Source organism: Scyliorhinus torazame, chromosome 12, assembly GCF_047496885.1.
Source record: "Scyliorhinus torazame isolate Kashiwa2021f chromosome 12, sScyTor2.1, whole genome shotgun sequence".
NCBI classification, from domain to species: domain Eukaryota; kingdom Metazoa; phylum Chordata; class Chondrichthyes; order Carcharhiniformes; family Scyliorhinidae; genus Scyliorhinus; species Scyliorhinus torazame.
Genome location: NC_092718.1, coordinates 1574936 through 1719114, shown reverse-complemented (window position 1 = coordinate 1719114; position 144179 = coordinate 1574936). Strand labels below are relative to the sequence as shown.

General features: G+C 49.2%; 1 protein-coding gene across 1 annotated transcript; it reads right to left on the bottom strand.

The window, feature by feature from the left end:
* Positions 1-41059: 41059 nt before the first annotated feature.
* Positions 41060-129407, bottom strand: LOC140387310 (signal peptide peptidase-like 2A; the record flags this gene model as incomplete). The annotated part of the gene is given in 17 exon segments (XM_072470239.1): positions 41060-41877; positions 41879-41922; positions 48668-48828; positions 59957-60034; positions 60948-61047; positions 68855-68911; positions 69028-69084; positions 81167-81241; positions 82410-82491; positions 107580-107681; positions 108490-108586; positions 109485-109639; positions 119546-119685; positions 125926-126015; positions 127134-127316; positions 128696-128815; positions 129351-129407. Coding segments are annotated over 17 exon segments (1620 nt in total), but the record flags the coding sequence as incomplete, so codon positions are not given.
* Between the last annotated feature and the right edge of the window lie 14772 nt (positions 129408-144179).

Sequence of the window (144179 nt, the reverse complement as noted above, 5' to 3'; positions counted from 1 at the left end):
TAGAGTGATCCCCAGGATTGTGTCAATATTTAGAGTGATCCCCAGGATTGTGTCAATATTTAGAGGGATCCCCAGGATTGTGTCACTATTTAGTGTGATCCCCAGGATTGTGTCAATATTTAGTGTGATCCCCAGGATTGTGTCAATATTTAGAGTGATCCCCAGGATTGTGTCAATATTTAGAGGGATCCCCAGGATTGTGTCAATATTTAGAGTGATCCCCAGGATTGTGTCAATATTTAGAGGGATCCCCAGGATTGTGTCAATATTTAGTGTGATCCCCAGGATTGTGTCAATATTTAGAGGGATCCCCAGGATTGTGTCAATATTTAGAGTGATCCCCAGGATTGTGTCAATATTTAGAGTGATCCCCAGGATTGTGTCAATATTTAGAGTGATCCCCAGGATTGTGTCAATATTTAGAGTGATCCTCAGGATTGTGTCAATATTTAGAGTGATCCCCAGGATTGTGTCAATATTTAGAGTGATCCTCAGGATTGTGTCAATATTTAGAGTGGTCCCCAGGATTGTGTCAATATTTAGTGTGATCCCCAGGATTGTGTCAATATTTAGAGTGATCCCCAGGATTGTGTCAATATTTAGAGGGATCCCCAGGATTGTGTCAATATTTAGAGTGATCCCCAGGATTGTGTCAATATTTAGAGGGATCCCCAGGATTGTGTCAATATTTAGTGTGATCCCCAGGATTGTGTCAATATTTAGAGGGATCCCCAGGATTGTGTCAATATTTAGAGTGATCCCCAGGATTGTGTCAATATTTAGAGTGATCCCCAGGATTGTGTCAATATTTAGAGTGATCCCCAGGATTGTGTCAATATTTAGAGTGATCCTCAGGATTGTGTCAATATTTAGAGTGATCCCCAGGATTGTGTCAATATTTAGAGTGATCCTCAGGATTGTATCACTATTTAGTGTGATCCCCAGGATTGTGTCAATATTTAGAGTGATCCTCAGGATTGTGTCAATATTTAGAGTGAGCCCCAGGATTGTGTCAATATTTAGAGTGATCCTCAGGATTGTGTCAATATTTAGAGTGATCCTCAGGATTGTGTCAATATTTAGAGTGATCCCCAGGATTGTATCACTATTTAGTGTGATCCCCAGGATTGTGTCAATATTTAGAGTGATCCTCAGGATTGTGTCAATATTTAGAGTGATCCCCAGGATTGTGTCAATATTTAGAGTGATCCTCAGGATTGTGTCAATATTTAGAGTGATCCCCAGGATTGTGTCAATATTTAGAGTGATCCTCAGGATTGTATCACTATTTAGTGTGATCCCCAGGATTGTGTCAATATTTAGTGTGATCCCCAGGATTGTGTCAATATTTAGAGTGATCCCCAGGATTGTGTCAATATTTAGAGTGATCCCCAGGATTGTGTCAATATTTAGAGGGATCCCCAGGATTGTGTCAATATTTAGAGGGATCCCCAGGATTGTGTCAATATTTAGAGTGATCCCCAGGATTGTGTCACTATTTAGAGTGATCCCCAGGATTGTGTCAATATTTAGTGTGATCCCCAGGATTGTGTCAATATTTAGAGGGATCCCCAGGATTGTGTCAATATTTAGAGTGATCCCCAGGATTGTGTCAATATTTAGAGGGATCCCCAGGCTTGTGTCAATATTTAGAGTGATCCCCAGGATTGTGTCAATATTTAGAGTGATCCCCAGGATTGTGTCAATATTTAGAGGGATCCCCAGGATTGTGTCACTATTTAGTGTGATCCCCAGGATTGTGTCAATATTTAGTGTGATCCCCCTGATTGTGTCAATATTTAGAGTGATCCCCAGGATTGTGTCAATATTTAGAGGGATCCCCAGGATTGTGTCAATATTTAGAGTGATCCCCAGGATTGTGTCAATATTTAGAGGGATCCCCAGGATTGTGTCAATATTTAGTGTGATCCCCAGGATTGTGTCAATATTTAGAGTGATCCCCAGGATTGTGTCAATATTTAGAGTGATCCCCAGGATTGTGTCAATATTTAGAGGGATCCCCAGGATTGTGTCAATATTTAGAGTGATCCTCAGGATTGTGTCAATATTTAGAGTGAACCCCAGGATTGTGTCAATATTTAGAGTGATCCTCAGGATTGTGTCAATATTTAGAGTGATACCCAGGATTGTGTCAATATTTAGAGTGATCCTCAGGATTGTATCACTATTTAGTGTGATCCCCAGGATTGTGTCAATATTTAGAGTGATCCTCAGGATTGTGTCAATATTTAGAGTGATCCCCAGGATTGTGTCAATATTTAGAGTGATCCTCAGGATTGTGTCAATATTTAGAGTGATCCCCAGGATTGTGTCAATATTTAGAGTGATCCTCAGGATTGTATCACTATTTAGTGTGATCCCCAGGATTGTGTCAATATTTAGAGTGATCCTCAGGATTGTGTCAATATTTAGAGTGATCCCCAGGATTGTGTCAATATTTAGAGTGATCCTCAGGATTGTATCACTATTTAGTGTGATCCCCAGGATTGTGTCAATATTTAGTGTGATCCCCAGGATTGTGTCAATATTTAGAGTGATCCCCAGGATTGTGTCAATATTTAGAGTGATCCCCAGGATTGTGTCAATATTTAGAGGGATCCCCAGGATTGTGTCAATATTTAGAGGGATCCCCAGGATTGTGTCAATATTTAGAGTGATCCCCAGGATTGTGTCACTATTTAGAGTGATCCCCAGGATTGTGTCAATATTTAGTGTGATCCCCAGGATTGTGTCAATATTTAGAGGGATCCCCAGGATTGTGTCAATATTTAGAGTGATCCCCAGGATTGTGTCAATATTTAGAGGGATCCCCAGGATTGTGTCAATATTTAGAGGGATCCCCAGGATTGTGTCAATATTTAGAGTGATCCCCAGGATTGTATCAATATTTAGAGGGATCCCCAGGCTTGTGTCAATATTTAGAGTGATCCTCAGGATTGGGTCAATATTTAGAGTGATCCTCAGGATTGTGTCAATATTTAGAGTGATCCCCAGGATTGTATCATTATTTAGAGTGATCCTCAGGTTTGTATCAATATTTAGAGTGATCCCCAGGATTGTATCACTATTTAGAGTGATCCCCAGGATTGTATCACTATTTAGAGTGATCCCCAGGATTGTATCAATATTTAGAGGGATCCCCAGGCTTGTGTCAATATTTAGAGTGATCCCCAGGATTGTGTCAATATTTAGAGTGATCCTCAGGATTGTATCACTATTTAGAGTGATCCCCAGGATTGTATCACTATTTAGAGTGATCCCCAGGATTGTATCACTATTTAGAGGGATCCCCAGGATTGTGTCAATATTTAGAGTGATCCCCAGGATTGTGTCAATATTTAGAGGGATCCCCAGGATTGTGTCAATATTTAGAGGGATCCCCAGGATTGTGTCAATATTTAGAGTGATCCCCAGGATTGTGTCAATATTTAGAGTGATCCCCAGGATTGTGTCAATATTTAGAGGGATCCCCAGGATTGTGTCAATATTTAGAGTGATCCCCAGGATTGTGTCAATATTTAGAGTGATCCTCAGGATTGTATCAATATTTAGAGTGATCCCCAGGATTGTGTCAATATTTAGAGGGATCCCCAGGATTGTGTCAATATTTAGAGTGATCCCCAGGATTGTGTCAATATTTAGAGGGATCCCCAGGATTGTGTCAATATTTAGTGTGATCTCCAGGATTGTGTCAATATTTAGAGTGATCCTCAGGATTGTGTCAATATTTAGAGTGATCCCCAGGATTGTGTCAATATTTAGAGGGATCCCCAGGATTGTGTCAATATTTAGAGTGATCCCCAGGATTGTGTCAATATTTAGAGTGATCCCCAGGATTGTGTCAATATTTAGTGTGATCCCCAGGATTGTGTCAATATTTAGAGGGATCCCCAGGATTGTATCAATATTTAGAGTGATCCCCAGGATTGTATCAATATTTAGAGTGATCCCCAGGATTGTGTCAATATTTAGAGGGATCCCCAGGATTGTATCAATATTTAGAGGGATCCCCAGGCTTGTGTCAATATTTAGAGGGATCCCCAGGATTGTGTCAATATTTAGAGTGATCCCCAGGCTTGTGTCAATATTTAGAGTGATCCCCAGGATTGTGTCAATATTTAGAGTGATCCCCAGGATTGTGTCAATATTTAGAGTGATCCCCAGGCTTGTGTCAATATTTAGAGTGATCCCCAGGATTGTGTCAATATTTAGAGTGATCCCCAGGATTGTGTCAATATTTAGAGTGATCCTCAGGATTGTGTCAATATTTAGAATGATCCCCAGGATTGTGTCAATATTTAGAGTGATCCTCAGGATTGTGTCAATATTTAGAGTGATCCCCAGGATTGTGTCAATATTTAGAGTGATCCCCAGGCTTGTGTCAATATTTAGAGTGATCCCCAGGATTGTGTCAATATTTAGAGTGATCCTCAGGATTGTGTCAATATTTAGAGTGATCCTCAGGATTGTGTCAATATTTAGAGTGATCCCCAGGATTGTGTCAATATTTAGAGTGATCCCCAGGATTGTGTCAATATTTAGAGTGATCCCCAGGCTTGTGTCAATATTTAGAGTGATCCCCAGGATTGTGTCAATATTTAGAGTGATCCTCAGGATTGTGTCAATATTTAGAGTGATCCCCAGGATTGTGTCAATATTTAGAGTGATCCCCAGGATTGTGTCAATATTTAGAGTGATCCCCAGGATTGTGTCAATATTTAGAGTGATCCCCAGGATTGTGTCAATATTTAGAGTGATCCCCAGGATTGTGTCAATATTTAGAGTGATCTCCAGGATTGTATCAATATTTAGAGTGATCCCCAGGATTGGGTCAATATTTAGAGTAATCCCCAGGGTTGTGTATTTCCCCAATATACAAACCCCCCATTAAGCAATAATAAACACAGTAGAAAACACAAGGTACCCCCCCCCCCCTCCTCTGGGTTGCTGCTGCTGCTGACCACCTCCTAACGCCCCGCTAGAAAGTCTAGGAACGGTTGCCACCGCCTGAAGAACCCTTGCACAGACCAATTTTACCCTCTCCAATTTAATGAACCCTGCCATGTCGCTGATCCAGGCTTCCACGCTTGGGGGCCTCGCATCCTTCCACTGCAGCAGAATCCTCCGCCAGGCTACCAGGGACGCAAAGGCCAGAATACCGGCCTCTTTCGCCTCCTGCACTCCCGGCTCGTCCGATACCCCAAATAGTGCTAATCCCCAGCTTGGCTTAACCTGGGTGTTCACCACCTTAGACATCGTCCTCGCAATACCCCTCCAGAACCCATCCAGAGCCGGGCACGCCCAGAACATATGGGTGTGATTTACTGGGCTCCCCGAGCACCTCCCACACCTGTCTTCCACCCCAAAGAACCTGCTCAGCCTCGCCCCTGTCATATGCACTCTGTGAAGAACCTTAAATTGTATCAGGCTAAGCCTGGCGCAAGAAGAGGAAGAATTAACCCTACCCAGGGCATCCGCCCACGTACCCTTGTCTATCTCCTCCCCAAGCTCCTCCTCCCATTTACCCTTTAGCTCCTCCACCGAGGTCTCCTCCTCCTCCTGCATCTCCTGGTAGATCGCCGAGACCCTGCCCTCTCCAACCCACACCCCCGAGAGCACCCTATCCTGGATCCTGAGCGCTGGAAGCAGCGGGAACTCCCTCACCTGCCGTCTTACAAACGCCCTTACCTGCATGTACCTGAAGGCATTTCCAGGGGAAGCCCAAATTTTTCCTCCAGTTCCCCAAGGCTCCCCCATCCTTTTAATTCCTGCCCTGTGCCAGCTCAGGAATCCTCCATCCATTCTCCCCGGGACGACCCGATGGTTCTCCCGGATCGGGGACCAAACCAAAGCCTCTACCTCACCCCTGTGGTGCCTCCACTGCCCCCAAATTTTCAAAGTCGCCACCACCACCGGACTCGTGGTGTATCTAGTCGACGGGAGCGGCAGCGGTGCTGTCACCAGTGCTCCCAGACTCGTGCCCACACAGGACGCCATCTCCAGCCTCTTCCACGCCGCCCCCTCCCCCTCCATTACCCACTTGTGTATCATCGCCACATTGGCAGCCCAGTAATACCCACACAGATTAGGCAACGCTAACCCTCGTCTGTCCCTACTCCGCTCCAGAAACACCCTTCTCACCCTCGGGGTCTTTTTCACCCACGCGAATCCCATGATGCTCCTACTGACCCACTTAAAAAAGGCCTTAAGGATCAGGATGGGGAGGCACTGGAATATAAAAAGGAACCTCGGGAGCACCGTCATCTTCACCGACTGTACCCTACCCGCCAGGGAGAGTGGGAGCATATCCCACCTTTTAAACTCCTCCTCCATCTGCTCCACCAGCCTCGTCAAGTTGAGCTTGTGTAGGGCCCCCCAGCTCCTGACCACCTGGATCCCCAGGTACCGAAAACTCCTTTCCGCCCTCTTCAGTGGAAGCTCATCTATCCCCCTTCCCTGGTCCCCTGGGTGTACCATGAAGAGCTCACTCTTCCCCACGTTGAGCTTATACCCGGAAAAGTCCCCAAACTCCCTGAGGATCCGCATCACCTCCGGCATCCCCCATACTGGGTCCGCCACATACAGTAACAGGTCATCGGCATACAACGAAACCCGGTGTTCCAACGCCCCCCCCACCACCCTGGACCAGCCCCCTCCAGTTCCTGGACTCCCTCAAAGCCATCGCCAAAGGCTCAATTGCCAATGTAAATAGCAAGGGGGATAGGGGGCACCCCTGCCTCGTCCCCCGGTACAGCCAAAAGTATTCCAACCTCCCCCGATTTGTGGCCACACTCGCCACCGGGGCTTCGTACAGTAACCTAACCCAGCTAACGAACCCCTCCCCGAACCCAAACCTCCTCAACACTTCCCAGAGATACCCCCACTCCACCCTATCGAAGTCCTTCTCCGCGTCCATCGCCGCCACTATCTCTCCCTCCCCCTCCACTGCAGGCATCATGATTACATTAAGGAGCGTCCGCACATTGGTATTCAGCTGCCTTCCCTTAACAAAACCCATCTGGTCCTCGTGAATCACCCCCGGGACACAGTCCTCAATTCTGGTCGCCAACACCTTCGCTAACAGCTTTGCGTCCACGTTGAGGAGAGAGATTGGCCTACATGAACCACACTGTAATGGGTCCTTGTCCCGCTTCAAGATCAGCGAGATCAGCGCCCTGGACATCGTCGGGGGTAGGACCCCCCCTCCCTTGCCTCATTGAAAGTCCTCAGTAATAGAGGGCCCAGCAGGTCCATGTACTTCCGGTAAAATTCCACCGGGAACCCATCTGGCCCCGGTGCCTTCCCCGCCTGCATACTCCCCAGCCCCTTAGTCAGCTCCTCCAGCCCTACCGGTGCCCCAAGCCCAGCCACCTGCTCCTCCTCCACCCTCGGGAACCTCAGTCGATCCAAAATTCGACGCACCCCCCCCCCCTCCGTCGGGGGCTCAGACCTATACAGCCCTTCATAAAAGTCTCTACATACCCCATTTATTCCCACCGCACTCTGCACCATGTTCCCCCCTTTATCCCTAACTCCCCCAATCTCCCTCGCTGCCTCCCGCTTCCGAAGCTGGTGTGCCAACATCCGGCTAGCCTTCTCCCTGTACTCATACACCGCCCCTTGCGCCTTCCTCCACTGCACCTCCGCCTTCTTGGTGGTCAACAGGTCGAACTCGGCCTGGAGGCTTCGTCGCTCCTTGAGTAGTCCCTCCTCGGGGACCTCTGCATACCTCCTATCCACCCTTAAAATCACCCCTACCAACCTCTCCTCTCCTTCCCCTCCTTGTGGGTCCTAATGGACATTAGCTCTCCCCTAATCACCGCCTTCAGCGCCTCCCAGACCACCCCTACCTGCACCTCCCCATTATCGTTAGCCTCTAGATAGCTTTCAATATACCCCGGATCCGCCCGCTCACCTCCTCATCCGCCAGCAAGCCCACATCCAGGCGCCACAGCAGGCGCTGGTCCCTCTCCCCCCCCACCCCCCCCCCCCTCCCCTAGCTCCAGCTCCACCCAATGCGGGGCATGGTCTGAGATGGATATGGCCGAATACTCCATGCCCTCCACCCTCGTAATTAGTGCCCTGCTCATAACGACAAAGTCTATCCGGGAGTAGGCTTTATGGATGCGGGGAAAAAAAGAAAATTCCCTGGCCCCCGGTCTGACAAACCTCCATGGGTCCACTCCTCCCATCTGGTCCATAAACCCCCTCAGCACCTTGGCCGCCGCCGGCCTCTTACCCGTCCTGGGCCTGGAGTGGTCCAATGCTGGATCCAGTACCGTGTTAAAGTCCCCCCCCCCCCATTATCAAGCTCCCTGCCTCCAGGTCCGGAATCCGGCCCAACATGCGCCGCATAAATCCGGCATCGTCCCAATTCGGGGCGTACACATTCACCAAGACCACCCGCACCCCCTGCAGCTTACCACTCACCACCACATACCTACCTCCCTTGTCTGCCACGATGTTCAGCGCCTCAAATGACACCCGCTTCCCCACCAAAATCGCCACCCCTCGATTCTTTGCGTCCAACCCCGAATGGAAAACCTGCCCTACCCACCCCTTTCTCAGCCTAACCTGATCTGCCACCTTCAAATGCATCTCCTGGAGCATGACCACATCTGCCTTCAGTCCCTTCAGGTGCGCGAACACACGGGCCCTCTTGACCACCCCGTTCAGGCCTCTCACATTCCAAGTTATCAGCCGGATCAGGGGGCTTCCCGCCACCCCTCCCCTCCCCCCCCCTGCCAATTAGCCATCCCCTTTTCTAGGCCAGCCACGTGCCCGCACCTCCCACACTCTCCATTCCCCCCAGCGGCAGACCCCCGCCCCGACTCTCTCTCCGAGCTCCAGCTCACCTTTGGCCAATGCAGCAGCAACCCAGTTACTCCCTCCCCGCCCTCCCCCAGCTAGGTCCACCCCTAGCTGCGTTGCTCCCCCCATAGCACTCCCGTAAGTCAGCTGACTCCTGCTGACCCCGGCCACTCCATCGACCCCCCTGTGTGGTAGTCTCCCCCCCCCACCCCCTCCTCTCCAACACTGCCCTTCCCCCCGGCCCCGCCCCCTTCCTTCCCTATCGCGGGAAAAAGCCCGTGCTTTCCATCAGCCCGGCCCCGCCCTCTCTGGCGCAGCTCCCTTTTGCGGCCTAATCCCAGCTCCCCAACCTCAGGCCTCCCATCTCCCCTCCCCCCAACGGGGCCCGTCCTTCCAACCACCGACGCCCACACTCTCACAAAACCCCCACTTCGAACCATTTCACCCTACCCCACCCAGCACCCAAGGAAACAATACAGAACAGAACATCCCCCAACATCCCCCAAAGCACAGTAACCACAGTAGCCCCCCGCGACCTCCCCTCACAACCGACCCTCAGTCCGTGTCCAACTTTTCGGCCTGAATAAAGGTCCACGCCTCCTCCAGCGTCTCAAAGTAATGGTGTCGGTCCTTAAACGTGTCCCACAGTCGCGCCGGCTGCAGCATCCCGAATTTCACCCCCTTCCGATGCAGAACCACTGAGATACCCTCAATTATGACTCAGGAGAGGAGTTCGATAATACAAAGGCTTTAATAACCAGAAAACCAGACAGCTGCCGAGAAGTGTGCTCACTGCACGCTGCCCACTGAACGTAACCTTATATACAGCTTCCTGGGGGCGGAGCCGGAGGCGGAGTCCCCCAGGGTTCCAAGCCCGATCTTAAAGGGGCCGACGCATTAAAGGTACATGTGTATACAGATATCATTCATCACAACCGCCTTAGCCCGATTGTACCCGGCCCTCTTCTTGGCCACCTGCGCGCTCCAGTCCTGGTATATACGGACCTCTGCATTCTCCCACCTGCTGCTTCGCTCCTTTTTTGTCCACCTTAGGACACACTCCCTGTCCACGAAGCGGTGGAACCGCACCAATACCGCCCGCGGCGGCTCGTTAGACTTGGGCCTCCTCGCCAGGACTCGGTGGGCTCCATCCAGCTCCAGGGGCCTCGGGAAGGCCCCCGCGCCCATCAACGTGTTCAGCATCGTGACCACATATGCTCCAGCCTCCGACCCCTCCACTCCCTCTGGGAGACCCAGAATCCGCAGATTCTTCCTCCTCGACCGATTCTCCATGTCCTCAAACTTCTCCTGCCATTTCTTGTGCAGCGCCTCGTGCGCCTCCACCTTCACCGCCAGGCCCAATATCTCGTCCTCATTCTCTGAGGCCTTCTGCCGCACCTCCCGGATCGCTGCCCCTTGGGCCTTGTGTGTCTCGACCAGCTTGTCGATCGAAGCCTTCATCGGCTCCAGCAGCTCTGCTTTCAATTCCGTGAAGCAGCGCTTGAGAAACTCCTGCTGCTCTTGCGCCCACGCTGCCTGGTCTCCACCCGCCGCCATCTTGCCTTTCCTCCCTCGCACCTTTCACTGCACCAGAATTACTTTTTTCACTGCTCCACTCCTGGTCCAATCCATACAGTGCCGTGGGAACCGTACTGTTACCTTCCCACACTGGGAACCGTCGAACAAATGCCGCTGGGGCCCCTCAAAAGAGCCCAAAAGTCCGTTTCTGGCGGGAGCTGCCGAACGTGCGACTTAGCTCAGCATAGCCGCAAGCGGAAGTCGCCTTGTATATTTTCTAAAACACTTCCTTACCTTTAAACTCAATTCCTTTAGCTATAAAGCCCAACATTCCATTCGCTGTCTTTAGTACCTGCTGTACCTGCCTGCTCGTTTTCTGTGACTGATGCACGCGGACACCCAGATCCCTCTGCACGGAGCTCCCCGAAATCTCTCCCCATTTAGATAGTAAGTTGCCTTTCCATTTTTCCGACCAAAATGCATGACCTCACACTTATCCACGTTAAACTCCATCTGCCACATTTTGGCCCACTCTCATAACCTATCTATATCCATTTGTAAGGTTCTTATTCCCTCATGCAACCTACTGTTCCACCTATTTTTGTGTCATCTGCGAATTTGGCTATAGATCCTTCTATCCCTGTATCCGAGTCGTTAAGATAGATTGTAAATAGCTGGGGCCCAAGGACTGAACCCTGTGGCACCCCACTAGTTACATCTTGTCTTCCAGAAATAGACCCATTTATCCCCACTCCTGTCCATCAGCCAGTTTTCTATCCAAGCTAATAAGTTACCCCTAATCCCATGTGATCTCATCTTGTGAATTAACCTTCTGTGCGGCACCTTATCAAATGCCTTCCGGAAGCCCAGGTATACTACATCTACAGCATCCCCATTATCCACTTTGCTTGTTACATCTTCGAAGAACTCAAGCAAATTATTCAACATGATTTGCCATTCATAAAACCATGCTGACTGTGATGGATAGAGCTTTGACTTTCCAATTATTACATCTATGATAATGGATTCTAACAATTTCCCAACAACAGATGTTAAACTAACTGGTCTCTAATTTCCCACATTCTGCCTCCCTCCCTTTTTGAATAAAGGGCGTTACGTTAGCATTTTTCCAATCCACTGGAACCTTTCCCGTGTCCAGGGACTTTTGGAATATTATAACCAATGGATCCACTCTCTCTGCTGCCACTTGAACACCCTAGGATCTAGGCCATCAGACCCTGGGGACTTGTCTGCCCTCAATCCCAATTGTTTTTTTAAAAATTTAGAGTACCTAATTCATTTTCCCCAATTAACAGAGCGTCTGCCTTGCCGGCCAGAGACTCCCTGAGCTCAGTGGTGATGTCGGCCTTCAGGGTGTGGGGGCAGTGGAGGCAGCATTTGGGACTGGAGGATGCCTCAGTGAGGGCACTGATTTGTGACAACCATAGGTTTACACCAGGGGAGCTGGATGCAAAATTTTGGGAGTGGCGGCAGGCAGGGATTGAGTGATTCGGTGATCTTTTATAGAGGACAGATTTGCAACGTTGGAGAACCTGGGGGAAAGATCTGAGTTGCCCAGGGGGAACGGTTTTAAGTACCCGCAGGTCCGGGATTTTGTGAAGGGAGAGGTGCCGTCTTTTCCTGGGCTGCCTCCTCTGGGGTTGCAGGATAAGGTGCTGTCGAAGGAGGAGATAGGGGAGGGGAAGGTGTCCGAGGTCTACAAGGAGCTGATGGATTTAAAAAGCGCGGGAGCTGCGAGTCGGAGCGGAGATTTAAAAAGCGCGGGAGCTGCGAGTCGGAGCAGAGATTTAAAAAGCGCGGGAGCTGCGAGTCGGAGCAGAGATTTAAAAAGATCGCGGCCTAGTTTCGGGAGCCGTTCGGAGGAGGAGGAGCAGTCTCTGTCAGGGAGAGAACCTGAGAACATCTAAGACCCTCAGAAGGTAAGTAAGTGATTTTCACTCATTTTTACTTTATTACCTTTTCAAATTGTGTGTGTCGGGGGGAAACTGAAGTGACATCACAGAAAAGCTGTGACCTGAGTGGCTGGTTGGGAATCTACACTAAATTAAAAAAATTAAGCATTGGTAACTAATTAAACATAATTACTTAATTATAATTTAGAGGGGTATCTAAGCCAGAGATCGGAGAGTACTACATTTAGCTTTCACATTTATAGTAGAAATCTAGTGCTAGGAAACAGATAGTTAACAGTAACTTAAAAAACATTTTTTTAAAAACTTTTAATTTTAATTTACTAATTAATTGACGCAATGTCAGTTAGAGGGGTGCAGTGCTTTGACTGTGAGATGTGGCAGGTCCGGGAGGCTTCCAGCATCCCGGATAGCTTCATCTGCAGAAAGTGCACCCAACTGGAGCTCATCACAGACCGCATGGTTCGGTTGGAGCAATTGGATGCACTTAGGAGCATGCAGGTGGCGGAAAGCGTCATAGATCGCAGTTATGTAAATGTGGTCACACCCAAGGTGCAGGCAGAGAAATGGGTGACCACCAGAAAGGGCAGGCAGTCAGTGCAGGAATCCCCTGTGGTTGCCCCCCTCTAAAACAGGTATATCCCTTTGGATTGTGGAATGTGGAAGGAGGCGAAGCCCCCCAGCGTGGAGGCCTGGATAAACGATATGGCTGGGTTCATAAAGTTGGAGAGGATTAAGTTCGCCTTGAGAGGGTCTGCGCAGGGGTTCTACAGGCGGTGGCAACCGTTCCCAGACTATCTCGCGGAGCGTTAGAGGAAGGTCGGTCAGCAGCAGCAGCATCCCTGGGGGGGGGGGGGGGGAAGAGAGCGAGGGGAGGATGGGGGATTGCTTGGGGGAATGGATGAGCGGGAGATAATATGGAGGGTGGGGGAAACTGGCACGTGCGGGCGAGAGCCAGTGTATAAAGCTATGTAAGTATACCATTTTGCCGTGTATATATCTTGCTCAGTGCGATTTTGTGTTATTTTGTTACGGGGGAGGGGGCGGTTATTGTTTGTAAGGGGAAAAAATTGTGTTGGTAAAAAACTTTAATAAATATATATATTTTTTAAAAAGAGTTTGGTGAAGAGCTTGGCGCGAGCCATCTCACATGTGAGCTCTTCGCGCTTGGGAATTGGATAATGCTCCCTCTTTTTTTTTTAAATTTAGAGTACCCAATTCTTTTTTTCAATTAAGGGGCAATTTAGCGTGGCCAATCCACCTACTCTGCACATTTTTGGGTTGTGGGGGCGAAACCCACGCAGACACGGGGAGAATGCTCCCTCATGATATTGCGATTTAGATCCTTGGGATCAGTGCAAATTCTCAATTCGCCGGAAGGATTTTTTACACATACCATGGAACTGACCCATGAGGCTCGATCAATTTGGCTGGAGACGAAGTTGAATTCAAACTGAGGTTTATTAGTCTCTGAAGTGTGGCCTCCCACAGCAGCTGACAAAATGGCTGCGAGCTGGAGGCCACGCATATTTATAACCCGGCTCCTGGGCGGAGCTAGCATGCAGGGGCCCAGGTGAACCTGCAGTGCAGGTTCTACCGTACAACCCTTAATATAGGAACACAGTGGTTTACCACATTCACCCCCTGTTAAAATTGAGTCCGGCGGGGGTGGTGGATAGCTATATCCAATTCGCAATCTTTAATATTTACAGAACAGTAAAAAAAAAATGTCTCTGGTCACCCGGTGGGCCGGTCAGAGGTTCAGCCGGTCCGGCGCCTTGATCGTCCTCTGGGATCGACGAAGTGGAGCCGGCGATGTTGGTGCTGTCGTGGTCGAAGTTGACTCCGGGAGCATGCCAAAATCTTCTTCATCATTTTGAAGGACGGACAGTCCTAGGGGCGGGGGGGGGGGGGGCGGCGGTGATGGGGCGGCGGGGGAGAGGTGGGGTGGGGGGGGGTGGAACCTGCTGGTGCCAGGTCCCTGAGGGAGATGGTATCCTGGCAGCCATCGGGGGACGCCACGTAGGCGTACTGTGGGTTTGCGTGGAGCAGGTGCACCCTTTCCACCAACGGACCCGCCTTGTGGAGCCGCACATGTTTACGGAGAAGCACGGTTCCCGGAGCTGTGAGCCAAGTTGGGAGTGATAGCCCGGATGTGGACTTCCTGGGGAAGGCAAAAAGGCGTTCCTGCGGTGTACTGTTAGTGGCAGTGCAGAGTAATGAGCGAATGGAATGTAGTGCATCAGGGAGGACCTCTTGCCAGCGGGAGGCCGGGAGATTTCTGGACCGCAGGGCCAGATGGACGGCCCTCCATACCATCCCATTCTCCCTTTCTACCTGTCCGTTTCCCCGGGGGTTGTAGCTCGTCGTTCTGCTGGAGCCGATACCCCTGCTGAGCAGGAACTGACGCAGCTCATCACTCATTTTAAAAAAAAATTTTTATTCTCCTTTTTCACGTTTTCTCCCACATTTACACCCATCAACAATAAACAGCAAGATATGTCAGTCCCCATAACAACGATCCCATCTACCCACCAACCCCCAACCCGCCTGTTTACATAAACAAATGATAAAAAGGAATCAGGGATTACCCGTAGTCACCCTTAATCTACACAGCTCCCCCACCCCATTCCCCCCAACCAACGCCATCCAGCCTCTAAGAGAGTACCGTACATGATACCCCAAAGTTGTACCCCCCCCCCCCCCAAAGTCTCCAGCTCCTCCCGTCCAATGCCTCTTGTAAAACTCCTCCCCCAACCTCGGTTCCTTCCCCCCAACTTTCCACCCCGGCTAGACCACTCGGACCCTGTTCTGCCAGGCTCCGATGGCCGCAGCCCCTCCCCCACCTCACTCCCATTCACTGGCCGGCTTAAACCGGCCAGCGTGGAGGCCCCCGCCCGGGTCCCTTTCCCACTTGCCCGGCCCCAGGAAAGCCCAAAGATCCCCTTTTAGCACACAAACCCCGCATATCCACCTACACCCCAAAGAGCCCCCCTTTCGAGTGAAAGTCACGTCCCTTCTCTTGTCCAAATATATACCACATTGGCTCCTTTAATCTCTACACCCGCGCGCAGTGATACAAAAAAGAAGAAAATACAGTCATGAGGTTACATCGGCCATTTCTCAATTTGTCAGTTCTGCCACAGTCCTTCTGCCTTCGCAAACTCCTCCGCTGCTTCCGCCGTTCCAAAATAAAAGTCCCTGAGCTTGTAAGTCACCCTCAGCTTCGCTGGATATACAATGCCACTCCGCACCTTGCTAATGTACAGTGCCCTCTTCACCCGGTTGAAGGCAGCCCGCCTCCTTGCCAGCTTCACCGTAAAGTCGTGGTATACACGTATACCAGCTCCAGCCCACTGCACCACCCGCTTCTGCTTGGCCCAGCTCAGGACCTTCTCCTTCACCCTGTACCGACGGAAGCACAGAGTCACTGCCCTTGGCGGCTCACTCGCCTTTGGTACAGGCCTCCACGACCGGTGAGCCCGATCCAGTTCATATCGGGAGGGATCCTCCCCCTCCCCCAATAGTTTTGCCAGCATCGCGGCAAAATACTCAGTCGGTTTCGGTCCTTCAACTCCTTCGGGCAGCCCCACGATCCTCAAGTTTTGTTGCCTGGATCGGTTTTCCAGATCTTCCATTTTTCCTCGCGGATTCTTGTTCGTGTCAATCACCTTCCGCATCTCTTTCCCCATCGAGGCAAGTTGATCACCGTGCTGCAATAACGTCTGCTCCACTTCCTTCAGCGCCTCCCCTTGCTCTCGCACCTCCGCCACTGCGCTCGCCACCTCCGTCATCACCGGGGAAACCGCCTCCTCCACCAGCGCACTCAAAACCTCCCTCATCTCCTTCCTCACCGTCTCCATACATTTCTCAATCTGCGCCAACTGCTTTTGGAATTCCGCAGCCATCACCTTAGTTAGTTCTTCAGCCGTAAGCAGTGCGGCCTTCCCTGGTGCTCCAGCCTCCATTTCCTTTGTTGATCCCGCGGTGACCTTTCCCCTCTCCAACGGACTTTCAGCCACTTTTTTCCCGGCCGTTTGTTTGGTGATTTTCGACATCCTTCTTCTCCTTGCGCTATCCCCCGACCTTTACTGCCGTCGCTGGCCCTAGGACTGGGCGTTACTCCCCGAAAATGCCGTTCCCGAACGGGAGCCCTCCAATGTATGGCTGCCTCCCGCCCGCCGTCACCAGAAGTCGTCGCTCATTGCTCATGAATGAGGATCGCCTGTCACTGTGGATGTCGGCGGGGAAGCCAAACAGCGTGAAGATAGAATTAAGGGTTTTAATGACGGTGGCAGACGTCATGTCGGGGCATGGGATGGTGAAGGGAAACCGGGAGTATTCATCGATCACACTGAGGAAATACGTGTGTTGGTCGGAGGAGGGGAGGGGGCCTTTGAAATCCACGCTGAGGCGTTCAAACAGGCGGGAGGCCTTCACCAGGTGCGCGCGACCCGGCTGGTAGAAGTGCGGTTTGCACTCCGCACAGGCCTGGCAGTCTCTGGTGATCGTCCTTACTTCCTCGACGGAGGAGGGCAAATTTTGTGCCTTAATGAAGTGGTACAACCGAGTGACCCCTGGGTGACAAAGGCTGTCGTGCAGGGTCCGGAGTCGGTCTACCTGTGCGCTGGCACATGTACCTCGGGAGAGGGCATCTGGGGGCTCGTTGAGTTTGCCAGGGCGATACTTAATCTCGTAATTATAGGTGGAGAGCTCGATTCTCCACCGCAAGATTATCATTTTTTAATTAATTAATTTATTTTTTAAAAATATGTTTATTCAAAGTTTTTCCAACAAAAATTTTCAACCAATTAAAACCCCCCCCCGTAACAGAAAAGAAAAAGAGAAAAGAACAGAACAGAACAGAAACATATCAATCAAACAAACACGGAACTTGTACAATGCGTTTCTCCCGCACATATCAATCCCCCCATATGCTTTCTTTTTAGATTTTGTCATTTTTGATCTTGCCCCGCTGTGTGTCGTTGAACATGAAAGCTACCGACTGTTGGTCAGTGAGGAGAGTGAATCTCCTGCCGGCCAGGTAATGCCCCCAATGCCGCACAGCCTCAGTGATAGCCTGGGCCTCCTTTTCGACGGATGAGTGCCGAATTTCCGAGGCATGGAGGGGGCGGGAAAAGAATGCCACGGGCCTGCCTGCCTGGTTGGGGGTGGCGGCAAGGGAGATGTCCGATGCGTCGCTTTCTACTTGGAAAGGAAGTGTTTAGTCTATAGTGTGCATTCCAGCTTTGGCAATATCAGCTCTGATCCGGGCAAAGGCCTGTTGGGCCTCAGCCGCCGGGGGAAATGAGTGGACTGTATGAGTGGGCGGGCCTTGTCCGCATAGTTTGGGACCCACTGAGCCTAATACGAGAAGAACCCCAGCAGTGTTTGAGGGCCTTGGGGCAGTGGGGGAGGGGAAGCTCCATGAGGGGGCGCATGCGGTCGGGATCGGGCCCCAGAACTCTGTTCTGGACCATGTAGCCGAGGATGGCTAAGCGGTTTGTATGGAACACACACTTCTCCTCGTTATACGTGAGGTTGAGGAGAGTGGCGGTGCGGAGAAATTTAGCGAGGTTGGCGTCGTGGTCCTGCTGATCATGGCCGCAGATGGTCACATTGTCTAGGTACGGAAACGTGGGCCGCAAACCGTACCGGTCGACCATTCGGTCCATCTCCCTTTGGAAGACCAAAACCCCATTGGTGACGCCGAAGGGAACCCTGAGGAAGTGATATAGCTGGCCGTCTGCCTCGAAGGCGGTGTATGGCCGGTCCGATTTACGGATGGGGAGCTGGTGGTAAGCGGATTTCAGGTCCACTGTTGAGAAGACCCAGTACTGTGCAATCTGGTTAACCATGTCAGATATGCGTGGGAGGGGGTACGCGTCGAGCTGCGTGTACCTGTTGATGGTCTGGCTGTAGTCCACAACCATTCGATTTTTCTCCCCAAACTTAACCGCTACCACTTGAGCTCTCCAGGGGCTGTTGCTGGCCTCGGTGACGCCCTCCCAAAGCAACCGCTGGATCTCGGACCTGATGAAGGCCTTATCCTGGGTGCTGTACCGTCTGCTCCTGGTGGCGACGGGTTTGCAATCTGGAGTTAGATTGGCAAAGAGGGAAGGAAGATCAACCTTTAGGGTCGCGAGGCCGCACACAGCGAGGGGTGGTAAGGGTCCGCCGAATTTAAGGGTCAGGCTCTGGAGGTTGCATTGAAAATCCAGGCCAAGGATAAGTGCAGTGCAGAGGTTAGGGAGGACGTAGAGGCGAAAGCCGTGGAACTCTACGCCTTGGACTATGAGCGTGACCGTGCAGTACCCCCAGATCGCTATGTGATGGGATCCGGAGGCCAGGGAGATACTTTCATTGGTAGGGTGGACCTTAAGGGAGCAGCGCCTTACCGTATTTGGATGTACAAAGCTCTCGGTGCTCCCGGAGTCCAGTAGGCAGGAGGTCACGTGGCCGTTGACTTTCACGCTGGTGGATGCGTTGGTCAGAGTGTGGGGTCTGGACTGGTTGATTACCATGGATTCGAGTCGTGGTTAATTGTTAGGCAGTGAGGCGGCCGCCGCGTCGAGGTCCTGGAACGCCGTTGGTCTCCGTGTGCTGCGGGGTGGACAGGATGGCGCCACCCGGAGGTCCTGGGGGGGGGGTCACAAAATGGCGGCGCCCATGGAACGCACGTTGCGGGGGTGGAGCAAGATGGCGGTGCCCATGAAATGCACGTGTTGTGCGGGGGTTGAAGATGGCGGTACCCATTGCTCGCACATGGCCTGGGGAGGATAGCGGCGCCCATTGTCCGTGACCGGGGGGGGACGACCGCTGCCACTGAGCGGGCCTGGCACACCGCTGCATAGTGGCAGGCCTCACAGAGGGCACCACGGGCCGGGCAGCGTTGGCGGGGGGTGTCTTTGTTGGCCGCAAAAATAGCATCGGGGCCCCCCGGAGATCACTGGCTGGCGCGTAGCGCAGGCGTACTGGGTGGGTAGAGACCCCGCTGGGACGGCTGCCTGTGGGGCCCATGAAGCGGAGGAGGAGTGGGCCGAGCAGTTAGGGGCGTAGGACTGGACATTGCGCAGGGTGACCGTCATGGAAAGCGCTAGCGTTTTAGTCTCTGCGAGGTCGCGCGTGGCCCCTTCTAGGAGCCGCTGCCCGATAACATCGGACCCAATCCCAGTTACACAAGCGTCCTGCATGAGATCTGAGTGCTCCTTAGCTGTAACGTCCTGGCAGTCACAGTCCCAAACTAGTGGGATCAGGGCCCTCCAGAAGTCCTCGATTGACTCACCAGGTAGTTGAGTACGCGTTGCGAGCGCGTGTCTGGCGAAGAGCGTGTTCGTCTTCTGCTCATAACTCTCTTTGAGTCGAGTCATAGCGCCAGCGTAATTGGGCGCATCCTGGATCAGCGGGAAGATTTTAGTGTTGAGTCTGGAGTACAGGATTTGAATCTTCTGAGCCTCTGGAACAGGGGTCGGTGCCGCGTTGATATACACTTCAAAACAAGCTAGCCAGTGCTGGAAGTCCTTTCTGGCGTCGCTTGCGTGTGGATCCAGCTGCAGGCGATCCGGTTTAATCCGGAGGTCCATCTTCTGAATCTGATACTAATAAATTGAGGCACGATCAATTTGGCTGGAGACGAAGTTGAATTCAAACGGAGGCTTTATTAGTATCAGATGTGTGGCCTCCTACAGCAGCTGACGAAATGGCTGTGAGCTGGAGGCCACACATATTTATAACCCGGCTCCTGGGCGGAGCTAGCATGCAGGGGCCCAGGTGAACCTGTAGTGCAGGTTCTACCGTACAACCCTTAACATAGGAACACAGTGGTTTACCACAACCCAGTTGGTCGGTTCCGTGACTTTGGAAATCACTCCTTGGTTCTGGAGGTCCTGCAGCTGCTGCTTGAGGCGGTCTTTAAGGGGTGCCGGGACCCTGCGAGGTGCGTGCACCACAGGCGTGGCATTCGGGTTTAATAAAATCTTGTAGGTGTCCAGGAGCGTGCCCATGCCCTCGAACACGTTGTGGTGCTGGTTGATGATGGCGTCGAGCTGCGCCCTGAAGTCAGTGTCCTGAAAGGCAGACGCGTCAGCAGGAGAAAGTGAACTCTCTGAACTAGGTTCAACAGCTTGCATGCCTGCGCGCCAAGCAGGGAGGCTTTCGGGGAGCCCACGATTTCAAAGGGAAGGATGGCTTTGCGTGACCTGTGCGTCACTTCGAGCTGACACGAGCCGCTGGCATCAATGGCATTGCCATTATAATCTAATAGCTGGCAGGCTGATGGGAGGATGGCTGGTTTGATACGAAGGCTTTGGAGGTCAGACCACGCAATGAGATTGGCGGAGGCACCAGTGTCCAGGCGGAATCGTATTTGGGACCGGTTGACCGTAAGGGTGGCACCCCACTCATCGTCCGGATCGATGCTGTATACCGATAGAGGCTGGATTCTCTGCTTCGGGGACACCCTGTTTTTTGTAATGATACCGACTCGAAAAGGCGCCTTCGGGTCCTCGGTGTCAATATCGGGTAGCAGGTCCGAATCGGGCTCGGTGACCGTGGGTTGAATGGCCCGGACATTCCTGCGAGGCTGGCTGGAGCGACGCGAGTTGGCAGGTCGAGCTGATCGGCATAAAGCAGCAAAGTGGCCAAGTCTGCCACATCTCAGGCATCGTCGGGATTTGGCAGGGCATTGCCGCTTCAAGTGGGCGGAGCCACAGTTGCCGCACGTTGTAGCATCAGTACGTTCACTGTGCCACCGCGCATGCGCGGTGCGGTACTACATGGTGCGCGCCTGCGCAGTACGTTCGTCGACGTCCCCTCGTTCGGTGCGCACAAGCGCGGGAGTCCGCGAAAAGCGCGCGAAATGGCCGCCCTCGTCCAGGCTGAGGCCCTGGAGTTGCTCGATTGCTTGGACCCGTTCTGCCTCGTGGGGACCTTGCCGCGCCGTTTCAGCCACTTGGATGTGGAAATACCGACTAGTGGCGTGTTCGTGTAGCACGCAGGTCTCGATGGCGGTCGCTAGGGTGAGCTGCTTTACCTTGAGGAGCTGCTGGCGTAGGGGGTCCGACTGAACACCGAAAACGATCTGGTCGCGTATCATGGAGTCGGAGGTGGGCCCGTCGCTACAGGACTGCGCAAGGATGCGGAGGTGGGTGAGAAAGGACTGGAAAGGTTCATCCTTACCCTGCAAACGCTGTTGGAATACATAGCGCTCGAAACTTTCATTCACCTCGATGTTGCAGTGAGTGTCAAACTTGAGGAGGACCGTCTTGAACTTTGATTTATCTTCATCATCACAAAGGTGAGAGAATTGAAAATGTGGATGGCATGGTCCCCAGCCGTGGATAGGAAGAGAGCGATCTTCCTGGTGTCTGAGGCAGCTTCCCGGTCTGTGGCTTCAAGGTGGAGCTGGAAGCATTGTTTGAATATCTTCCAGTTGGCCCCCAGGTTACCGGTGATGCGGAGCGGCGGCGGCGGGAGGACGCTGTCCATTGTGCAGGATGGCTGTGTGCTGGTGGAAGGCAGATCACTTGCAGGTAGGTCTAAGAAGTTCTAACATCCCTCAACTCCTGGTATCAGGATGTGTTGGGCGCTCTGGATCGGTGGAGACTGCGTTTACCTTAGCAGTGTGGTAGTATGTATTCGGGGTCATGTGGGACTGTGAAGCCGTGGTGCTATTGGCTGACAGATCCCGGGTCCTGGTTGGCTGTTGACTCCTGGCTCCGCCCTGAAGGCGGAGTATAAGAACCCGAGCTTCTCCCCGCCGCTCCATTCTGTTGCTGAACTGCTGGGGACAAGTCTCGCTCAATAAAGCCTCATCGACTTCATCTCTTCTCGTCTCTCTCGTAAGTCATTGTGCGCTACAATTTATTGAGCGAGCTTAAAGGACTATGGAGCTCCGGATCGCCCCGGAATGCCTGCGGATCAGCCCCCACGCAGCGAACTCGGCAGCAGTTTTTAAACACTGGCAAGTTTGTTTCGAAGGCTACCTCCGAACGGTCCCCGGCCGGATCACAGAAGACCAGAAAATGCAGGTCCTGCATTCCAGGGTAAGCCCGGAAATTTACCCTCTCATAGAAGACGCAGAGGATTTCCCGACGGCGCTCGCAGCACTGAAGAGCATTTCCGTTCGCCCCGTGAACCAGGTCTACGCACGCTACCAACTCGCAACGAGACGGCAAAGTCCCAGAGAATCATTAGAGGAATTCTACGCCGCGCTGCTAATTTTGGGACGGGGCTGCAGCTGCCCGCCGGTGAACGCGATTGAACACACGGACATGCTAATTCACGATGCGCTTGTGGCAGGTATGAACTCTCCCCAAATCCGCCAAAGACTTTTAGAAAAAGAGTCGCTAGGACTCTCAGAGGCACGGGCCATTGCAGCTTCCCTAGATGTGGCCTCGCAAAACGCCCGCGCCTACGGCCCCGACTGCGCGGCAGCCCCTTGGGCTCCGTGGACCCCCGTCGCGACAAACCCCCCCCCCCTCCCTCACAGGCTTGCGCGGTTAAAGTGCCAGATCATCCCGGGGGGCCCGCTGCTATTTCTGCGGGCAAGCGAAACACCCCCGGCAGCGCTGCCCGGCCCGCACAGCGATTTGCAAAAGCTGCGGCAAGAAGGGCCATTACGCGGCTGCGTGCCGGTCCCGGGGGGTCGCCGCAATCCCCGGAGAAGAACGAACCCAGCGCATCCCAAACGCTCCCCAACCCCCCCAGCGCCCCATGTGCGACCCGCGGGTGCCGCCATTTTGGGTCCCGGCCACCATGAGGCGGGGATGGGCGCCGCCATCTTGTGACTCCCCAGCCACGTGCGATTCATGGGGGCGGCCATTTTGTCCACCCCCGGCCGCGTGCGATTCATGGACGCCGCCATCTTGGATGACAACAAAGGACCCCAGCATCGACGGCTCCACGGGGTCCGAAGAAGACGTCGAGACACTACGACCACGACTGGCTTCGGTGACGCTGGATCAATCACGGCCCCGGACGCTCCAGACGACGACAACGGTGCTGATCAACGGACACGAGACACATGCCTGATCGACTCCGGGAGCACCAAAAGTTTCATTCACCCAGACACGGTAAGACGCTGTTTTCTGACCATCCATCCAAGTACGCAAAAGATTTCCCTAGCTGCAGGATCCCACTCCGTAGAGATTAAAGGGTTCTGCATCGCGAACCTAACGGTGCAAGGAAGGGAGTCTAAAAACTACAGGCTCTACGTCCTTCCCCAACCCTGCGCGCCCACATTACTGGGATTAGATTTCCAGTGTAACCTGCAGAGCCTAACATTTCAATTCGGCGGCCCAATACCCCCACTCACTATCTGCGGCCTCGCAACCCTCAAGGTTGAACCGCCATCCTTGTTTGCAAACCTCACCCCGGATTGCAAACCCGTCGCCACTAGGAGCAGACGGTACAGCGCCCAGGACCGGATATTTATTCGGTCTGAAGTCCAGCGGTTGCTGAAGGAAGGCATAATCCAGGCCAGCCATAGTCCCTGGAGAGCCCAGGTGGTAGTAGTAAAGACCGGGGAGAAGCAAAGGATGGTCATAGACTATAGCCAGACCATCAACAGGTACACACAGCTAGATGCGTACCCTCTCCCCCGCATATCCGACATGGTCAATCGGATTGCCCAGTATAAGGTTTTCTCCACCGTGGACCTCAAGTCCGCCTACCACCAGCTCCCCATCCGCCCAGGTGACCGCAAGTACACAGCCTTCGAGGCAGACGGGCGTCTATACCACTTCCTAAGGGTCCCATTTGGTGTCACGAACGGGGTCTCGGTCTTCCAACGGGAGATGGACCGAATGGTTGATCAGCACGGGTTGCAGGCCACGTTCCCGTATCTCAATAACGTAACCATCTGCGGCCACGATCAGCAGGACCACGACGCCAACCTCCAAAAATTCCTCCAGACCGCTAAAGCCTTGAACCTCACATACAACGAGGAAAAGTGCGTCTTTAGCACAAACCGGTTGGCCATCCTGGGATACGTAGTGCGCAATGGGATAATAGGCCCCGACCCCGAACGCATGCGCCCCCTCATGGAATTTCCCCTCCCCCACAGCCCTGAAACGTTGCCTGGGGTTCTTTTCATATTACGCCCAGTGGGTCCCCCAGTACGCAGACAAGGCCCGCCCACTAATACAGACCACTACCTTCCCCCTGTCGACAGAGGCTTGCCAGGCCTTCAGCCGCATCAAAGCGGATATCGCAAAGGCCACGATGCGCGCCATCGACAAGTCCCTCCCCTTCCAGGTCGAGAGCGACGCCTCCGATGTAGCTCTAGCGGCCACCCTTAACCAAGCGGGCAGACCCGTGGCCTTTTTCTCCCGAACCCTCCACGCCTCAGAAATCCGCCACTCCTCAGTGGAAAAGGAGGCCCAGGCCATAGTGGAAGCTGTGCGACATTGGAGGCATTACCTGGCCGGCAGGAGATTCACTCTCCTCGCCGACCAATGGTCAGTAGCCTTCATGTTCGATAATGCACAGCGGGGCAAAATTAAAAATGACAAGATCTTAAGGTGGAGGATCGAGCTCTCCACCTTCAACTACGAGATCTTGTATCGTCCCGGAAAGCTGAACGAGCCGTCCGATGCCCTATCCCGCGGCACATGTGCCAACGCACAAATAGACCGTCTCCAAACCCTCCACGAGGACCTCTGCCACCCGGGGGTCACTCGGTTCTACCACTTTATAAAGTCCCGCAACCTCCCCTACTCTGTGGTCCGTACAGTCACCAGGAACTGCCACATCTGCGCGGAGTGCAAACCGCACTTTTTCAGGCCGGATAGAGCGCACCTGATCAAGGCTTCCCGCCCCTTTGAACGCCTCAGTCTGGATTTCAAAGGGCCCCTCCCCTCCACCGATCGCAACACATACTTCCTGAACGTGGTGGACGAGTACTCCCGTTTCCCCTTCGCCATCCCCTGCCCTGACATGACCGCGGCCACAGTCATTAAAGCCCTTGGCACCATATTCACACTGTTCGGTTGCCCCGCATATATCCATAGCGACAGGGGGTCCTCCTTCATGAGTGATGAGCTGCGCCAGTTCCTGCTCAGCAAGGGCATCGCCTCGAGCAGGACGACCAGCTACAAACCCCGGGGGAACGGGCAAGTAGAGAGGGAGAACGGCACGGTCTAGAAGACCGTCCTACTGGCCCTACGGTCCAGGGATCTCCCAGTTTCCCGGTGGCAGGAGGTCCTCCCGGACGCTCTCCACTCCATCCGGTCGCTGCTGTGTACCACCACTAACCAAACGCCCCATGAGCGCCTCCTTGTCTTCCCCAGGAAATCCTCCTCCGGAACGTCGCTGCCGACCTGGCTGGCGGCCCCAGGACCCATCTTGCTCCGGAAACATGTGCGGGCGCACAAGTCGGACCCGTTGGTCGAGAGGGTTCACCGCCTCCACGCGAACCCGCAGTACGCCTACGTGGCGTACCCCGACGGCCGACAGGACACGGTCTCCCTGCGAGACCTGGCGCCCGCCGGCAACACACACACCCCCCCGACACCGATCATCCCCTCTCTGCCACCGGCGCACCCCGCGACCACCCCCTTCCCAAGAGGATCGGTCCTCCTCCAGTGTCCGCCCAGGAGTGAAACAGGAACAAACACCGAAATGCTCCCGGAGACGACAACGCCGGAACAAGCACCTGCACCACCACCGGGGCTGAGGCGATCGACCAGGAAGGCCAGACCGCCCGCCCGACTCGTGGCATCCGCGTGACACCAAGAATGTTGTTGGACTGTAACAAAAAAAATTTTCTCTTACTAATATTGTAAATAGTTTCACAAACCTTGTACATAGCCCAGTGTAGGGCAAAAACTGTAATGACATGCCCAAAATTTTCCTCCCAGGACCAGCCTTGTAAACCCCTACCACCATGCGAACCACCACCCCGCCGGGTTCATTTTTAACAAGGGGTGAATGTGGTAGTATGTTTTTGGGGTCATGTGGGACTATGAAGCCGTGATGCTATTGGCTGACAGATCCCGGGTCCTGGTTGGCTGTTGACTCCTGGCTCCGCCCTGAAGGCGGAGTATAAGAACCCGAGCTTCTCCCCGCCGCTCCATTCTGTTGCTGAACTGCTGGGGACAAGTCTCGCTCAATAAAGCCTCATCGACTTCATCTCTACTCGTCTCTCTCGTAAGTCATTGTGCGCTACTGTGGAGACTGCGTTTACCTTAGCAGTAACATAGACAGGCTACCAACACTTGTAATAGTACAACACTATTTTCTTAAGCTAGAAACTGCTGAACATACTTTCACTGTGGGTTAACACGATGTTAGATTAAGCTAAAGACCTATGCCTGTCCTAACCAGTCTATGCACTCAGCACATGGTGAAGATCTGTGCTGTAAGCTCTGTCCTTGTAGGAGGCTGCATCCCGAATGAGCGGGAACTCTGATGCCCCCTGTCTTTATAGTGAGTGTGCTCTAACTGGTGATTGGCTGCGGTGTTGTGTGTGTTGATTGGTCCCACTGTGTGTCCATCAGTGTGTGTCTGCACCATGATATACTGGTGTATATTATGACAGGTATTCCCCAATCTTACAGCCTGCCACTGGCCTTTGCAATATGATATACATTAGTTTTTGTCTTTAGAGTACCCAATTCATTTTTTCCAATTAAGGGGCAGTTTAGCGCGGCCAATTCACCTACTGTGCACATCTTTGGGTTGTGGGGGCGAAACCCACGCAGACACATAGAACATTCAGTGCAGAAGGAGACCATTCGGCCCATCGAGTCTGCGCCGACCCATTTAAGCCCTCACTTCCACCCTATTCCCATAACCCAATAACCCCTCCTAACCTTTTTGGTCACTGAGGGCAATTTAGCATGGCCAATCCACCTAACCTGCACGTCTTTGGACTGTGGGAGGAAACCGGAGCACCCTCCCCAGACACGGGGAGGATGTGCAGACTCCGCACAGACAGTGACCCAGCGGGGAATCGAACCTGGGACCCTGGAGCTGTGAAGCCATAGTGCTAACCACTGTGCTACATGCCGCCCTCATCGTTATTTTCTGTTAACCAGCCACCCCATCGCTAACCTGCACCCTTACATCCTCCTTTAAGTTGGGTTTTCTACTTTCCCCATCAACTGAATCCCCCCCCGCTCCGATTTAATTTAAAGCCCTATCTACAGCCCTAGTTAAGCGATTTGCCAGGACTCTGGTCCCAGTTTGATTCAGATTAAGACCGTCCATTTGGAATAGGTCCCCTCTTCCCCAGTACTGGTTCTAATGTCCCCTGAATTCAAACCCATTCCTCCCACACCATTTGAGCCTATTGACCCCGTGTCAATTCGCCCGTGGCTCAGGTAGCAATCCAGAGGTTATTACCTTTCAGGTTCTGCTTTTTAATTGAGCTCCTAGCTGTTCATACCCGCTTAGCACAACCTGTGTCTGTGTTGTTGGGACCTGCGGGGACCACAGCAACTGGATATTTACCCTCCCATCCAGCTTCCTCTGCAGCCCAGATGAGATATCCTGAACCCCCATTCACCCCCCACCCCCCAACATCAACCCCAAACCCCCATTCACCCCCAAAACCCCATTCACCCCCCAACATCACCCCCAAACCCCCATTCACCCCCCATCATCACCCCCAAACCCCCATTCACCCCCAAACCCCCATTCACCCCCAACATCACCCCCAAACCCCCATTCACCCCCCAACATCACCCCCAAACCGCCATTCACCCCCCAACATCGCCCCCAAACCCCCATTCACCCCCCACCCCCCAACATCACCCCCAAACCCCCATTCATCCCCACCCCCCATCACCCCCAAACCCCCATCCACCCCCAACATCACCCCCAAACCCCCATTTACCCCCCACCCCCAACATCACCCGCAAACCCCCATTCACCCCTCACCATCACCTCAAACCCTCATTCACCCCTCACCGCCCCAACATCACCCCCAAAACCCCATTCACCCCCCACCATCACCCCCAAAACCTCATTCACCCCCACCCCCCAACATCACCCCCAAAACCTCATTCACCCCCACCCCCCAAATCCCCATTTACTCCCTACACCCCACCATCACCCCAAAACCCCCATTCACCCCTCACCATCGCCCCCAAACCCCCATTCACTCCCAACATCACCCCCAAACCCCCATTCACCCCCACCCCCCCAACATCGCCCCCAAACCCCCATTAACCCCTACCCCCAACATCACCCGCAAACCCCCATTCACCCCTCACCATCACCTCAAACCCTCATTCACCCCTCACCGCCCCAACATCAAACCCAAACCCCCATTCACCCCCCCACCATCACCCCCAAAACCTCATTCACCCCCCCACCCCCACCCCCAAAACCTCATTCACCCCCACTCCCCACCATGACCCCCAAAACCTCATTCACCCTCCACCCCCCCACCATCACCCCCAAAACCTCATTCACCCCCCACCATCACCCCCAAAACCTCATTCACCCCCCACCCCCCAATATCACCCCCAAAACCTCATTCACCCCCCAGCCCCCAACATCCCCCCAAACCCCCATTTACCCCCTACACCCCACCATCACCCCAAAACCCCCATTCACCCCCAACATCACCCCCAAACCCCCATTCACCCCCACCCCCCTAACATCACGCCCAAACCTCCAATCACCCCCACCCACCCCAACATCAACCCCAAACCCCCATTCACCCCCCAACATCACCCCCAAACCCCCATTCACCCCCACCATCACCCCAAAAACCTCATTCACCCCCCACCCCCACAACATCACCCCCAAATCCTCATTCACCCCCCACCCCCCCACCATCACCCACAAAACCTCATTTACCCCTCACGTCAAACCCCCATTCGCCCCCCCCCCACCCCCCCACCATCACCCACAAAACCTCATTTACCCCTCACGTCAAACCCCCATTCGCCCCCCCCCACCCCCCAACATCACCCTCAAAACCTCATTCACCCCCCACCCCCCCCAACATCACCCCCAAAACCTCATTCACCCCCACCCCCCCACCATCACCCACAAAACCTCATTTACCCCTCACGTCAAACCCCCATTCGCCCCCCCACCCCCCAACATCACCCTCAAAACCTCATTCACCCCCCCCAACATCACCCCAAAAACCTCATTCACCCCTCACGTCAAACCCCCATTTACCCCCACTCCCCCAAAACCTCATTCACCCCCCCCACCCCCCAGCATCACCCCCAAAACCTCATTCACCCCTCACGTCAAATCCCCATTCACCCCCACTCCCCCATCACCCCAAAACCTCATTCATCCCCCCACCCCCCAACATCACCCCCAAAACCTCATTCACCCCTCACGTCAAACCCCCATTCGCCCCCCACCCCCAACATCACCCCCAAAATTTCATTCACCCCTCACCTCAAACCCCAATTCACCCCTCCACCCCCCAAACGTCACTTCTAAACCCCCATTCACCTCCCCAAATATCACCCCCAAACTCCCATTCACCCCACCCACAAATCCCCTTTACTACCCCATCCTCAAACCCCCATCAACCCCCATTCATCTCCCTAAACTCTCCCATATTCCCCACCCACCTTAAACCCAAAACTGACTCTCTGACCCAGATTCATCACCCCCCCCCCCCACCCGTGTCAGCCGCCCCCATTCATCCCAACTCTCACTAACCCCCACAGTGGATGTGGCACAATTGTTGCAATTGTCAATGAAGGTAGAACAAGGGAAATAAAAATAATAACCAATAGTAGAAGTTGGAGGAATAACTTTACACCCCGAATGATGAGAATGTGGAACATGTGCTACATGGTGGACGAAGGTGAGATGTGTGGTAATTCCAGAGTAGATTGCTATATCGATGAATGATGGGAGAGTTATGGAGGGGGGTGGGAAGAGGTAATTCAATTGGAAAGCGGTTTGTGTGGAGTATAAATACATCGGGATCAGTTGGGCCAAAGGACCTAATTCTAAGCCATGTAATTGTACCTGTAATATTACACAATCACTGATTACAGCACAGGCCATTTGGCCTATCCGTTCTGTGCTTGGAGATACATGTCTCAGAAAGTTGTGGGATTGAGGAATTTACAAAGACAAATCAATGGAGGGATTTGAACACACGGATAACAGGTTGAGAAAATGAAGACTTGCTGGACAGTGATCCCATGGGCGATGCGCTGGCCGCACTTGGTGGAAGCGAGGTTTCAGTATCTGAGCACAATCTCATCGAGGGACGAGAAGTGATGGTAACTCAAGCAAGGACGAGAGTTTGTTTTTTTCAAAAATACACAAACCATTGGTGGTGGTATTTGTCTAATTTGGAAATGTGCAAAGACCAGTCCGAACATCCCCATTCCAAGGACGTCAACTACTCTCCGGAACAGAAATAGAGGTGGCCTCTCAATAAAGCATCATTCCTGATAAAATGTCATTGACCCGAATCACACACACACAGCCACACACACACACACACACACACACACACACAGCCACACACACATGCAGCCCCACAGACACACACACACACACACGCAGCCCCACACACACACACACACAGCCACACACACACACAGCCACACACACATGCAGCCCCACAGACACACACACGCAGACACACACACACACGCAGACACACACACACACACACATACACACGCAGACACACACACACACACACATACACACGCAGACACACACACACACACACGGGGACACACACACACACACACGGACACACACGCACACACACACAGCTCCTGCTGCAAACTCCACACCCACACACACTCAAACAGACTGACACACACGCAGACACCCCCACAAAAACACACACAGACAGCTGGGGCAGCACGGTAGCACAGTGGTTAGCACTGTCGCTTCACAGCTCCAGGGTCCCAGGTTCGATTTCGGCTTGGGTCACTGTCTGTGCGGAGTCTGCACATCCTCCCAGTGTCTGCGTGGGTTTCCTCCGGGTGCTCCGGTTTCCTCCCACAGTCCAAAGATGTGCAGGTTGGGTGGATTGGCCATGCTAAACTGCCCTTAGTGTCCAAAATTGCCCTTAGTGTTGGGTGGGGTTACTGGGTTATGGGGATAGGGTGGAGGTGTTGACCTTGGGTAGGGTGCTCTTTCCAAGAGCCGGTGCAGACTCGATGGGCCGAATGGCCTCCTTCTGCACTGTAAATTCTATGATTCTATGAGCTCCTGCTGCAAACTCCACACGCACGCCACCCTCCTCCCCCCCCCCACCCCACTCCCCACACACACACAACTCCACATTTAGCATCCCCCCCCCCACACACATACACACAGCCTCACACAGCCCCAGCTGCAAACTCCAACCACCCCCACCCCCCACCACGCACACACCCATACCTGCTGAGCATTTGTCAACATTTTCTGATTTTACTGTAAGAGAAACTCACCAATGTACATATTTTGAGACGAGCACTGCATTTCCCCACTCGATCCTGCTCCTGGCCACTGACCACGCGATCCTGCTCCTGGCCACTGACCACGCGATCCTGCTCCTGGCCACTGACCACTCGATCCTGCTCCTGGCCACTGACCACGCGATCCTGCTCCTGGCCACTCGATCCTGCTCCTGGCCACTGACCACTCCATCCTGCTCCTGGCCACTCGATCCTGCTCCTGGCCACTGACCACTCCATCCAGCTCCTGGCCACTCGATCCTGCTCCTGGCCACTGACCACTCCATCCTGCTCCTGGCCACTCGATCCTGCTCCTGGCCACTGACCACTCCATCCTGCTCCTGGCCACTGACCACTCGATCCTGCTCCTGGCCACTGACCACTCGATCCTGCTCCTGACCACTCGATCCTGCTCCTGGCCACTGACCACTCGATCCTGCTCCTGGCCACTGACCACTCGATCCTGCTCCTGGCCACTGACCACTCGATCCTGCTCCTGGCCACTGACCACGCGATCCTGCTCCTGGCCACTGACCACGCGATCCTGCTCCTGGCCACTGACCACGCGATCCTGCTCCTGGCCACTGACCACGCGATCCTGCTCCTGGCCACTGACCACGCGATCCTGCGCCTGGCCACTGACCACTCGATCCTGCTCCTGGCAACTGACCACTCGATCCTGCTCCTGGCCACTGACCACTCCATCCTGCTCCTGGCCACTCGATCCTGCTCCTGGCCACTGACCACTCGATCCTGCTCCTGGCCACTGACCACTCGATCCTGCTCCTGGCCACTCGATCCTGCTCCTGGCCACTGACCACTCGATCCTGCTCTTGGCCACTGACCACTCGATCCTGCTCCTGGCCACTGACCAGACAAGCCTGCTCCTGGGCACTGACCACTCGATCCTGCTCCTGGCCACTGACCACTCGATCCTGCTCCTGGCCACTGACCAGACAAACCTGCTCCTGGCCACTGACCACTCGATCCTGCTCCTGGCAACTGACCACTCGATCCTGCTCCTGGCCACTGACCACTCGATCCTGCTCCTGGCCACTGACCATTCGATCCTGCTCCTGGCCACTGACCAGACAAACCTGCTCCTGGCCACTGACCACTCGATCCTGCTCCTGACCAGTGACCATTCGATCCTGCTCCTGGCCGCTGACCACTCGATCCTGCTCCTGGCCACTGACCACTCGATCCTGCTCCTGGCCACTGACCACTCGATCCTGCTCCTGGCCACTGACCACTCGATCCTGCTCCTGACCAGTGACCATTCGATCCTGCTCCTGACCAGTGACCATTCGATCCTGCTCCTGGCCGCTGACCAGACAAACCTGCTCCTGGCAAGTGACCACTCAATCCTGCTCCTGGCCACTGACCACTCGATCCTGCTCCTGGCCACTGACCAGACAAACCTGCTCCTGGCCACTGACCACTCGATCCTGCTCCTGGCCACTGACCATTCGATCCTGCTCCTGGCCACTGACCACTCGATCCTGCTCCTGGCCACTGACCAGACAAACCTGCTCCTGGCCACTGACCATTCGATCCTGCTCCTGGCCACTGACCACTCGATCCTGCTCCTGGCCACTGACCAGACAAACCTGCTCCTGGCCAGTGACCACTCGATCCTGCTCCTGGCCACTGACCACTCGATCCTGCTCCTGGCCACTGACCACTCGATCCTGCTCCTGGCCACTGACCACTCGATCCTGCTCCTGGCCACTGACCAGACAACCCTGCAGCAGGGAGAGACCATTCTGCTATTTGATAAGATCATGGCTGATTTCATAGCAACCTGGAATCTGCGTCCCATTTACCCTGCACTGCTTTCAAAGTTTTGCAGGTGTTTTCAAAGCCACACGTCTGATTTTATACAGATAGAAAAGTGAAAAATCACTAAAGTCACCCAAATGGAAATACAATTCCTGCAGGCGCCAGTGAAATTGTACTTCGGAGCAGATTCCCAAGTATTTCAATAGGCACCATCATTTACTGTCTGTGTTTACCACAAATCTTTTTTCACTACAGAGTACAACTTTACTGTGTTTGTTTTGAAAGTATGAATCCTCCATTTTTCATCCCATGATCTGTTTGCACTTAAAAGAACATTAGCCCAGCCAATGGCATCAGCTTTGGGGAGGTGAGGGAGCAAGTGTAGTCTGTCTGGGACAACTGAACAGTGATTGCTGGTTTCAGCCACACCAGTGAAGGAATGGAGCTCAGTTTTCTCTCATTCTGTTCTGTACAGATTCGTTCTTCAATACACAGAACTTACAATTCTCTTTCCTTCTGCAACATGGGGGCAGCGCGGTGGCACATTGGTTAGCACTGCTGCCTCTCAGCTTCAGGGACCCGGGTTCAACTCTGCCTTCAGGTAATTGTGTGAAGTCTGCACGTTCTCCCCGTATCTGCGTGGGTTTCCTCCGGGTGCTCCGGTTTCCTCCCACAGTCCAAAGATGTGCAGGTTAGGTGCATTGGCCATGATAAATTGCCCCTTCGCATCCAAATGGTTAGGTGGGGTTGCTGCATTACGGGGATAGAGTGGGGATGTGGGCTTAAGTAGGATGCTCTTTCAAGGGCCGGTACAGACTCGATGGGCCGAATGGTCTCCTTCTGCACTGCAAATTCTATGATTCTATACAACGCCCAGTTAAAGCTGGCTGTTTTTTCCTTTTCTCCGCGGGTATCTGCTTTGCTGTGTAATGAGAGAATGTTGTATGATAAAGAGAGAAAGCAAATGCTAAAAAGTGGATATACTGAACAGTGGATTCATGGAGCAAATGAAAGAGAAAAAACATTCCAGGAGGAAGCCTGTGTTCAACAATTTGAAGAACGGTCCTATTGAAAATGTTTATTTATTTTACTTGATGCCTGTGCATTTCCAGTTCTTATTCCAAGTTAATTACTGTTAATGTGTAATGAGGATGTCACTTTAAGAAATGTTTGGCTGCTCATGTTACTGCAGTGATGTCAGAGTGTGGGTGGAGCTGAGCTCTGGCTCTGCTTTTTAGTTTCACTTTGAGAAAAGCTTGGGTGTGTCTGTGTTTTTTTGGTTTTGTTTTCAGAGCTGGATAGCTGCAGCCACAGTCAGAAGGTGTATTAGTCTCGCTCTGCAATCTAAAGAATGTAAATCGATCCGTTGGTGATTTAAAACTAATAACTGCTCTTCGTAGTGACTTTAACCTGATGTGCTTCTGCTGAAAGTTTTTTTAAAAAATCTTCTGGATTAAAAGAACGGTTTAAGATCACTTACTGTTGTATTCTTTGGGGGGTGTATTTGAATTAATGGTTGCCAAGATGTTTTAAAAAGGTTAACTTGAGTTCATAGAATAAACATTGTTTTGCTTTAAAAAATACTTTTCCATTTCTGCTGTCCCACACCTGTAGAGTGGGCCGTGTGCTCCCCATACCACAATCTAGTAAAAGTTGTGGGTCAGGTGAACTCCGTGATACACTTTGGGGTTCTCTAAACCCTGGCCCATAACAAATATAAAGACAAGTTATTTTTCAATCAGTAATCCACTATTCCTTTTATACTGAAAAGTAGATGTATGGTCAAGATCCAGAATCCAGGTCAGCATAAAAAAACCTGTAGATTATAGGCAGAGAGCTAATGAAGAAAAACAATTCCACCCTCCTTTCCAACAGATTTCCTGTACATTTCCAACAATAATATAAATCAGTCAACCTAATAATAATAATCTTATTAGTGTCACAAGTAGGCTTACATTAACACTGCAATGAAGATACTGTGAAAATCCCCTAGTCACCACATTCCGGCGCCTGTGCGGGTACACAGGGAGAATTCAGAATGTCCAATTAATAATAATACTAATTATTATTATTATAATCAATTATTATCACAAGGAGGCTTCAATGAAGTTACTGTGAAAAGTGCCTAGTCGCCACATTCCGGCGACTGTTCGGGGAGGCCGGTACGGGAATTGAACCCACGCTGTTGGCATTGTTCTGCATTACAAGCAGGATGTTTAGCCCACCGTGCTAAACCAGCCCCTAAAAGCACCTAACAGCACGTCTTTCGGGACTCGTGGCAAGAAACCGGAGCACCCAGAGGAAACCCACGCAGACACGGGGAGAACGTGCAGACTCCTCAGTGACCCAAGCTGGGAATAGAACCTGGGACCCTGGCGCTGTGAAATAACAGTGCTAATCACTCTGCTACCTGCCACCTCTCCCAAAGAATCACTGATCCATCCCATAAGATATAGGAGCAGAATTAGGCCACTCAGCCCATCGAGTCTGCTCCGCCATTCAATCATGGCTGGTATTTTTCTCATCCCCATTCTCCTGCCTTCTCCCCATAACCCCTGATCCTCTTATTAATCAAGAACCTATCTATCTCTGTCTTAAAGACACTCAGTGATTTGGCCTCCACAGCCTTCTGCGGCAAAGAGTTCCACAGATTCACCACCCTCTGGCTGAAGAAATTCCTCCTCATCTCTGTTTTAAAGTATCGTCCCTTTAGTCTGAGATGGTGTCCTCTGCTTCTAGTTTTTCCTACAAATGGAAACATCCTCTCCACCGTCCACCATTAACCCCTCCCCTCCCCCAATGAACCATTAACCCCTCCCCTCCCCAATGAACCATTAACCCCTCCCCAATGCACCATTAACCCATGCCCAATTATTCTCTAAATATTCCTGAGATTTTTGAATGAATTATTGTAGTGAGCTCCAAGTCTCCAAATAATCTGTCACCAAAAAAATGAATCAAAAGGGAATTGATGATCGCAAGGTGAATTATTTTATATAAAATGAATTTGCAAAGTTGCAATCTCACGAAGGTTGGGTTCAGTAAGACAGAGATATGAGGTATCGACCACAGAGCTGCTGCAATTCAGAACATGATCTGAGCAGAGTGACTTCCCTTTTGCTCACTGACCTATACCAACTCCTGGTTAAACAATCCCTCCATTTAAAAATTCCCATCCCTGTTTTCAATGGCCTTACCTTTTCCAATCTCTGCAAGCTCCTCCAATCCCACAACCCTCCGATCTCAGCATTCCAATACTGGCTTCTTGTGCTCCCTTGATTTGAATTGTTCGATCATTAGTGGCGGTATGTTCAGGTACCTGGACCCCAAGTTCTCTAAACCCCTCGACCTCAACCTCATCCTCAAAATCACTCCACAATTTCTGATCAAGCTTTGGTCATCCGTCCCCATGTCACGTGACTCGGTACCAAAATATTTGTTTGGCAATACTCTCCTGAGAACCCCTCCCCGCGGGATGTTTTACTTATTAAAAGAGCGTATACAATAATTGTTGCCATCTTGTACTTTGTTCACATCATAACCACCTAATTAGATTACAGCCCTCCAAACACACGTCTAAATGTTCTTATGCTGTGTACAATCCCTCAGAACTCCTTACATAACAACCATAGTTACTCAGTTGTTTCGCTATTTGTAAACAATCAGAATTAGGTAAGAATCTCGGGATGCACTTACCAAGTATGCCATTGGGGGAGCCACATAATACATAGTTTTAATCCCCTCTGGAGGGGGCAGAAGAGCCGCATTGAAATCAGGCATGATTTCTTGGCAGCTGTCAGTGCAGTCTAACGGCAAGGGCACTTCACGTCCTTGATGCGAGGGCGTACGCACTTGTGGCATTCTATGGGTTTAATCAGGAAATTTCTCTGCACTTTGTTTATATAAACAACATGGCTTACTGCCAACCCCAATACCGTACTTCCCGAGCCTGCAGCTGAACCTGGCACCGACACTATGTGGGGGAGTCAGCTCCTCTATTCCAAAGTACACAGCACTCGCACTATTATTCAGGAGGTAGGCCATTTTCTAAGAATTCCCAAGCACATCACTTAAATTTTCTATTTGCCCATTTCCCCCTCAGTGCGGTACAGGTCCACAATTGCCAATTGTTCTGGGGGTCAGGCACCTTGTTACTGTTTGTATCTCAGCCTGAAAAGTTATTTCACAAGCAAGGAACATCCAATCAGACTCAACTCAACCTTGATGGCTGTTACCCCACTCTTCCCCCAAAACCGCATTCCCATTTTTTGAGGTGGCAACAAGAATGAAGGTAGAGCATTTGACGGATTCTACTTTAGTTTTTGCAAAGCTTCTGACAAGGTTGCACAAAGCAGGAAGGAGCCCGTGGGATCCAAGGCAAAGTAACAAATTAGACTCAAAATTGGCCCAGCGGAAGTGAAATAAATGGAAATGATCAACGGGTGTTTATCTGAAATGAATGAAAATCGCTTATTGTCACGAGTAGGCTTCAATGAAGTTACTGTGAAAAGCCCCTAGTCGCCACATGCCGGCGCCTGTTCGGGGAGGCTGGTACGGGAATTGAACCGTGCTGCTGGCCTGCCTTGGTCTGCTTTAAAAGCCAGCGATTTAGCCCAGTGAGCTAAACCAGAATGGAAGTCTGGATCCACAGGCCCAGTTCCCCTTGGTTTTTGGGCTAATGTGGGAGCACGATGAAGAAGTACGAATTGAAGCAAGCTGTTGACTGTAGACAAACAAGGCAAGGAAATAGACAATAAATGTTAGAACAGAGGAATCCCCGAGTACACAACCACAGATTCCTGAAGGTCACAGGATAAATGGGGTCGGTCAAGGCAGCTTCCAGAATATTTTCCTTTATTAGCTGAGGTATAGACTGTGGCAGCAGGGAAGTTATGCTGGAACTGTACTAAACACAGGCTAGGCCACAGCTCGAGTATCACGTACAGTTCTGGTCACCACTTTACAGGAAAGATGTGATTGCACTCGAGGAGTTTATACGGATATTGTTAGGAATGGAGAATTTTAGCTGTGAAGAAAGATTGGATAGGTCGAGGTTGCTTACTTTGGAACATGGCAATTACAGACGAGATTTAATTATGTATAAAATTATGAGGAACCAATATAGGGAGCATAAGATATTTACCATTAAGAGGTCAATAGCCAGGGATATAGATTTAAAGTAATTGACAGGTTTAATGGGGAATAGAGACAGATTATCACAGACAGGATGATAGGGACCTGGAACTCACTGCCTGTAATGCACTTGGAAGTGTTATAACTTGTAGCACTAAGGAATAAGAGTTAAAGGTGGTAAGGTTTGGGGCAGCACGGTAGCATTGTGGATAGCACAATTGCTTCACAGCTCCAGGGTCCCAGGTTCGATTCCGGCTTGGGTCACTGTCTGTGCGGAGTCTGCACGTTCTCCCCGTGTCTGCGTGGGTTTCCTCCGGGTGCTCCGGTTTCCTCCCACAGTCCAAAGATGTGCAGGTTAGGTGGATTGGCCATGATAAATTGCCCTTAGTGTCCAAAATTGCCCTTAGTGTTGGGTGGGGTTACTGGGTTATGGGGATAGGGGGGGGGGGGGGAGGTGTTGCCCTTGGGTAGGGTGCTCTTTCCAAGAGCCGGTGCAGACTCGATGGGCTGAATGGCCTCCTTCTGCACTGTAAATTCTATGATAAGAGACTGGATAGAAAGTAAAATACTGTGAATGCTTGAACCCGAAATGAAAACAGTAAATGATAGAGTTAGCAAGCCAGGCAGAAACGATGAAGAGACAAACCGAGTCAATTGTGAGGTCCTTCACCTCTGATTAGAATTGGACAGCTCCTGCACAAGTGGCAGAGACACTGTAGACTGAATAGGGAATGTGCCAGCAATACAAGATCGTGAGACTCACGTACAAAGCAGAGCCTTCGAGTGCCCTCCACCCCCACCCACTCCATTCTGGCAAACGCCATCATCATTACCCTCTTAAGACAAGTCATCACACTCTTCATCCACTAAAATTCTTACCTTTGTAAACAACTTTCAAGGGCAGCACATTTGCTTCACAGCACCAGGGTCCCAGGTTCGATTCCGGCTTGTGTCACTGTCTGTGCGGAGTCTGCACGTTCTCACCGTGTCTGGGTGGGTTTCCTCCGGGTGCTCTGGTTTCCTCCCACAGTCCAAAGATGTGCAGGTTAGGTGGATTGGCCAATGATAAATTGCCCTTAGTGCCCAAAAAGGTTAGGAGGGGTTACTGGGTTAAAGTGGGGTGCTATTTCCGAGGGGCAGTGCAGACTCGATGGACTGAATGGCCTCCTTCTGCACTGTAAACTTTATAATTCAGTCAGCAAGCCGATAATCCTGCTTGCCTGGTAGTCACTGAGATTGTAACTGCATATCCAATTACATTTTTTAGATATACGGACCAGGTTTTGGATGTTACTCCAGAGGCCTCTGGTGGACAGAAGCTTTAAATACACCCTCCTCGGTTCCTTGGTGAAGGAGGCCTTATAAGCAGGTCAGCATGTTCCATACTAATTTAGCCAAGACCGTTTGGTCCTTTTCCAGTTAACTAGATAAAATTTTATTCTTCTCAATCATAACCTACCAAAGTTGGTGAACAGAGGTTTGGGTGGCAACACCCAAATTATCTTCAAGAGGAATCTACCAGAGTCACAGACCTTTTTAACTTTGATTTCTAAGCAAGTTTATCTAGGCGTCGTGATACTGAGACGAGCACTCACATTGGGAGGCCGTTAACCCCATTTTAGCTCATTCATCCAATAGGAAAAAGTGAAAAGATTTAGTTACTAAACCTTATACATAAAGCCGCTCCACGTTTATCATTGAGTTCTGTAGATGGGTCATATGGACTCGGAACATTAACTGTTTCTCTCTCTACAGATGCTGCCAGACCTGCTGAGTTTATTCAGCATTTTCTGGTTTTCTTCCATGTTCATCATTCTTTGGTTAAGTCCTCCCTAATACTCGCCCCAAATTGGCCTTTTACTAATTTTAACTCTTCTCCTATTAAATGTTCCAGGTTAATTTTCCTAAATGCATTGAATATTGTGTAATCTTCATTTGGTTCGATGTAAATCATCTCATTTCAGGGCAAATGACCCAGTTTCTCCTCACAATTGAATCCTTGTGTTCAGGATGAAATCGACGACAGCAAGACTGATTTGTGCAGTGACGAAGTTGAGTAATTTTCAGTAAAGGAAATTCTCAAGTTGAGATATTTGCAGAATTTCGATGTATGGAGTCATGATTTAAATAGCTGTGTGATCAGAACATGTTGACGTGTTTCAGAATATGATCCAAATCAAGCCTCAGTTGTTAAGTGTTTATTGCCAATTCTTCTTCGCAGGAGATGCTTGGTGAATGTGAATGACCACGTATATGGTAACCAGTAGAAAATACACCAATTTCTCCCACCTTCATCCAAATCAGCAACTGACTTAAAAAAACACATCCACTTGTTTGCAAGTAAAGGAAACTATGACCCCCAACAATCCTGTGTGGAACTGGGGAGAACCACAATTAACACAAGGTACTACCGTGGATCAATGACCTGCTGACAGATTCTCAACTAGGACAAATTAATCAAACCAGAACTGTTTCTAAATGTCTTTAATAAAACAGTCATTTTCTGAAAAGTTACATTTATTCATTCACTCAGCTCTTGTGTAGCAATGTGCACAGAGGGTTGCAATTCTTTTATAAACATCAGCACATCTGGTTCCACAGAATGTATTTCAATAATCAAAATGAGCTACAAATCCCACATTACAAAGCATTGCATCAAATTCTCCACCCTTCAATACACACAAACTACAAACTAAAAGCTTTTAAGATTTCCATGGGTCAAACCTGTCTTGACAGATGTGAAACTGCAGCGAAAAGTGAGCATTTTCTGCCACTGTAAACTTGCAGAATTTGAGGAACAATTAATTAATTAAAGGGAAAAATAAACTTTATTTACCCGTGATTCTTTTTCAGAGAGCAGAGTTTTAACAACAGCCCATCTTTCAGTGTCTGGATGACTTCCTGATTTACATCAGAGGATGGTTTGCAAGGCACTTGGTTCTGCTCGGAGTTGGGAATCCATTAACACCCAGAATGTTTGGAGCAGGTATTTTAGTCATCAACGACGATTTGGGCATTATAAAGTACATCTAATAAAGTTAGTGAAGCAGTAAAAGTGCATGATCAATTCTGAGATTCAGAAAATCTTTGGTAATTCATTTAGTTATTGCAAAAGTGTTCAAGTGCAAATATTCTTGTGCTTATCAAAACAATTGGCAGGGTACGCCATCAGCCGTCAGTTGCTGGTATTAGAATATTTGTGTAATTGGTAATAAAATATTTATAGAAAACTAGAAAGTAATAAAGCAACTGGTATGTTTTGGGGCTATTCAGACACTGGCTCAGTGAGTCTCAACCGTCTCCTCACTCGTTGTTCCAACTGCATTCATCATCTGAGGAAAGGGAGAAAAAAGCCATTGAATCATCTTCCAACGTAAAACGACGATGTCTTTCAGCAACTCTGCAAAACATCTTCCCACAAAAATCAAAGAATCAAATCTCAGAACAGAACCCAGTTCATGGTAAATTTGGAACGGAATGATGGAAAGATTACTTCTCTGATCTGGATATAGAAATATTTTCTCAGATTGTCTTCCTCACTGGAGGCTGTTATTTGGCTGCGTATTCAAAACCAAGCTGCTTTCTGATTCCAGAGATGACACGGATTAGTTTGTAGAACGGGTATAGCAAGCAGAACACCCTGCCCACATAATAACAAGCTCAGCTTGTCCATCTATAAAACATAGAACAGTACAGCACAGTACAGGCCGTTCGGCCCACCATGTTGTGCCGATCATTTATCCTAATCTAAGATCAACCTAACCTACACCCCTCCAATTTACTGCTGTCCATGTGCCTGTCTAAGAGTCGCTTAAATGTCCCGAATGACTCTGACTCCGCCACCTCTGCTGGCCGTGCATTCCACACACCCACCACTCTCTGTGTAAAGAACCTGGGTGGAACTCTACCCCCCCACGCCGGGTGGGAGAATTGCCCGGGCGCCGCGCGTGTCCCGCCATGCCGTCCCGACGCCTGCACGTGATTCTTCCACATCCCCCTCCCCCAAACCGGCGCAGCGCGAATCACGGCTGGCCGCTGGGAGAATCGCCGCTTGCCGTTGGTAATGGGCGAGCGGCGATTCTCCGGCCCGGATGGGCCGAGCGGCCTGCCCAGTACGACAGGTTCCCGCCGGCGCCATCCACACCTGGTCGCTGCCCCCGGGAACAGCGCGGGAACGGCCTGTGTGGGGGGGGGGGGGGGGGAAAGCGAGGGGGATTCCTGCACCAGGGGGGAGGGTACTCAAAAGGGGTCTGGCCCATGATCGGTGCCCACCGATTGGCAGGCCGGCCTCTCTGAAGGAGGACCTCCTTTCCTCCGTTGCCCCGCAAGATCGATCCGCCATCTTCTTGCGGGGAGGACGGCAACCGCGCATGACGTCATTTACGCGGTGCCACTTTTACGCGGCGCTAAGGCCCGGCGCGCGTAAATGAGGTGACGCCGCTCCTAGCCCCCCAGGGGCGGGAGAATAGGGGGCTGGGAACAGCCTCCGACGCCGGAGTGAAACACTCCGGTTTTCACTCCGGCGTCGGGACTTAGTCTCCCGATGGGAGAATTGTGCCCCCGACCTCTGACATCTTCCCGATATCTTCCTCCAATCACCTTAAAATTACGTCCCCTCGTGACAGCCATTTCCACCCTGGGGAAAAGTCTCTGGCTATCCACTCTATCCATGCCTCTCATCACCTTGTACACCTCTATCAAGTCACCTCTCTGCCTTCTTCGCTCCAGTGAGAAAAGCCCTAGCTCCCTCAACCTTTCTTCATAAGACATGCCCTCCAGTCCAGGCAGCATCCTGGTAAATCTCCTCTGTCCCCTCTCCAAAGCATCCACATCCTTCCTATAATGAGGCGACCAGAACTGGACACAATATTCCAAGTGTGGTCTAACCAGGGTTTTATAAAGCTGCAGCAAAACCTCACGGATCTGAAACTCAATCCCCCTGTTAATGAAAGCCAACACACCATACGCCTTCTTAACAACCCTATTAACCTGGGTGGCAACTTTGAGGGATCTATGTACGTGGACCCCAAGATCCCTCTGTTCCTCCACACTGCCAAGAATCCTGCCTTTAACCCTGTATTCAAATTTGACCTCCCAAAATGAATCACTTCACATTTATCTAGGTTGAATTCCATCTGCCACTTCTCAGCCCAGCTCTGCATCCTGTCAATGTCCTGTTGTAACCTGCAACAGCCCTCAACACTATCTACAACTCGCCCAACCTTCGTGTCATCAGGAAACTTACTAACCCACCCTTCCACTTCCTCATCCAAGTCATATAAAAACCACAACGAGCAGAGGTCCCAGAACAGATCCCTGCGGGACACCACTGGTCACTGACCTCCAGGCGGAATACTTTCCATCCACTACCACTCGCTGTCTTCTTTCGGCCAGCCAATTCTGTATCCAGACAGCCGAATTTCCTTGTATCCCAGGCCCCCTAACTTTCTGAATGAGCCTACCATGGGGAACCTTATCACATGCCTTACTGAAATCCATATACACCACATCCACTGCCCCGACCTTCATCAATGTGTCTCGTCACATCCTCAAAGAATTCAATGAGGCTTGTGAGGCATGACCTGCCCCTCACAAAGCCATGCTGACTATCTTTAATCAAACTATGTTTTCTAAATAATCATAAATCCTATCTCTCAGAATCCTTTCTAGTATTTTGCTCACCAGGTCTGTAATTCCCAGATATTTCCCTATTCCCTTTCTTGAACAGGGGAACAATATTTGCCTCCCTCCAATCATCCGGTATTACTCCAGTGGAGAACGAGGGTGCAAAGTTCGCAATCTCTTCTCTCGCTTCCCGTAGTAACCTTGGGTATATCCCGTCAGGCCCAGGGGACATATCTATCCTGATGCTTTTCAAAATTTCCAGCACATCCCTCCTTCTTAATATCAACCAGTTCAAGCCTATTAACCTGGTTCACGTTGTTCTCACGAGCAACAAGTGGCAGATGGAATTCAACCTAGATAAATGTGTTCTCACTAGAGTGAGAACTCTCTCTCTAGTGAATACTGAAGCAAAATATTCATTTAGGGCCTTCCCCATCTCCTCAGACTCTAGGCACAAGTTCCCTCCACTGTCCCTGATCGGCCCTACTCTCATTCTGATCATGCTCCTATTTCTCACATAAGTGTAGAACGCCTTGGGGTTTTCCCTAATCCTTCCCGCCAGGGCTTTTTCATGCCCCCTTCTACCTCTCCCAAGTCCATTTTTGAGTTCCTTCCTGGCTACCTTGTAACCCTCTAGAGCCGAGTCAGATCCTTGCTTCCTCAGCCTTACGTAAACTTCCTTCTTCCTCTTGACTAGAAACTCCACTTCTCTTGTCATCCAAGGTTCTTTCACCTTACCATTCCTTCCTCGTCTCAGTGGGACAAAACTATCCAGCACTCGCAGCAAGTGCTCCTTAAACAATCCCCAAATTACTGTTGTGCTTTTCCCTGAGAACATCTGTTCCCAATTTATGCTCTTCAGCTCCCGTCTAATAGCAGTATAATTTCCCCTCCCCCAATTAAATACCTTCCCACACCGCCTGTACTGTCTAGACCATGGAGGTCTAGTCATAGACCACCATGACTATGGTAAAGGTCAAGGAGTTGTGGTCACTGTCACCGAAATGCTCTCCAATGGAGACATCTGACACCTGGTTCGTTGCCGAGCAGCAAGTCAATATGGCCTCCCCCCTAGTCAGCCTATCTACATATTGAGTCAGGAATCCTTCCTGTACACACCTGACAAAATCTGATCCATCGCCATTTGCACTAAGGAGGTTCCAGTCAATATTAGGGAAGTTGAAGTCACCCATGACAACAACTCTGTTATTTCTGCACCTTTCCAGCGACAACACCAACATCAGATCCATTCGCCTATTGTCCTCTGTAATTGTTCTGTATTTGTTTCACCGACGCCCAAATGTATATGTACCCCCCCCCCCCCAGTTTCCTCCCGCCCCCCCCACAAACAGATGCCTACTTGTGCTAAAAACAATACTGCCAATTGTACAGAGCTGTTGTTGTTGAGCTAGCACATAATACCCTACCAGTCATTTTATTCTAAGTTTTTTTTGTTGTTGTTTGTTTTGTTTTTTGTGCGTGTTCCCTTCTCTGTATATGTATTCTATTTTGTGTACATAACGGTAAATACACTTTATTCAATTTCTGCACCTTTCCAAGATCTGCCATCAATCTGTTCCTCCATCTCCCTATTGGGGGTCTGTAGACAACTCCCAATAAAGTGACTGCCCCGATGAGGTAAATGCCACAGTGCCTCTCAATTAGTTTAAGAACAAAATGTTCCAATCCAGAAAGAAACTGAGCTAACACAGTGATGTATGTGGTATAAAATTCACTCTTTTCCACTGGAATTAACTTATCTCAGTCTCAAACATGACTACATTGCAGTAGATGAGCAAAACTGCAAAGTTCAGCAGATCACGCAGCGTATATAAAGCCCCTTCGCCATTGTCCTAACCCTGCTGGAATCATCTGCATGGAATGCCACGGACCTGCCACAATTATGTGGGATTCCAAAGCTGACGTTTTATCCGCAGCTATCCACCTGCTTTCCTATAAAGACACCCAACTTAACTACAACCTCAATGGTAATTACTCATTCTCCTACAATCATCAGGCCACCCAGAAGCATTGGCTTTTCTGCATGTCCATTGCCACATCATTTTCTTCAGGTAAGCATGCCCTGCTTCACTGGATTCATTCTAGGACCCACATGCTCAAAATTTTCATGTAGGTGAATTGAATGATTAACACCACCCTGTTTATTCAATCGCACCAATTCCTTCAGCTCCCTCCACCACCAAGAACCACTTAACTCTTACACACACAGCACAAGATCAGAAATGGAATCAATTACCATAGTCCAAGCAAACATTTTAAGCATTAATTTCAAAGAGGTTTTAGTCGTTCCAATTTCTCAAAGTATAGAATTATAACACAATTTATTAGTCCCAATGGAACCTGGAATAATGTAGATCTGTAGAGGGACAGGTAGTATTGAGGAAGCAAGAGGGCTGCAGAAAGACTTGGACAGGCTAGGAGAGTGGGCAAAGAAGTGGCAGATGGAATACAATGTGGAAAAGTGTGAGGTTATGCACTTTGGAAGGAGGAATGGAGGCATAGACTATTTTCTAAATGGGGAGATGCTTAGGAAATCAGAAGCACGAAGGGACTTGGGAGTCCTTGTTCACGATTCTCTTAAGGTTAACGTGGAGGTTCAGTCGGCAGTAAAGAAGGCAAATGCAATGTTAGCATTCACGTCAAGAGGGTTAGAATACAAGACCAGAGATGTACTTCTGACGCTGTATAAGGCTCTGGTCAGACCCCATTTGGAGTATTGTGAGCAGTTTGGGGTCCTGTATCGAAGGAAGGATATGCTGGCCTTGGAAAGGGTTCAGAGGAGGTTCACAAGAATGATCCCTGGAACGAAGAGCTTGTCGTATGAGGAATGGTTGAGGACTCTGGGTCTGTATTCGTTGGAGTTTAGAAGGATGAGAGGGGATCTGATTGAAACTTACAGGATACTGCGAGGCCTGGATAGAGTGGACGTGGAGAGGATGTTTCCACTTGTAGGAAAACTAGAAGCAGAGGACACAATCTCAGACTGAAGGGACGATCCTTTAAAACAGAAATGAGGAGGAATTTCTTCAGCCAGAGGGTGGTGAATCTGTGGAACTCTTTGCCGCAGAAGGCTGTGGAGGCCAAATCACTGAGTGTCTTTAAGACAGAGATAGGTAGGTTCTTGATTAATAAGGGATCAGGGGTTATGGGGAGAAGGCAGGAGAATGGGGATGAGAAAAGTATCAGCCATGATTGAATGGCGGAGCAGACTCGATGGGCCGAGTGGCCTAATTCTGCTCCTATGTCTTTTAATGCACCATCAACAAGAGGAAAAAAAAGCAGAAGGATATTTGGCAAAAAGCTTAGAGAATCAGGTTAGAAGCTCCTGCATGTTGTTAAAGCTGACAGTGTAATTATGATGAACTTTTTATACCACACCTTGTGTCAAAGTTTCATTGGTGCCATCCAAAACCTAGAGAGATCAGTTGCACTAAATTAATTGTAGACAGTAACACATCCACATTTGCTGACCACAATGCTGGTCAAATCTTTAACTCTAAGTCACAGCAACAAAAATATATTTCTGGATGCAGTGAGTCCACCTAACTTCACATCAGTTGCAAACAGGACTTTACATTGAACAATACGTTGAGCAAATATATATTTGATATGAATAGCACCAATATACAAGAGTAACACTCCATTTTATTAAACAGCCGACAGCCTTCCTGAATGGGTAGCAAGATTGCAACTGAATAAACTGTATATTCATACCACCCCAGAAGTAGCCAGTGATTGACAAATAAATCTCTTCCATGTAGGAGACACTTTACACCCAGAGCCTGAAATGGATTCAGAGCTGTGTTATTGTTGTTCATGGGTTGTTGGCATTGCACCCGAGGTGGGGGTGGCACCTTTTTGAACCCACTTCAGACTAGCTGGCATGTCTTTTTGACTTTTCTGTAGCAGTTTGCACGGCCATTTCAGAGGGCAGTTACGAGTCATTAACATCTTGATTCACATGTAAGCCAGACCATGTAAGGACATATTTCCTTTGTTAGTGTTCCAGGTGGGTTTTTACAATTATAGTCTCATGGTCATCATTACGGAGATGAAAATTAAAATTAACTGAATGAGCTAAATTGAACCCATGCACCCAGATCAGGAATTGTGGCCTCTGGATTACCCGTCTAATGACCTCACCATTATGCCACCCCCTCCCGAGAAGACCATACGCTTGTCTCTTGCATTAACCGGAAGTGGTGACCATCGAAGAAACATGCAAAGTCTGCGAAGATCAAATTCCCTCATGCGAAGACAGCGGGCATGGCGCAAAATAAACTCAAGAGGGCCCAAGTGTAATTTGTGTTTCGAACAATTTGGAAGGGAGGACTGCAGTTGGCACATACACTCAGACAGCTGCTTTTGTAATAAAAGTTTAATTATATTCTATACAAAAATGTATAGAAAGAGTTAAGAAATTCTGCTAACCTCATAACCATTTCCTGCCCAAAACATTTGCATTTCCTTTCGCCTCCAGGCAACCACAGAACATGTGATGAGAGTGCAAGGCACCAGGTAGAGCAAAGCCGGCTGTGCCATTTTTGACAGGATCAGAGCAATAAATGTCAAAAACATGCCACCTGCATAAGCTAGAAAATGAAACAACAAAGTTAAATATTTCATATTCTACACTTTAAAGTTCTACCACCATATTCTACCAATAACATATCCAAATGTAAAGAGGAATTTGTCAATCTTTTTAAAAATAAATTCAGAGTACACAATTATTTTTTTTCCAATTAAGGGGCAATTTAGCGCGGCCAATCCACCTACCTGCACATCTTTGGGTTGTGGGGGTGAGACTCACGCAGACATGGGGAGAATGTGCAAACTCCACACGGACAGTGACCCAGAGCCGGGATCGAACCCGGGTCCTCGGCACCGTGAGGCAACAGGCCTAACCACTGCGCCATCGTGCCGCCTGGAATTTGTCAATCTACAAGTGAACCCCAGGTTTACATACATAACTGTTTAAATGTCACAATTGGGATCTCCCCGACTCCTGAGCCACACCCACAGGTATGAGGGATATAATCAAGTTAACTGTCAGCATGGAAGTGCAAGGGTTGTTGATTAATAATAATCTTCATTGTCACAAGTAGACTAACACTGCAATGAAGTTACTGTGAAAAGCCCCGAGTCGCCACATTCCGGCGCCAGTTCGGGTACACAGAGGGAGAATTCAGAATCTGCAAATCACCTAATAAGCACGTCTTTTGGGACTTGTGGGAGGAAACCGGAGCACCCGGAGGAAACCCACGCAGACACGGGGAGAATGTACAGACTCCGCACAGGCAGTGACCCAAGCTGGAATTGAACCTGGGACCTGGAGCTGTGAAGCAACAGTGCTAACCACTGTGCTACCCCAAAGCCCTGGAAACTCACAGCAAGGTGCTTGAGATTTTCATCTTTTGAATGAAAAATTTGATAGCCGCTGGTTCCGCAGACAAGATTCCACAGCACAACATCGAACCGAATATCTCTCCCTAACCCATTATCATAGAATCACCAGAGTGTAGAAGGCAGCCATGCGGCCCATCGAGTCTGCACAAACCCTCGGAAAGAAAACGTTACTTAGGCCAATTCCCCATCCACCCTGCCCTATCCCCAGACCTACACATCCCGGGACATTGAAGGGAAATTTTTGTTTTTTAAATAAATTCGGAGTACCCAATTATTTTTTTTCCAATTAAGGGGCAATTTAGCATGGCCAATCCACCTAACCTGCACATCTTTGGACTGTGGAATGTAACCTACGCAGATACGGGGAGAAAGTGTATATCCACATTCACCCAAGGTCAGAATTGAACTGGGGTCCCCTGGCGCTGTGGGGCAACAGTGCTAACCATTGTGCCGACCAGATGCTGAAGCAGCAGTGCTAACCACTGTGCCGCCCTGATGCTGAGGCAGCAGTGCCAACCACTGTGCCATCAGAACGGCACAGTGGTTAGCACTGCTGCTGGGGCAGCACGGTAGCCTTGTGGATAGCACAATTGCTTCACAGCTCCAGGGTCCCAGGTTCGATTCCGGCTTGGGTCACTGTCTGTGCGGAGTCTGCACGTTCTCCCAGTGTCTGCGTGGGTTTCCTCCGGGTGCTCCGGTTTCCTCCCACAGTCCAAAGATGTGCAGGTTAGGTGGATTGGCCATGATAAATTGCCCTTAGTGTCCAAAATTGGCCTTAGTGTTGGGTGGGGTTACTGGGTTATGGGGATAGGGTGGAGGTGTTGACCTTGGGTAGGGTGCTCTTTCCAAGAGCCGGTGCAGACTCGATGGGCCGAATGGCCTCCTTCTGCACTGTAAATTCTATGAAAATCTATGATAATCACTAATCACTGACTTATCAGCTTGTCATTCATCTCATTAGTTTAAATACACTTAAAATTAGGCATTTTATGTTAAGCAAGATGCCACAAGCACGGTGGTGAGGTGGCAGTAGTTAGCACTGCTGCCTCAGTGACACGGTAGCAGTGGTTAGCACTGCTGCCTCAGTGCCAGGGACCCAGGATTAATTTCAACCGTAGATCAGTGAGAGGATTTTGCACATTCTCCCCATATATGTGTGAGTTTCCTCCCACAGTCCAAAGGTAGACAGATTTGGCGGATTGGGCGTGCTAAATTGCCTGAGTGTCCAAAGGTTCGGTGGGTTTACGGGCCAAAGGAATAAGGTGGTGGTAGGGTGGGGGGGTTTGGGAGACAGATGGGTCAGTGTTGACTCGATGGGTTGAATGGCCTCCTTCTGCACTGTAGGGATTGTATGATTAAATCAATATAGGGGCACCAATAGACCATTTGGACCATTAAACCTGCTCTGCCATTCAAAATATCACCATTTGTTGATTGGATCCGGGCCTTAACTCCACACATTCCCGTCTCTCCCCATTATCCCAGACCCTCGTCGATTAACTCAGCCTTGAATATATTCAGTGACTCAGTCCCACTGCTCCCAGTGGGGAATTCAGTGACCCAGTCCCACGTTCCCAGTGGGAATTCAGTGACTCGGTCCCACTGCTCCCTGTGGGGAATTCAGTGACTCGGTCCCACTGCTCCTGTGGGGAATTCAGTGACTCAGTCCCACTGCTCCCTGTGGAGAGTTCAGTGACTCAGTCCCACTGCTCCCTGTGGAGAGTTCAGTGACCCAGTCCCACTGCTCCTGTGGGGAATTCAGTGACCCAGTCCCACTGCTCCCTGTGGGGAATTCAGTGACTCAGTCCCACTGCTCCCTGTGGAGAGTTCAGTGACCCAGTCCCACTGCTCCCTGTGGGGAATTCAGTGACTCGGTCCCACTGCTCCTGTGGGGAATTCAGTGACTCAGTCCCACTGCTCCCTGTGGGGAATTCAGTGACCCAGTCCCACGTTCCCAGTGGGAATTCAGTGACTCGGTCCCACTGCTCCCCGTGGGGAATTCAGTGACTCGGTCCCACTGCTCCCTGTGGGGAATTCAGTGACTCGGTCCCACTGCTCCCTGTGGGGAATTCAGTGACTCGGTCCCACTGCTCCCTGTGGGGAATTCAGTGACTCGGTCCCACTGCTCCCTGTGGGGAATTCAGTGAGTCAGTCCCACTGCTCCCAGTGGGGAATTCAGTGACTCGGTCCCACTGCTCCCTGTGGGGAATTCAGTGACTCGGTCCCACTGCTCCCTGTGGGGAATTCAGTGACTCAGTCCCACTGCTCCCTGTGGGGAATTCAGTGACTCGGTCACACTGCTCCTAGTGGGGAATTCAGTGACTCGGTCCCACTGCTCCCTGTGGGGAATTCAGTGACTCGGTCCCACTGCTCCCTGTGGGGAATTCAGTGACTCAGTCCCACTGCTCCCTGTGGAGAATTAAGTGACCCAGTTCCACATTCCCAGTGGGGAATTCAGTGACTCGGTCCCACTGCTCCCTGTGGGGAATTCAGTGACCCAGTCCCACTGCTCCCTGTGGAGAATTCAGTGACCCAGTCCCACATTCCTAATGGGGAATTCAGTGACTCAGTCCCACTGCTCCCAGTGGGGAATTCAGTGACCCAGTCCCACATTCCCAGTGGGGAATTCAGTGACTCAATCCCACTGCTCCCTGTGGGGAATTCAGTGACCCAGTCCCACGTTCCCAGTGGGGAATTCAATGACTCAGTCCCACTGCTCCCACTGGGAAATTCAGTGACTCAGTCCCACTGCTCCCACTGGGAAATTCAGTGACTCAGTCCCACTGGGAAATTCAGTGACTCAGTCCCACTGGGAAATTCAGTGACTCAGTCCCACTGCTCCCACTGGGAAATTCAGTGACCCAGTCCCACTGCTCCCAGTGGGGAATTCATTGATTCAGTCCCACTGCTCCCAGTGGGGAATTCAGTGACCCAGTCCCACGTTCCCAGAGGGAATTCAGTGACTCGGTCCCACTGCTCCCTGTGGGGAATTCAGTGACTCGGTCCCACTGCTCCCTGTGGGGAATTCAGTGACTCGGTCCCACTGCTCACTGTGGGGAATTCAGTGACTCGGTCCCACTGCTCCCTGTGGGGAATTCAGTGACCCAGTCCCACGTTCCCAGTGGGAATTCAGTGACTCGGTCCCACTGCTCCCTGTGGGGAATTCAGTGACTCGGTCCCACTGCTCCCAGTGGGGAATTCAGTGACTCAGTCCCACTGCTCCCTGTGGGGAATTCAGTGACCCAGTCCCACTGCTCCCTGTGGAGAATTCAGTGACCCAGTCCCACATTCCTAGTGGGGAATTCAGTGACTCAGTCCCACTGCTCCCAGTGGGGAATTCAGTGACTCGGTCCCACTGCTCCCACTGGGAAATTCAGTGACTAAGTCCCACTGCTCCCTGTGGGGAATTCAGTGACTCGGTCCCACTGCTCCCACTGGGAAATTCAGTGACCCAGTCCCACTGCTCCCAGTGGGGAATTCAGTGACTCGGTCCCACTGCTCCCACTGGGAAATTCAGTGACTAAGTCCCACTGCTCCCTGTGTGGAATTAAGTGACTCAGTCCCACTGCTCCCAGTGGGGAATTCAGTGACTCGGTCCCACTGCTCCCACTGGGAAATTCAGTGACTAAGTCCCACTGCTCTCTGTGGGGAATTCAGTGACTCAGTCCCACTGCTCCCAGTGGGGAATTCAGTGACTCGGTTCCACTGCTCCCAGTGGGAAATTCAGTGACTCAGTCCCACTGGGAGCAGTGGGGAATTCAGTGACTCAGTCCCACTGCTCCCAGTGGGGAATTCAGTGACTCGGTCCCACTGCTCCCACTGGGAAATTCAGTGACTCAGTCCCACTGGGAGCAGTGGGGAATTCAGTGACTCAGTCCCACTGCTCCCTGTGGGGAATTCAGTGACTCAGTCCCACTGCTCCCAGTGGGGAATTCAGTGACTCGGTCCCACTGCTCCCACTGGGAAATTCAGTGACTAAGTCCCACTGCTCTCTGTGGGGAATTCAGTGACTCGGTCCCACTGCTCCCAGTGGGGAATTCAGTGACTCAGTCCCACTGCTCCCAGTGGGGAATTCAGTGACTCGGTCCCACTGCTCCCACTGGGAAATTCAGTGACTAAGTCCCACTGCTCCCTGTGGGGAATTCAGTGACTCGGTCGCACTGCTCCCACTGGGAAATTCAGTGACTCAGTCCCACTGCTCCCACTGGGAAATTCAGTGACTCAGTCCCACTGCTGCCTGTGGGGAATTCAGTGACCCAGTCTCACTGCTCCCTGTGGAGAATTCAGTGACACAGCCCCACGTTCCCAGTGGGAATTCAGTGACTCAGTCCCACTGCTCCCAGTGGGGAATTCAGTGACCCAGTCCCACATTCCCAGTGGGGAATTCAGTGACTCGGTCCCACTGCTCCCAGTGGGGAATTCAGTGATTCAGTCCCACTGCTCCCACTGGGAAATTCAGTGACTCAGTCCCACTGCTCCCTGTGTGGAATTCAGTGACTCGGTCCCACTGCTCCCTGTGTGGAATTCAGTGACTCAGTCCCACTGCTCCCTGTGGGGAATTCAGTGACTCAGTCCCACTGCTCCCTGTGGGGAATTCAGTGACTCAGTCCCACTGCTCCCTGTGGGGAATTCAGTGACTCAGTCCCACTGCTCCCAGTGGGGAATTCCCTCCCAGTGGGGAATTCCTCAGGAATTCCAAAGCCTAAAGATTCTCAGAAGAAATTTTTCCTAAATTGCCTTCAATGGCAGACTAATTTTTAAACTGTACCCGAGGGCTGGATTCTTCTATAATGAAGCATTCCTTCCAGATCTCCCCTGTCAAGTCCCCTCAGGATCTTCCATGCTTCAGTCAGATTACCTCATTCTCCTCAACTCGAAACAATGACTAATGGGCCCAGCCTTCTCCACTTCTCCTCACACGACAACCCTTCACCCCAGGAATCACCCGACTGAACCGTCTCTGAATTTCTTCCACTACAAGTATATCCCTCCTTAAACAAGGTGATCTAAACTGTACACAATACTCCAGTGCAGTCCGACCAAAATCTCGCACAGCTTCAGCAAGGCGTCTCGAAGTTTACATTCCACCTCCCTTGCAATAAAGGTCAACATTCCATTCGCCTTCCGAATTACTTGTGCCACATGCATTTTAACATTGTGATTCATGTCAAGGCCTATACCATTCTGCTACCCATTTTCATAAAGAGCTTGAAAAGATCAACTGTTAAGTCAAACTTTCCCTTTTACACTTATTTAAAAGGTGGAATTTGCTGGCTCTAGAATTGGCTGCTACAGGTCACATTTTGGCTACATTATATAAATGCTCAACCTTCATCCTTGTGGAATCTCACACCACTCATTGTGCATTCATGTTACAAATCAACAAGGGACCAGCAGATGATGTCTCCCCAGCCTGGTTCTATAACAAGGGGAATCCATCAAACCCTGTTATACTGACAGAAACACTAAAAGCCACCATCTATTTCCCAAGGTAGCACGGTAGCATTGTGGATAGCACAATTGCTTCACAGCTCTAGGGTCCCAGATTCGATTCCGACTTGGGTCACTGTCTGTGCGGAGTCTGCACATCCTCCCAGTGTGTGCGTGGGTTTCCTCCGGGTGCTCCGGTTTCCTCCCACAGTCCAAAGATGTGCAGGTTGGGTGGATTGGCCATGATAAATTGCCCTTAGTGTCCAAAATTGCCCTTAGAGTTGGGTGGGGTTACTGGGTTATGGGGATAGGGTGGAGGTGTTGACCTTGGGTAGGGTGCTCTTTCCAAGAGCCGGTGCAGACTCGATGGGCCGAATGGCCTCCTTCTGCACTGTAAATTCTATGATAATCTATGAAGGTGAATAGAGGTATAGAAACCCCTTGCGAGCCGACTACGGCCCAAGTTTGAAATTACATTCCCAGAATTGCAACTCAGTCTGTTTAACCTCCAGCCTGCAAATATCAAAGCAGCACTCTAGACAGACTTACTGCATCAAGCCCAATCCTCCTCACACCCCAAGGTTCCTGCCAGTGCCCGCCGAGCAGACCAAGTCTCCGTATACCAACCTGACCTCGCTCCATCACCTCAACCTCACCTCGCTCCTTCACCTCAACCTCACCTCGCTCCTTCACCTCAACCTCACCTCGCTCCGTACATCCCCTCAACCTCACCTCGCTCCGTACATCCCCTCAACTTTAAAGGAATTTACAAGATCCTATGTCAGCTAAATGAACTGCGGCTCCTCCTTGAAGGAACCCTCACTGGGCGAGAAGTCACATGAATGGACATCCACATCTATGGTGCTTTTACTTCAAGTCAGTCAGAGCTGTAAAACCTGCTCTTTCCTCCCTAATCGTCTGTGTGGATAGAGTCGCAAACATTCTTCAGCTTCGAATGCGTGAATAAATTATACTTCGATTCAAGTCCAGAGAGTTTGCTGTGAGTCACTTTATAAATTGACCCCTCAAGAGGGTTTGCAAGAAATGAGTGACAGCCTATTTTAATAATGATAATACCTCTGCTCACAGGCAGTAAAAAATAAAGGAGTTCACTTTCGCCTCACTCCAAATCTCTATTTAAATCTTTTGCTGTTATTTGTTTCCTGCCAAAGTGGACAACTTTCCCACATTATTGTGCAGCTGCCAATTCAATATTGCTTTGCAGATTCTTTCTCTCCTCCTCGCAACCGGTCTTCCAACCGATGTTTACATAGATACATAGAACATACAGTGCAGGAGGCAGCCATTCGGCCCATCGAGTCTGCACTGACCCACTTAAGCCCTCACTTCCACCCTATCCCCGCAATCTAATAACCCCTCCTGAAATGTCAGAATATTTGGCTACCAAATTGTGCTTCTTACACATCATTCATATACTTTGTAAGTAGTTGAGGGCCCAGCACCGATTCCTGTGGCACTCCACTTGCTTACAGTTTGACAATCTGAAAATTATCCCAACTTCTATTCCTGCGTTAGCCATCCTCCATCTGTACTAATATGTCACCCCGAACACGGAGCTCTGATCTGTGCAATCACGTTTTAAGTGGCGCCTTAACAAATGCTTCTTGAAAATTCGAAGACCGTACATCTACAGGTTCTCCCGTGTCCATTCTGCGTATTACACCCTCAGAGCTTTCAGAAATTTGTCAAACACTATTTTCCTTTCAAAAAACCATGGTGACTCTGCCGGATTGTATTCTGATTTTCTAACTGTCCTGATCCCGCTCCCTTAATAATGGATCCTTAGGGCGGCTCAGTGATGCAGTGGTTAGCACTGCTGTCTCACGGTGCCGAGGATCGGGTTCGATCCCGGTGACGCAGTGGTTAGCACTGCTGCCTCACGGTGCCGAGGACCCGGGTTCGATCCCGGTGATGCAGTGGTTAGCACTGCTGTCTCACGGTGCCGAGGACCCGGGTTTGATCCCGGTGATGCAGTGGTTAGCACTGCTGTCTCACGGTGCCGAGGACCCGGGTTCGATCCCGGTGATGCAGTGGTTAGCACTGCTGTCTCACGGTGCCGAGGACCCGGGTTCGATCCCGGTGATGCAGTGGTTAGCACTGCTGCCTCACGGTGCCGAGGACCCGGGTTTGATCCCGGTGGTGCAGTGGTTAGCACTGCTGCCTCACGGCGCCGAGGACTCGGGTTCGATCCCGGTGACGCAGTGGTTAGCACTGCTGTCGCACGGCGCCGAGGACCCGGGTTCGATCCCGGTGATGCAGTGGTTAGCACTGCTGTCTCACAGCGCCGAGGACCCGGGTTCGATCCCGGTGATGCAGTGGTTAGCACTGCTGTCTCACGGTGCCGAGGACCCGGGTTTGATCCCGGTGATGCAGTGGTTAGCACTGCTGTCTCACGGTGCCGAGGACCCGGGTTCGATCCCGGTGATGCAGTGGTTAGCACTGCTGTCGCACGGCACCGAGGACCCGGGTTCGATCCCGGTGATGCAGTGGTTAGCACTGCTGTCTCACGGTGCCGAGGACCCGGGTTCGATCCCGGTGATGCATTGGTTAGCACTGCTGCCTCACGGTGCCGAGGACCCGGGTTCGATCCCGGTGATGGTGGTTAGCACTGCTGCCTCACAGTGCCGAGGACCCGGGTTTGATCCCGGTGATGCAGTGGTTAGCACTGCTGCCTCACGGCGCCGAGGACTCGGGTTCGATCCCGGTGACGCAGTGGTTAGCACTGCTGTCGCACGGCGCCGAGGACCCGGGTTCGATCCCGGTGATGCAGTGGTTAGCACTGCTGTCTCACGGTGCCGAGGACCCGGATTCGATCCCGGTGATGCAGTGGTTAGCACTGCTGTCTCACGGCGCCGAGGACCCGGGTTCGATCCCGGTGATGCAGTGGTTAGCACTGCTGTCTCACGGTGCCGAGGACCCGGGTTCGATCCCGGTGATGCAGTGGTTAGCACTGCTGTCTCACGGTGCCGAGGACCCGGGTTCGATCCCGGTGACGCAGTGGTTAGCACTGCTGTCGCACGGCGCCGAGGACCCGGGTTCGATCCCGGTGATGCAGTGGTTAGCACTGCTGTCTCACGGTGCCGAGGACCCGGGTTCGATCCTGGTGATGCAGTGGTTAGCACTGCTGTCTCACGGCGCCGAGGACCCGGGTTCGATCCCGGTGACGCAGTGGTTAGCACTGCTGTCTCACGGCGCCGAGGACCCGGGTTCGATCCCGGTGATGCAGTGGTTAGCACTGCTGTCTCACGGTGCCGAGGACCCGGGTTCGATCCCGGTGATGCAGTGGTTAGCACTGCTGTCTCACGGTGCCGAGGACCCGGGTTCGATCCCGGTGATGCAGTGGTTAGCACTGCTGTCTCACGGTGCCGAGGACCCGGGTTCGATCCCGGTGATGCAGTGGTTAGCACTGCTGTCTCACGGTGCCGAGGACCCGGGTTCGATCCCGGTGATGCAGTGGTTAGCACTGCTGTCTCACGGTGCCGAGGACCCGGGTTTGATCCCGGTGATGCAGTGGTTAGCACTGCTGTCTCACGGTGCCGAGGACCCGGGTTCGATCCCGGTGATGCAGTGGTTAGCACTGCTGTCTCACGGTGCCGAGGACCCGGGTTCGATCCCGGTGATGCAGTGGTTAGCACTGCTGTCTCACGGTGCCGAGGACCCGGGTTTGATCCCGGTGATGCAGTGGTTAGCACTGCTGTCTCACGGTGCCGAGGACCCGGGTTCGATCCCGGTGATGCAGTGGTTAGCACTGCTGTCTCACGCCGCCGAGGACCCGGGTTCGATCCCGGTGATGCAGTGGTGAGCACTGCTGCCTAATGGCGCCGAGGACCCGGGTTCGATCCCGGCCCCAGGACTCCCCTTGTTTGCGTGGGTCTCACACCCACAACACAAAGATGTGCAGGTTAGGTGGATTGGCCACGCTGAAGTGCCCCTTAATTGGAAAATAATGGATTTGAGCATTTTCCCCAATGACAAATGTGAAGACTAACTGGCCTACAGTAGGTTCCTGATTTCAGTCTGTATAGTGGCGTTACATATGCCCCTTTCCAATCCATTTTCCAAAATGAAGAAATTTTGGAAGATTACAACCAGTGTGTCAGACTGAAGGGACGATCCTTTAAGACAGAGATCAGGAGGAATGTCTTCAGCCAGAGGGTGGTGAATCTGTGAAACCCTTTGCCGCAGAAGGCTGTGGAGGCCAAATCACGGAGTGTCTTTAAGACAGAGATAGATAGGTTCTTGATTAATAAGGGGATCAGGGGTTATGGGGAGAAGGCAGGAGAATGGTGATGAGAAAATATCAGCCATGATTGAATGGCGGAGCAGACTCGATGGGCCGAGTGGCCTAATTCTGCTCCTGTGTCTTATGGTATCTCCTGTCTCTGCAGCCACCTCCTTCCTCAGCACAGCTGTGTGTCTGATGAATACAAACCCATTTCTCCCACCTCAATGCATTAAACTTTCTGATCATATTTAGGGACATAGGAATTAGGAGCAGAAGTCGGCAATTCAGCCCCTCGAGGCTGCTTCACTATTCAATCAGATCATGGCCCAATGCCAATGTTTGCAGCTCAAGTAGTAATCTAGTGATTATTACTTAATTGTATGTGAAACCAAGATATTTGAGCAGTCAAAGTGCAAATGTTTTTCTCTCTTCTCCACCTAACCTAGATTCAGATTAGATTAGGCAACAATAAAGATTCTCTTCAGAAGAATGAATGATGGCCATCTCACCATATCTTTCAGACAAGACTTTGCAGCATCAATAACTGTCATTTACTAACTCGAGTTATTGTTCATGAGTATGGATTGAATCAAAACTATTTCTTCAGTTTCCTTAATTTGTTTTGCAAATATTTTTACCTAGAGTGCACGAAATAAAATAGATGTTCGAGGTATTCGTCTGCAAATCAAATCTTCGGCAATAAGCAACCAATAATCCTGGAAGAGAAGAGATCACCATCAATACTGGAGGAAACAGTTCAATTGTCATGTCGATTATACAAATATTTACAGCTCACGCTTTTGCAGTCAAAATCCCATCATTTCCTCTTTTCCAATCTGTTCTATGAAGTTAGCACCATACAGATTGCTGAATCTGCAGCTCAAACATCAGCATCTGTCACTTAAACATTGCAAATTAACATAGGTCGATATATCTGACCTGTGAAACGTCATCTCTACTTTAACATATTAATCACTTGAAACTTAAATTCCAGCAATTTATCGTGCTACAACCCAAACCTTTAACTTGTTCGGAATTTCACAGCACACGTCCAACCCCTATACAACTCAGCTCCAGTGCGGATCCACCCGATACACAACCAAACCCTCAGCATGGCCTCCACCTTCCTATAACTTTGAATTAATCATTATTTCCCATTTGGCAGCTAATCTTTCAATCAGCTTCCATCTGATCTGAAACCACTCCAATCCTTACATTATGCTGCAGACACTCCCCTCTGCCTTTAAAAACATCCTAAATTCAGTGTGTTGATATTGCCCCATTCGGTCTTCCTCATGATGGATATCCATATCACTCTCAAAACATTCCACATTTTTTTTTTCCTTTCTTGAAGTCATTTTGTTACAAAAGTTAATCACCACCAAAATAAATACTTAAATTCATAGTATACTGGGAATTAAATTTACAACAATGGTCACTTATAATTAACTTTGCAATATTCACCATGGACCTGTACAACAGAGGAAATTAAAATATTGGTGCCAGTAAGTTCCATATTGCACGGATGATTTAACAAATGTGGGATAAACGACAATAACAGGTTCGTAAAAACCCCAGTTATCACCAAGTCATTCCAGGGATGGAGGGATGCAGAAATGTTTTACTCACCCGGCACAATAATATCCCCAAATCCCAGCAATGAAAATGGTATTCCACATATGGTTGCGACAGATGTCACCAATCTTGGCACTCGGATAACCACAGGCAGCTATAAGAAACATAACTGTGGTCAGTGGGTACAGGGGTTAATTTACTGCTCCAGTTTACAAGAGTAGTGTGGTGATATGCATCACTGTAAATACACAAGGGGTTAATGTAAATACACTACGACTAAGTAAACACTAGAGGGAGCACCAGAGACATCATGACATGCAGACATACAGCTAATTAACACTTACAATTGGACACGACCAATGGGCAGTCAAGACATCCAGAGGTGACACTACCACAAGGGGGCATTACTCAACGCATATAAAAGGACAGGGCACATGTGCTCTGTCTCTTTCCACAAGTGACACTTAAGAGAGTAGGACAGGGGCAGATCAGAAGCATCACACCCACCACGTGGCTTAGAGCAGACTGGTTAGTTAGACTGAGTTACTATAGATAGATTAGCAGGAGAGTCGAACTTAGAGAACTGTGCTAATGGTTCAATAAATCACATTGAACTTACTTCAAAGTTTGGAGTATCTTTTGGTCACAGCTGCATCGAGTTGCAGCCTGTGTTATCCCAGAGTACATAACACAAGTAGGAGATTGGAGTGTTAACTGTAACAACACAGGGGCTGTTTAGCATATGGCTAAATCGCTGGCTTTGAAAGCAAACCAAGGCAGGCCAGCAACACGGTTCAATTCCCGTACCTCCCTGAACAGGCGCCGGAATGTGGCAACTAGGGGCTTTTCAGAGTAACTTAATTTGAAGCCTACTTGTGACAATAAGCGATTTACATTTCATTTCACTTCAATATTCCTATGCTTTCACTAAACTACATTTTAAAGAGTTAAAAAAAACCTCACCCGTAGTTGTACTCTGTGAATATGTGTAATTTGTGCACACAGTTACATGGAATTCTCAGCTAGGAAGCTGGAAACTACATGTCCCAATAATGATTTAAATAATGAATACAAACATTCAGTTCATAGCTGCACCAGTTTAGTCAGAAAACGCGATACGAGACTGATCTCCCCTCCCCCACCACAATCGCCATCTTTAAAAGGCACTGTTGCGCTAAATGAGTCCAGAAAATATGGTACAGTCACATGTAATCATAAACAGGTTTGAAAACGTCAACCATCCCCTTTGGAGAAAGGGACAATATGTTAAATGCTGTGAAAAGCAAAGTTATTATGAGGTGATCAGAAAGAAGTTTATAGCTGTTCACAAAGATACGGTGGCAGCAAAACTTCCCCCAAAATTCCAAGTTGTTTAAACACTGCAGAAATGAAAGTTGGCAGCAGCAAGCAACTTGCAACCGCCAGCTGCAGAGCAATGCTATTCATGGCTGACCTCGGAAAAGATCATTCACAAAGGACCCAGCAATCTGCTGTAGATTTCCCAATTCTTTGTTTTAATAAATATATTTATTGAGATTTTATACACAAATGTTAATCATATACTTTTTAAAGATTTAAAGTACCAAATTCTTTTTTCCAATTAAGGGGCAATTTAGCGTTTTCACTCCACCTACCCTGCACGGCTTTGGGTTGTGGGGGTGAAACCCACGCAGACACGGGGAGAATGTGCAAACTCCACACGGACAGTGACCCAGAGCCGGGATCAAACCCGGGTCCTCGGCACCGTGAGGCAGCAGTGCTAAACACTGAGCCACCGTGCTGCTCCAAGATTAACCATAGTATCAACATTCAAACAGCAAAGATATAATTGTACAAAGTCAAAAATTGTAACATAAGCTTAATCCCACGATAAAACTAAACTCCCAAACAGCTGGCGGTGCCTAAACAGCTGGCGGTGCCTAAACAGCTGGCGGTGCCTAAACAGCTGGCGGTGGCTAAACAGCTGCCGGTGGCTAAACAGCTGCCGGTGGCTAAACAGCTGCCGGTGGCTAAACAGCTGCCGGTGGCTAAACAGCTGCCGGTGGCTAAATCTTTACAAAAAGGAGATAAATGGCTGCCAATTCAGGTGGAATCTCTCCACCGATCCCCTGATGGAATACTTAACTTCCTCCAAGTGTAGAAGTGGCATCTGATTACCCAACCGGCAGATGCACTGGGCGGTGTGGGAGGACTCCAGCTAAGCCATATTTGTCACCTGGCCACTAAAGAGGCAAAGGTGACAACATCTGCCCCTGCCTCAGAGTGAAATGTCGGTGAGCCTGAGACCCCAAATGGAGCTGATCTCGATGTGGGTCCAGAACCATCTGAAGAATCTCCAATATATTAAAAAAGAAAACCCAAAAGCTAGCAAGCTTGGGACAAGACCAAAACACGAGTGCGGTTCGCTGGCACAGCAACAATCACACTGGTCTTCCACATCCTGGGAAAACCCACTCACCCTTACCTTGGTCCAATACATTCTGTGCAATACTTCAAATTGGATCAGATTCAGTCGAGCACAGGAAGAAGTGGGGCCCTCTAGAGGGCTTCCCGCCAAGCCTCATCGGCAAGCACAGCACCGAGTTCATAAGATATAGCAGAATTAGGCTAATTGGCCTATTGAGTCTGCCCATCCATTCACAACCCTTTGGGAGAAGTGGTTTCTCCTCAAATCTGTTCTACCTCTTATCCTAAGACTATGACCTCTGGTTCTAGAATGCTCCACAAGAGAAGGCATCTGTTCAACGTCTACTTTATCCATAACTTTTAGCATCTTGTATACCTCAATCAGACTCCTCTCATTCGTCTAAACTCTGGAGAGTATCGGCCTAAACTGTTCAATCTCTCCTCATACGACAAACCCCTCATCTCTGGAATCAACCTAGTGACCCTCCTCTGAACCGCCTCCAATGTCACTACATCTTTCCTCAAATAAGGGACCAAAACTGTGCACAATACTCCAGGTGCGGTCTTACCGATGCCTTGTACAGTAGCAACAACACTTCCTTCCCTTTGTACTCAATTCCTTTAGCTATAAAGCCCAACATTCCATTTGCTTTCTTTATTACCTGCTGTACCTGCACGCTCGTTTTCTGTGACTGATGCACGCGGACACCCAGATCCCTCTGTATCGGAGCTCCCCGAAATCTCTCCCCATTTAGATAATAAGTTGCCGTCCCATTTTTCGGACCAAAGTGCATGACCTCACACTTATCCATGCTAAACTCCATCTGCCACATTTTGGCCCACTCTCGTAACCTATTTATATCCATTTGAAAGGTTCTTATTCCCTCATGCAACCTACTATCCCACCTATTTTTGTGTCATCTGCACATTTGGCTATAGGACCTTCTATCCCTGTATCCGAGTCGTTAATATAGATTGTAAATAGTTGGAACACAAGAACTGAACCCTGTGGCACCCCACTTGTTACATCCTGTCTTCCAGAAAAAGACCCATTTATCCCGACTCTCTGACTCCTGTCCGTCAGCCAGTCTTTTATCCAAACTGATAAGTTACCCCTAATCCCATGTGATCTCACCTTGTGAATTACCTTCTATGCGGCACCTTATCAAACGCCTGCCGGAAGTCCAGATATACTACATCTATAGCATCCCCATTATCCACTTTGCTTGTTACATATTCAAAGAACTTAGTCAAACATGATTTGCCCTTCATAAACTATGCTGACTCTGATGGATAGCGCTCTGACTTTCCAAATGTCCTGATATTTGATTCTAACAATTTTCCAACAACAAATGTCAAACTAATTGGTCTGTAATTTCCCACATTCTGCCTCCCTCTTTTTAGCATTTTTCCTACCCACTGGAACCTTTCCCATGTCCAGGGAATTTTGGAATATCATAACCAATGGATCCACTCTCTCTGCTGCCACTTCCTTTAACACCCTAGGATGTAGGCCAACAGGCCCTGGGGACTTGTCTGCCCTCAATCCCAATTGTTGAGTACCATTTCCCTATTGATGTTGATTGTTTTTTCCTTTATATTACTTCTGAATTGCCCATTCCTACAGGAATGGTTCTGGTGTCCTCCACAGTGAAAACTGAGGCAAAGGTCCTGATTTAGCATCGTTCCATTTCTGTGTTCCCCACATTAACTCCCCCACCTCTCCTTCACCTCATCTAAAGGGGTGGGATCTGACAAACCAATAAGGCCACATAGATCTGAAATAGACCCCTTGTCAAGCTGCACCAAGGACAAAACCCTCCTGAGGTCAGCGCTAAAGGAAAAGGAGGAAAAATCTTCAAGAAAAATCACGGATTTGAAAATAACAAAGAGGTTAGAACTGGGCAACTGGTATTTGTCGGTCAGCTCATCAAAACTGGCCAATTTCCCCTCTATACATAGATTCCCAAAACGCACAAGCCCCTTCCTTCCTTCCAAGCCAGAAGGCAAAAGAACGTGATTATTACAAACAGGGGCGAAAGACGACGGGGGAGAAGTTTGAAATGATGCCAAAATGGTTTTCAAATCTTGGAACTCAGCACAGCATTTGAAGAGATTCCCGCAGGGGCGAAAGGCAGCGGGTGCAGTATCTATAGCGTGGAGAGGTGGTGGCGAATGAGTGAGCCTCCATTTGCCCCAAACCGAGTCAGGATCGATAAGCCACTGCAGCATTTTCTGAATGCTGGCGGCTCAATAGTAAAACAAAAGATTTTGGGGACGGGGGGGGGGGGGGGGGGAGATTTGGGGACGGGGGGGGGGGGGGGGGGGGGGGGGCAAGCCTCCCGATGCTGTCTCTCTGGAGCAGCGCACTGCGGACTCTGGGGAATTTACACAAATAAAAGCAGAAATCAATTAATAAAAAAATGACTTGGGCATAAAAATAGGGATACATTGAAATTAAAATTAATTTTGATTGTTTGGATCCTACCTGCCAGGTACAAAGGGAGGCTGCCCCACCTCCACAGACCCACTGACATTTTGATGAGGCTTGTGTAATTTAATTTGTCAGGCCAGTTATGGGCTACACGGAAGTAATAGAAACAGGTGTCAGAGAGGCGAGACGACAATGCACTAAGTGGAGTTCCTCTAACAGGTGGATTCACTGGAAAACACTCACTCGTACCCAGCTTTAGTTTATAGTCAGAACAGGTACCAAACGTAGAGAGCGTCCTCTTTATGCTGTCTATGGAGGGAGTCCGGTTTGTAACGTACAGAATTAGGCAGTCTATATAAAGCTATACCCGATGCTCCACTCCATTCCAACAAATACCTCATCATCGAGACCCTCAACATGATCAAGAGGGGTTCAATCGCCAATGCAAAGAGCAGTGGGGGGAGAGGACAGTGCTGTCTACTGTCCCTACCCAAGGGAAAGTAATGTGAGAATAGAGTGTGTGTGTGAATACTGGCCTTAGGGGCAGACAACAGACAAATCCAGGGGGCAAGTTTAACAGCGAATCCAAATCTCCCGTGAATCTCTAGTACATAGTCCCATTCCACCCTATCAAATGCTTTCTCTGCATCCAAAGACACTATCACCTCAGGCTCTGAGACTGCGTGTGTGTGCGTGCGTGTGTGTGTGTGGGGGGGGGGGGGGGGGGGGTGCCTCAATCCCTGCACCTATGACCTAAGTCAGGCTAACTGGCCACAGCACCCAGGGTTCGTTGCACTTCCCCTTTTCCTAAACTGCCACCATTCAGGTAATAATCTGCCTTCCTGTTTTTGCCACCAAAGTGGAACATCTTTGGGTTGTGGGGGTGAGACTCACATTGACATGGGGAGAATGTGCAAACTCCACACAGGTAGTGACCCGGGGCCGGGATAGAACCCGGGTCCTCGGTGCCATGAGGTCGCAGTGCTAACCACTGCGCCACTACATACTTTCCTACCCTGTCTTTGTTTTTTTAAATACATTTAGAGTACCCAATTCATTTTTTCCAATTAAGGGGCAATTTAGCGTGGCCAATCCACCTGCCCTGCACATCTGTGTGTTGTGGGGGCGAAACCCACGCAGACCCGGGGAGAATGTGCAAACTCCACACGGACAGTGACCCAGAGCCGGGATCGAACCTGGGACTTCGGCGCCGTGAGGCAACAGGGCTAACCCACTGCGCCACCATGCCGCCCCTACCCTGTCTTTGTTGTCTGTAAATATGTCTACCCTATCATTGATAGAGATTGTAAAAGTTGAGGTCCCAGTACAGAGCCCCCCCCCGGTGACATCCTGCCTATGTGACGACTGGAAGACTTTAGCACTATTGGATTCTAAGTATTGGGCAATTTAAGGGTTAAAAGCCTGGGGTTATAGTCCGCTTGACTGCAGGGGTCAGCATTTTTAAAATTAATTCTGTTTTGCAGAGTTTGAGGGCTTTTAGCAGTCAGAAGGTGAAATTGACAAAGGAGAAAGGAATGTGTTTTTCAATCTAGACTAATGGAATGTGGTTTGACTGGGAAAGTCCCTGTTGCATTAATGTGCTTTGCATCCTGCAGAGATCATTTGGGTTTTAAAAAATATAAATTTACAGTATCCAATATAAGTGGCAATTTAGCGTGGCCAATCCACCTAGCCTGCACATCTTTGGGTTGTGGGGGTGAAACCCACACAAACACGGGGAGAACGTGCAAACTCCACACGGACAGTCACCCAGAGCTGGGATCGAACCCGGGACCTTGGTGCTGTGAGGCAGCAGCGCTAACCCACTGCGCCACCATGCTGCCCCACCCTGTCTTTGTTGTTGAAACTGGGACCTCGGTGCTGTGAGGCAGCAGTGCTAACCACTGTGCCACCGTGCTGCCCTTGGAGACTTGCCAGCTGACAGCTCCATCAGTTTGCTCAATATCGCATCCCGAGTGATTGTTGTAATTTCCCCAAGTTCCCATTTCCCTTCCCACCTCCCGATCTGTACCTATTACTGGAATCATTTTGGGATCTTCTATTGTGAAAATATTTGTTCATTCCATCTGCCATTTCCTTATTATCCACTATTAACTCCCCATTCTCACTCTTTAGAGCTCAACACTCTCTTCACTTACTCTCGTCCTTTTTAAATACTTGTAGAAAGTCTTGCTGCCCATTTTTACATTTCTGACCCTACTGTCCCCCTTTTCACAAATTCCCCATTTCCAAAGACTTCTCAACTGTGTCATTTCAGAGTCTCCCCTCTTCCCCAAGCATTTCAATCACGAAAGGCAACACCGGCCACTGTGAACCGGAGGATACATCTCAGATCAGCTACATTTTGGAAAAGCGGTCGGTCCTGTAACTGATACTTGTCTTTCAGAGTGGGAATGGGCACCCAAAGGTGAAAGGAACTGCCCCCCTTCTCAGGGGCACTGGGATAATGTGCTGGCTACTATAAAGTCAGTACTGGTTACTCCAATTGCATCTTTCTGTGCCAGCTCACCTTATCCATCAGCTAGAATCCTAGGATTGAATCTTTTATAAGAGGAACATCAATCTGCTGGGGATCGGAGTGGACAGAGTAATAAAAAGCAGACAACAGCTCAAAAGTACTCATGAAACACAAGTACTGAAGGGGAAAGGCTCCCACGCACAGGTGAAGAAATTCCAGCACCCAATACCTCAGACTCAATCTCATAACCAAATTCACAGGCCCTCCCCAGCTACCTGTCACTCAATCTTTGCAACAGGTGAGTGGCTCTCTACTCCACACCATCCATTCCTCTTGGCCGTTAAAGTACCTTATCAACTGGGGCCAAAAGATTGTCTCAATGCAACAAAAAGATACCATCTGATCTAGGCCACTCTCAGTTTAGTTGCTGAACAGGAATCCAGGACTGACAGCATTTATTTTTTTCCCCTGTCCTGTGAAACAGAAACTCAGGACAGTATACACAGTCAAACATTGTGTGGTTACACATCATAGTTTACAACAGCCTGTAGTGAGGTACAGTCGGTGAAGCTACATGATAGTTAAAATATAAACGATTAATTAGTCACAACATAATTTTAACTTTGCAAATACAGTTCTTACTTTTTCATTGTGAGCCACTGGTTGAACTGCAAGTCCCATTAGGTAGTTTCCAGTATTCTAGAATCAAACCCAACATTTAGTACGCGAGAGAATACAAAAACCCAGCATTTCCGCAGGTGGTTAGTAAAGCACCAGCTTTAACCCAGGACTTAAGTGTTTAGTTTCTATTTCACCTTTTCACCAGTAGACCCAGATCCAGCAGCTACTTCAACCATAATGCTCTCGTGGTTCTGAAAGGAGACAAATCATTTCATTTAAACTGTATCAAGTACAATTTACATTTATCTATCAGCTCCATCATCATTCCTACCCAAGAGCACACAGCTAGGTCACCTACTCCAAGTCCTCTAATATTCTCTGAGCAATCTGTAAAACATTTAATCCTGCCGGACAAAGCATTTGCTCGGCCCTTGTAGCTAAATGTCAATACACAAGTATGAATAATCAAAAAATAGTCTTGCTAAAGTTACAATTGGATCAATACTTTTATTCAAATCTTTTCAATTTAACAGAATAGACACTGCAATTTCCTTAGTAACCCACTTGAAGTTTAGTTATTAGATGTATAGAAAACAACCCAGAATAATTTACTCCTAATTTTTTTTATTTTTTTTAAAAGGGGCAATTTTAGCGAGTCCAATCCACCTACCCTGCACCTCTGTGGGTTGTGGGGGCGAGGTCCACACAGACACAGGGAAAATGTGCAAACTCCACATGGACAGTGACCTGGGGCCAGGATCGAACCCGGGTTCTCGGCACTGTGAGGCAGAAATGCCAACCACTGCGCTGCCCTGCCGTGCCGTGAGGCAGTAGTGCTAACCACTGCACCGCCCTGTCGCGCCACAAGGCAGTAGTGCTAACCACTGTGCTGCTCTGCCGTGCCGTGAGGCAGTAGTGCTAGCCACTGCACCGCCCTGTTGCGCCTCGAGGCAGTAGTGATAACCACTGCGCCGCCCTGCCGCGCCGTGAGGCAGTAGTGCTAACCACTGCACTGCCCTGTCGCGCCACGAGGCAGTAGTGCTAACCACTGCGCTGCCCTGTCGCGCCGTGAGGCAGTAGTGCTAACCACTGCGCCGCCCTGTCGCGCCGTGAGGCAGTAGTGCTAACCACTGCACTGCCCTGTCGCGCCACGAGGCAGTAGTGCTAACCACTGCGCTGCCCTGTCGCACCGTGAGGCAGTAGTGCTAACCACTGCACTGCCCTGCCGCGCCGTGAGGCAGTAGTGCTAACCACTGCGCTGCCCTGTCGCGCCGTGAGGCAGTAGTGCTAACCACTGCACTGCTCTGTCGCGCCGTGAGGCAGTAGTGCTAACCACTGCACTGCCCTGTCGCGCCACGAGGCAGTAGTGCTAACCACTGCGCTGCCCTGTCGCACCGTGAGGCAGTAGTGCTAACCACTGCACTGCCCTGTCGCGCCACGAGGCAGTAGTGCTAACCACTGCACTGCCCTGTCGCGCCACGAGGCAGTAGTGCTAACCACTGCGCTGCCCTGTCGCGCCGTGAGGCAGTAGTGCTAACCACTGCGCCGCCCTGTCGCGCCACGAGGCAGTAGTGCTAACCACTGCGCTGCCCTGTCGCGCCGTGAGGCAGTAGTGCTAACCACTGCGCTGCCCTGTCGCGCCACGAGGCAGTAGTGCTAACCACTGCGCTGCCCTGTCGCGCCACGAGGCAGTAGTGATAACCACTGCGCTGCCCTGCCGCCTCTTCTTCCAATTCTTCTTAATGCAATTATCAAGCTTAATCATCATTTCAATTTGTGAACAAATAAAGCAAAGTAATTAATGTAGAGAAACAAGTTAGCTATTCAAATGCAGAGAAATGCGATTTGCAAGTGTGAATTGATACACTTTGGTAGGAGGAATGAGGAACAGTATAACTGACAGTACAATTTTGAAAAGGCGTAGGAACAGAGCACAGGGAACAGAGTGGGTCATTCAGCCCTTCCCAATCTGCTCTGCGATTCAGAGTTGATCTATTTCTTTTTTGAAAAAAATATTTTTATTCAAATTTTAACATATTTTCAACAAAACCCCCCCCCTTACAGAAAAAAGAAAAACAAAGAACACATAAATAAACATCTTATAGCTATGTCACGTATTCCCCCAATATACAAGCCCCCCATTAAACGATAATAAACACAGTAGTAAATGCAAAGTACCCCCCTCCCCCCCGGGTTGCTGCTGCTGCTGTCCACCTCCTAACTCTCCGCTAGAAAGTCCAGGAACGGTTGCCACCGCCTGAAGAAACCTTGCACAGATCCTCTTAAGGCAAATTTTACCCTCTCCAGTTTAATGAACCCTGCCATGTCGCTGATCCAGACGTCCACGCTCGGGGGCCTCGCATCCTTCCACTGCAGCAGAATCCTCCGCCGGGCTACCAGGGACGCAAAGGCCAGAATACCGGCCTCTTTCGCCTCCTGCACTCCCGGCTCGTCCGATACCCCAAATAGTGCGAGCCCCCAACTCGGCTTAACCTGGGTGTTTACCATCTTAAGACACCATCCTCGCAACGCCCCTCCAGAACCCATCCAGCGTTGGGCACGCCCAGAACATGTGGGCGTGATTTGCTGGGCTCCCCGAACACCTCACACACCTGTCCTCTACTTCAAAAAACCGACTCAGCCTTGCCCCAGTCATGTGCACCCTGTGCAGAACCTTAAATTGTATCAGCCTAAGCCTGGCGCAAGAGGAAGAATTTACCCTACCCAGGTCGTCCGCCCACGTACCCTCGTCTATCTCCTCCCCCAGCTCCTCCTCCCATTTACCTTTCAGCTCCTCCACAGAGGCCTCCTCCTGCATCTCCTGGTAGATCGCCGAGACCCTGCCCTCTCCAACCCACACCCCCGAGAGCACCCTATCCTGGATCCTGAGTGCTGGAAGCAGCAGGAACTCCCTCACCTGCCGTCTTACAAACGCCCTTACCTGCATGTACCTGAAGGCATTTCCGGGGGGAGCCCAAATTTTTCCTCCAACGCCCCAAGGCTCGCAAACGTCCCATCTATAAACAGGTCCCCCATCCTTCTAATACCTGCCCTGTGCCAGCTCAGGAACCCCCCATCCATTCTCCCCGGGATAAACCGATGGTTCTCTCGGATCGGGGACCAAACCAAAGCCTCTACCTCACCCCTGTGGCATCTCCACTGCCCCCAAATTTTGAGGGTCGCCGCCACCACTGGACCCGTGATGTACCTAGTCGGCGGGAGCGGCAGCGGTGCCGTCATCAGTGCTCTCAGGCTCGTGCCCACACAGGACGCCATCTCCAGCCTCTTCCACGCCGCCCCCTCCCCCTCCATTACCCACTTGCGTATCATCACCACATTGACAGCCCAGTAGTACCCACATAGATTAGGCAACGCTAGCCCTCCTCTGTCCCTGCTCCGTTCCAGAAATACCCTTTCACACTCGGGGTCTTTTTCGCCCATACAAACCCCATGATGCTCCTGCTGACCCGCTTAAAAAAGGCCTTAGGGATCAGGATGGGGAGGCACTGGAATATAAAAAGGAACTTCGGGAGCCCCCCCCTCCCTCGCCTCATTGAAAGTCCTCACTAGTAGTGGGCCCAACAGGTCCATATACTTCCTGTAAAACTCCACCGGGAACCCATCTGGCCTTGGTGCCTTCCCCGCCTGCATACTCCCCAGCCCCTTAGTGAGCACTGAGTGCTGAATTTGGTGCATTTGAGTGCTATAGTGAGAGTTTGGTGACTGAGGGAGTATAAGGCTTCATTTTTATCTAAAGTCTAGTCTTTCTTTTATTTAGTTAATTAACTTAAAAGTTGCTGTTTGGTTTAGAAGAAGGTGAATTTTCAATCAGCTTTAAACAAAGGTTCTACTTGTAGGCACTTGCAGCTGGAGCTTGTTAATTAGTTAATTGGATTAGGCCAGTTTTCAGAGGCTAGATTCACAGTATAAAAGTGATCCCCCCACAGTGCAGACTTTGTTTGCACTGAGTGCTGAATTTGGTGCATTTGAGTGCTATAGTGAGAGTTTGGTGACTGAGGGAGTGCTGAATTTGGTGCATTTGAGCGCTATAGTGAGAGTTTGGTGACTGAGCGAGTTAGGTGAGGAGGGAGTAAGGTGCTCCTTTCATTTCCATTTCCTACATTTCTTCAAAGAGCGTGAAGGGAGCCGGAAGTTTGCAGAGAGTGCAGCTGACTGGGAGCAGAGTCGGAGGGCGGAGATCCAGTTGGTCCACAGGGCAGCTATATTCTGTAAGGTAAGAGGGGATGGAGGCTAGGCCAGTTGCATGCTCCTCCTGTAGGATGTGGGTGGTGAGGGATACCACCGGTGTCCCGCTGACTATACCTGCGGGAAGTGCACCCAACTCCAGCTCCTCAGAGACCGTGTCAGGGAACTGGAGCTGAAGCTGGATGAACTTCGGATCATCCGGGAGGCAGAGGGGGTGATAGAGAAGAGTTACAGGGAGGTAACCACACCCAAGGTACAGGACAAGAATAGCTGGGTTACAGTCAGGGGAAAAAAAACAAACAGGCAGACAGTGCAGGGATCCCTCGTGGCCGTTCCCCTTCAAAACAAGTATACCGTTTTGGATGCTGTTGGGGGGGGGGATGACCTACCGGGGGAAGGCCCTAGTGGTCAGGTCTCTGGCACTGAGTCTGGCTCTGGGGCTCAGAAGGGAAGGGGGGAGAATAGAAAAGCAATAGTTGTAGGAGATTCAATGGTTAGGGGAATAGATAGGAGATTCTGTGGTTGCGAGCGAGACTCCCGGAAGGTAGGTTGCCTCCCAGGTGCCAGGGCCAGGGATGTCTCGGATCGTGTCTTCAGGATCCTTAAGGGGGAGGGGGAGCAGCCAGAAGTCGTGGTGCACATTGGTACCAACGACGTAGGTAGGAAAAGGGGTGTGGAGGTAATAAACGAGTTTAGGGAGTTAGGCTGGAAGTTAAAAGCCAGGACAGACAGAGTTGTCATCTCTGGTTTGTTGCCGGTGCCATGTGATAGCGAGGCTAGGAATAGGGAGAGAGTGCAGTTGAACACGTGGCTGCAGGAATGGTGTAGGAGGGAGGGCTTCAGGTATTTGGATAATTGGAGCGCATTCTGGGGAAGGTGGGACCTGTACAAGCAGGACGGGTTGCATCTGAACCAGAGGAGCACCAATATCCTGGGAGGGAGGTTTTCTAGTACTCTTCGGGAGGGTTTAAACTAATTTGGCAGGGGAATGGGAACCGCATTTGTAGTCCAGCAACTAAGGTAGCCGATATTCAGGACGCCAAAGCGTGTAATGAGGCAGTGGGGAAGGGAACACTGACAAAGGAGAGTGCTTGCAGGCACGGAGATGGGTTGAAGTGTGTATACTTCAACGCAAAAAGCATCAGGAATAAGGTGGGTGAACTTAAGGCATGGATCGGTACTTGGGACTACGATGTGGTGGCCATCACGGAAACTTGGATAGAAGAGGAGCAGAAATGGTTGTTGGAGGTCCCTGGTTATAGATGTTTCAATAAGATTCGGGAGGGTGGTAAAAGAGGTGGGGGGGGTGGCATTGTTAATTAGAGATAGTATAAAAGCTGCAGAAAGGCAGTTCGAGGAGTATCAGCCTACTGAGGTAGTATGGGTTGAAGTCAGAAATAGGAAAGGAGCAGTCACCTTGTTAAGAGTTTCGTATAGGCCCCCCAATAGTAGCAGAGATGTGGAGGAGCAGATTGGGAAACAGATTTTGGAAAGGTGCAGAAGTCACAGGGTAGTAGTCATGGGTGGCTTTAACTTCCCAAACATTGAGTGGAAACTCTTTAGATCAAATAGTTTGGATGGGGTGGTGTTTGTGCAGTGTGTCCAGGAAGCTTTTCTAACACAGTATGTAGATTGTCCAACCAGAGGAGGGGCAATATTGGATTTAGTACTTGGTAATGAACCAGGGCAAGTGATAGAGTTGTTAGTGGGGGAGCATTTTGGTGATAGTGACCACAATTCTGTGACTTACACTTTAGTAATGGAGAGGGATAGGTGCGTGCAACCGGGCAAGGTTTACAATTGGGGGAAGGGTAAATACGATGTTGTCAGACAAGAATTGAAGTGCATACGTTGGGAATATAGGCTGTCAGGGAAGGACACAAGTGAAATGTGGAACTTGTTCAAGGGACAGGTACTACGTGTCCTTGATATGTATGTCCCAGTCAGGCAGGGAAGAGATGGTCGAGTGAAGGAACCATGGTTGACAAGAGAGGTTGAATGTCTTGTTAAGAGGAAAAAGGTGACTTATGTAAGGCTGAGGAAACAAGGTTCAGACAGGGCATTGGAGGGATACAAGATAGCCAGGAGGGAACTGAAGAAAGGGATTAAGAGAGCTAAGAGAGGGCATGAACAATCTTTGGCGGGTAGGATCAAGGAAAACCCCAAGGCCTTTTACACATGTGAGAAATATGAGAATGACTAGAGCAAGGGTAGGTCCGATCAAGGACAGTAGCGGGAGATTGTGTATTGAGTCTGAAGAGATAGGAGAGGTCTTGAACGAGTACTTTTCTTCTGTATTTACAAATGAGAGGGGTGATATTGTTGGAGAGGACAGTGTGAAACAGGCTGGTAAGCTCGAGGAAATACTTGTTAGGAAGGAAGATGTGTTGGGCATTTTGAAAAATGTGAGGATCGACAAGTCCCCCGGGCCTGACGGGATATATCCAAGGATCCTATGGGAAGCAAGAGATGAAATTGCAGAGCCGTTGGCAATGATCTTTTCGTCCTCACTGTCAACAGGGGTGGTACCAGGGGATTGGAGAGTGGCGAATGTCGTGCCCCTGTTCAAAAAAGGGACTAGGGATAACCCTGGGAATTACAGGCCAGTTAGTCTTACTTCGGTGGTAGGCAAAGTCATGGAAAGGGTACTGAAGGATAGGATTTCTGAGCATCTGGAAAGACACTGCTTGATTAGGGATAGTCAGCACGGATTTGTGAGGGGTAGGTCTTGCCTTACAAGTCTTATTGAATTCTTTGAGGAGGTGACCAAGCATGTGGGTGAAGGTAAAGCAGTGGATGTAGTGTACATGGATTTTAGTAAGGCATTTGATAAGGTTCCCCATGGTAGGTTACTGCAGAAAGTAAGGAGGCATGGGATAGTGGGAAATTTGGCCAGTTGGATAACGAACTGGCTAACCGATAGAAGTCAGAGAGTGGTGGTGGATGGCAAATATTCAGCCTGGATCCCAGTTACCAGTGGCATACCGCAGGGATCAGTTCTGGGTCCTCTGCTGTTTGTGATTTTCATTAATGACTTGGATGAGGGAGTTGAAGGGTGGGTTAGTAAATTTGCAGACGATACGAAGATTGGTGGAGTTGTGGATAGTGAGGAGGGCTGTTGTCGGCTGCAAAGAGACATAGATAGGATGCAGAGCTGGGCTGAGAAGTGGCAGATGGAGTTTAACCCTGAAAAGTGTGAGGTTGTCCATTTTGGAAGGACAAATATGAATGCGGAATACAGGGTTAACGGTAGAGTTCTTGGCAATGTGGAGGAGCAGAGAGATCTTGGGGTCTATGTTCATACATCTTTGAAAGTTGCCACTCAAGTGGATAGAGCTGTGAAGAAGGCCTATGGTGTGCTAGCGTTCATTAACAGAGGGATTGAATTTAAGAGCCGTGAGGTGATGATGCAGCTGTACAAAACTTTGGTAAGGCCACATTTGGAGTACTGTGTACAGTTCTGGTCGCCTCATTTTAGGAAGGATGTGGAAGCTTTCGAAAAGGTGCAAAGGAGATTTACCAGGATGTTGCCTGGAATGGAGAGTAGGTCTTACGAGGAAAGGTTGAGGGTACTAGGCCTTTTCTCATTAGAACAGAGAAGGATGAGGAGCGACTTGATAGAGGTTTATAAGATGATCAGGGGAATAGATAGAGTAGACAGTCTGAGACTTTTTCCCCGGGTGGAACAAACCATTACAAGGGGACATAAATTTAAGGTGAATGGTGGAAGATATAGGGGGGATGTCAGAGGTAGGTTTTTTACTCAGACTAGTGGGGGCATGGAATGCACTGCCTGTGGAAGTAGTTGAGTCGGAAACATTAGGGACCTTCAAGCAGCTATTGGATAGGTACATGGATTATGGTAAAATGATAATGTAGATTTATTTGTTCTTAAGGACAGCACGGTAGCATTGTGGATAGCACAATTGCTTCACAGCTCCAGGATCCCAGGTTCGATTCCGGCTTGGGTCACTGTCTGTGCGGAGTCTGCACATCCTCCCCGTGTCTGCGTGGGTTTCCTCCGGGTGCTCCGGTTTCCTCCCACAGTCCAAAGACGTGCATGTTAGGTGGATTGGCCATGCTAAATTGCCCTTAGTCCAAAATTGCCCTTAGTGTTGGGTGGGGTGGGATAGGGTGGAGGTGTTGACTTTGGGTAGGGTGCTCTTTCCAAGAGCCGGTGCAGACTCAATGGGCCGAATGGTCTCCTTCTGCACTGTAAATTCAATGATAATCTATGATTAATCTAGGACAAAGGTTCGGCACAACATCGTGTTGTTCTGTGCTGTATTTTTCTATGTTCTATGTTCCTCCAGCCCTACCGGTGCCCCAAGCCCTGCCACCTGCCCCTCCTCTACCCTTGGGAGCCTCAGCCGGTCCAGAAAACGACGCATCCCCCCCCCTCCTCTGTCGGGGGCTCAGACCTATACAGCCCTTCATAGAAGTCTCTAAATACCCCATTTATTCCCACCGCACCATGTTCCCCCCTTTATCCCTAACTCGCCCAATCTCCCTCGCTGCATCCAGCTTCCGAAGCTGGTGTGCCAGCATCCGGCTCGCCTTCTCCCCGTATTCATACACCGCCCCCTGCGCCTTCCTCCACTGCACCTCCGCCTTCTTGGTGGTCAACAGGTCGAACTCGGCCTGGAGGCTTCGTCGCTCCTCGGGTAGTCCCTCCTTGGGGACCACTGCATACCTCCTATCCACCCTTAAAATCTCCCCCACCAACCTCTCCCTCTCTCTTCTCTCCTTCCCCTCCTTGTGGGTCCTAGTGGAGATTAGCTCTCCCCTAATCACCGCCTTCAGCGCCTCCCAGACCACCCCTACCTGCACCTCCCCATTATCGTTAACCTCTAGGTATCTTTCAATGCACCCCCGGATCCGCCAGCAAACCCACCTCCAGGCACCACAGCGGGCGCTGGTCCCTCTCCTCCCCTAGCTCGAGCTCCACCCAGTGCGGGTCACGGTCTGTGATGGCTATGGCCGAATACTCAGTGTTCTCCACCCTCGGGATCGGCGCCCTGCTCAAAACGAAGAAGTCAATCCGGGAGTAGGCTTTATGGCCGTGGGAAAAGAAAGAGAATTCCCTGGCCCCCCGCCTAACAAACCTCCATGGGTCCACTCCTCCCATCTGGTCCATAAACCCCCTCAGCACCTTGGCCGCCGCCGGCCTCTTTCCCGTCCTGGACCTAGAACGGTTCAATGCTGGATCCAGTACTGTGTTGAAGTCCCCCCCCATTATCAAGCTCCCTGCCTCCAGGTCCGGAATCCAGCCCAACATGCGCCGCATAAATCCAGCATCGTCCCAATTCGGGGCAGAGACATTCACTAATACCACCCACACCCCCTGCATCTTACCACTCACCATCACGTACCTACCTCCATTATCTGCCACGATGCTCAGCGCCTCAAACCACACCCGCTTCCCCACCAAAATCGCCACCCCTCGATTCTTTGCGTCCAACCTCGAGTGGAAAACCTGCCCTACCCACCCCTTTCTCAGCCTAACCTGATCTGCGACCCTCAAATGCATCTCCTGGAGCATGACCACATCTGCCTTCAGTCCCTTCAGGTGCGCGAACACACGGGCCCTCTTGACCGGCCCGTTCAGGCCTCTCACATTCCAAGTTATCAGCCGGATCAGGGGGCTGCCCGCCACCCCCTGCCGAATAGCCATCTCCCTTTCTAGGCCAGCCACGTGCCCGCGCCTCCCACACTCTCCGTTCCCCCCAAGCGGCAGACCCCCGCCTCGACACTCTCTTCAGGCTCCAGCTCCCCTTTGGCCAATGCAGCAGCAACCCAGTCCCCCCCCCCCCCCCCTTAGCTAGGTCCCCCCCTAGCTGCGTTGCTCCTCCCATAGCACTCCCGTAAGTCAGCTGACTCCTGCTGACCCCAGCCGCTCCCGCCACTCCATCGACCCCCCCAGTGTGAGAATCTCCCCCCCCCCCTCCCGCCCCTCCTGTCCATCAGCGGGTGCTCCTCTCCAGCACCACCCCTCCCCCCCCAACCCCGCCCCCTTCCCTCCCTAGTGCGGGAAAAAGGCCGCGCTTTCCACCAAGCCGGCCCCGCCCCCTCTGGCACAGCTCCCTTTCGCAGGCTGATCCCAGCTCCCCCAACTCGGACCTCCCCTCTCCCCCCCCCCCCCCCCAATGGGGCCCCCTCTTCCAACCACCGACGCCCACACTCTCACCAAACCCCCACTACGAACCATTTCACCCTACCCCACCCAGCACCCAAAAAAAACAGTACCAAACAGAACATCCCCCCCAAAACACAACAATCCCATCAATCCCTTCCCCACATCCCCTCGCAACCGACCCTCAATCAGAGTCCAACTTTCCGGCCTGGATAAAGGTCCCCGCCTCCTCCGGCGTCTCGAAGTAGTGGTGGTGGTCCTTGAAAGTGACCCACAGTCGCGCCGGCTGCAACATTCCAAATTTCACCCCCTTCCGATGCAGAGTCGCCTTAGCCCGATTGTACCCGGCCCTCTTCTTGGCCACCTCCACGCTCCAGTCCTGATACATCCGGACCTCTGCATTCTCCCACCTGCTGCTCCGCTCCTTCTTTGCCCACCTTAGGACACACTCCCTGTCCACCAAGCGGTGGAACCGCACCAGCACCGCCCGCGGCGGCTCGTTGGGCATGGGCCTCCTTGCCAGGACTTGGTGGGTCCCCTCCATCTCCAGGGGCCCCGGGAAGGCCCCCGCACCCATCAACATGTTCAGCATCGTGACCACGTATGCTCCAACATCCGACCCCTCCACTCCCTCTGGGAGACCCAGAATCCGCAGGTTCTTCCTCCTCGACCGATTCTCCATGTCCTCGAACCTTTCCTGCCATTTCTTATGCATCGCCTCGTGCGCCTCTACCTTCACCGCCAGGCCCAATATCTCGTCCTCATTCTCCGAGGCCTTTTGCCGCACCTCCCGGATCGCTGCCCCTTGGGCCCTCTGAGTCTCGAGCAGCTTGTCTATCGAAGCCTTCATCGGCTCCAACAGCTCTGCCTTCAATTCCGTGAAGCAGCGCTGGAGAAACTCCTACTGCTCTTGCGCCCACGCTACCTGGTCTCCACCTGCCGCCATCTTGGTTTTCCTCCCTTGCACTTTTCGCTGCTCCAAAACTACTTTTTTCATCGCTCCACTCCTGGTCCAATCTATACAATGCCGGGGGAATCGTACTGTCACCTTCCCACACTGGGAACCGTCGAACAAATGCCGCTGGGGGCCCTAAAAAGAGCCCAAAAGTCAGTTTCTGGCAGGAGCTGCCGAACGTGCGACTTAGCTCCGCATAGCTGCAACCGGAAGTCCAGAGTTGATCTATTCCAACACCATTTCCTGATACTATTCCCGTTTCCCTTGATGTTTATTACAGACAGAGGACAAGTCTTTCAAGGACACGTCAAGTTGGCTATTTAAAGGAAGCAGGAAGGGAGTAAAAAAGCAACAAGTTATGGTAAACCTTTATAAAACATTGGTTATGCCCCAGTTGGAGAAGTGTGTTCACTTCTAAGAACCACACTTTAGGAAGGATGTCAGGAAGGAGGGTACAGGACAAGTCAATGAGAATGGTTCCAGAAACGAGAAACTTCAGTTCAGTGGACAGTTCAGAGAAGCCGGGCTGCTCCCATCACAGAAGAGAAAATTAAAGGAAGATTCAGAGATGTTTAAAATCATAAAACAATTCTCCCCCCCCCCCACCACACCCAACAAGCTGCTGTGCTCTGAAATGTGGTGGAAGCAGATTGAGCAACAAGTTCGAAAAGGGATTCAGATAGCTACTTGAAGAGAAAAAGAAATGGCAAAACAATGTGCGATAGAAAGCAGGGACTGGAATTAATTGCATATCTGTACCAGAGTCACACCCTGGACTGACGGTCTCGCTGTGCTGTATCATTCTATGACTCAATATTGTCCACTCGTCCCTTTAATAAGTGCTAAGCATCAGAAATCAAAGTCAGACAAGAGAGGTACAGCACAGGAACAGGCCCATCGGCTCTAAAGAATTAATAAAAATGTACATTAAATAATATCGTCAGTCAAACAAATATTCCACAAGTGTTAAATCTTCAGGCACAAAATGGCAAGTAGCTATGTAGGCCTTCATCGTCAAAATCTACAGAAGTGAACTTACCTTGGTAAAGAATGGAGATATGAAAACAAAGAAAACATCGTAGATGAGCAGCAGAACCAACAAAATGACACAAGACTGTAAAACAAGGGGAGAAAGTTGACATTTTGTTAATACTTAAAGCTTTCATTTTGTGCCAAGTATTATAATGGCAGATTTAAGTTTGAATATGCTACTGAAAAAAGTATTGCCTCTTCTGATCATTGTTCACATGGGCTGTTACAGCTGGCAAATACATCCTCACTGAATTCGTTTTGAGAAACTACCATCGTATCTGAATTCCATTTGTGTCTGTCTGACTAACCAGCTTTAAATGTTGTTTGCTACCTGCCCACCAATTTCATTCCTCCTACCCAGGAGACTCCAAGTTTGTACCTTAAAGGTTTTCTGAATGTCAGTTATCTGCGTCAGTCACCACCTCCATGGCCTTTATTTGCATTCTTGAGCACAATATTCTGCTTCAAAATAAAGCTGCTTCAAATTTCATCCCCTAAGAACGTCGGGATTAGAAGTCGGCAATTCGGCCCCTCGAGCCTGCTCCGCCATTCATAGACCATAGATCATACAGTGCAGGAGGCGGCCATTCGGCCCCTCGAGCCTGCTCCGCCATTCATAGACCATAGATCATACAGTGCAGGAGGCGGCCATTCGGCCCCTCGAGTCTGCACTGCCCACATTAAGCCCTCACTTCCACCCTATTCCCTTCACCCCAATAACCCCTCCTAACATTTTTGGACACGAACGGCAATTTAGCATGGCCAATCCACCTAACCTGCCTGCACGTCTTTGGACTGTGGGAGGAAACCGGAGCACCCGGAGGAAACCCACACAGACACGGGGAGAACGTGCAGACTCCGCACAGACAGTGACCCAGCAGGGAATCGAACCTGGGACCCTGGCGCTGTGAAGCCACAGTGCTAACCACTGTGCTACCGTGCTGATCTCCTCCTGGTCTGAAATCCACCTCCCCACCTGTTCCCCAAATCCCTTTCAACCATCTATCAGAAATATATTCATCTCCCTCTTGAAACCAATTAATGATCCAGTGTTGAAGCAACATCATGGTGGTTTCCCAGTTCACTTAATTGTTGTGGAAATTGTGGGATCTGAAGATTTAAGTCACTTCTTGCTTCTTACAGGAATGTACATTTTAATGGTTGGAGCACACATTTTACATCAATTTAAAATAATTTCAATTGCACAGCAAAAACGCAATATTAATTACCATATGAAACACATAGCGTACCTTAAAATGAGGCATTTTCAGGGTCTTCATGAAGTTAAGGCAAAAGGCAACTCCAAGACAGTCATGTAGGATCCAAACCCATCTACAATGAGAATCAGTCAACTTAACAATGGTTCCATATTTAACTTGAGCACATTAACACTACAGTAGAATCCATTCCTCAACAGGCACAATAACGTTTGGGAAAGGTAAAGGCCACTGATTCTCAGGCAGGCCAGATTGCTGCAGTTGCCAGAAGAAGTTAAGAAGCCAAAGACAACCGAGGATATCAAATCTGGAAAGAGAAACGTCGAGTTCATTTAACTTTTTTGGATATAGAAAGTTACGAGAAATAATTAGTTAATAAAACCCCAGCCAGGAAAGGGTCACAACCGTGACTAACAAAAATCAAGGATTATATCAGATCAAAGTGGCGTATAAAGTGGCCAAAGAACGGTAAACCCGAGGAATGGGAGCATTTTAGGATTCTGCAACAGAGGACCAGCTAAAAGATTAACGGAAAACTGAGCCAGCTTTCCCATCTCATTGACTTGTCCTGTTCCTTTCTCCATGAGCTTATCCAGCTTCCCCTAAATGCATCTATGCTGTTCACCTTGTTGAGCGTTTCGATCCCAACAGTGTCGCCAATACTGTTGCTAATATTAATGATGTTGCTGAACCACAAGCCTTCCCTTATATCGATCAAATGACCACACAACCAGTTAGTTAGTTCAAAAGATGGTTTATTTACATACACAAGAGTTGCCTCGACATGCAAACACAATATCCACTACAAGTTAAACTACAGCTATCAGCTACAATAACCTATACTTAACTTCAGGGCAACCGGCACTGTACAAATGGATATGGCCTTTATCTGGATTTCACTTGGCTGGTTCGAAGAAAGTGGCTCTGTCTCTGCTGGGCTCATCCATCAGGTAGCGATCGTTGGTCTTGGAACTTGGCTGGCTGTTCCTGGGTGGCCCAGGCCGGATCCAAAAGAGACAGAACACATGGCTGTGTCCTCTTTTATCCCTCTGGGATTTCGCGCTCTTTGGGGCGGTCCTTAACCTTGGACCCAATAGTTCGACAGGGCTCTGATAACGGTCTTTGATTTCGGCCAATAAAGGGGCGGGTAGCTGGGCGGGTCCTCAGAGGTCATTGACCTTGGCAGTTGGGCTGAGTAAAGGGAGTGGCACCGATCAGTCTGTGGATGTACCGGTTTCTTGATTGGAGTTCTATTGTCCTGGGAAAATGGGCCATTAAAATGCAACCGAGCGGGGGGTTTCGATCAGGTCTGGTTACCTGTGTTTCAAATACACATCGGCTCTGTATCTGTCCGAGTCCTGGGTTGGTCATAATTCAAATGGTCCTTTACAGGTGGCCATCTTAGATGGCTACATCCCGTCCTCTTGATCCTGAACGCGAAGCGTGGTGGATCACACTATTGATCCCTGTTCATCCTTGGTGGCCCGGTCACCCTTGGTCAAGGCAAGGTTCTACTCTACTCTATCTTATGGTTTGGGACATTTACTTAATATTTCATTAATACATTCATAAATTAATTCATCTCTAACTACAATTTAGGTCACTATAAAACATTTAATTTATCCGCACAGTTGATCTCTAGCTAACACTATCTAAGCTACTCTCATGCTGCTGGTGAATATCAAAGAACTTCTATTCAGTACAAAATTTAAAACAGCAGCATCACATTTCTACTTAATCCTAATAAAGTTAAAGAGATACATGGTTTATTCTTAGCAGCGATTGGTACATGAATTTAATTTTGTTGAAATCCAAAGAAGGGGGCTTGGACTGTATATAATCGGGGAGCGGGAGGCTTTTGCTTGCCATTTACGGAGTCGAAGTGTCTGAATGACACTGCAGATTATTGCAATTACGATAAGGGCCTCCATGTATGAAAGGGGGTTCCATTTGGCAATGTTTTCGCACCAAGTGGGGGTCTCGATGTCTGTCTTTATGTGTGGTGTAGTGTCCGGGCTGGTGATGGCCTGTTGGGTGGTAGTGTTCGGGGCTGGTGTGGGGTTTGTAACAAAAGTCCGTTGCGCGCGCAGTTGCAGAAGTCCAGCGATGATCCAAACGCATGTCAGCAGTCCGTGTTTCATCCTGTGTTTTCTGTTTTCCGGGTAATCCTGGGGGTGCAAGCATAGTGTCTATTATTATCTTTGGTTAATATCTTGTTTTATTAGTCTTTCTCTCCTTACTCCAATTACCCATTATGATTGTCACCATGTGTGACTCCCTCAATTTTCTTTTTGAAATACCATTTTGGAGAGACAAGAAATGGAAATGTTGAAAGTACAGAGACTCTCGCAGCTTGTGGGCGCTGCTTGGGGCGGGCGGACAATTTCTTCGACCAGTCTTTTCTTTACTTGCAACCAGTGGTGGTTGAGGCTTAACTTAACCAGCCGAATTTCAGGGCGGCCAGTTTTATATATTTGTTAGCTGCAATCACATTTGGCCTGGAGTCAGTGTAGGGTGACCAAAGGAGAGGAAGGAGGAAACAAAAATGAAGTGGCATTGCTGAGGTGCATGAGAAGTGGCGGGTAAGCGCTCACAGTTTGCATGGGGAGCTAGGAGCTTGCAGCTGCTATGGGTGGTGTTCTCTTTCATATCTGGGGGCTAGTCTAGCTGGGGGTGTGGGTCTCCTGCAATCTCGGGCGAAGTGTCCTGACTGCCCACAGTTGTAGCATGACCCTAGGACACGCAAGGTGGAGCAGGCTCTCTGGTGTATTGCTCCCTTGGGTATGGTTCCCTGGGATACTGGACTTCTCCTCTACCCTCGTTTATCCATGCGGGTCCCGGACTGGTCCTAACTGGATGCATGGCGGCTTCCTGGCTATTCTGTTGTATCTGTTCCTGCAGTGACTGTTCCCATGCTCTAGATAAACGTCTCGTGTGCCTGTTCTGAGGGATCGAAGTTTACGCAAGCCTTTTTACCTGCTTCTGTCACGTGGGAGACTAAAGTGCGGGTCCATGTGGTAGTGTCTTCAGCATCTAGGTTAGCGCGGTTTAAATCCCCAAATACTGCCTTAAAATGTATCCAGAGACGGCTGGCAAAGGCAGTCGGATGTTCTCCCTTCTTTTGCCTGCAGTGATTTAAACCCTCAACTGGATCTCCTTTGTTATATCCAATGGCATCTAATATGATGGTTTTCATTTCCTGTAGGGTTCCTCCTGCTACATTTTGGGGTTCTGGCAAAGCTGATCTTACAGACTGGCTAAGGCTCATATTAGCTTTACTTCCTCTCTCTCATCTAGGCTGTACATAACCTTTTGTTGGCGCACCTCCTCAAAGAAGCTGTGCGGGTCTGCGGTGGGCTGGAATGGAATGGAATAATTTTTGTACAAGCATCCCTTAATTGGGTTGTGGATAGTGGGGTGGTGTAAACGATATCAGGCTCATCCTGATCCGATGACAAACAAAGAACAAAGAAATGTACAGCACAGGAACAGGCCCTTCGACCCTCCAAGCCCGTGCCGACCATACTGCCCGACTAAACTACAATCTTCTACACTTCCTGGGTCCGTATCCTTCGATTCCCATCCTATTCATATATTTGTCAAGATGCCCCTTAAATGTCCCTATCGTCCCTGCTTCCACTACCTCCTCCGGTAGCGAGTTCCAGGCACCCACTACCCTCTGCGTAAAAAACTTGCCTCGTACATCTACTCTAAACCTTGCCCCTCTCACCTTAAACCTATGCCCCCTAGTAATTGACCCCTCTACCCTGGGGAAAAGCCTCTGACTATCCACTCTGTCTATGCCCCTCATAATTTTGTATACCTCTATCAGGTCGCCCCTCAACCTCCTTCGTTCCAGTGAGAACAAACCGAGTTTATTCAATCGCTCCTCATAGCTTATGCCCTCCATACCAGGCAACATTCTGGTAAATCTCTTCTGCACCCTCTCTAAAGCCTCCACATCCTTCTGGTAGTGTGGCGACCAGAATTGAACACTATACTCCAAGTGTGGCCTAACTAAGGTTCTATACAGCTGCAACATGACTTGCCAATTCTTATACTCAATGCCCCGGCCAATGAAGGCAAGCATGCCGTATGCCTTCTTGACTACCTTCTCCACCTGTGTTGCCCCTTTCAATGACCTGTGGACCTGTACTCCTAGATCTCTTTGACTTTCAATACTCTTGAGGGTTCTACCATTCACTGTATATTCCCTACCTGCATTAGCCCTTCCAAAATGCATTACCTCACATTTGTCCGGATTAAACTCCATCTGCCATCTCTCCGCCCAAGTCTCCAGACAATCTAAATCCTGCTGTATCCTCAGACAGTCCTCATCGCTATCCGCAATTCCACCAACCTTTGTGTCGTCTGCAAACTTACTAATCAGACCGGTTACATTTTCCTCCAAATCATTTATATATACTACAAACAGCAAAGGTCCCAACACTGATCCCTGTGGAACACCACTGGTCACAGCCCTCCAATTAGAAAAGCATCCCTCCATCGCTACCCTCTGCCTTCTATGGCCTAGCCAGTTCTGTATCCACCTTGCCAGTTCACCCCTGATCCCGTGTGACTTCACCTTTTGTACTAGTCTACCATGAGGGACCTTGTCAAAGGCCTTACTGAAGTCCATATAGACAACATCCACTGCCCTACCTGCATCAATCATCTTAGTGACCTCCTCGAAAAACTCTATCAAGTTAGTGAGACACGACCTCCCCTTCACAAAACCGTGCTGCCTCTCACTAATACCTGCGTTGTGTGGTAACCCGATTCATGGGGGTCGAATTGTGAGTGGGGGTGTGTGCTGCCTATGCAGTCGGTGGTGCAGGTGCTTTTCTTTTTGGGGCATGGAGGACTCGATTTTGATTTCCCGTGTCCTTTATGTATTTTTGGGCGCTTTCGTTTAACTCTTGCCAATCGGGAGCATCTTCCTCATCTAAACCCTGCCCGAAAGTGTACCTGATGCCATTCTGTACGGAGAGTAGCAACTGTAACTTTTCTATCTTCTGTCGGCATTTAGCATGGTCAACGGTACTCTGTTTCTGTTCCTTGGTGGAGTTGTGGAGCGCTCTCAAAGCTGCTTTTAAATCTGCGCATTTGCTAGTTAGCTGGGCGACCTGTTGTCCTGTTTCCTCTCTTACCAGGACTGCGCGTTGTGTACCTTGGTAGGCTTTATCGTACTGGGTCTGGAAGCTACTAAGGTGAACTAGACAAGATTGATGTGCACGTTTTACATCGGCCATTTCCTTATCCTCAGCTACTAACTGTTCCCGGAGTTGCACAATTATATTCTCGCTTTCGTTACGGTTTCCCTCGTTCTTTTCTTCCTTCTCAATTAACTGTCTTCACGACCTCCTCTGTGCCTCGCAACTGTGCCAAACAGGACACTATTGCCATCGGCTTTCTGACTTTCCCTACATTTTTCTTGTGGACCTCGCTTAGGTTCTCCCACCAAGTTTGTCCTATCTTTCCTGGACCTGACTCATCATCAGCACAAAAATTCGACCAAAGGGGCCATCCTTTCCCCTTTAAGTATTTCCTTAACTCTTCCTCCCATATGGGGTATTGCTTTGCTCTGTTGGTCGCTGCAACCTCGGGTTCCTGTGGGTTCATCAATCTTTCCATTGCTTTAGTGGCCCTTACTTCTCTTATCTCTTGCTCTACTTTTAATTTGGGACAGGGGAATAAGGCGGCGATTTGAACAGCAGGTATGGCCTAAGCTATCTTCCGGCTCATAATCCCTCAATAGTTGTACACAATTCTAACGAGCTTACTTTACTCTTCTTGTTAGGTACGCATGCGGGTTAGTACACACTTCTGAAATTTGGTTATTTGGTTGATATGGGACATGCACTTGTGGTTCTTTCTCGCAATTGGATTCAAAGTTTGTGGGTTCTGTCGGAGTGACAAAGTCACTTCTAATCGAGTCCCATCAGGGTCGCCAATAATGTTGAGCGTTTCAATCCCAACAGTGTCGCCAATACTGTTGCTAATATTAATGATGTTGCTGAACCACAAGCCTTCCCTTACATCAATCAAATGACCACACAACCAGTTAGTTCAAAAGATGGTTTATTTACATACACAAGAGTTACCTCCACATGCAAACACAATATCTACTACGAGTTAAACTACACCTATCAGCTACAATAACCTATACTTAACTTCAGGGCGACCGGCACTGTGCAAATGGATAAGGCCTTTTTCTGGATTTCACTTGGCTGGTTCGAAGAAAGTGGCTCTGTCTCTGCTGGGCTCAGCAGTCAGGTAGCGATCGTTGGTCTTGATTTTGGATGGCTGTTCCTGCTGCAATTGGTTTGGTACAGGCCGGATCCAAAAGATACAGAACACATGGCTGTTCTCTCTTATCCCTCTGGGATTTTGTGCTCTTTGGGGCGGTCCTTAACCTTGGACCCAATAGTTCGACAGGGCTCTGATAACGGTCTTTGATTTCGGCCAATAAAGGGGCGGGTAGCTGGGCGGGTCCTCAGAGGTCATTGACCTTGGCAGTTGGGCTGAGTAAAGGGAGTGGCACCGATCAGTCTGTGGATGTACCGGTTGCTTGATTGGAGTTCTATTGTCCTGGGGAAATGGGCCATTAAAATGCAAACGAGCGGAGGGTTTCGATCAGGTCTGGTTACCTGTGTTTCAAATACACATCGGCTCTGTATCTGTCCGAGTCCTGGGTTGGCCATAGTTCCCATGGTCCTTTACAGGTGGCCATCTTAGATGGCTACAACCTCATCAGCCATGGTGGCAAATTCCACATTCTCACTGCTCATCGGATAATGATTTCTCCTGAATTTCCTAATTTTTTTGTGTTTTTAAAATATATTTATTGAAGAATTTGCAACATTTTTATAACAATAACAAACAAAACAATAATAACAAACCTCAACATGGTAAACTAGACATTTCCCACCCAACCCCTTCTGTACATCCCTCAACCAGATTGCACCTACATCCCCCCCCCCTTGGAATGCTGCTTCTGCCGACATTTTAATTTTCCCCGAGAAAGTCGACCAACGGCTGCCACCTCCGGGAGAACCCCAGCATTGACCCCCTCAAGGCAAACTTTATTTTCTCCAGCCTGAGAAACCCAGCCATGTCACTGACCCAGGTCCCTGCACTCGGGGGCTTCGAGTCCCTCCACATTAACAAGATCCGTCTCCGGGCTCCCAGGGAGGCAAAGGCCAGGACGTCAGCCTCTTTCGCCCTCTGAACTCCTGGATCTTCCGACACTCCAAAGATCGCCACCTCTGGACTCGGCACCACCCGCGTCCCAAGCACCTTGGACACTGCCTTGGTAAACCCCTGCCAGTATCCACCAAGCTTCGGGCATGCCCAAAACATATGGACATGGTTTGCTGGGCTTCCCATGCACCTCGCACATCTGTCTTCCACCCCAAAAAACTTGCTCATCCTCGCCGCCGTCACGTGTGCCCGGTGTACCACCTTAAACTGTATCAGACTGAGCCGGGCACATGATGAGGAATTAACCCTGCTTAGGGCATCCGCCCACAGACCCGCCTCTAACTCCCCACCTAGCTCTTTCTCCCACTTGCCCTTCAGTTCCTCCCCCGGGGTTTCCTCCGCCTCCAACAACTCCTGATAGATATCCAACACTTTCCCCTCCCCCACCCAGGAACCGGATCTGTATCCCTCGTGGCGGGTCCGCGGGAAAGCCAACACCTGAATCCTCAGAAAGTCCCGCACTTGTAAATATCTGAAACCATTCCCCGGCGGCAGCTTGAACTTATCCTCCAGCACCTTCAGGCTGGGAAAACCCCCGTCTATGAATAGATCTCCCATCCGTCTAATTCCTGCTCTCTGCCAGCTCCGGAACCCGCCATCTATCCTGCCCGGTGCGAACCTCTGATTATTGCAAATCGGGGTCCAGACTGACGCACTCTCCACCTTCTTATACCTCCTCCCATTGCCCCCAGATCCTCAGTGCCGCCGCCACCGGGCTAGTGGAGTACCGGGCTGGTGAGAACGGCAGAGGTGCCGTTACCAATGCTCCCAAACTGGTACCTTTGCATGACGCCGCCTCCATCCGCTCCCATGCCGACCCCTCCCGCATTACCCACTTCCTAATCATCGCTATATTCGCCGCAGAAGTTCGGCAGCGCCAACCCATCCTCCCTCCGACTGCGTTCCAACAACATTTTCTTCACCCGCGGGGTTTGATTCGCCCATACAAAGCCCAAAATAATCTTGTTCACCCGTTTGAAAAAGGCCTTAGGGATGAAGATGGGGAGACACTGGAAGACAAACAAAAATCTGGGGAGCACCGTCATTTTCAGGGTCTGTACCCTCCCCGCCAGCGACAGCGGGAGCATATCCCATCTTTTAAAGTCCCCTTCCATTTGCTCTCCCAGCCGGGTTAGGTTGAGCCTGTGTAATGCCTCCCATTTCCGAGCCACCTGTATTCACAGGTAGCGAAAGCACCTCTCTACCACCCTGAGTGGCAGCTCATTCAGTCTCCTCTCCTACCCCCTTGCCTGGATCACAAACTCACTTTTTCCCATGTTCAATTTGTACCCCAAGAACCTGCCAAATTCCCCCAACATAGAACATTACTGCGCAGGACAGGCCCTTCGGCCCTCGATGTTGCGCCGACCTGTGAAACCAATCTAAAGCCCATCTACACTATTCCCTTATCGTCCATATGTCTATCCAATGACCATTTGAATGCCCTTAGTGTTGGCGAGTCCACTACTGTTGCAGGCAGGGCATTCCACATACTTACTACTCACTGAGTAAAGAACCTACCTCTGACATCTGTCCTATATCTTTCTCCCCTCAATTTAAAGCTATGTCCCCTCGTGCTAGACATCACCATCCGAGGAAAAAGGCTCTCACTGTCCACCCTATCCAATCCTCTGATCATCTTGTACGCCTCAATTAAGTCACCTCTTAACCTTCTTCTCTCTAACAAAAACAGCCTCAAGTCCCTCAGCCTTTCCTCATAAGATCTTCCCTCCGTACCAGGCAACATTCTGGTAAATCTCCTCTGCACCCTTTCCATTGCTTCCACATCCTTCCTATAATGCGGCGACCAGAATTGCACGCAATACTCCAAATGCGGCCGCACCAGAGTGTTGTACAGCTGCAACATCTCATGGCTCCGAAACTCAATTCCTCTACCAATAAAAGCTAACACACCGTACGCCTTCTTAACAACCCTCTCAACCTGGGTGGCAACTTTCAGGAATCTATGTACATGGACCGGTACCGAGATCTCTCTGCTCATCCACACTGCCAAGAATCTTACCATTAGCCCAGTACTCTGTCTTCCTGTTATTCCTTCCAAAATGAATCGCCTCACCCTTTTTTGCATTAAACTCCATTTGCCACCTCTCAGCCCAGCGCTGCAGCTTATCTATGTCCCTCTGTAACTTGTAACATCCTTCCGCACTGTCCACAACTGCACCGACTTTAGTGTCATCTGCAAATTTACTCACCCATCCTTCTACGCCCTCCTCCAGGTTATTTATAAAAATGACAAACAGCAGTGGCCCCAAAACAGATCCTTGTGGTACACCACTAGTAACTGGACTCCAGTCTGAACACTTCCCATCAACCACCACCCGTTGTCTTCTTCCAGCTAGGCAATTTCTGATCCAAACTGCTAAATCACCCTGAATCCCTTGCCTCCGTATTTTCTGTAGTAGCCTACCGTGGGGAACCTTATCAAACACTTTACTGAAATCCACATACACCACATCAACTGCTTTACCCTCATCCACCTGTTTAGTCACCTTCTCAAAGAACTCAATAAGGTTTGTGAGGCGCAACCTACCCTTCACAAATCCATGTTGACTATCTCTAATCAAATTATTCCTTTCCAGATGATTATACATCCTATCTCTTATAAACCTTTCCAAGATTTTGCCCACAACAGAAGTAAGACTCACTGGTCTATAGTTACCTGCGTTGTCTCTACTCCCCTTCTTGAACAAGGGGACAACATTTGCTATCCTCCAGTTTCTGGCACTATTCCTGTAGACAAAGATGACTTAAAGATCAAAGCCAAAGGCTCAGCAATCTCCTCCCTAGCTTCCCAGAGAATCCTAGGATAAATCCCATCCGGCCCAGGGGACTTACCTATTTTCTCACTTTCCAGAATTGCTAACACCTCCTCCTTATGAACCTCAAGCCCTTCTAGTCTAGTAGCCTGAATCTCAGTATTCTCAACAACATTGTCTTTTTCCTGTGCGAATACTGACGAAAAATATTCATTTAGCACCTCTCCTATCTCCTCGGACTCCAAGCACAACTTCCCACTACTGTCCTTGACTGGCCCTACTCTTACCCTAGTCATTTGTTTATTCCTGACATATCTATAGAAAGCTTTAAGGTTATCCTTGATCCTACTTGCCAAAGACTTCTCATGTCCCCTCCTGGCTCTTCTTAGCTCTCTCTTTAGATCCTTCCTAGCTAACTTGTAACTCTCGAGCGCCATAACTGAACCTTCATGTCTCATCTTTACATAAGCCTCCTTCTTCCTCTTGACAAGTGTTTCGACTGCTTTAGTAAACCATGGTTCTCTTGCTCGACCACTTCCTCCCTGCCTGACAGGTACATACTTATCAAGGACACGCAGTAGCTGTTCCATGAACAAGCTCTGCATTTCCATTGTGCCCATCCCCTGCAGTTTTCCTCTCCATCCGATGTATCCTAAGTCTTGCCTCATCGCATCATAATTGCCTTTCCGCCAGATATAACTCATGCCCTGCGGTATATACCTATCCCTTTCCATCACTAAAGTAAATGTAATCGAATTGTGGTCACTATCACCAAAGTGCTCACCTACCTCCAAATCTAACACCTGTCCTGGTTCATTACCCAGTACCAAATCCAATATGGCCTCGCCTCTCGTTGGCCTATCTACATACTGTGTCAGGAAACCCTCCTGCACACACTGGACAAAAACGGACCCATCTAAAGTATTCGAACTATAGCGTTTCCAGTCAATATTTGGAAAATTAAAGTCCCCCATAACAACTACCCTGTTGCTTTCGCTCCTATCCAGAATCATCTTTGCAATCCTTTCCTCTACATCTCTGGAACTTTTCGGAGGCCTATAGAAAACCCCTAACAGGGTGACCCTCCTTTCCTGTTTCTAACCTCAGCCCATACTACCTCAGTAGACGAGTCCTCATCAAACGTCCTTTCTGCCACCGTAATACTGTCCTTGACTAACAATGCCACCCCTCCCTCTCTTTTACCACCTTCCCTGAGCTTACTGAAATATCTAAACCCCGGCACCTGCAACAACCATTCCTGTCACTGCTCTACCCATGTCTCCAAAATTGCCACAGCATCGAAGTCCCAGGTACCAACCCATGCCGCAAGTTCACCCACCTTATTCCGGATGCTCCTGGCATTGAAGAAGACACACTTTAAACCACCTTCCTGCCTGCCGGTACACTCCTGCAACTTTGAAACCTTACTCATGACCTCACTACTCTCAACCTCCTGTATACTGGAGCTACAATTCAAGGTCTGTGGGAGTGAAAGGTGTGCAGGTTAGGTGGATTGGCCATGATAAATTGCCCTTAAGTGTTGGGTGGAGGTGCTGACTTTGGCTAGGGTGCTCTTTCCAAGAGCCGGTGCAGACTCAATGGGCCGAATGGCCTCCTTCTGCACTGTAAATTCAATGATAATCTATGATTAATCGAGGACAAAGGTTTGGCACAACATGGTGGGCCGAAGGGCCTGTTCTGTGCTGTATTTTTCTATGTTCTGTGTCTGCATAACTTCCCCCATCCCCTCCACCGGGTCCGAGATGTATAAGAGCAGATAGTCCACGTAAAGCGAAACCCAGTGCTCCACCCCCTTCCCCGAACCAGCCCCTGCCACTTCCTTGATGGTCTCAGCGCCATAGCCAGCGGTTCTATGGCCAGAGCAAACAGCAACGGGGAGAGGGGACACCCCTGCCTCGTCCCTTGGTGTAGGTTAAAGTACCCCGACCTCAGCAGGTTCATGCGCACACTCGCTACCGACGCCTGGTAGAGCAATCGCACCCAGTCGATGAAGCCCTCACAAAACCCAAACCTTCCCAGTGTCTCCCAAAGATACTCCAACTCCACCCGATCAAAAGCCTTCTCTGCGTCCATCGCCACCACCACCTCCTCTCCTTCTGAGGGCATCATAATTATATTCAAAAGCCTCCGAATGCAAGCATTGAGCTGTCGACCCTTAACAAATCCTGTTTGGTCCTCCCCTATCACCCCCGGGACACAGTCTTCTATCCTAGTGGCCAAATTCTTAGCCAGCAGGTTGGCATCTACGTTCAAAGGAGAGATCAGCCACTTCCGGGTGCGGCTATGCAGAGCTAAGCCGCACGATTCGGCAGCTCCCGCGAACACGGGACTTTCGGGCTCGCTAGAGGAGCCCCAACGGAACTTTTTTTACAGCCAACCCGTGGGGAAGAGAGGAGAGAGGTCCCCTACTAACTTGTATGGACCGGACCCGCAGCAAAACGGCCAAAAAAGTGGCATTGGAGCAGCGGGAGAAGAGGGGGAAAATAAGCAAAATGGCGGTGGCCGGGGACAAAGAGATGCAGGAATTCATCAAGCGCTGCTTCGAGGAGCTGCGTAACGAGATGGTGGCGCCTATGTTGGCAATAATTGAAGGACTAGGGATAACCCAGAAAGCCCACGAGGTGAAGATCCAGGAGATCTAGGAAAAAGTGAGTGAGAATGAGGACGAGCTCTTGGGCCTGGCGGTGAGAGTGGAGCGGCACGAGGCGCTACACAAGACGTGGGCGGGAAGACTCGAAGACCTGGAGAACAGGTCGAGGAGAAAGAATCTGAGGATCCTGGGTCTCCCAGAAGGAGTGGAGGGGGCCGATGCCACGGCATATGCGGGCACAATGATCGGGGCGCTGATGGGCGCGGCGCCCCCCCCCCCCCCCCCCCGGCCCGAGGTTGCTGGAGCTGGATGGGGCACACCGGGTGCTGGCGAGGAAGTCCAAGGCAAATGAGCCGCCAAGGGCGATGGTGGTGAGATTTCACCGGTTTACGGACAGAGAGAGGGTCCTGAAATGGGCCAAGAAGGAACGGAGCAGCAAGTGGGACAATGCAGAGATCAGAATATACCCAGACTGGAGCGCGGAGGTCGCTAAGCGGAGAGCGGGTTTCAACCGGGCCAAAGCGGTGCTGCATCGGAAAGGAGTGAAATTCGGAATGCTGCAGCCAGCGCGACTGTGGGTTACACATAATGGCCAACACCACTACTTCGAAACGCCCGAAGAGGCGTGGACCTTTATACAAACTGAAAAGTTGGACTCTAACTGAGGGTTTGTGAGGGTGGGGGGTATGTTTTGGGGTTTGATGTGTGATGGTTGTTGTATATAGGGGGTCAATCACGCGCAGGAAATGTTATATGGGCTGGGGGAGAGAGACAAGGCACAGGAGCTGCGCCAGAGGGGGCGGGGCAGGCTCTGGAAAGCGCGGGGTTCTTTTCCTGCGCGCGGGAAGAAAGGCGGGAAGGGGAACGAAGGAACGTATATTGATTGGGAGACTCCCACACGGGGGGGGGGTCAAAGGGATGGCGGGGGAAGCCGGGGTCAGCAGGTGTCAGCTGACTTACGGGAGTGATATGCGGGGAGCAAAAAAGCTAGACAGGGGTCTAGCGGGGGGGAGGGAGGGAGGGGGGGGGGGGAAAGGGTTGCTGCTGCACTGGCCGAAAGGGAATGGGACACAGAAGAGGTGGTCAGGACGGAGATCCCCCAGCTGGGGGAACTGGAGGGTGAGGGTGACGCGGACATGGGATTGGCCCAGAAAAGGAGATGGCTAGTCGGCGGGGGGGGGGGGGGGGGGGGGGGGGGGGGGGCACTTGAAGGGACTGAAGGCAGACGTGGTCATGCTCCAAGAGACACACCTGAAGGTGGCGGACCAGGTCAGGTTAAGAAGGGGATGGGTAGGACAGGTATTTCACTCGGGACTGGACGCGAAAAATAGAAGGGTGGCAATTCTGGTGGGAAAACGGGTGTCGTTTGTGGCCAAGACTATCGTAGTGGATAATGGGAGATATGTGATGGTGAGTGGTAGGTTGCAAGGGACGTGGGTGGTGTTGGTAAATGTATACGCCCCGAACTGGGATGATGATGGATTCATGAAGCGCATGTTGGGGCGCATTCCGGACCTGGAGGCAGGAGGACTGATAATGGGAGGGGACTTCAATACAGTGCTGGACACAGCACTGGACCGCTCCAGATCAAGGACGGGAAAGAGGCCAGCGGCAGCGAAGGTGCTCAGGGGGTTTATGGATCAGATGGGGGGTCGGGGTGGACCCATGGAGGTTTGCAAGACCGCAGGCCAGGGAATTTTCTTTCTTTTCCCACGTGCACAAGGCCTACTCCCGGATAGATTTTTGTTCTGGGCAGGGTGCTCATCCCGAGGGTGGAGGGGACGGAGCATTCGGCCATAGCCGTTTCGGACCATGCCCCGCACTGGGTGGAAATGGGGCTGGGAGAGGAGAGGGGCCAACGCCCGCTGTAGCGGATGGATGTGGGACTGCTGGCAGATGAGGTGGTGTGTGGGAAGGTGAGGGGGTGTGTGGGAAGGTGAGGGGGTGTATCGAAAGGTACTTGGAGGCCAACGACAACGGGGAGGTGCGAGTGGGGGTGGTATGGGAGGCGTTGAAGGCGGTGATCAGGGGAGAGCTAATCTCCATCAGGGCTCATGGGGAGAAGACAGAGGGCATGGAAAGGGAGAGGTTAGTGGGGGAGATTTTGTGAGTCGACAGGAGATACGCAGAGGCCCCGGAGGAAAGATTACTTGGGGAAAGGCGACGGCTCCAGACGGAGTTTGACCTGTTGACCACGGGGAAGGCAGAGGCAGGCGGCGACCTACGAGTATGGGGAAAAGGCCAGTCGGATGCTGGCACACCAGCTCCGTAAGAGGACGGCAGCGAGGGAAATAGGGGGAATCAAAGATGGAAGGGGAGCCACGGTTCAGAGTGCAACGAAAATAAACAAGGTATTCAAGGCCTTCTATGAAGAGCTGTACAGATCCCAGCCCCCAGGTGGGGAAGAGGGGATGAGACGATTCCTAAACCAACTGAGGTTCCCGAGGGTGGAGGAGCAAGAGGCGGCTGATTTGGGGGCACCAATCGGGTTGGAGGAGCTGAGTAAGGGTTTGGGGAGTATGCAGGCGGGGAAGGCCCCGGGGCTGGGCGGGTTCCCGGTGGAGTTCGATAGAAAGTATGTGGACCTGTTGGCCCCGCTACTAGTGAGGACCTTTAACGAGGCAAGAGAGGAGGGGACCCTGCCCCCTGACAATGTCGGCGGCGACAATTTCCTTGATTCTAAAGCGAGACAAGGACCCACTGCAATGTGGATCGTACAGGCCGATTTCGCTCCTCAATGTGGACGCTAAGTTATTGGCAAAAGTGCTGGCCACGAGGATTGAGGACTGTGTCCCGGGGGTGATTCATGAGGACCAGACGGGATTCGTAAAGGGCAGGCAATTAAATACTAATGTGCGGCAGCTCTTAAACGTGATAATGATGACATCGGAGGTGGGAGAGGCGGAGATAGTGGCAGCTATGGACGCGGAAAAGGCCTTTGACCAAGTAGAGTGGGAGTACCTCTGGGAGGTGTTGCGTAGGTTTGGGTTCGGGGGAGGGTTTATCAGCTGGGTTAAGCTCCTTTACAGCGCCCCGGTGGCGAGTGTAGTGACGAACCGGCGGAGGTCGGAGTACTTTCGGCTGTACCGAGAAACGAGGCAGGGGTGCCCCTTGTCCCCCCTGTTGTTTGCATTGGCGATCGAACCCTTGGCCATATCACTGAGGGAGTCTAATAAATGGAGGGGGGGGTCCGCGGGGAGAAGGGCATCGGGTGACGCTATATGCGGATGACCTGTTGCTGTACGTGGCGGACCCAATGGAGGGGATGGTGGAGGTCATGCAGACTCTGAGGGAGTTTGGGGAGTTCTCGGGCTATAAGCTCAATGTAGGGAAGAGTGAGCTATTTGTATTACAGACAGGGGACCAAGAAAGAGGGATAGGAGACCTACCGCTGAGGAGGGCGGAGGGGAGCTTTCGGTTTCTGGGGATCCAGATAGCCAGGAGTTGGGGGGCCCTACATAAACTGAATCTGACGAGGTTGGTGGACCAAATGGAGGTGGACTTCAAAAGATGGGACATGTTGCCGCTCTCGTTGGCGGGTAGAGTGCAGTCGGTCAAAATGGTGGTCCTTCCGAGGTTTCTGTTTGTGTTTCAGTGCCTTCCCATCGTGATCACCAAGGGCTTTTTCAAGAGAGTAGGCAGGAGTATTATGGGGTTTGTGTGGGCAAATAAGACCCCGAGGGTAAGGAGGGGGTTCCTGGAATGCAATAGGGATCGAGGAGGGTTGGCTCTGCCAAACCTAGGGAGCTACTACTGGGCAGCAAATGTGGCGATGATCCGCAAGTGGGTTATGGAGGGAGAGGGGGCGGCATGGAAGAGGATGGAGATGGCGTCCTGTAAAGGAACGAGCCTGGGGGCTTTGGTGACGGCACCGCTGCCGTCCCGCCGACAAAGTATACCACGAGCCCGGTGGTGGCGGCAAGGCTAAGGATCTGGGGTCAGTGGAGACGGCATAGGGGTGCAATGGGAACATCGGTGTGGTCCCCGATCAGGGGTAACCACCGGTTTGTCCCGGGGAAGATGGACGGGGGGGTTCCAGGGCTGGCATCGGGCGGGGATTAGAAGAATGGGGGACCTGTTCATTGACGGGACATTTGCGAGCCTAGGGGCACTGGAGAAGTTTGAGTTACTCCCGGGAAATGCATTTAGATATATGCAGGTGAGGGCTTTTGTGAGGCGACAGGTCAGGGAATTCCCGTTACTCCCAGCACGAGAAATTCAAGACGGTGATCTCGGGTGTATGGGTCGGGGAGGGCAAGGTTTCGGCAATACACCAGGAGATGAAAGAAGAGGGGGAAGCGCTGGTAGAAGAGTTGAAGGGTAAATGGGAGGAGGAGCTGGGGGAGGAGATCGAGGAAGGTTTGTGGGCTGATGCCCTGGGTAGGGTCAATTCCTCCTCCTCATGTGCCAGGCTCAGCCTGATACAATTTAAGGTGGTTCACAGAGCGCACTTGACGGGGGCGAGGTTGAGTAGGTTCTTTGGGGTAGAGGACAGATGTGGAAGGTGCTCAGGGAGCCCGGCGAACCATGTCCATATGTTTTGGTCATGCCCGGCACTGGAGGGGTTATGGAGAGGAGTGGCGGGAGCAATATCTCAGGTGGTGAAAGTCCGGGTCAAGCCAAGCTGGGGGCTAGCAATATTCGGAGTAGTGGATGAGCCGGGAGTGCAGGAGGCGAAAGAGGCCGGAATTCTGGCCTTTGCGTCCCTGGTAGCCCGGCGAAGGATTCATAGAATTTACAGTGCAGAAGGAGGCCATTCGGCCCATCGAGTCTGCACCAGCTCTTGGAAAGAGCACCCTACCCAAAGTCAACACCTCCACCCTATCCCCATAACCCAGTAACCCCACCCAACACTAAGGGCAATTTTGGACACTAAGGGCAATTTATCATGGCCAATCCACGTAGCGTGCACAGCTTTGGACTGTGGGAGGAAACCGGAGCACCCGGAGGAAACCCACGCACACACGGGGAGAATGTGCAGACTCCGCACAGACAGTGACCCAAGCCAGAATCGAACCTGGGACCCTGGAGCTGTGAAGCAATTGTGCTATCCACAATGCTACCGTGCTGCCCCTTTTTGCTATTGTGGAAGGAGGCGAAGCCCCCCAACCTGGAGGCCTGGATAAACAACATGGCTGGGTTCATAAAGCTGGAGAGGATTAAGTTTGCCTTGAGAGGGTCGGCGCAGGGGTTCTACAGGCGGTGGCAATCGTTCCTAGACTACCTCGCGGAGCGTTAGAGGAAGTTCGGTCAGCAGCAACCCTGGGGAGGGGGGGTGGGGGGGAAGGGAACGAGAGATTGTTTGAGGGGATGGATGAGCAAGAGATAACATGGAGGGTGGGGGAAACTGGCACGTGCGGGCGAGAGCCAGTGTATAAAGCTATGTAAATATACCATTTTGCCGTGTATATATCTTGCTCAGTGCGATTGTGTTATTTTGAGATCTGCCTATGTGACCCACATTGCTCCGGGTCTTTTTCTCGTTTAAGGATGAGCGAAATTGAGGCTGCGACATCGTGGGGGGGGGGGGGGGAGGATTCCCTTCTCTTTAGCCTCATCAAAGGTCCTCCCCAGCAGTGGGCACAACACCTCTGAGAACATCTTATAAAATTCGACCGGGTAACCGTCCGGCCCCGGAGCCTTGCCCGACTGCATGCCCTCCGGTCCTTTAACCATTTCCTCTGCCTCAATCAGGGCCCCCAGCCCCTCGACCAGGTCCTCCTCCACCCTCGGAAACCTCAACTGATCCAGGAACTGCCTCATCCCTTCCACACCAAGCGGGGGTTCCAACTGTTATAGTTTGCTATAAAATTCTTTAAAAACGTTGTTCACCCCCACTGGGTCCAAGACCATGTTACCCTCCCTATTCCTTACTGCCCCAATCTCCCTGGCCGCCTCTCTCTTCCTAAGCTGATGCGCCAGCATCCTGCTCGCCTTTTCCCCATATTCGTAGACCGCCCCCTTTGCCTTCCTCAACTGTTCCACCGCTCTCCCCGTGGTCAACAACTCAAACTCTGCGTGTAGTTTTTGCCGCTCCCTCAAGCGCCCTGCGTCCGGGGCCTCCGCATATCTCCTATCCACTCGAAGTATCTCCTCCACTAATCTCTCACTCTCTGCTCGTTCCACCTTTTCTCTACGGGACCGAATCGAAATTAGTTCCCCTGTTACAATTGCTTTCAGAGCCTCCCAAACCACCGCTGCTGATACCTCTCCCGTATTGTTTGTATCCAGGTAATTCTGGATGAACTTATTCACCCGCCCGCAGACCGCTTCGTCCGCTAACAACCCCACATCCAGTCTCCAGAGCGGGCACTGCCCTCTCTCCTCACTCAACCGCAAATCCACCCAATGCGGGGCATGATCAGAGACTGCAATCGCCGAATACTCCGTCCCCGCCACCTTCGGAATTAGCACCCTGCTTAGAACAAAAAAAAAATCAATGCGAGAGTAAACTTTATGGACATGAGAAAAAAACGAAAACTCCTTCGCCCTCGGCCGCTCGAATCTCCATGGGTTCCCCCCCCCCCAATCTGCTCCATGAAACCCCTCAACTCCTTCACCGTGGCAGGCCTCCTTCCAGTCCTGGATTTTGACCGGTCCAGACCGTGTTAAAGCCCCCCCCTCCCACCCCATGATCAGGCCGTGAGACTCGAGGTCCGGGACCTTGCCTAACACCCGTCTCATAAATCCCACATCGTCCCAGTTCGGAGCGTATACATTTACAAGCACCACCCGTACACCCTCCAGCTTCCCACTCACCATAATATATCTACCCCCCTTAGCAGCCACAATTCCTCCAGCCTTAAACGCCACCCGCTTGCTGATCAATATCGCTACCCCACAGGTCTTTGAGTCCAGCCCAGAGTGAAACACCTGACCTTTCTCAATCTCGTCTGATCAATAATCTAGAGAGATGTGTCTCCTGAAGCATTGCTAAGTCTGCCCTCAGCTCCATTAAATGTGCGAAAACACGAGCCCTTTTGACCGGCCCCTTCAAACCCCTCACATTCCACATAATCAGCCTGGACTGGGGGCTCTCCCCCCCCCCCCCCCACCCCCGCGCCGACTAGCCATAACCTTTTTGGGGGCAGCTGAGCCCGCGCCTTCCCGCTTCCCCGAGCTCCCCCACAAGCAGCAACCGCCCCCGACCTCCCTTTTGTTCCCCGATAATAGTTCCTCCCGTCAGCGAAGCAGCCTCCCCCTCCCCCCCCCCCCCCAAACAGCTGCGGAAACCTAATCCCCCAGGTCAAGCACCATCTTAGCACATGTGCACCCCCCCACCACGCTTCCAAGAGTCAGTTGACCCATGCTGACCCCGTCAGCCCCCGCCCTTGGTGTCAAACATCTGGCTCCTTATTGTTCGAACCCCTCTCCCGACATGCATAAACCATTTAAAAACATCACAGTCCCCAGTAAGTAAACAACCTCAAGTAAAAGAAATTAACATAAACCTATGCAGAAACAATCGCTTGAAACCAGACCCAACCTCCCACAGAATCGGGGTTCCCCTCCCCACTCTGCATCCAATCTCTGCAAAATCAAAGCACCCTCAAACCACCACCCCAGCCCAATACTTAACCCAGAACCACATGCAGTCTTATTTGTACCGATACAAGAATTACAAAAATTACAAACTGCCGCCACATAACTCCTTCAAGACTTAAGTGTCAAAGTAAAAGTGCCGGTCTTCGTGCGTAACCCAAAACCGCGCTGGATACAGCATCCTGAATTTCACCCCCTTCTTGAAGAGGATCGCCTTCACCCAGTTAAACTCAGCACGTCTCTTGGCCAGCTCCGCTCCCAGGTCCTGATAGATGCGCCCCTCGCTGTTGTCCCATCTGCTGCTCCACTAATGTCCAGTGATGCTGGATTGTAGTTTTAGGGTAAGGGAGAATGAGAGTATAGAGGTCAGGAGCACAGATTTGACGTCGCAGGAGGGGGCCAGTGTTCAGGTAGGTGGTTTGAAGTGTGTCTACTTCAATGCCAGGAGTATACGAAACAAGGTAGGGGAACTGGCAGCATGGGTTGGTACCTGGGACTTCGATGTTGTGGCCATTTCGGAGGCATGGATAGAGCAGGGACAGGAATGGATGTTGCAGGTTCAGGAATGGATGTTGCAGGTTCCGGGGTTTAGGTGTTTTAGTAAGCTCAGAGAAGGAGGCAAAAGAGGGGGAGGTGTGGCGCTGCTAGTCAAGAGCAGTATTACGGTGGCGGAGAGGATGCTAGATGGGGACTCTTCTTCCGAGGTAGTATGGGCTGAAGTTAGAAACAGGAAAGGAGAGGTCACCCGGTTGGGAGTTTTTTTATAGGCCTCCTAATAGTTCTAGGGATGTAGAGGAAAGGATGGCGAAGGTGATTCTGGATAAGAGCGAAAGTAACAGGGTAGTTATTATGGGAGACTTTAACTTTCCAAATATTGACTGGAAAAGATATAGTTCGAGTACAATAGATGGGTCGTTTTTTGTACAGTGTGTGCAGGAGGGTTTCCTGAAACAATATGTTGACAGGCCAACAAGAGGCGAGGCCACGTTGGATTTGGTTTTGGGTAATGAACCAGGCCAGGTGTTGGATTTGGAGGTAGGAGAGCACTTTGGGGACAGTGACCACAATTCGGTGACGTTTACATTAATGATGGAAAGGGATAAGTATACACCGCAGGGCAAGAGTTATAGCTGGGGAAAGGGCAATTATGATGCCATTAGACGTGACTTGGGGGGGATAAGGTGGAGAAGTAGGCTGCAAGTGTTGGGCACACTGGATAAGTGGGGCTTGTTCAAGGATCAGCTACTGCGTGTTCTTGATAAGTATGTACCGGTCAGACAGGGAGGAAGGCGTCGAACGAGGGAACCGTGGTTTACCAAGGAAGTGGAATCTCTTGTTAAGAGGAAGAAGGAGGCCTATGTGAAGATGAGGTGTGAAGTTTCAGTTGGGGCGATGGATAGTTACAAGGTAGCGAGGAAGGATCTAAAGAGAGAGCTAAGACGAGCAAGGAGGGGACATGAGAAGTATTTGGCAGGAAGGATCAAGGAAAACCCAAAAGCTTTCTATAGGTATGTCAGGAATAAGCGAATGACTAGGGAAAGAATAGGACCAGTCAAGGACAGGGATGGGAAATTGTGTGTGGAGTCTGAAGAGATAGGCGAGATACTAAATGAATATTTTTCATCAGTATTCACTCAGGAAAAAGATAATGTTGTGGAGGAGAATGCTGAGCCCCAGGCTAATAGAATAGATGGCATTGAGGTACGTAGGGAAGAGGTGTTGGCAATTCTGGACAGGCTGAAAATAGATAAGTCCCCGGGACCTGATGGGATTTATCCTAGGATTCTCTGGGAGGCCAGGGAAGAGATTGCTGGACCTTTGGCTTTGATTTTTATGTCATCATTGGCTCCAGGAATAGTGCCAGAGGACTGGAGGACAGCAAATGTGGTCCCTTTGTTCAAAAAGGGGAGCAGAGACAACCCCGGCAACTATAGACCAGTGAGCCTCACGCCTGTAGTGGGTAAAGTCTTGGAGGGGATTATAAGAGACAAGATTTATAATCATCTAGACAGGAATAATATGATCAGGGATAGTCAGCATGGCTTTGTGAAGGGTAGGTCATGCCTCACAAACCTTATCGAGTTCTTTGAGAAGGTGACTGAACAGGTAGACGAGGGTAGAGCAGTTGATGTGGTGTATATGGATTTCAGCAAAGCGTTTGATAAGGTTCCCCACGGTAGGCTATTGCAAAAAATACGGAGGCTGGGGATTGAGGGTGATTTAGAGATGTGGATCAGAAATTGGCTAGCTGAAAGAAGACAGAGGGTGGTGGTTGATGGGAAATGTTCAGAATGGAGTACAGTCACAAGTGGAGTACCACAAGGATCTGTTCTGGGGCCGTTGCTGTTTGTCATTTTTATCAATGACCTAGAGGAAGGCGCAGAAGGGTGGGTGAGTAAATTTGCAGATGATACTAAAGTCGGTGGTGTTGTCGATAGTGTGGAAGGATGTAGCAGGTTACAGAGGGATATAGATAAGCTGCAGAGCTGGGCTGAGAGGTGGCAAATGGAGTTTAATGTAGAGAAGTGTGAGGTGATTCACTTTGGAAGGAATAACAGGAATGCGGAATATTTGGCTAATGGTAAAGTTCTTGAAAGTGTGGATGAGCAGAGGGATCTAGGTGTCCATGTACATAGATCCCTGAAAGTTGCCACCCAGGTTGATAGGGTTGTGAAGAAGGCCTATGGAGTGTTGGCCTTTATTGGTAGAGGGATTGAGTTCCGGAGTCGGGAGGTCATGTTGCAGCTGTACAGAACTCTGGTATGGCCGCATTTGGAGTATTGCGTACAGTTCTGGTCACCGCATTATAGGAAGGACGTGGAGGCTTTGGAGCGGGTGCAGAGGAGATTTACCAGGATGTTGCCTGGTGTGGAGGGAAAATCTTATGAGGAAAGGCTGATGGACTTGAGGTTGTTTTCTTTGGAGAGAAGAAGGTTAAGAGGAGACTTAATAGAGGCATACAAAATGATCAGGGGGTTGGATAGGGTGGACAGTGAGAGCCTTCTCCCGCGGATGGATATGGCTGGCATGAGGGGACATAACTTTAAACTGAGGGGTAATAGATATAGGACAGAGGTCAGAGGTAGGTTCTTTACGCAAAGAGTAGTGAGGCCGTGGAATGCCCTACCTGCTACAGTAGTGAACTCGCCAACATTGAGGGCATTTAAAAGTTTATTGGATAAGCATATGGATGATAATGGCATAGTGTAGGTTAGATGGCTTTTGTTTCGGTGCAACATCGTGGGCCGAAGGGCCTGTACTGCGCTGTATTGTTCTATGTTCTATGTTCTATGTCCACTCCTTCTTGGCCCACCGCAAGACAAGTTCTTTGTCTGAAAATCGGTGAAAACGCACCACCATGGCCCTCAGCGGGTCGCTCGCCTTAGGCTTCCTTGCGAGGGCTCAATGCGCTCCATCCACTTCCAGGGGCCGAGAGAACGCCCCGGACCCCATCAGCGTCTCCAGCATGCTCGCCAGATATGCTCCCGCATTCGACCCCTCAACTCCTTCGGGGAGGCCAACGATCCTCAAGTTCTGCCTCCTGGACCTGTTCTCCAGGTCCTCCAACTTCTCCTGCATTCTCTTGGGTCGCACCTCTACCTTATGTTCCAGCACGGTTAGATAGTCGTCCTGGCTGGACAACTTCAGCTCAATTTCTTGTATCGCTTTCCCTTGGGCCGCATGGTTCAAAACCACGTGATCGATCGCAGCCTTGACCGGATCCAGCATTTCCTTTTTCAGCTCAGCGAAACAGTCCTTAAAGAACTTCATCTGCTGCTCCTTAGACCACTGAGCCACCGTTCCCTGGTCCTGACCCTGCGCTCCCTGGTCCTGACCCTGCGCTCCCTGGTCCTGACCCTGCGCTCCCTGGTCCTGACCCTGCGCTCCCTGGTCCTGACCCTGCGCTCCCTGGTCCTGACCCTGCGCTCCCTGGTCCTGACCCTGCGCTCCCTGGTCCTGACCCTGCGCTCCCTGGTCCTGGCCCCGCGCTCCCTGGTCCTGACCCTGCGCTCCCTGGCCCCCCGCTCCCTGGTCCTGACCCTGCGCTCCCTGGCACCCCCTCCCCGCTCCCTGGTCCTGACCCCGCGCTCCCCGGTCCTGACCCTGCGCCACGCTGCGCCGCAGTACCAGCTCCGACAGCTTCACTCTATCAAGGCTGAGTCTTTTCACACAGCCACTTCTAGTCCAATTAGCCATACATCGGAGAGGGAATCCTTCTTAATATTGTCCACTTCACCGATCTATCCCATAAAATCCGAGGAAAGTCAGGAAAAAAGTCCGAAAGTCCATCTCAGGCAGGAGCTATCGAATGAGCGACCTACTCCTCCATGGTCACCACCGGAAGTCATCATTGCCTCAGATTTATGAGTGACAATCTTATATGCATGATTTCTTGCCAAGTGCAAACATCTCTCCATCTAACCTAACAAACCCTTTCATAATTTCAAAGAAATTTCTTACGTTACCCCTTGGACTTTTTCCTCAAAGAACTTCAGCCTATCTTTCTGGATACGTACAACCTCTCAGTTCTGTCAGCATTCTAGCTTTTGGCCGTGCAGATTTTCGGGTGCCTTTGTATCCCATTAAGAGACCAGAACTGTTTGCAATACCCCTCGTGTGGTCGAACCAAAGTTCCCGACAAGTTTAATGTAACTTCTCTGCTTTTCAATTCTTTCTCCAGAAATAAACGTTCATGCTATGGATAATGGAGAACAAAGTGTTTTCTCCATCCGTCTTAAATGACTGGTGGGAATAACTGTCTCCTCCCACAAAGCAAATACTTCCCATCTGTGCTGTACTTTGGCACAGCCAATTGGTGCTGAGCATAGAGCACACCGAGTTCACATCAGATCTTGATTTGATTTATTATTGTCACATGTATCAGTATACAGTGAAAAGTGTTGTTTCTTGCCTGCTGCACAAACAATGTACACCGTACATGGGGAAGTAAAAGATACAATTAGAGGGTATGCTGGACACAGCTTGCAAGATCGGTGTTTTCAGACCTACCTGTCATCATTCCGAAACACTAGCCAGATAATAGACATTGTTATGCAGAACACAGCAAGAATCAGCAAACGAACTTCAATACTTCTTCTACGAAAAGTGAACCTGAAAGGTGAAAACGGTTACAATTTTATTCATGTTATTCTGGGTCTTTTCAATACCATGGGAACTTGTTTAAAGCACAAACGTTGGGCTAAACCCATCTGTTTTTGCTTTTAGCATTACATCTTTGTAACAATCTTCTTGCAGCTTTATAGGTATATATTTTAAAAAGAGTCCCTGCTTCTAGAATAATCTTTATCTTTCCTTTCCAGCTTGATTTAAAAAAAATTAAATTTAGAGTACCCAATTCATTTTTCCAATTAAGGGGCAATTTAGCCTGGCCAATACACCTACCCTGCGCATCTTCGGGTTGTGGAGGGGAGACCCACGCAGACGGAGAATGTGCAAACTCCACACAGACAGTGACCCGAGGCCGGGATTGAACCTGGGACCTCGGCGCCCTGAGGCTGCAGTGCTAACCATCACCGCCCCCCCCCCCCCACCCCAGCTTGATGTTTAATCCAACCAGTGCTGATTGCCTCATGCGGGCCAGAGGCACTGGAATCCATGACCAACATTTAGGGCACATGCTCTCCAGATGCTCCTATCAGTGAGCCATTGCTCCTCGGCCCAGCACAACATGGTTAGTGTTAACCCCTTCCATTGAGTAGCACAATGAACACACCCGGGGACAATATTTGATTGATGCACCAGTTTAGCTTGAACAAATGCCTGCTAACATACTCTTAGATACTAACCTGATGGTTGTAATTAAAGCACAATTTGCAGTGATGGAAGTGATGCTTTTGACAAAGTGTACTCAGAAGAACACAAGCAGAGGTGTCGGACAATGAAAAAAATCATAGCTTACTTGTACTTCCAGTGTGGGATTCTTTTCACGAGAGCAGCCAAACAGTTAAAGAGACTGACAGCTGCAGCCAAAGCAAAGATGCCGATAACCAAGTAGACTGAGGGAGAAAGGACACAGATTCGAGTTAGCTTTCCACATACATGCGGCAGGCCCAGTCTGTATTTTCTGTTTGAATTTTTAGAACTACTTCTGTGCTCAGACGAATTCATAAAGACTTTGTCAATCTTTCCACCAATTAGGTTGGTAGAGAGGCTGGAACGTTCCGGCAGCGTGCCCCCTACCGTGGGTTCCCGGCTGCAAGGGGAGCATTCAACGGGAAACTCCGCCGAGGGGCAGCACGGTAACACAGTGGTGAGCACTGTGGCTTCACAGCTCCAGGGTCCCAGGTTTGATTCCTGGCTTGGGTCAGTCTGTGCGGAGTCTGCACGTTCTCCCCGTGTCTGGTGGGTTTCCTCCGGGTGCTCCGGTTTCCTCCCACAGTCCAAAGATGTGCAGGTTAGGTGGATTGTCCATGATAAATTGCCCCTTCGTGTCCAAAAGGTTAGGTGGGGTTACTGGGTTACGAGGATAGGGTGGAGGCGTAGGCTTGGGTAGGGTGCTCTTTCGAAGGGGTGGTGCAGACTCGATGGGCTGAATGGCCTCCTTCTGCACTGTAAATTCGATGATTCTATGACAACATCGGGACCAGATGATCCCACTGCTGCACCCCGTCGCGGGAAAACACGCAGCGGATGTGCGGTAAACCCCCGCCCAGGAGTTTCGATTAAGTGCAGCTACCACATTGTTCTGGAATTGGTAAAATGAATGTGCACTGACTCACTATAATCCTCACCATTCCCAAACTAAAGACTCAGTTGTCACTGTAATTCATCAATACTCTAACTTAAACACTGTTAAAAGAATGTTTAAGAGTAAACTACATGGCTTAGATCGAAGGGAAATTAATGACACGGGGTTTTATTTTACAAGTGGATTGCCATGCACAATGTTCTCACCTAGCCACTTGTAGAAGAAATACAACAGGACAATCATTGCGGAGCAGATGATAACAAAGATCACAACCGTAACTGGAGTGAGTATGTTTCCAGTCTCCTTGGTCTTGCTCCCTTCATATACCTGGGGTCTGGACTCAGATGGTGAAGAACTTTCACTACATCCCAAAAGGAAATAAGATTGTAAACTTTTTGAAATCAGATTCTGCACTCGTCATATAAGAAACATTCGATTATACTCTCAATGACAAGAACATTTGTTAATTTCCTACAGCCAACAGACTTGTCTGACCCAATCTTAATAAAGAAACATTGGGATAAAAATGCTAAAGAAATAAAAACAGTTTTGTGTTTACTTCTGGAGGGTAGAGAAAATTCAAGAACATCTGCTCATCGTTCATCCATTAACACCCGGTAGCTGGAAAGCAAATAAACCACAGTGATCATAATCATGTCATCATAAAGGCAGCACAGTGGTTAGCGCTGCTACCTCACTGCCAGAGACCCAGGTTCAATTCCAGCCTTGGGTGACTATAGAGTCTGCACGTTCTCCCCGTGTCTGCGTGGGGTTTCTCCGGGTGCTCTGTTTTCTCCCACAGTCCAAAGATGTGCCAGTTAGGTTATGAGGATAGGACGGGGTGGACGGAGGAGTGGACATCGGTACGGTGATCATCCAAAGGATTGGTGCAGACTCAATGGGCTGAAAGGCCTTCTTCTGCACTGTAGGGATTCTATGATAACATGATAAAGTTTTATATTGGGGCGGCAAGGTGGCACAGCGGTTAACACTGCTTCCATCGCTTCTTGGCCTTCGGGCTAAGATGAGCGTGAGGTCAGGTGTAATGACTGGATCTGGTATGTCTCTCTTGTGGAGACCATGAATTGGATTCAATTTGAATTGTTTTTTGGAGCAGGCAAGGAGCTGGATTAGGGGTTTGCCCCTGTCCACACTCTGAGCCCTGGCTTTGTAACGCTGAAAAAGAAGGTTTTTAAAAAAGCACTGTTGCCTCACGGCGTCGAGGACCCAGGTTCAATCCCGGCCCCGGGTCACTGTCTGTGAGGAGTTTGCACATTCTCCCAGTGTCTGCCTGAGTCTCACCCCCACAACCCAAAGATGTGCAGGGTAGGTGGATTGGCCACGCTAAATTGCCCCTTAATTGGGAAAAATTAATTTGGTACTCTAAATTTATATTTTAAAAGTTTTACATTAAGCTTCAAAGTGATATAGTTCATTCTGAAACTAGGATCCTAATTCTGAACAAAGGAAATTATGAAAGTATGAGGGGTGAATGGATTGGGGAAATACATGAAGGTGATTTGATGGTAGACATGCAATGTATTTAAGTGCAGCAAATACACATTCCACGAAGACTCAAAAAAATGACAGGAAGGGTGGATCAACCATAGTTTTTTTTTAATTAAATATTTTATTGAAAATTTTTGGTCAACCAACACAGTACATTGTGCATCCTTTACACAATATTATAACAACACAAATAACAATGACCTATTTTATAAACAAAAAATGAATAAATAATAAATAACAAAAATGAAAACTAACCCTAATTGGCAACTGCCTTGTCACAAGTAACACTCTCCAAAAATATAATTTAACAGTCCAATATATAATTATCTGTAGCAACGACCTATACATACTATACAGTATATATTAACAACCCTGAGAGTCCTTCTGGTTCCTCCCCCTCCCCCCCCACACCCCTTCCCCCCCCCACCCCTTCCCCCCCCCACCCCTTCCCCCCCCCACCCCTTGCCCCCCCCCCCCACCCCACCCCTCCCCCCCCCCCCCCCCTTCCCCCGATCCTGGGCTGCTGCCTTCTTTTTCCCATTCCGTCTATCTTTCTGCGAGGTATTCGACGAACGGTTGCCACCGCCTGGTGAACCCTTGAGCCGACCCCCTTAGGACGAACTTAATCCGCTCTAGCTTTATAAACCCCGCCATGTCATTTATCCAGGTCTCCACCCCCGGGGGCTTGGCTTCTTTCCACATTAGCAATATCCTGCGCCTGGCTACTAGGGACGCAAAGGCCAAAACATCGGCCTCTCTCGCCTCCTGCACTCCCGGCTCTTGTGCAACCCCAAATATAGCCAACCCCAAGCTTGGTTCGACCCGGACTCCTACTACTTTTGAAAGCACCTTTGTCACCCCCATCCAAAACCCCTGTAGTGCCGGGCATGACCAAAACATATGGGTATGATTCGCTGGGCTTCTCGAGCACCTCGCACACCTATCCTCCACCCCAAAAAATTTACTCAGCCGTGCTCCAGTCATATGTGCCCTGTGTAATACCTTAAACTGAATCAGGCTTAGCCTGGCACACGAGGACGACGAGTTTACCCTGCTTAGGGCATCTGCCCACAGCCCCTCCTCGATCTCCTCCCCCAGCTCTTCTTCCCATTTCCCTTTTAGTTCATCTACCATAGTCTCCCCTTCGTCCCTCATTTCCCTATATATATCTGACACCTTACCATCCCCCACCCATGTCTTTGAGATCACTCTGTCCTGCACCTCTTGTGTCGGGAGCTGCGGGAATTCCCTCACCTGTTGCCTCGCAAAAGCCCTCAGTTGCATATACCTGAATGCATTCCCTTGGGGCAACCCATATTTCTCGGTCAGCGCTCCCAGACTCGCGAACTTCCCATCCACAAACAGATCTTTCAGTTGCGTTATTCCTGCTCTTTGCCACATTCCATATCCCCCATCCATTCCCCCCGGGGCAAACCTATGGTTGTTTCTTATCGGGGACCCCCCAAGGCTCCAGTCTTTCCCCTATGCCGTCTCCACTGTCCCCAAATCTTCAGTGTAGCCACCACCACCGGGCTTGTGGTGTAGTTCCTCGGTGAGAACGGCAATGGGGCTGTCACCATAGCCTGTAGGCTAGTCCCCCTACAGGACGCCCTCTCTAATCTCTTCCACGCCGCTCCCTCCTCCTCTCCCATCCACTTACTCACCATTGAAATATTAGCGGCCCAATAATACTCACTTAGGCTCGGTAGTGCCAGCCCCCCCCTATCCCTGCTACGCTGTAAGAATCCCTTCCTCACTCTCGGGGTCTTCCCGGCCCACACAAAACCCATGATGCTCTTTTCAATCCTTTTAAAAAAAACCTTCGTGATCACCACCGGGAGGCACTGAAACACAAAGAGGAATCTCGGGAGGACCACCATCTTAACCGCCTGCACCCTCCCTGCCATTGACAGGGATACCATATCCCATCTCTTGAAATCCTCCTCCATCTGTTCCACCAACCGCGTTAAATTTAACCTATGCAATGTGCCCCAATTCTTAGCTATCTGGACCCCCAGGTAACGAAAGTCCCTTGTTACCTTCCTCAACGGTAGGTCCTCTATTTCTCTACTCTGCTCCCCTGGATGCACCACAAACAACTCACTTTTCCCCATGTTCAATGTATACCCTGAAAAATCCCCAAACTCCCCAAGTATCCGCATTATTTCTGGCATCCCCTCCGCCGGGTCCGCCACGTATAGTAGCAAATCGTCCGCATACAAAGATACCCGGTGCTCTTCTCCTCCCCTAAGTACTCCCCTCCACTTCTTGGAACCCCTCAACGCTATCGCCAGGGGCTCAATCGCCAGTGCAAACAATAATGGGGACAGAGGGCATCCCTGCCTTGTCCTTCTATGGAGCCGAAAATATGCAGATCCCCGTCCATTCGTGACCACGCTCGCCACTGGGGCCCTATACAACAGCTGCACCCATCTAACATACCCCTCTCCAAAACCAAATCTCCTCAACACCTCCCACAAATAATCCCACTCCACTCTATCAAATGCTTTCTCGGCATCCATCGCCACTACTATCTCCGTTTCTCCCTCTGGTGGGGCCATCATCATTACCCCTAACAACCTCCGTATATTCGTGTTCAGCTGTCTCCCCTTCACAAACCCAGTTTGGTCCTCGTGGACCACCCCCGGGACACATTCCTCTATTCTCATTGCCATTACCTTGGCCAGGACCTTGGCATCTACATTTAGGAGGGAAATAGGTCTATAGGACCCGCATTGTAGCGGGTCCTTTTCCTTCTTTAAGAGAAGCGATATCGTTGCTTCAGACATAGTCGGGGGCAGTTGTCCCCTTTCCTTTGCCTCATTAAAGGTCCTCGCCAGTACCGGGGCGAGCAAGTCCACATATTTTCTATAGAATTCGACTGGGAATCCATCCGGTCCCTGGGCCTTTCCCGCCTGCATGCTCCTAATTCCTTTCACCACTTCTTCTACCTCGATCTGTGCTCCCAGTCCCACCCTTTCCTGCTCTTCCACCTTGGGAAATTCCAGCCGATCCAAGAAGCCCATCATTCTCTCCCTCCCATCCGGGGGTTGAGCTTCATATAATTTTTTATAAAATGTCTTGAACACTCCATTCACTCTCTCCGCTCCATCTCTCCTTCCTCATCCCTCACTCCCCCTATTTCCCTCGCTGCTCCCCTTTTCCTCAATTGGTGTGCCAGCAACCTGCTCGCCTTCTCCCCATATTCGTACTGTTCACCCTGTGCCTTCCTCCATTGTGCCTCTGCAGTGCCTGTAGTCAGCAAGTCAAATTCTACATGTAGCCTTTGCCTTTCCCTGTACAGTCCCCCCTCCGGTGCTTCCGCATATTGTCTGTCCACCCTCAAAAGTTCTTGCAGCAACCGCTCCCTTTCCTTACTCTCCTGTTTCCCTTTATGTGCCCTTATTGATATCAGCTCCCCTCTAACCACCGCCTTCAACGCCTCCCAGACCACTCCCACCTGGACCTCCCCATTATCATTGAGTTCCAAGTACTTTTCAATGCACCCCCTCACCCTTAGACACACCCCCTCATCTGCCATTAGTCCCATGTCCATTCTCCAGGGTGGGCGCCCTCCTGTTTCCTCACCTATCTCCAAGTCCACCCAGTGTGGAGCGTGATCCGAAATGGCTATAGCCGTATACTCCGTTCCCCTCACCTTCGGGATCAATGCCCTACCCAGCACAAAAAAGTCTATTCGCGAGTAGACTTTATGGACATAGGAGAAAAACGAGAACTCCTTACTCCTAGGTCTGCTAAATCTCCACGGGTCTACACCTCCCATCTGCTCCATAAAATCTTTAAGTACCTTGGCTGCTGCCGGCCTCCTTCCAGTCCTGGACTTCGACCTATCCAGCCCTGGTTCCAACACCGTATTAAAATCTCCCCCCATTATCAGCTTTCCCATCTCTAGGTCCGGAATGCGTCCTAGCATCCGCCTCATAAAATTGGCATCATCCCAGTTCGGGGCATATACGTTTACCAAAACCACCGTCTCCCCATGTAGTTTGCCACTCACCATCACGTATCTGCCCCCGTTATCCGCCACTATAGTCTTTGCCTCGAACATTACCCGCTGCCCCACTAATATAGCCGCCCCCCTGTTTTTCGCATCTAGCCCCGAATGAAACACCTGCCCCACCCATCCTTTGCGTAGCCTAACCTGGTCTATCAGTTTCAGGTGCGTTTCCTGTAACATAACCACATCTGCCTTAAGTTTCTTAAGGTGTGCGAGTACCCGTGCCCTCTTTATCGGCCCGTTCAGCCCTCTCACGTTCCACGTGATCAGCCGAGTTGGGGGGCTTCCTACCCCCCCCCTTGTCGATTAGCCATCACCTTTTTCCAGCTCCTCACCCGGTTCCCACGCAGCTGTATCTCCCCCAGGCGGTGCCCCCCCGCCCATCCTCTCCCATACCAGCTCCCCCCTCTCCCCAGCAGCAGCAACCCAGTAATTCCCCCCTCCCACCCCCCCCCGCTAGATCCCCCGCTAGCGTAATTACTCCCCCCATGTTGCTCCCAGAAGTCAGCAAACTCTGGTTGACCCCGGCTTCCCCCCGTGACCTCGGCTCGCACCGTGCGACGCCCCCTCCTTCCTGCTTCTCTCTTCCCGCCATGATTATCATAGCGCGGGAACCAAGCCCGCGCTTCTCCCTTGGCCCCGCCCCCAATGGCCAACGCCCCATCTCCTCCACCTCCCCTCCTCCCCCCATCACCACCTGTGGGAGAGAGAAAAGTTACCACATCGCAGGATTAGTACATAAAACCCCTCTTCGCCCCCCACATTCGCCCCACCACTTTGTTCGAACGTTCTTTTTAATAACCCGCTCATTCCAGTTTTTCTTCCACAATAAAAGTCCACGCTTCATCCGCCGTCTCAAAGTAGTGGTGCCTCCCTCGATATGTGACCCACAGTCTTGCCGGTTGCAGCATTCCAAATTTTATCTTCTTTTTATGAAGCACGCCTTGGCCCGATTAAAGCTCGCCCTCCTTCTCGCCACCTCCGCACTCCAGTCTTGATAAACGCGGATCACCGCGTTCTCCCATTTACTGCTCCGAGTTTTCTTTGCCCATCTAAGGACCATTTCTCTATCCTTAAACCGGAGGAATCTCACCACTATGGCTCTGGAAATTTCTCCTGCTCTCGGTCCTCGCGCCATCACTCGGTATGCTCCCTCCACCTCCAACGGACCCGCCGGGGCCTCCGCTCCCATTAACGAGAGCAGCATCGTGCTCACATATGCCCCGACGTCCGCTCCCTCCACACCTTCAGGAAGACCGAGAATCCTCAGGTTGTTCCTCCTTGCGTTGTTTTCCAGTGCCTCCAACCTTTCCACACATCGTTTCTGATGTGCCTCCTGCGTCTCCGTCTTCACCACCAGGCCCTGTATATCGTCCTCATTCTCGGCTGCCTTTGCCTTCACGACCCGAAGCTCCCGCTCCTGGGTCTTTTGTTCCTCCTTTAGCCCTTCGATCGCCTGTAGTATCGGGGCCAACAGCTCTTTCTTCATTTCCTTTTTGATCTCTTCCACACAGCATTTCAAGAACTCTTGTTGTTCAGGGCCCCATGTTAAACTGCCACCTTCCGACGCCATCTTGGTTTTTGCTTGCCTTCCTTGCCGCTGTTCTAAAGGATCCACTGCAATCTGGCCACTCTCTCCTCCTTTTTCCATCCGTATCCAGGGGGGATTCCCTTCTGGTTCACCGCACAGTGTTTTTAGCCGTCAAAATTGCCGTTGGGGCTCCTATCAAGAGCCCAAAAGTCCGTTTCACAGGGAGCTGCCGAAACGTGCGACTCAGCTGGTCATCGCCGCACCCGGAAGTCCCGGATCAACCATAGTTAACAAACGGTAACGATTGCAGGAGCTGAAATGAAGTCGTTTGTGAGGCTGCCAGAAAAAGCCGTAAAACCCAAGGATTGGGAGCAATTTAGAATCCAAAGGACGACCAAGAAATTGATAAAGGGAAAGAGAATGTGAATGCAAGCTAGCAAGTAACAAAGGTGGACTATAAAAGCTTTGTTAGGTATGTGAAAAGGAAAAGATTATCCAGGACATATGTGGAGAAGGCAGCACGGTAGCACAGTGGTTAGCACAGTTGCTTCACAGCTCCAGGGTCCCGGGTTCGATTCCCGGCTTGGGTCACTGTCTGTGCTGAGTCTGCATGTTCTCCCCGTGTCTGCGTGGGTTTTCTCCGGGTGCTCCGGTTTCCTCCCACACGTCCCGAAAGACGTGCTGTTAGGTGAATTGGACATTCTGAATTCTCCCTCTGTGTACCCGAACAGGCGCCGGAATGTGGCGACTAGGGGCTTTTCACAGTAACTTCATTGCAGTGTTAATGTAAGCCTACTTGTGACAATAATGAGTATTATTATTAAATGGCAGAGAAACTAAAAAATTGCTTTATGCCAGCCTTCATGAAAGAAGATTAAGAAAACCTCCCAGAAATACGAGGGAACCAAGGGATTAATGAAGATAAGGAACTAAAACAAATTAGTATTAACAAAGAGATAGCATTCGAAAAATTAATTGGATTAAAGGTTAATAACGGAGAACGACAGACCTGTTAGTGTGGTATTAGTAGAGAAAATGTTAGAATCTGCTGCCAGATGAATGTTAGATGTTGCCAGACCTGCTGAGATTTTCCAGCATTTTCTCTTTGGTTTCAGATTCCAGCATCCATAGTAATTTGCTTATATTCCCGTAACAGCCTCCCCGAACAGGCGCCGGAATGTGGCGACTAGGGGCTTTTCACAGTAACTTCATTTGAAGCCTACTTGTGACAATAAGCGATAAAAAAAATTTTTTTTTAAAAAATATTAATGAAGGATATGCTAACTAGATATTTGGAAAACAATTATACGATTGGGCAAAGTCAACAAGGATTTATGGAAGGGGAATTGATTTTACAAACTTGGGAGTTTTTGAGGACATGGGGCAGCAGGGTAGCACAGTGGTTAGCACAGTTGCTGAACAGCTCCAAGGTCCCAGGTTCGATTCCCGGCTTGGGTCACTCTGCGGTATCTGCACGTTCTCCCCGTGTCTGCGTGGGTTTCCTCCGGGTGCTCCGGTTTCCTCCCACAGTCTAACGATGTGTAGGTCAGGTGGATTGGCCAAGCTAAATTGCCCTTAGTGTCCAAAAAAGGTTAGGTGGGGTTACTGGGATAGGTTGAAAGTGTGGGCTTAAGTGGGGTGCTCTTTCCAAGGGCCATGCAGACTAGATGTGCCGAATGACCTCTTTCTATAAATTCCATGAAACCCTATGAATTACTTGTCGGGTAGATAAAGGAGACCCAGTGGTGGTATCTGGATTTTCAGAAGGCTTTCAATACAGTCCCACACAGCTTAGTGAAAAAAATTAGGGCGCATGGATTTGAGGATAACATACTGGTATGGATTGAGAATTCGTTAATAGATAGAAAACAAAATAGGAATAAATGAGCTATTGTCAGGTTGGCAGGCTGTGCCTAGTGGAGTACCGCAAAGATCAGTGCTTGGGCCACAGGTGCTCAATCTAGAATAATGATCTGGATGTGGGGACAAGATGTAATATTTCCAAATTTGCCGATGACACAAAATTAAGTGGGAATGTAAGTTGAGGAGGATGCAAGAAGGTTACTGGAGATTGGGCAGGCTTAGTGAATGGGCAAGAAAATGGCAGCTGCAATATAATGCGAATAAGTGTGAAGTTATCAACTTTGGTTGAAAAAACAAAGAAGGGAGTATTTCTGAAATGGTCAGCTTGAGCAGCACTGAGGTTCAATAGGATCTGAATGTCTTTGTTCAAAGCTGGCATACAGGTGCCGCAAGCAATTAGGGAGGCAAATGGCATGTTTGCCCTCCTCGAAAGGGGGTCTGATTACAGGAGTAAAGGTGTCTAGCTGCTGGTGAGACCACAGCTGAATTAGTGTACACAGTTTGGGCCTCCTTGTCCAAGGAATGATAGATTCCAAAGGAGTGGAAAGGAAGTTCACCAGACTAATCCCGAGGATGGGAGGATTGTTTTACAGGAGAGATTGAGGCAATCAGGACTGTATTTTCTAAAGTTTCAAAAAACGAGAAGTGATTTCATTGAAGCGTACAAAATTCTTGTGACAGGGTGAATGTGGACAGTATGTTTCCCCTGGCTGGTGTGTCCAGAATCAGGGGATATAACCCCAGAATGATGGGTAGGCTTTTTAAGACTGAGACATGGAGGAATTTCTTCACTCAGGAGGTGAATCTTTGGAATTCTCTACCCAGGAGGGCTGTGGAAGCCCAGTCGCTGAGCATGTCCAAGGCAGAAATCAACAGCTTTGTGGAGAAAATGACACCAAAGGATACGGAGATAGCACGAGCAAGTGGCTTTGAGGTAGATGATCAGCCATGTCCGAATTGAACGGTGGAGTAGGCTTGATGGACCGAATGGACTATTCTTACTCCTATTTCCCATGTTAAATGCTGCAGCAGAAAGATGGCCAGTCTGTACCGTGGTACCTCAGGTCAGATTGGAGGGGTAGGGTGGGACAGTGGGTAGGTGCCTAATGGAATAGTTAAGGCAGCAAACACACCACAAATACAGATTCAGTAAGTCACTTAATGTAGCAAAGTCAGAACAGCTGTGCAGAGCTCAACTTCCAAAACGATAAAAATCAGTCCCAAGACATTGCTGCTTCAGTTAGTCGATTGTGGTTCACGTCTCAGGCTCCGAAGTAATGAATCTCCATCAGTATTAACAGACTGAACATATGACCAATGTACATGACAAACTGCTGCTTCAGTACCTTCCATAGTCTTCCATTCCACTCCAGTAACTCCCGAGGGCAACAGTAAAAACAGCAATAATGAAGATGATCATGATGCTGTAATCGAGGGTGGGAATAGGAGGGGAATAGAGTACAGCTGAAATGTGGTCCCCGAGAATCTAGAAACAAAAAGCACAAAGAAATGAACCAGAGAGACACTGCCCACGCTATAGAACAAAGAACAATACAGCACAGGAACAGGCCCTTCGGCCCTCCAAGCCTGTACCAGTCATAATAACAACCTTTGCCAAAGCCCTCAGCACTTCCTTGTGCCGTACCCCTCTATACCCATCCTATCCATGTGTTTGTCAAGATGCCTTTTGAACGCCGTTAATGTATCTGCTTCCACAACCTCTCTCCCCCCCCCCCCTGGTGACCGACCCCTCCACCCTGGGAAAGAGTGCCTGCCCATCCACTCTATCCATGCCCCTCATAATCTTGTAGACCTCTATCAGGTCACCCCTCAACCTCACCGTTCTAATGAAAACCGTCCGAGTCTATTCAGCCTCTCCACATAGCTAACACCCTCCAGACCAGGCAACATCCTGGTAAACCTCCTCTGCACCCCCTCCAAAGCCTCCACATCCTTCTGGTAGTGTGGCGACCGGAATTGTGCGCAATATTCCAAGTGCGGCCGTACCAAGGTTCTACATAACTGTAGCATGACTTGCCAGTTTTATACTCGATGTCCAATGAAGGCAAGCATTCTGTATGCTTTCTTGACTACCTTGTCCACTTGTGTTGCAGCCTTCAAAGATCTGTGGACCTGCACGCCCAGATCTCTCTGACTTTCTATATTCCGAAGAGTTTTACCATTTACGTTTTTTTCCCCCTCTATGTTAGACCTACGAAAATGTATTACGTCACATTTGCCCGGATTAAACTCCATTTGCCATTTCTCTGCCCAAGTCTCCAACCTACCTATGTCCTGCTGTATCCTCTGACAATCCTCAACACTATCTGCCGCTCCACCACCCTTGGTGTCATCCGCGAACTTAACGGATCGCCTACATTTTCCTCCAAATCGTTTATGTGCACCACAAACAACAGAGGCCCCAGCACCGATCCCTGTGGAACACCGCTAGTCACAACCTTCCATTCAGAAAAACACCCGTTTACTGCTACCCTTTGCCTTCTGTGACCGAGCCAGTTCTGTATCCATCTTACCACCTCATCTCTGATCCAGTGCGACTTCACCTTTTGTACCAGTCTGCCATGAGGCACCTTGTCAAAGGCTTTATTGAAGTCCATGGAAATAACATCCACCACCCTCTCCATATCTATCATCTTTGTCACCTCCTCAAAAAAAAACACGACCAAGTTAGTGAGGCATGACCTCCCCTTCACAAAACCATGCTATCACTTATGACTCCATTTGTTTCCAAATGGGTATAAATCATGTCCCTGAGAATTCTCTCCAATAATTTACCTACTACCGACGGGAGGCTCACCAGCCTATAGTTTCCTGGATTTTCCCTGCTACCTTTCTTAAACAGCGGTACCACATTAGCTATTCTCCAGTCCTCTGGGATCTCACCTGTAACCTGTATACACACATAGAAGATAGGAGCAGGAGGCGTTTTGGCCCTTCGAGCCTGCTCCGCCATTCATCACGATCATGGCTGGTCATCCAACTCAATAGCCTACTCCTGCTTTCTCCCCATAGCCTTTGATCCCATTCTCCCCAAGTGCTACATCCAGCCTCCTCTTGAAATATATTCAAAGTTTTAGCATCAACTTCTTCCTGTGGTAATGAATTCCACAGGCTCACCACTCTGTGTGAAGAAATGTCTCCTTATTTCTGTCTGAAACAGCAGCACAGTTTTGTGAAGGGGAGGCCGTGTCTCACTAACTTGATAAGAGTTTTTCGGGGAGGTCACAAAGATGATTGACGCAGGTAGGGCAGTGGATGTTGTCTATATGGACTTCAGTAAGGCCGTTGACAAGGTCCCTCATGGCAGACTGGTACAAAAGGTGAAGTCACACAGGTGAGCTGGCAAGATGGATACAGAACTGGCTAGGTCATAGAAGGCAGAGAGTAGCAATGGAAGGATGCTTTTCTGATTGGAGGGCTGTTCCGCAGGGATCAGTGCTGGGACCTTTGCTGTTTGTAGTATATATAAATGATTTGGAGGAAAATGTAACTGGTCTGATTAGTAAGTTTGCAGGCGACACAAAGGTTGGTGGAATTGCGGATAGCGATGAGGACTGTCAGAGGATACAGCAGGATTTAGATTGTTTGGAGACTTGGGCGGAGAGATGGCAGATGGGAGTTTAATCGGGACAAATGTGAGGGAATGCATTTTGGGAAGTCTAATACAGGTAGGGAATATACAGTGAATGGTAGAACTCTCAAGAGTATTGACAGTCAGAGAGATCTAGGTGTACAGGTCCACAGGTCACTGAAAGGGACAACACAGGTAGAGAAGGTAGTCAAGAAGGCATACGGCATGCTTGCCTTCATTGGCCGAGGCATTGAGTATGAAAATTGGCAAGTCATGTTGCAGCTGTATAGAACCTTAGTTAGGCCGCACTTGGGAGTATAATGTTCAATTCTGGTCGCCACACTACCAGATATGGAGGCTTTAGAGAGGGTGCAGAAGAGATTTACCAGGATGTTGCCTGGTATGGAGGGCATTAGCTATGATGAGAGGTTGAATAAACTTGGTTTGTTCACATTGGAACGATGGAGGTTGAGGGGCGACCTGATAGAGGTCTACAAAATTATGAGGGACATAGACAGAGTGGATAGTCAGAGGCTTCTTCCCAGAGTAGAGGGGGCAATTACTAGGGGGCATAGGTTTAAGGTGAGAGGGGCAAGGTTTAGAGTAGATGTACGAGGCAAGTTTTTTACGCAGAGGGTAGTGGGTGCCTGGAACTCGCTACCGGAGGAGGTGGTGGAAGCAGGGACGATAGTGACATTTAAGGGACATCTTGACAAATATATGAACAGGATGGGAATAGAAGGATACGGACCCAGGAAGTGTAGAAGATTGTAGTTTAGTCGGGCAGCATGGTCGGCACGGGCTTGGAGGGCCGAAGGGCCTGTTCCTGTGCTGTACTTTTCTTTGTTCTTTGTTTGTTCTTTGAAATGGTTTACCCTGAATCCTCAGACTGAGACTCCTGGTTCTGGACACACCCATCATTGGTAACATCTTCCCTGTATCTACCCTGTCTCGTCCTGTTAGAATTTTATAAGTCTCTATGAGATACATTCCTGGAATGCAGATATTCACCTGTAGCTTTAAGTCACTTGAATTTTAAACGTTGAATCAAATTAGGGTTATTTAAACAAGATATTTTGACATAATCAGGGTCCTTTTGTGAAAGAAATGTTCCACTGCTCAGTCTTCAGAAAATCTGGCATTTAAAATGAGATGGAACGGGGGAAGAAAATAGGTCCCAGTATACCCCCTCCCCTCCCATCCCTCACTATTCCCCCTCCCGACATCCTACCCCCTCACAATCCCCCCTCGCCTCCTACCCCTCCCGACATTCGACCCCTTCACTACCCCATCCCCTCCTACCCCTCACTATCCCCCCTCCCCTCCCGACATTCTACTCCTTCACTACCCCCCTCCCCTCCCATCCTACCCCTCCCTACCCCCTTCCCCTCCTATCCTACCCTTCACTATCCCCCCTCCCCTCCCGACATCCTACCCCTCACTATCCCCCCTCCCCTCCCGACATCCTACCCCTCACTATCCCCCCTCCCCTCCCGACATTCTACCCCTCACTATCCCCCCTCCCCTCCCGACATTCTACCACTCACTACCCCCCTCCCCTCCCATCCTACTATCCCCCCTCCCATCCTACACCCTCACTGCCCCCCTCCCCTCCCATCCTAACCCTCCCTACCCCCTTCCCCTCCTATCCTACCCTTCACTATCCCCCCTCCCCTCCCGACATCCTACCCCTCACTATCCCCCCTCCCCTCCCAACATTCTACCCCTCACTACACCCCTCCCCTCCCATCCTACCCCTCACTATCCCCCCCTCCCCTCCTACCCCTCCCGACATCCTACAACCTCACTATCCCCCCTCTCCTCCCAACCTACCCCTCACTATCCCCCCTCCCCTCCGGACATCCTACCCCCTCACTATCCCCCCTCCCCTCCTACCCCTCCTGACATCCTATCCCCTCACTATATCCCCTCCTCTCCTACCCCTCCCCTCCTGACATCCTACCCCCTCACTAACCCTCCCTCCCGACATCCTACCCCCTCACTAACCCTCCTTCCCGACATCCTACCCCCCTCACTAACCCTCCTTCCCGATATCCTACCCCCTCACTAACCCTCCCTCCCGACATCCTACCCCTCTTCTTTGGGAGTTGATTAGATGCCTCAGATCTCCATTATGCTGCTCAGAGACCCATCATTTGTGGCAGAGTCTCAGGGTGCAAAATAATCAATTGAACAGTATCAACACTGATCAAACTGAACGTACACGAGATGCAGAATCAGGGCTGAATCGGTGACACCGTGGCCATTACTCTGCCCTCTGCATCAGCAATAACTCATTCAGCACAGGGTCCAAACCACACAATCCTGCTGTCATGATGCAGTAATTCACTGGTAAACGGCAATGATCCACTCAGGAACCTTTTGCAATATTTCAACTAAATGGCAGAAGGATTACAATCAAACAGTTGGATTAACAAGAAATACTGGAAACCCTCAATTTGAAATAAAAGCAGTAATCAAGAATAGGATCATAATGATAATAATCTTTATTATCACAAGTAGGCTTACATTAACACTGCAATGAAGTTACTGTGAAAATCCCCTAGTCGCCACATTCCGGCGCCTGTTCGGGTACACAGAGGGAGAATTCAGAATGTCCAATTCACCTAACAACACGTCTTTCAGGACTTGTGGGAGGAAACCGGAGCACCCGGAGGAAACCAACTGAGACACGGGGAGAACGTGCAGACTCCACACAAACAGTGACCCAAGCTGGGAATCGAACCTGGGACCCTGGAGCTGTGAAGCAACAGTGCTAACCACTATGCTACCGTGCCACCTCGGGGAATAGGGTGTACTAAATACATATTTTATAACAGAACATTTTACAATTACACACAGATCAGGGTCACAATTTTAAAAGGCGAGGTTTTGTATGAAGAAAATGAATTTGAAGATATGCCTGAATTTTGAAGCAGCAAGGATAGAAATGTTGGTAGTCGGGCAGGATACAATGCTTGGGCGTGGATACAATGCTTGGGCGTGGATACAATGCTTGGGCGTGGATACAATGCTCGGGCGTGGATACAATGCTCGGGCGTGGATACAATGCTCGGGCGTGGATACAATGCTCGGGCGTGGATACAATGCTCGGGCGTGGATACAATGCTCGGGCGTGGATACAATGCTCGGGCGTGGATACAATGCTCGGGCGTGGATACAATGCTCGGGCGTGGATACAATGCTCGGGCGTGGATACAATGCTCGGGCGTGGATACAATGCTCGGGCGTGGATACAATGCTCGGGCGTGGATACAATGCTCGGGCGTGGATACAATGCTTGGGCGTGGATACAATGCTTGGGCGTGGATGTTGAGTGGAGAATGGACGGATGTGACATAAATGGGACATTCTCGTAAACCAGACATTAAAAGTCATGAAGTGTCAAATGTACATTAACCAGGATGGGAGACTACAGTTTGAGGAGGGACCTGGAAAGCATGGTCGAAGGGTTCAACCATCAGATCATTGAATCTCTTAACGGAAAATATCAGCAACTGAAGAACTGAGAAAGCATGAGAAAAGAGAATAGAGCCTCGGGATTAGAACGTAAAACATAGGAGCAGTTAGGCCACTCGGCCCATCGAATCTGCTCCGCCATTCAATCATGGCTGATATTGTTCTCATCCCCATTCTCCTGCCTTCCCCCATAACCTCTGAACCCCTTATTAGTCAAGAACCTATCTATCTCGGTTTTAAAGACACTCAGTGATTTGACCGTCACAGCCTTCTGTGGCAGAGTTCTTGGATTAGCACTGGATTGCTCTATTGTACAGTACTGTAAACGTATGGTTCTTCACCCTCCCACTAGTACTACACTGCTTTCCAAACCATGACCTATCTTCAGCAGCTGCTGTGATGCCAGCCACTGGGAGATGTGTCAGAGGGGCCACGGGGAGATGTGTCAGAGGGGCCACGGGAAACTCTCCCCCCTTTCCTGGAGGTAGAATGCCTGACCCCAACACTCTGGAAACACTTGTCACTTCATGGAATACTGAGACAGGCTGGAGGAATAAGCCAACCCTTTAAGTAGAACACCAAGCACTTTATTTCACAGGTTGTCAGTTGTACCCTCTCAGCCTTGTTACAATCAGGTACAGAGGAAAGATTTACCTTTTTCATAGACAGTACATCATCATACAGGATGAGGGCCACGGGAATGGTGAGCTTCTGATAATCAGACTCGTTATCTGAAGGAGGAAACTGAAACCAGATCATCCATGAGTGCAGCACACAAACCAGAAGCACTACTAAACCCGTCGTCAATTAGGTAAAGGTAATGTTGCCGTAGTCCCAGATGAGCATAGGCTGCTTTCCCCTTTGAGGGGGAGAGCTGTGCTTTTTAATTCTGGCCTCTTCACCATCCCTAATTTTAGCTGCTCCACCAATGGCTGTTCCTTGTGTTCCTACTTGAAAATGAAAATCACTTATTGTCCAATGAAGTTACTGTGAAAAGCCCCTAGTCGCCACATTCCGGCGCCTGTTCGGGGAGGCTGGTACAGGAATTGAACCGTGCTGCTGGCCTTCCTTGCTCTGCTTTAAAAGCCAGCAATTTAGCCCAGTGTGCTAAACCAGCCCTATACTTTAAGACATTCTTCAGTTTTGAAAATTAAGGAGCTATCCACGACAAGATATCATTACGTAATTGGATACATCACATACAGGGAAACTCCAAGAGATTTCTCTTGTAGCCACAGTACTTGTGTGGAGTTTCAGGTCAATGTGACTGATAATGTTGAGAGTGGTGGGTGATAGTGATTGCGCTCCTGTCAAACAATAAGGGAAAGTGGTTAAACTCTCTCTTGGAGCTGGTCATCAGATGAACTTGGGATAAACAAGAGATTTGGGGCAAAAGTAGGAGACTGATCAGTCATGATCTAATAGAATAACAGAATAGGCTTGAAGGATTGTTGCTAGTTGACAAAAAAGGGGCGACAGCCAACTTGAGAGCACAAATTAACTACCCTGTATTTTACTTTCACCCAACCGAGACAATTCAGCCCAATCCCACTATGGTAATCAATCAAATCCTCGAATCTGAGGGAATTATTCCTCTAAAGTCAGGGCTGAAATGCAGTGATCAGCTCAACATGGTCACACACTCATCCATCAATCATCTGTCAGAATACTCGATTTTAACTCGAGCACAGTTACACAATATGGAGCTCTTGAAAGTTTCATATTAAAAATAAAGCTCATAACATAGAATCATTCATTTCTGAACTTACTCAGGTACTCACTATACTACTATTATTTCTACTAATATTACTACCAGTATTACTATCAGTATTTCTACCAGTATTACTATCAATATTACTTACTATACTGTCCACACTAGCAACCAGCAGAGCTTTGGCAAAATTCTTCTGGGCAATCTGGGCCTTCCTTATGAATGTGCAGTTTCCTCTCTTCACCACCACCAGGTTGTCCTTTATACCCTCTGGAGGCACATCTGTTGAGTTACAGAGGTTGGTGTTGGTCAGGTCTTTCAACTGGTACTTGGTCTACAGAGAAATATAAACACAAACAATGAACGAGTCCTCATGTTCCGAAAGTCACACAGAAGCCTGAAATTCACAGATGATGATGAGAAGACAGCAGGCTGTTGGCTAACGCACAGAGATTTATATTCAATTTGTCCTGATGCAACTGGTCATTTTTATAAATTTAGAGTACCCATTTATTTTATTTCAATTAAGGGGTAATTTAGCATGGCCAATCCACCTACCCTTCACATCTTTAGGTTGTGGGGGTGAGACCCACATAGGCACGGGGAGAATGTGCAAACTCCACACGGACAGTGACCCGGGACCGAAACCGGGTCCTCGGCGCCATGAGGCAGCAGTGCTAACCACTGTGCCACCCTGCTTTCAGTACCGACAGTCAGTTCAACAATTCCTCCTCATCAATTTTAAACCCTTCTAGTGACAGAGTTTCCGTGACCGACACAATGTCCTGGGTAGCACCTATCTCCTTGGTAAAGACAATGCAAAATATTTATTCAGTACGGTTATGGGTCAGGGTTTAGAAAACTACAAAGTATATCATGGAGTTCACCTGACCCACAATTGTTCAGCGAGTGTGGCTGGGATGAGCACCTGCCTTTCGGGTGTTATTCAACAGACTTCTTAGACACTTTTAATTAAAAAAACAAACTTTATTCTACGAATTTAGTTAACATTTCTATAACCACACACATGCAAGAATACCCCACACAGCTGCAGTAATCTATGTATAACCCTTAATGAATCCCCCTTAACTGTTCTAATTTAATAACAAGATCCAAATAAAAACCAGAACCCCCTTTTCAACGTGGCCCAGCAAACGACACTCCTACTGGTATATAACTTGGTATGGATGCTCTGGTTTCTTTCCAAACAGCAGGTTTGAATTCCTTCCAGAAAGCAGTTATCTCTTTAAGTTATCAAGCAGTCTGGAAACAGCTTTTAAAATGAAGATAGAGAAATCCTTCTTTCAACCTGTGCAGTTCAAACCAGTCTAACTCAAAACGAAAGTCAAAAGTGAAAGTAAAACTCAGTGCCACAGCCCAGCTCCAAACACACAATGACATCACTGAAGCCATGTGATATGACAAAAACATTTCTTAAAGGGACACTTGCATGACATAACATGCCCCCACAGCCTCCATGTGTAAATCCCCTTATCGGCCCCTATCCCTCCTTTTATTATTTATTTGCCAGTAGGGATTCCCCTTTGTGTCGGCTGACAGTCTTTTCTCATAATCCACTTCAATTCTCTCATGAGCTGCTTCACCTCTGCTCTGATCCTTCTCTATTCCTCTTGGTTCTCAACTGTCTTTTCTACCTGACACCTGCAATTTCAGCAAATCCTCGAGAAAGCAACAGCTCCATCAGTTACTTACAGCACTGTTCAGAGATTTGGGTATTGGCATCCACTGAGAATTGTACATGATACAATATTGCTTCACCCCCAGACTGGTGTCACTGCTGACAGCTCGGAGAATGCCCTCCTCTGCTGCAACCTGAATAAAAATCAAACATAAAACACTCATTCAGATCCCCGCACATATCCGAGCTAATATTTATAGGGGAAAGGGGGGGGGGCGACAGGGAGGGGGGGGAAGAGAGAGACCCGGGGAGGGGGGGGGGGGGGGAGACCCGGGGGGGGGGGGGGGGGGAGACCCGGGGGGGGGGGGGGGAGACCCGGGGGGGGGGGGGAGACCCGGGGGGGGGGGGGGGGGGGGGGAGACCCGGGGGGGGGGGGGGGGGAGAGACCCGGGGGGGGGGGGGGGAGACCCGGGGGGGGGGGGGGGGGGAGAGAGACCCGGGGAGGGGGGGGCGGAGACCCGGGGAGGGGGACCCGGGGGGGGGGGGGAGAGACGGGGGGGGGGGGGAGACCCGGGGGGGGGGGGGGAGAGACCGGGGGGGGGGGGGAGGACCCGGGGGGGGGGGGGGGGAGACCCGGGGGGGGGGGGGGGGGAGACCCGGGGGGGGGGGGGGGGGAGACCCGGGGGGGGGGGGTACGCTCACACCGCCCCCGGACCCCGCGGTCCGTACCTGACACGCCCGCAGCAGCAACAGCCCGAGGGCCGCTCCCCGCCACCCCGGACCCGGCGCCCATTACTCCGCCGTACACACTGCGCAGGCGCGCTTCCGACTGGGACTCTGCGCAGGCGCAAACACCAGTTGGCAGCCCGTCACTTCCTGCTTTGTTACGTCATCGATCTGACAGCGCCCCCGGGTGGCGGGGAGGAGCAATGACAGTGAATGATCACAGCTCCCCCGGGTGGCAGGGAGGAGCAGTGACAGTGAATGATCACAGCGCCCCCGGGTGGCGGGGAGGAGCAGTGACAGTGAATGATCACAGCGCCCCCGGCTGGCGGGGAGGAGCAGTGACAGTGAATGATCACAGCGCCCCCGGGTGGCGGGGAGGAGCAGTGACAGTGAATGATCACAGCGCCCCCGGGTGGCGGGGAGGAGCAGTGACAGTGAATGATCACAGCGCCCCCTGGTGGAGGGGAGGAACACTGACAGTGAATGATCACAGCGCCCCCGGGTGGCGGGGAGGAGCAGTGACAGAGAATGATCAGAGCGCCCCCGGGTGGCGGGGAGGAGCAGTGACAGTGAATGATCACAGCGCGCCCGGGTGGCGGGGAGGAGCAGTGACAGTGACTGATCACAGCGCCCCCGGGCGGCAGGAGGAGCACTCACAGTGAATGATCACAGCGCCCCTGGGTGGCGGGGAGGAGCAGTGAGAGTGAATGATCACAGCGCCCCCGGGTGGCGGGGAGGAGCAGTGACAGTGACTGATCACAGCGCCCCCGGGCGGCAGGAGGAGCACTCACAGTGAATGATCACAGCGCCCCTGGGTGGCGGGGAGGAGCAGTGAGAGTGAATGATCACAGCGCCCCCGGGTGGCGGGGAGGAGCAGTGACAGTGAATGATCACAGCGCCCCCGGGTGGCAGGGAGGAGCAGTGACAGTGAATGATCACAGCGCCCCCAGTGGCGGGGAGGAGCAGTGACAGTGAATGATCACAGCGCCCGGGTGGCGGGGAGGAGCAGTGACAGTGAATGATCACAAAGAACAAAGAGACAGCACGGTAGCATTGTGGATAGCACAATTGCATCACAGCTCCAGGGTCCCAGGTTCGATTCTGGCTTGGGTCACTGTCTGTGCGGAGTCTGCACATCCTCCCCGTGTGTGCGTGGGTTTCCTCCGGGTGCTCCGGTTTCCTCCCACAGTCCAAAGATGTGCGGGTTAGGTGGATTGGCCATGATAAATTGCCCTTAGTGTCCAAAATTGCCTTTAGTGTTGGGTGGGGTTACTGGGTTATGGGGATAGGGTGGCGGTGTGGACCTTGGGTAGGGTGCTCTTTCCAAGAGCCGGTGCAGACTCGATGGGCCGAATGGCCTCCTTCTGCACTGTAAATTCTATGATAATCTATGAAAAGAAAGAAATGTACAGCACAGGAACAGGCCCGTCGGCCCTCCAAGCCCGTGCCGACCATGCTGCCCGTCTAAACTAAAATCTTCTACAATTCCTGGGTCCGTATCCCTCTATTCCCATCCTATTCATGTATTTGTCAAGATGCCCCTTAAATGTCCCTATCGTCCCTGCTTCCACCTCCTCCTCCGGCAGCGGGTTCCAGGCACCCACTACCCTCTGTGTAAAAAACTTGCCTCGTACATCTCCTCTAAACCTTGCCCCTTGCACCTTATACCTATGCCCCCTAGTAATTGACCCCTCTACCCCGGGGAAAAGTCTCTGACTATCCACTCTGTCTATGCCCCTCATAATTTTGTAGACCTCTATCAGGTCTCCCCTCAACCTCCGTCGTTCCAGTGAGAACAAACTGAGTTTATTCAACCGCTCCTCATAGCTAATGCCCTCCATACCAGGCAACATTCTGGTAAATCTCTTCTGCACCCTCTCTAAAGCCTCCACATCCTTCTGGTAGTGTGGCGACCAGAATTGAACACTATACTCCAAGTGTGACCTAACTAAGGTTCTATACAGCTGCAACATGACTTGCCAATTCTTATACTCAATGCCCCGGCCAATGAAGGCAAGCATGCCGTATGCCTTCTTGACTACCTTCTCCACCTGTGTTGCCCCTTTCAGTGACCTGTGGACCTGTACTCCTAGATCTCTCTGACTGTCAATACTCTTGAGGGTTCTACCATTCACTGTATATTCCCTACCTGCATTAGACCTTCCAAAATGCATAACCTCACATTTGTCCGGATTAAACTCCATCTGCCATCTCTCCGCCCAAGTCTCCAATCGATCTAAATCCTGCTGTATCCTCTGACAGTCCTCATCGCTATCCGCAATTCCACCAACCTTTGTGTCGTCTGCAAACTTACTAATCAGACCGGTTGCATTTTCCTCCAGATCATTTATATATACTACGAACAGCAAAGGTCCCAGCACTGATCCCTGCGGAACACCACTAGTCACAGCCCTCCAATTAGAAAACCACCCTTCCATTGCTGATCTCTGCCTTCTATGACCTAGCCAGTTCTGTATCCATCTTGCCAGCTCACCTCTGATCCCGTGTGACTTCATCTTTTGTACCAGTTTGCCATGAGGGACCTGGTCAAAGGCCTTACTGAAGTCCATATAGACAACATCCACTGCCCTACCTGCATCAATCATCTTTGTGACCTCTTCGAAAAACTCTATCCAGTTAGTGAGATACGACCTCCCCTTCACAAAACCGTGCTGCCTCTCGCTCATACGTCCATTTGCTTCCAAATGGGAGTAGATCTTGTCTCGAAGAATTCTCTCCAGTAATTTCCCTACCACTGATGTAAGGCTCACCGGCCTGTAGTTCCCTGGATTATCCTTGCTGCCCTTCTTAAACAAAGGAACAATATTGGCTATTCGCCAGTCCTCCGGGACGTCACCTGAAGACAGTGAGGATCCAAAGATTTCTGTCAAGGCCTCAGCAATTTCTTCTCTAGCTTCCTTCAGTATTCTGGGGTAGATCCCATCAGGCCCTGGGGACTTATCTACCTTAATATTTTTCAAGACACCCAACACCTCATCTTTTTGGATCTCAATGTGACCCAGGCTATCTACACACCCTTCTCCAGACTCAACATCTATCAATTCCTTCTCTATGGTGAATACTGATGCAAAGTGTTCATTTAGTACCTCGTCCATTTCCTCTGGCTCCATACATAGATTCCCTTGCCCATCTTTCAGTGGGCCAACCCTTTCCCTGGCTACCCTCTTGCTTTTTTTTTAATAAATATTTTATTGAAAATTTTTGGTCAACCAACACAGTACATTGTGCATCTTTTACACAATATTATAACAACACAAATAACAATGACCTATTTTATATAAACAAAAAATGAATAAATATTAAATAACAAAAATGAAAACTAGCCCTAATTGGCAACTGCCTTGTCACAAGTTACACCCCCCCCCGCCCACCCCCCCCCCCCCCCACCCCTCCCCCCCCCCCCAAAATCCTGGGCTGCTGCTGCTGCCTTCTTTTCCCATTCCATCTATCTATCCGCAATTCGACGAACGGTTGCCACCGCCTGGCGAACCCTTGAGCCGACCCCCTTAGGACGAACTTAATCCGCTCTAGCTTTATAAACCCCGCCATGTCATTTATCCAGGTCTCCACCCCCGGGGGCTTGGCTTCTTTCCACATTAGCAATATCCTGCGCCGGGCTACTAGGGACGCAAAGGCCAAAACATCGGCCTCTCTCGCCTCCTGCACTCCCGGCTCTTGTGCAACCCCAAATATAGCCAACCCCCAGCTTGGTTCGACCCGGACCCCCACTACTTTTGAAAGCACCTTTGTCACCCCCATCCAAAACCCCCGTAGTGCCGGGCATGACCAAAACATATGGGTATGATTCGCTGGGCTTCTCGAGCACCTCGCACACCTATCCTCCACCCCAAAAAATTTACTGAGCCGCGCTCCAGTCATATGCGCCCTGTGTAATACCTTAAACTGAATCAGGCTTAGCCTGGCACACGAGGACGACGAGTTTACCCTACTTAGGGCATCTGCCCACAGCCCCTCCTCGATCTCCTCCCCCAGCTCTTCTTCCCATTTCCCTTTTAGTTCATCTACCATAGTCTCCCTTCGTCCCTCATTTCCCTATATATATCTGACACCTTACCATCCCCCACCCATGTCTTTGAGATCACTCTGTCCTGCACCTCTTGTGTCGGGAGCTGCGGAAATTCCCTCACCTGTTGCCTCGCAAAAGCCCTCAGTTGCATATACCTGAATGCATTCCCTTGGGGCAACCCATATTTCTCGGTCAGCGCTCCCAGACTCGCGAACTTCCCATCCACAAATAGATCTTTCAGTTGCATTATTCCTGCTCTTTGCCACATTCCATATCCCCCATCCATTCCCCCCGGGGCAAACCTATGGTTGTTTCTTATCGGGGACCCCCCCAAGGCTCCAATCTTTCCCCTATGCCGTCTCCACTGTCCCCAAATCTTCAGTGTAGCTACCACCACCGGGCTTGTGGTGTAGTTCCTCGGTGAGAATGGCAATGGGGCTGTCACCATAGCCTGTCGGCTAGGCCCCCTACAGGACGCCCTCTCTAATCTCTTCCACGCCGCTCCCTCCTCCTCTCCCATCCACTTACTCACCATTGAAATATTAGCGGCCCAATAATACTCACTTAGGCTCGGTAGTGCCAGCCCCCCTGTAGAAGCCAGGTATTTCGAATACAACTAGTATAGGTAAAAGATAGCTGTTTAAGCATAAATGTTGAGCCCCACTTTTAATACCCATTTATACAGCATAATTCACTTGTACTGAAGTCCGTTGTTCTGGCAAATGCATATTTTCAAAGACAGTGTGACATTAAAAATCCAAACTTGAAACAGATTTGCAAGATGCAAAATCCAAACTTGAGCATTATGATGAAATTAAAACAGATTTGCAAGTTGCAAAATCCAAACTTGAGCATTATGATGAAATTAAAACAGATTTGCAAGATGCAAAATCCAAACTTGAGCATTCTGATGAAATTAAAACAGAATTGCAAGCTGCAAAGTCCAAACTTGAGCATTATGATGAAATTAAAATAGATTTGCAAGTTGCAAAATCCAAACTTGAGCATTATGATGAAATTAAAACAGAATTGCAAGATGCAAAATCCAAACTTGAGCATTCTGATGAAATTAAAACAGATTTGCAAGTTGCAAAATCCAAACTTGAGCATTATGATGAAATTAAAACAGATTTGCAAGATGCAAAATCCAAACTTGAAACAGAATTGCAAGTTGCAAAATCCAAACTTGAGCATTATAATGAAATTAAAACAGAATTGCAAGATGCAAAATCCAAACTTGAAACAGAATTGCAAGATGCAAAATCCAAACTTGAGCATTATGATGAAATTAAAACAGAATTGCAAGATGCAAAATCCAAACTTGAAACAGATTTGCAAGATGCAAAATCCAAACTTGAGCATTCTGATGAAATTAAAACAGGTTTGCAAGTTGCAAAATCCAAACTTGAGCATTATGATGAAATTAAAACAGAATTGCAAGCTGCAAAGTCCAAACTTGAGCATTATGATGAAATTAAAATAGATTTGCAAGTTGCAAAATCCAAACTTGAGCATTATGATGAAATTAAAACAGAATTGCAAGATGCAAAATCCAAACTTGAAACAGATTTGCAAGATGCAAAATCCAAACTTGAGCATTATGATGAAATTAAAACAGAATTGCAAGATGCAAAATCCAAACTTGAAACAGATTTACAAGATGCAAAATCCAAACTTGAGCATTCTGATGAAATTAAAACAGATTTGCAAGTTGCAAAATCCAAACTTGAGCATTATGATGAAATTAGAACAGATTTGCAAAACAAAACCTCTGAACTCCAGCAATTTCAAATCCAAGTTTTTAAAGTGGAGTCAAAATACCAACAGTTGCAATTAACTACTGAGCGAAGCGATGATGAGTATAGGTCTACTAAAAAGCAACTAATTGCAGTTGTTGAAGAATTGCAAGATGCAAAATCCAAACTTGAGCATTCTGATGAAATTAAAACAGATTTGCGAAACAAAACCTCTGAACTCCAGCAGTTATCTTTTCAAATAACAGAATTCCAAAATCAAGTCTTTGAAGTGGAGTCAAAATACCGACAATTGCAATTAAAAACTGAGCGAATTGAACTTGAAAATTGCAAGTTAATGAAAGAAAGATGTGTTTTAGAAAGAAATATAACCAGCGTGACTGAACATTGCAATTCTTTGACAAACATGCTTTCTGTACAAAAGATTGAACAAACTCAGAAAGCAGTCCAAGCCACCCACCTAGTGGCACAATCGGCAATTGCACAGCCAAGATCAATTGTTAAACATAAATCATTTTCTCTGTCGGATGAATCAGACGAAGATAGTGTTCAAATCCAGCCCATGTTACCTGCTGCTCCAGCGGCGGCTGTTGCAGCACCTGCAGGAATATCAGCAGTAACTATAATTTCACCACCAGCGCTAGAGCAAACATGTACCCTTGTTCCATTAAAATCACGTAAGGAAATACCACAATGTCTTTTCTGTGGTAGAGTAGGACACTGGATGGCAAAATGCTATCAAAAACAACGGATGGATTCGAGAGATGATAATGAAGTAGACAATGTTCACTACAATACATTTCCACCTCATGGTCAACCATGTAACACGTACCAACAAGACACACCCAGTTTGGCTTCTGGTCAGCAACACTGGCTAAGCAACTACAACCATGGTTTGCTTTTACAGTTAATCAACAACAGTATCATAATAGCCCAACTGTTTACCACATGGCTTTACAGAATCATCTCAGGCAACTGCCTGTTCGGCCTTCCACCATTATCCAATATGAAGATGATGTTCTGATAACCTCTATCAATAAAGATGATCATGACAAAGATTTACGGATGGTCTTGAACCACCTCAGTACTAACAGTCACAAAGCTAGCTTTCACAAAGCACAAATTGCCCAGAAAGATCAAACGAAAAAGGGAACTTACTCAGAAGAGAACGGCTGCCATCAAAGCAGCTAAAGAACCCTCAATGTATCGCTAAAAAGTTGCCAAGAACTGTCAACTTAAGAAAACTGTCATTCTGAACGTTGCTTTATTAATTTAAAGAAATTAACATATCTTGTTAGCTGTGTTTCCTTTAACAGAATCGGCAAATTCATCTACAGAAAATCAAGATACAGCACAAGATTGGTTCAGTTATATATTTAATAAGTTATTGTATTTGATATTTTAAAATAAATGTTTGGAATTAGCCTGGAAATTAAAACTTCAAACAATGTGGAAGCTGGTTTAAAAAAAAACCCAACAATCTTTGATTAAAAGCCAAAAGAACAGGTTGTTCAAAGAAATTTGATAACGGGAATTTGGCAGCAATCCATCTTTTACTCCCAGTCCATTTGAGTGACAAAAAAAAAAGTTTAAAGATGCGAATGGCATCATTCCAAGCTATACGCCTCTTTTGTCTCTGTAAGAAAATTAACCCTTTCAACAAGCTTTTGTGTATTATCCAGAAGATGTCAAAGACTTGACATCAATTTTGATAATCATTTTACCATTTATTACTAGATCATATGTTCAACTTTTATTGTATAATAATTTTAATAATTATTTTGAAATGCCTGTTGCAATGTTAATTCCATTTTATTGTTTAAAACTGCAATGATTCTTTGCGCTTTTACCTATCCTATCGCATTAATGATGTATTTTAATCTTTCCTGATATATCTCAATTTTTCGATTTATCAAAGGGCCGACTGTAGAAGCCAGGTATTTCGAATACAACTAGTATAGGTAAAAGATAGCTGTTTAAGCATAAATGTTGAGCCCCACTTTTAATACCCATTTATACAGCATAATTCACTTATACTGAAGTCCGTTGTTCTGGCAAATGCATATTTTCAAAGACAGTGTGACATTAAAAAAAAAGCACAGTTGCAAGATAATTTGACACTGTCTTGTGCTAATTGTCAAGGCCAAGGGATTGAATACACAGCAACATGAAGGCACCATTGTTCACAATGCAGATAACAGCTAGGTCAGAAAAGCTGATGTTGCACATTGAAGATGGACGGCTTGCCATCAAATCAAATGTGTTTGAGTCTAACCCAAACCAATTAGGATTATATTGGGGTGTAATTAGATGACTTAAGACAGATATGAAAGTGTATAACTGAAAAGTTTCTCCCGGCCATTTTAGGTTAGGTTGGGGTTTTTGTTGTCTTTGTGAGTATTGTCTTTGTAGGTTAAGTTTAGTTTTTAGTGTGTTGTCTGTGGTTTTATTGTCTTTGAAGGTGTGTTGTGCTGTGTTGTCTTTCTGTTAGTTTAGTCAGTTTTTGCCTTTGATTCTAGTCTCCAGTTTTGTTTTAGTGTTTAGATTTTAGGTTTATGTCTTTTGGGGGTTGTCAGGCTAACAGTCTGTGTCAGTGATGTTAGTCCACTTTTGACTTTGAGTTTGAGTTTAGCTGAAGATTAGCTTTCTCTCTCTCTTCATGTTTCATTGCCAGACTTTGACCTTTTAAAAGTTACTTTCGAGCTGTCTGCCTAAGCAAAGAAAGATAATGTCTGTAATTCTCTGAAAGCTTCGAATTGTCTACGAATTGCCTTTTAAATGACTTTCAAATTGTAATCCAGCGACTACAAATAAAACAATTCTTTTTGGCACCTGAGGAGTTTATACTGCAAATTTCTGCTGAGTTCCAGTATTCGCAAAGTGCTACTGATAACCGAATAGCAGAGATGATATAAATTCCTTCAACTATACACAGTCGAATAATACAAAGAATCGAACAACTTAACACAGTCTACAAATATTACAAATCTTATAACTTGTCGTATTGCGCCAGGACTTGATTCATCAACTAAGCTTCCCCCAAACTTGGCGTGGTTCGACAGGTTAAGATTCCCTTAAATTTAAGATTCCTTCATTTTGGCGTAGTCAGGCAGAAGGGGGGAGTACTGAACGACCTTCGGAGGCCCAGGTGACGACGGAAAGCTTCGAAGATAATCGGAGGAGGTCGGGAACCTTCGGGAAGCTTCGGAGATAATCGGAGGAGGCCCAAAAGACAGCCGGAACCCACAGCTAGACTGGGGTAAGAAATATCTTTTTCACCCATTAAAAGTCTTAAAGCTGCATCAATCAGTACTTCGACCCTTGAAAAGAACATTTTTTATAGACTGTGTTAAATAAATCAAGTGCCAGTCGTTCAGACTATCAGACGTGACTGGAAGATTAGTGACTGCAGTAACTAAAATAAAACGGCAGTCAGCGATCAAGAAAAGTTATGGCTGATCCAAATCAAAGTGTAGATTCAGAGCCTTTAGCAGACAGAAAATTACTCCCCACTACATCCAAGGGGGGTGCTGGAATACCAGATGTTTCTGTTGAAGATATGTTGGGGGATTTTAGATCTTTCATTCATAGACAATTTGGACTGCCTGAAGTTGCTACAAAAATTGAATCAAAATATGATATCCCCAAAGGACAGTGGTCCCTTGATAATATCAAGAAGGCATGGGGTAAGACCACACGGTTAAACGGTGGAAGACGTATGAAATGGTCTTTTGCAGTAATGGCACAGCTCCAAAAACATCAAGAGACAATTGCTAAAATTAAATTTGATCATGAGTATAGGTCCACTAAAGACCAACTAATTGCAGTTGTTGAAGAATTGCAAGATGCAAAATCCAAACTTGAAACAGATTTGCAAGATGCAAAATCCAAACTTGAGCATTATGATGAAATTAAAACAGATTTGCAAGTTGCAAAATCCAAACTTGAGCATTATGATGAAATTAAAACAGAATTGCAAGATGCAAAATCCAAACTTGAGCATTCTGATGAAATTAAAACAGATTTGCAAGTTGCAAAATCCAAACTTGAGCATTATGATGAAATTAAAACAGAATTGCAAGATGCAAAATCCAAACTTGAAACAGAATTGCAAGATGCAAAATCCAAACTTGAGCATTATGATGAAATTAAAACAGAATTGCAAGATGCAAAATCCAAACTTGAAACAGATTTACAAGATGCAAAATCCAAACTTGAGCATTCTGATGAAATTAAAACAGATTTGCAAGTTGCAAAATCCAAACTTGAGCATTATGATGAAATTAGAACAGATTTGCAAAACAAAACCTCTGAACTCCAGCAATTTCAAATCCAAGTTTTTAAAGTGGAGTCAAAATACCAACAGTTGCAATTAACTACTGAGCGAAGCGATGATGAGTATAGGTCTACTAAAAAGCAACTAATTGCAGTTGTTGAAGAATTGCAAGATGCAAAATCCAAACTTGAGCATTCTGATGAAATTAAAACAGATTTGCGAAACAAAACCTCTGAACTCCAGCAGTTATCTTTTCAAATAACAGAATTCCAAAATCAAGTCTTTGAAGTGGAGTCAAAATACCGACAATTGCAATTAAAAACTGAGCGAATTGAACTTGAAAATTGCAAGTTAATGAAAGAAAGATGTGTTTTAGAAAGAAATATAACCAGCGTGACTGAACATTGCAATTCTTTGACAAACATGCTTTCTGTACAAAAGATTGAACAAACTCAGAAAGCAGTCCAAGCCACCCACCTAGTGGCACAATCGGCAATTGCACAGCCAAGATCAATTGTTAAACATAAATCATTTTCTCTGTCGGATGAATCAGACGAAGATAGTGTTCAAATCCAGCCCATGTTACCTGCTGCTCCAGCGGCGGCTGTTGCAGCACCTGCAGGAATATCAGCAGTAACTACAATTTCACCACCAGCGCTAGAGCAAACATGTACCCTTGTTCCATTAAAATCACGTAAGGAAATACCACAATGTCTTTTCTGTGGTAGAGTAGGACACTGGATGGCAAAATGCTATCAAAAACAACGGATGGATTCGAGAGATGATAATGAAGTAGACAATGTTCACTACAATACATTTCCACCTCATGGTCAACCATGTAACACGTACCAACAAGACACACCCAGTTTGGCTTCTGGTCAGCAACACTGGCTAAGCAACTACAACCATGGTTTGCTTTTACAGTTAATCAACAACAGTATCATAATAGCCCAACTGTTTACCACATGGCTTTACAGAATCATCTCAGGCAACTGCCTGTTCGGCCTTCCACCATTATCCAATATGAAGATGATGTTCTGATAACCTCTATCAATAAAGATGATCATGACAAAGATTTACGGATGGTCTTGAACCACCTCAGTACTAACAGTCACAAAGCTAGCTTTCACAAAGCACAAATTGCCCAGAAAGATGTTTACTTGGGACAGAAAATTTCCAAACGAAAAAGGGAACTTACTCAGAAGAGAACGGCTGCCATCAAAGCAGCTAAAGAACCCTCAATGTATCGCTAAAAAGTTGCCAAGAACTGTCAACTTAAGAAAACTGTCATTCTGAACGTTGCTTTATTAATTTAAAGAAATTAACATATCTTGTTAGCTGTGTTTCCTTTAACAGAATCGGCAAATTCATCTACAGAAAATCAAGATACAGCACAAGATTGGTTCAGTTATATATTTAATAAGTTATTGTATTTGATATTTTAAAATAAATGTTTGGAATTAGCCTGGAAATTAAAACTTCAAACAATGTGGAAGCTGGTTTAAAAAAAAACCCAACAATCTTTGATTAAAAGCCAAAAGAACAGGTTGTTCAAAGAAATTTGATAACGGGAATTTGGCAGCAATCCAACTTTTACTCCCAGTCCATTTGAGTGACAAAAAAAAAAGTTTAAAGATGCGAATGGCATCATTCCAAGCTATACGCCTCTTTTGTCTCTGTAAGAAAATTAACCCTTTCAACAAGCTTTTGTGTATTATCCAGAAGATGTCAAAGACTTGATATCAATTTTGATAATCATTTTACCATTTATTACTAGATCATATGTTCAACTTTTATTGTATAATAATTTTAATAATTATTTTGAAATGCCTGTTGCAATGTTAATTCCATTTTATTGTTTAAAACTGCAATGATTCTTTGCGCTTTTACCTATCCTATCGCATTAATGATGTATTTTAATCTTTCCTGATATATCTCAATTTTTCGATTTATCAAAGGGCCGACTGTAGAAGCCAGGTATTTCGAATACAACTAGTATAGGTAAAAGATAGCTGTTTAAGCATAAATGTTGAGCCCCACTTTTAATACCCATTTATACAGCATAATTCACTTATACTGAAGTCCGTTGTTCTGGCAAATGCATATTTTCAAAGACAGTGTGACATTAAAAAAAAAGCACAGGTGCAAGATAATTTGACACTGTCTTGTGCTAATTGTCAAGGCCAAGGGATTGAATACACAGCAACATGAAGGCACCATTGTTCACAATGCAGATAACAGCTAGGTCAGAAAAGCTGATGTTGCACATTGAAGATGGACGGCTTGCCATCAAATCAAATGTGTTTGAGTCTAACCCAAACCAATTAGGATTATATTGGGGTGTAATTAGATGACTTAAGACAGATATGAAAGTGTATAACTGAAAAGTTTCTCCCGGCCATTTTAGGTTAGGTTGGGGTTTTTGTTGTCTTTGTGAGTATTGTCTTTGTAGGTTAAGTTTAGTTTTTAGTGTGTTGTCTGTGGTTTTATTGTCTTTGAAGGTGTGTTGTGCTGTGTTGTCTTTCTGTTAGTTTAGTCAGTTTTTGCCTTTGATTCTAGTCTCCAGTTTTGTTTTAGTGTTTAGATTTTAGGTTTATGTCTTTTGGGGGTTGTCAGGCTAACAGTCTGTGTCAGTGATGTTAGTCCACTTTTGACTTTGAGTTTGAGTTTAGCTGAAGATTAGCTTTCTCTCTCTCTTCATGTTTCATTGCCAGACTTTGACCTTTTAAAAGTTACTTTCGAGCTGTCTGCCTAAGCAAAGAAAGATAATGTCTGTAATTCTCTGAAAGCTTCGAATTGTCTACGAATTGCCTTTTAAATGACTTTCAAATTGTAATCCAGCGACTACAAATAAAACAATTCTTTTTGGCACCTGAGGAGTTTATACTGCAAATTTCTGCTGAGTTCCAGTATTCGCAAAGTGCTACTGATAACCGAATAGCAGAGATGATATAAATTCCTTCAACTATACACAGTCGAATAATACAAGGAATCAAACAACTTAACACAGTCTACAAATATTACAAATCTTATAACTTGTCGTATTGCGCCAGGACTTGATTCATCAACTAAGCTTCTCCCAAACTTGGCGTGGTTCGACAGGTTAAGATTCCCTTAAATTTAAGATTCCTTCATTTTGGCGTAGTCAGGCAGAAGGGGGGAGTACTGAACGACCTTCGGAGGCCCAGGTGACGACGGAAAGCTTCGAAGATAATCGGAGGAGGTCGGGAACCTTCGGGAAGCTTCGGAGATAATCGGAGGAGGCCCAAAAGACAGCCGGAACCCATAGCTAGACTGGGGTAAGAAATATCTTTTTCACCCATTAAAAGTCTTAAAGCTGCATCAATCAGTACTTCGACCCTTGAAAAGAACATTTTTTATAGACTGTGTTAAATAAATCAAGTGCCAGTCGTTCAGACTATCAGACGTGACTGGAAGATTAGTGACTGCAGTAACTAAAATAAAACGGCAGTCAGCGATCAAGAAAAGTTATGGCTGATCCAAATCAAAGTGTAGATTCAGAGCCTTTAGCAGACAGAAAATTACTCCCCACTACATCCAAGGGGGGTGCTGGAATACCAGATGTTTCTGTTGAAGATATGTTGGGGGATTTTAGATCTTTCATTCGTAGACAATTTGGACTGCCTGAAGTTGCTACAAAAATTGAATCAAAATATGATATCCCCAAAGGACAGTGGTCCCTTGATAATATCAAGAAGGCATGGGGTAAGACCACACGGTTAAACGGTGGAAGACGTATGAAATGGTCTTTTGCAGTAATGGCACAGCTCCAAAAACATCAAGAGACAATTGCTAAAATTAAATTTGATCATGAGTATAGGTCCACTAAAGACCAACTAATTGCAGTTGTTGAAGAATTGCAAGATGCAAAATCCAAACTTGAAACAGATTTGCAAGATGCAAAATCCAAACTTGAGCATTATGATGAAATTAAAACAGATTTGCAAGTTGCAAAATCCAAACTTGAGCATTATGATGAAATTAAAACAGATTTGCAAGATGCAAAATCCAAACTTGAGCATTCTGATGAAATTAAAACAGAATTGCAAGCTGCAAAGTCCAAACTTGAGCATTATGATGAAATTAAAATAGATTTGCAAGTTGCAAAATCCAAACTTGAGCATTATGATGAAATTAAAACAGAATTGCAAGATGAAAAGTCCAAACTTGAAACAGAATTGCAAGATGCAAAATCCAAACTTGAGCATTATGATGAAATTAAAACAGAATTGCAAGATGCAAAATCCAAACTTGAAACAGATTTGCAAGATGCAAAATCCAAACTTGAGCATTATGATGAAATTAAAACAGAATTGCAAGATGCAAAATCCAAACTTGAAACAGATTTACAAGATGCAAAATCCAAACTTGAGCATTCTGATGAAATTAAAACAGATTTGCAAGTTGCAAAATCCAAACTTGAGCATTATGATGAAATTAGAACAGATTTGCAAAACAAAACCTCTGAACTCCAGCAATTTCAAATCCAAGTTTTTAAAGTGGAGTCAAAATACCAACAGTTGCAATTAACTACTGAGCGAAGCGATGATGAGTATAGGTCTACTAAAAAGCAACTAATTGCAGTTGTTGAAGAATTGCAAGATGCAAAATCCAAACTTGAGCATTCTGATGAAATTAAAACAGATTTGCGAAACAAAACCTCTGAACTCCAGCAGTTATCTTTTCAAATAACAGAATTCCAAAATCAAGTCTTTGAAGTGGAGTCAAAATAC